At 40.6% G+C, this 143,134-nt stretch overlaps 7 protein-coding genes across 9 annotated transcripts; 6 read left to right on the top strand and 1 right to left on the bottom strand.

Annotated features, from left to right (window-relative positions):
* Positions 1 to 17,452: 17,452 nt before the first annotated feature.
* On the top strand, positions 17,453 to 29,125 carry smad3b (SMAD family member 3b). Its single transcript, XM_069162146.1, has 9 exons — positions 17,453 to 17,931; positions 23,328 to 23,521; positions 23,623 to 23,757; positions 24,121 to 24,195; positions 24,293 to 24,343; positions 25,570 to 25,782; positions 25,907 to 26,044; positions 26,191 to 26,335; positions 27,356 to 29,125. Exons 1-9 carry the CDS (start codon positions 17,729 to 17,731, stop codon positions 27,477 to 27,479), a joined length of 1,278 nt encoding a protein of 425 aa, XP_069018247.1. The 5' UTR covers positions 17,453 to 17,728; the 3' UTR covers positions 27,480 to 29,125.
* A 399-nt stretch (positions 29,126 to 29,524) lies between these two features.
* aagab (alpha and gamma adaptin binding protein) lies at positions 29,525 to 32,899 on the bottom strand. Its single transcript, XM_069162147.1, has 10 exons — positions 32,714 to 32,899; positions 32,217 to 32,407; positions 32,011 to 32,107; positions 31,398 to 31,487; positions 31,208 to 31,291; positions 31,029 to 31,108; positions 30,772 to 30,862; positions 30,550 to 30,654; positions 30,336 to 30,385; positions 29,525 to 30,229 (listed from the first exon to the last, which is right to left on the bottom strand). Exons 1-10 carry the CDS (start codon positions 32,805 to 32,807, stop codon positions 30,152 to 30,154), a joined length of 960 nt encoding a protein of 319 aa, XP_069018248.1. The 5' UTR covers positions 32,808 to 32,899; the 3' UTR covers positions 29,525 to 30,151.
* Positions 32,900 to 33,436: 537 nt separating this feature from the next.
* Positions 33,437 to 55,301, top strand: iqch (IQ motif containing H). Its single transcript, XM_069162662.1, has 21 exons — positions 33,437 to 33,549; positions 33,861 to 33,983; positions 34,139 to 34,236; positions 34,369 to 34,444; positions 34,748 to 34,867; positions 36,826 to 36,928; positions 37,223 to 37,306; positions 37,712 to 37,887; positions 38,022 to 38,567; positions 40,199 to 40,265; positions 41,182 to 41,265; positions 41,346 to 41,512; positions 42,411 to 42,683; positions 42,830 to 43,018; positions 47,415 to 47,535; positions 47,774 to 48,060; positions 51,399 to 51,557; positions 52,850 to 52,972; positions 53,463 to 53,524; positions 54,826 to 54,934; positions 55,100 to 55,301. The coding sequence occupies exons 1-21, from the start codon at positions 33,499 to 33,501 to the stop codon at positions 55,178 to 55,180; spliced, it is 3,099 nt and encodes a 1,032-aa protein (XP_069018763.1). The 5' UTR covers positions 33,437 to 33,498; the 3' UTR covers positions 55,181 to 55,301.
* Positions 55,302 to 56,936: 1,635 nt separating this feature from the next.
* Positions 56,937 to 58,093, top strand: cunh15orf61 (chromosome unknown C15orf61 homolog). The gene is made up of 2 exons (XM_069163343.1): positions 56,937 to 57,660; positions 57,777 to 58,093. Exons 1-2 carry the CDS (start codon positions 57,318 to 57,320, stop codon positions 57,902 to 57,904), a joined length of 471 nt encoding a protein of 156 aa, XP_069019444.1. The 5' UTR covers positions 56,937 to 57,317; the 3' UTR covers positions 57,905 to 58,093.
* Positions 58,094 to 73,191: 15,098 nt separating this feature from the next.
* On the top strand, positions 73,192 to 102,671 carry skor1b (SKI family transcriptional corepressor 1b). The gene is made up of 9 exons (XM_069163342.1): positions 73,192 to 73,236; positions 95,048 to 95,310; positions 95,697 to 97,444; positions 97,779 to 97,872; positions 97,981 to 98,085; positions 98,212 to 98,271; positions 98,867 to 98,941; positions 101,152 to 101,226; positions 101,892 to 102,671. Exons 2-9 carry the CDS (start codon positions 95,076 to 95,078, stop codon positions 101,987 to 101,989), a joined length of 2,490 nt encoding a protein of 829 aa, XP_069019443.1. The 5' UTR covers positions 73,192 to 73,236; positions 95,048 to 95,075; the 3' UTR covers positions 101,990 to 102,671.
* Positions 102,672 to 103,484: 813 nt separating this feature from the next.
* pias1b (protein inhibitor of activated STAT, 1b) lies at positions 103,485 to 113,807 on the top strand. 2 transcript variants are annotated; one of them, XM_069162927.1, is made up of 14 exons: positions 103,485 to 103,551; positions 105,401 to 105,833; positions 106,016 to 106,100; positions 106,312 to 106,359; positions 107,143 to 107,233; positions 107,314 to 107,448; positions 107,588 to 107,693; positions 108,549 to 108,622; positions 108,895 to 109,055; positions 109,727 to 109,860; positions 109,962 to 110,121; positions 110,229 to 110,368; positions 111,116 to 111,153; positions 111,798 to 113,807. In XM_069162927.1, exons 1-14 carry the CDS (start codon positions 103,528 to 103,530, stop codon positions 112,134 to 112,136), a joined length of 1,968 nt encoding a protein of 655 aa, XP_069019028.1. In that variant the 5' UTR covers positions 103,485 to 103,527; the 3' UTR covers positions 112,137 to 113,807. The 2 variants fall into 2 exon arrangements, with proteins under 2 accessions (XP_069019028.1, XP_069019027.1); XM_069162926.1 differs by having other exon boundaries at positions 109,947 to 110,121.
* A 1,234-nt stretch (positions 113,808 to 115,041) lies between these two features.
* Positions 115,042 to 120,477, top strand: morf4l1 (mortality factor 4 like 1). 2 transcript variants are annotated; one of them, XM_069163188.1, is made up of 12 exons: positions 115,042 to 115,165; positions 116,437 to 116,483; positions 116,599 to 116,666; positions 116,764 to 116,850; positions 117,248 to 117,325; positions 117,427 to 117,452; positions 117,669 to 117,760; positions 118,017 to 118,118; positions 118,246 to 118,334; positions 118,497 to 118,669; positions 119,809 to 119,893; positions 119,983 to 120,477. In XM_069163188.1, exons 1-12 carry the CDS (start codon positions 115,126 to 115,128, stop codon positions 120,065 to 120,067), a joined length of 972 nt encoding a protein of 323 aa, XP_069019289.1. In that variant the 5' UTR covers positions 115,042 to 115,125; the 3' UTR covers positions 120,068 to 120,477. The 2 variants fall into 2 exon arrangements, with proteins under 2 accessions (XP_069019289.1, XP_069019287.1); XM_069163186.1 differs by lacking the exon at positions 115,042 to 115,165 and having other exon boundaries at positions 115,172 to 116,483.
* Positions 120,478 to 143,134: the final 22,657 nt, after the last annotated feature.

The raw sequence follows: 143,134 nt of genomic DNA, 5'->3' as shown, positions 1-143,134 counted from the left end.
GTCCCAGGGCGCTCTGGTGTGAAAGTTCAGTTCTTCTCCAGGAATGCAAGCTACAGTCATGAGCTCTGATGCCAAGCTCTTACTCCCCAGGTGTAGGTTTAAACTGAGGGCAAGGTAAATTTGGTCCTCACCATTGGTTTATTTTTGCTGGCACACGCACGTTTTTGGGCAGAACCGGGCATCTGCTAGTATTTCAGGTCTCTGGCATGGCCTCAGTCGGTGAGGTACAGTATCAGGGGATTTCTTCCCTCTGGCAATGGCTCCGGTCCAGCCTAAGAGGCCTGTTCACATCTAAAGAGAGGCCCCCTGTGTCAATGTGATCACTGTGTAAGAGTACAAGAGAATAGGCAGGTGGTTGTTATAGCAGGACAAGCTGGAGACGCACTGGTGGAGGCTGATCAGACTTCCTACACGAGGAGTCAAAGAGCTGTTTTATTTTGTTTTGACTGGACAAATATTTGTGAGTCCATTATGAGGTTACACCTACAGACACGGGCTTAGGAGAGAGTACGAGTTTGTTTTCATCCTTTTCATCTTTCCCTCGCTGCTCCGTCCTACCTCCCGACTCCAACCCCCCCTCAGCAGAGTTTTTAATATCAAAGTGCGCTGTCTGACAGGGGTAAGTCTCAAACAAGGGCTCTTTTGTTGGGGCTCCCCTCCAACCGGCCAGGAACGACAAGAACTTGTCAACCCTTGTTCAGTCAGAAAAGAAGATAGAGAGGGGAGAAAGGGTTGGGACAGAATTGGCTCTTCTGCAGCGTACAAAAGAGATTATTTAGGTGTCTGGCAGTGGGTATGAAACTGAATAACTTAATTTAGCCTTATTAAGGAGCAGACATACTGTAGATATGAAAACACTATTCATTTTTCAGATTCCCCATATATTTAATATCATCACGTCTAATAGGGACACAATGTCTCTGTCTGTCTGCGGGTGAAGGGCAACACTGTTGTGACTTTGGCAGAAAACAGAAACACAACCACAGCCAGGGAAAATGTAATACGGGAACAGTTTGGCTGGTAATTCCACTCAGTCTTGTCTACAGGTATACTGTACTGTATGTCAAGCTACGGTGGGAAGCAACTCAACATATATACTTAAGATTTAAGATGCTTTACTTGAGTATTTCAAATTTATGTGCCCTCATAATTCTAGTCTACTACATTTAAGTTGGAAATATTGTATCTTTTTTTTTATTCCACTACTAAATTTAACTGCAATTTAACCAGTTATTGTGATTTAACACACAGAAGAAGTCATAAGCTTAAAACACATGATGCATTACTGTTGATTAAAAGTCGTACATTCCCACACTGCTTTTCATGTGGCTGTAGACCATGGAGCTAAGATTTAAATTGAGTGAGGGGACTGCACTCTTGAAAATGTATTTTATCTCGTGCCCATGAGATCAAAATGGTTGAAGAGTCTGAGCCACATATCATCTCTGAGACATTAAAACTCATGCCATAATGCTATCATCGTTGCAAAGACATGCTGGAAACACGAGGTTCACCAAACTCAGTAGGATTTAGGAAAAAGGTCTGTTCAATATAAAACCCCATGACATTTTGAGGCATTTCACTCAGTCCCCAAGTCTTAGACATGTCAGTGAGATACGGCACGGTGATAAACTGACATAAGCCAGTGAACTCCGGCGACATATCTTTAGTTAAAGTGGCACGGAATACAGATAAGAAGACATAAAAATCAATATGATGCTAAAAGAAGAGCGGGACAACACCAGTATGCTGGTGGACAGTATTACCAGTTCGTGAACAAGGAGTGATGAGTGCACACGGCATCTACATATAATGAGCTGTATAGGTCAATGAAAAAAACATCTGTGAAGTTCCACTCAGGCAAATGTCACTTGAACAAGAGTGGCAAATGTAATATCAGTCACTTTTCAAAGAGGCCATTCTGCATAATGACTATTTTTACATTTACCTGGATTTTGCTGGTAAACCTTTTACACAATGACATTGTTACTCTGACTGAAGCTAAAACAAACCAGTAAATTATGTAATATAATCTTGATGTTCCAAGTTGAAGGTGATAAAGAGAGCCACTACCAGCATAAATGTTAGGAATTAACTCAAAAACATCTTCCAAAGAATCATGTGCTCTTACATTGGAAAAAAAGAAAAGAAATGCGCTCAGCTCTTGTGACATACCGCAGCGCTTTTATGTTTCTGTTTACGATTGTGGCTTTGATGTCCCGCCCGACAAAGATCGTCATGCTGATTTGAAACCTGCTAAGTTTCTTCCCACAGTTATAAAGGGCAACATGACGTCACAGCCGAGAGGGTGATCATTTGATCTGGAGGTTTATTAATCCAAGTTGCATTTGTGCAATTTTACAAGTTATTCTATGCCAACACTGACCTGGCAAAAGTCACTGCTGCCATGTCACTACACCAGAATGAGATTTCAATTCTAGTGTGGTGGAGGCAAGATGTTCTATACATGCAAAACATAAACTTTGTTTGACCTACGTCCACAAAGAGTGTCCTCATGAGTTGTGTTTCAAGCTACTGGTGTGAAAATGCACATTTACAGTGAGCTGTAACATACACAAGGGGAGAAGGAGAAGGGAGAGCTGGTGGCCAGCTCAGGCCCCAGATGTGAAGCGTTGTTTGGGCTTTGTTCCGTGTTGTAAGTGTGTAGTGAGGAGCCAGCTACTGAACACACACCGAGGGATCTGGGCAGCAGATGACTGCTCACTGCTCCCAGTGCAGATAAACTGTTAGCTATCAAGGACGTGGAGTATTAAGAAATTAAGAAAAAGAAGTCCTCAGTTTGTGACAAAAGAAGATATTCTTGTTAAGAAAACAGAGATAAGCAATATAATGTGGGAAATGTCAATGTTATGCCACATTTTGTTTCCTTTTGATCACATCAAACTGAAACTAATTCATCAGGTGAAATCTGATGTTGCATGACTTTTTCTCCGGCATGTCTGTGCCTTCATGTTAAACATGCTACGATGATCAGATTAAATAGCTTTCATGTAGAGAAATGTCCTCAAGTCATTACTATTTACCTCACAATCTGTTCCTTTATGAGACAGTATGGAGGAGCAGATATAGTGTGTGTAGCAGTGCAATGTAATATTTTGGGACCACGTTCAGGCAGTCCAAGAATCTGAAAACACAACATTATTTTCTTATTAAGATATTACATATTATTGCTGTTCGCAAATAATTGCCTGACGTGTCTTCAACCCATTCAGGAGACACGTTTCTTACTGTTAACAGACTTTAGGACTCAACAGATAGAGTTATGTTGTTATTCCACTGGGCAACTATAATTCACTTGGAGTTGTGGTTCTGGTCACCTGGTGAATGCGAGTGAATTATCTAACCTCTTTTAGCCATGTTTTTGGTCACTACCACGCAATAACCTCCGGGTTAAAAAATTAAGCGAATGCCAAAAACTGCATTTCCTTGAATGGCCACTTGGGGCTTGCTCCAGAAACGAGTCAATACCCGCAGCAGACCTCCATGTTAAAGAAACGAAGTTTACAGGAGAAAAAAAAACACATTGACAGCCTATAGCTAATTTCCTATTGTCACCAGGGGAGACTTTTTATATAAGTCACCCATTTAAACTATATTAACGTTTAAAGTTGTACATTATTAAGGGTGTGGCCTTTTTGAGTGACACGTTGGTGTCATAACAGTTAGCTAGCTGCCTGCAAGTTTCAGCAACCAGACTTCAATGACCTGCTGGTGATTGTATATAACATTGGATGTAGCTTCTGGGTCTGAAAAGTGAGGCAGATGCAGAAGTGCCTTAAAGTGCAATACCACCGAGGGCCACTGGGGTTGGCTCCACAGACTTCCATTCAACTACAAATACAGTCGGTAAACTTTTTCCACGAGTCATTTTGGTGTCGTTTGCTAAAGTCAATCCTTCGTTTTAGTTTTCTGTTGGTCCAACTGAAAATAGTCCGATTAGGACTCAAAAAGGAGTATTTTGGGGGCGTGTATGTTTGATTGACAGGTCTGTGGTGCTGTCAAGTTTCTGCTATAGGTGGGTGTTGCGCAATGTCCTCGGGTTCCCAATCAGATCAGAGTCAGATCCACTGCACGATCCTCCCCAAATTGTTCAAATATGGTCACTTCTGGCTCCAAAATAGCAAGAATCCGAACTTGAGGCTACATAACAGCAGTTCGCAAACCAATGGGTGACGTCACTGTTGGTTGCTGCTTGGGTCTGCCTCAGCTCCACCTGCACACCACCCCTTTTCCCCATTTTGGATTAGCCGAGTAAGATTGAATCAAGCCCTGCTAAAATAGCGACTGCCAGAGCCTCAAAACCGCTCTTCAGGAAACCTGTGAGTGGCGTCACAGAAGCTGCGGCCATTTGTTATACACTGTCTATGGTCACTGCCAAATCCTGGGGGAAATATTGGACTCATTATCTGCTAAATGCTCCACTTCTATACAGCTAGTTGATAACTTTGTCTGCTGCGTAGTGCTGAGCAGGTAGTGCACAGAAGGTCCAAAACAATGTGAGTGGTGAGACTGAACAGAAGACTAAATTTATGAGCTGTACAAACCAAAAAACAATAAGCTGTATAATGTAATATGGGAATCAGATGGGAGCTGCACTGATCATTTTTTGTGGTTTCTTCACTACAAGCGAGCCTGTTCATATTACACATATAGTAATCATTTCCTTAGTATAAAATATTGGTTAGTGCAGCTTTAAATATACTCAATGCACTTTGCACCAAATCCACAAAAAGGAATCAATCTCTACCCGTCTGATTCCTTTGTAGCTGTTCTTCATCTTCTTTTAAAGTTCTCGACCCTGATTGTGGGTGTTTAAGGTTTAATAGTGTGACTCTTACACTGAGCCAAATCCTTCCTGTTTTATGTATCTCCTCCTTCATTACTTTTAAAGTTTTCTCTCTCTGTCTCCCACCACATCAATCTGTGCTCTGGGAGAGTTTGTCCTCCTCTTGCCTCGGTTTTCCCTTTTTCCATGCAGTCATGGAGATGGCTGCGTGTTCCTGTTCCCACACTGACTCGTGAACAGAAAGTTGAAGCAGCAGAGGTAACGTTTATCTACCCTCCCACCAACGTGTTTGCTTTCCACCTTACCCGCCACATGGAGAATGAAATCGTACTATTTTGAGACACTTGAGGGGGGGAAAATACTCCACCCAGAAGTTATGCAACACAAAAACATAAAAATGTTCCATATTTCTTTCATGGGTTTTTCAAGAATGGCATGAACTCCTCCAGGGACACGTGTGGAGTCCGTGGAAGGTTTGCTGGACGGGCACTGAGAACACACAGCTCGGGAGGAGTGGAAGTGTTCTGTCATGGTTGAACATGGGCGTCTGGAGGTGATTAGAGACCATTTGTTTCTGTCAGAACACAAAGCTTCAGCCTTCTCTGTGCGTGATAGATGAATTAATGGAAGTGAGCTGGATAGGATAAAAGGGGACACGCTCATCAATGAAACACTTTGACATTGAGACTTTCTGTGATTACCTGTGTTGGAAGGTTTCTCAACAACTGGCCAAAATCTAATTTAAGAAGAATATCTGTCAGTTTTTCTTCCCTGTGTGAGTTGTGTGTTCTCACGGACAAAGTTTTCCACTTCTATTTCATGATTTCATGTCCTTGAATCAAAATTTTTCCTCCTTTCACTCGACCCGCTTGTTGTTTTCTTCTGTCTCTGACAAACACACACACACACACACACACACACACACACACACACACACACACACACACACACACACACACACACTCATATACATAATAAACATACTAGTTGATGACCTGGCTAATGTGTGTTCCTTGTCTAAAGAGCAGTGATAAAGACAGAGAGGAAAGTGGTGCAGTAGATTCCCCCCCCCTCCCCTCCCTCCCCCTCTCCCGCCCCTCCTGTCCTCCCCAAGGGGATCGGATGTTCTCAGCCGTTATAAGCAAGCAAAGCTGGCGGCCGGCAGACCGTCTGGCTCCAGTGGAGCCCGGGCACACAGACAATGCCAGACCTTCTGTCATGAGGTCTGCTTTCACTGAGGTCAGCTAAACAAGCCTCTAGGCCCTAAACACAGCCATGTGCACACGCACTCTTCCATCCTCGCACACAGAGCACATCTGAACACACTCAGGAGAACTTACTTTTTTCCCCCACCTTAGGCAACAGTGTCAGACTCTTGTTTGTGTTGTCTGCGTCTGTGTTTGCAGTGTCACTCTGTCCTGCAGTCAATGACCTCACTCCCCTTCTGGAAGTCAGAGAAGAGCCCTCAGGTTGACCTGCTCCCCGTGCCAACATCTGCACACTCTGCATGCCATAACACTTTAATGAGAGCATTACTATACATTAGTACTTGTATATTGTTGACACCATGTCGCCAGCAACCGTCAGAGTGAGCTGCAAGAACTGATATTACACATCCTTACATTTGACATTCAGCCAACTCTGGACCACTGTTGAAAGGTTTGTTTGGCAGCTATAGTTACAAATTACTTTGCGTTTTTTTTCCATGCAAAACATTTAATCAGTATTTATAGATTTAACTAATCAGTATTTACAGGATATATAATCATAGTGATGGTTACTGCACTTTGTGGCAAAATGAGTACTTTTACTTTCGACACTTTATAAGTACATATTGGTGATAATACTTAAATACTTTTAGTTTAGAGAGATTTTGAGTGTCTGAAAAGTTTTGTTTGTGCAAGCCTTGAATACTTCTTAAACCACTGATGCAGTCCAGTACAGCAACATTTCAAATAGCAGTTAAAAAGCAAAAAAAAGGGTTTAATCAATTTCTTTCAAAAACACTGGAGTTACGTTTTTTTCTGGTCACTTTATGATACACGTGAACATACTATGTAAAGACATGATTCACAGATAAATTGCTCTCCACTTTGTCTTTCTCAGACATTCACAAACATTGAGGGAATTATAGGCAGACTTTATCTATAACTACAGCCTCGCTGTCACAATCAATTTGAATCAACACCTCTTTTCAACAGTTTCAACATGACAGCATGACAGGTGGGATTTATTGCACGACTGCAACAGTGTACCTAAACGTAGTGAGTGAGCAACTGAGTGTTTCATTAAATTACCTGTAAAAATCAATTAAGAAATGGTGGGATTAAAATAAGCAGAGGTTTGTTTTTATGAACCTAAATCAATTAAATATCTGTCAATTCAAGGCTCTTAATAACACTGACGCAAGAACCATATTCAAAACAATGTAATGTTGCTATGAAATAGTTAAGTGCCACAATGGCTCAATATAATCTGAGATATTAAACAGAAGGCTAACAGAATATCTCCGATGTGTCATCCTATTGTACTATAATATTTCCCAGCCCTAACATACAGTTTTCCCCGTTGTTTCCTTATTAGGTACCTTTACTGTCTGACAGTATTGTATAATATGTTTCAGCTTTTCTTTGACATTATTGTATACAGTGTTTACAGTCTCAGTGAAATATTTTACCCAAGACTTCATATTATTTATTGTGGCATTAACAATTTTTTTTTTACCAACTTTCTTCTAATTCCTGTACGTGTACCATTTGGATGTCCACTACATTTAGATATAAAGTTGTGTGCGTTTGTTTTGCTGCAGAGCATGAGTTTGAATGGACGGACTCCTCTGCTGCTTGATCGTTTTGGCGCTCTAGAAACATGTTTGTGCATCTTGCTATAGTCAAGTAACGAGAACCCATTTTTTGTCATCCCCAGTAAGAAAAGCAAGTTTTATGACAGTCGTATCACAGTTTGTGAAGGGATAGACGGAGAGGAGAGGAGGCCTGTCGGGTATCTCTGCTCTCTTGTGATTGGGGATGTGCCAATCTGCCTGCGCTCGGGAGAGTAACTTTTTGTGAGTGAGTTATTCCAGCTGAGGCTTCTTTGTAGCCTGCTGTTTTTGATTTCACAGTCCATCCCCGCTCTTCTCTCCCATCCCCCTCCTTCCTCCATTACCACCCCTACACAGCACGCTGATACTCACTCACCTCATGTTAAAATAGCAACACGCACCACAACAGGTGTTTACACCCGCTTGTCTGTCCGCACAGGTTTCAGGTTGATTTATGAGGGACGGGAGGAAATTGAGTGTGAAGGATTACATTGTGTTTAAGACACTGGCAGAGTCTGTGTAGTGCTCTTTCTGCAAATCCTCTGATAGACAGCTTTAAAAATTATGAAGCATATTCACACATGCACACTTGTATAAACACACTATGTGCAATTTTATAAAAGGAGCTAACAAAATCAAGTTGAAGCACACTTTTCTCACCATGATTGTTACATCCAGGGTTGCAATCTAATAATGTGGGGGATGTTTTGTCTTATTGGAGGGGGATTCATGGATTCATACAACAATTTCTTCATCCCATTTTGGACCCTTCCTGGGCTGTCAAAGCAAAGAGAACTGTGGATAAAATGTAAAACAATACAGGAGTCTAATAATGTCTCCTCTAGATACATAAAATACTGCGTAGACTGAATTTGACACAAAGGACTTGGCCCAGAAGAACAAACAACTCTACCATTTTAAATTGAGAAGCTTACGTCTCCTGAGAAGCCAAATAACCGCTACATACTCAAATGTTTCCTTTTATCCTCCCTCCCCTTTGGCCTGCTCCCACTTTGCTTTTTAGTCCATCCATCCCTCCCATATCTTCTTCTCTTCCTTCTCACCCACCCCTGTTTTTTTTTTATCACTCCCTCTTTCTCTGAATGAGCTGCCCTCGGATTACTGGGGCTTGTGGAGGTCTATTAGAAACATGTGTGGAGTTTTGGAGGCGGCTGATGGGAAGTCCTTCGTCAAGCTGCTCACCCTCATCTCTCCAAAAGAGCCCGAGCCAGTGGAGAAAAAAAAAAGTCTCAGCGAGTTCAAAGACAGAAACTTATTGGCTTTTTACAGGATATTATTTTCCACTGAATGGATAAACAGGAAAAACTTCTCACCCTAAAGCACTCTCTGTAAAATACAGGAGCCAGTTGGAAAACTGAATCATTCAAACCTCCTCTCGGTGAAGCATTCAGTCACTACCGCTCCAGTTTTTAGTTTGTTATTCTCCTGCCCTCAGTCTGTCTGAGTAATCCTGTATGTGTTTGGCAGCAAATTATGTCATCAAAGAAATGACATGTAGGGATTATCAAACATGATTGTGGATGATTGTGTTAAAAACTCACCAGTAAATGTCAAACCAAAAAAATGCAGCATAATTAGGGTGTTTTCATAGATTGAAATAGGGTCTGCTGATTGAACATGTCTCATCAGTTCTGATATGTAAAAGTGGTAAAGGAACCCACTGGAGAAAATTTCCCTTTGAATTCTGTTTTTCACAAGCACACAAGCAAATGTTACATTGCCACCTTGTGGACTCTCATTGCAATTTTCATGTTGGCATGAATCTGCATTAAGACCTCAGTTTGTCCTTTCAAATAGACCATATTCAAAATATTGAAATGCACAAACATGCACTGTGGGCTTTGTATGCGTTGGGTCTTTGTATGTCTTTTTTATGAAGTGCAGTCCAAGATGTAAAAATCCTACAAAAGTATAAGCAAAAAATAGCAACTATAACTGACATACTATCATATATGATGTCATTACTGATGCATCAATGTGTAAGAAGCATGTTTATGTTGTTGTTAGTTATGTTCGAACTAGTTTTTACTATTTAATATACAGTTATATTTTTTTCCAGTGGGGTCAGAGCACCTTTTTGGTTAAACAGTATAATGAATAAAGCCAACTGAGAAGTTTAGGGTGGGAAATGTGACAATAGGCCTCATGTATATTTTCTGTAAGAGATCACAGGTCTAAAAGTCTGGAGGCTACTAGTTTGATCTTTAGAAAGAACATTTTTACACTGTACATCGGTACATTTACCTCTGAAGATGAGATTTGATGAAGAAAATGGAAATACCTACTAAATAAAACTGTGCTTGAGTAAACTGACTTTCCACCTCTGAAAATAAGGGTGATGTGAGTGAGTGGTGGCTTTTTACTACTGGACCAGCAGAAGTGACTGGAAACTGTTTGTCACAACATAGTTTGCAAGTCTGCTGTGAGGGCATTGCGCATTAAACCTGTGTCTGTGTGACCGTATTTGTATTTGAGCTTTTCTGCTGTAGTAACCCGTGTACAGACAGTGAGGATGAACAAAGATCAAAGGTGTATTCCCGGTCTCTCTTTTAGCTACCGAGCTGAGTGAGAGCATGAGAATGGGCCAGAAAGAGAATGGAAAAATCTGTGGCATTTAGGTAAAGCCGAGTCATAAAGGCAACACTAATGAGCTGGTGGTTTTAAGAGAGAGAGAGAGAGGAGGAGGAGGGAGGAAATAGTTTACATATGGATTTGAAAGAGCACAGGCATCGCAGCTATGTTGTGTATTTAATAAAGCAAAGTAATCTGGGTGCACTCGTCTCTCCCCTGCTGCTTCTGTACCACTCGTCCTCTTTTTTACTTCAGTTTGATCTAAACTTATCATGTTATTCACGCACAAGTTTAATTTAAATACACATTCATTTGTTGTGCAAAAGTAGTTTATCTAATTTTGATGATACAGTTTAAAGAGGCCCGTATGAAGGATCACTATACTTGTGCTTTGTCACTTTATTGACATCAAAATTCTTCCTTCTATATGTTTCCCTGTTGTGTCCCTTTATCTGCAATTTGACTGTATCTAACATCTCATTTCTCTGAGGCTGCCAGCACTAACACTAATAATTTCAGACACATTTTGTGTCTCTCTGTGCTAAACTGCTTAAGTTCAGCAAACGTACGAGTTGACCTGAGGCAATGCATAATAATAATGATAATGCATAACAGATAAATGCATATGACTGCTGAAGACAACAACAGGCCTGATTGCTTTCTTTTCCTCAAGCCACATTAAATCATCTTCTAAGCCACATTAAACTCCATTCCCATTACAAAGATAATAACAGTGTAGTTTTAATGAGTGATAGGTGGTACCTGAAAGAAGACAAAACCCACAGACATTACAGATGGTTCAGGATCATTCAGCTGCTTCATCGAAACACAAAATATAGCAAAGTTAAGGAAAATGTAACAGTTGTGAAACTGAGATAATACTAAGATAGTTGCACTACTTTGAAACAGAGATAGTTACAAATATTGATCAAATAAAGTATATATATATATGAAATTAATAAAACTGTTTTTGCAGGGAGTGAAATCAAAATCTTGACAGACAATAATGATCACAAAAAAGTGCAGTATGCAACACGCTTCCTTACCTGATGGCACAAATAGCTCTCTCTTTGAATCTTTCTCAGGGACAATGACAGGATGGAGTTGGGCTGTGATGGAAATAATGCTCACTCAATAGTCACTTATTATATTTTTGTATTAAATAACGTTCATGTTTTCTTGGTTAGGATCTGATCAACAGTTCATGTTCAATTGTACTTTATTTTAACACTAGCACATGTAAGAAGCCGTTAGATGAAACAGCAGAGATTAATCTCGTCATAGATTTTGTTTATACAATAGAAATGTTGAAAATTTCATGCAATAATACATCAAACAAGCATATCAGCATCTTTTGGGTCCTTGATTTAAAAATCTTCTTGTTTAACTTAGTTGTAAACAGTTCAGTGTCAAATATTTAAAACAACTTGACAATATCTTGATTTTTTTTTTTTTTTTTTGAAAGAGAATAGGGATGTGCACATTAAACATACAACCAGGAAGTGTTGTTTTGTACATTCTTTAAGTAAAATGTTTCTGGCAGCCTCTCAATTCTTCACTTCAACCACTAAATTAAAACAGCGAGGTGACACTTTTTTTATGTGACACATGATTAAGGCAGTTTGGTCCTTCAGATTGAATCGCCTGAATCTGTGGCTCCCAGTACACATGTACTTTTGAGTCTCAGAAGCAGCCCAGACACATACTTAACAAAAAAAGTAACATCAAATGAACAGTTCATTGTTTCAGTTCAGCTTTCAGTCCAACCTTATAATCATACCTCTGTTAAAGACTAACTTGTTCATTCAACGACAGCAGAAGAACAATAATGTCCCTTTTACCTCAGTCCATCAACATTCATTGTAAAAGACATTGCTGCTTCCTTCACTCATGAAGACGCTGTCCCTTGTGTGACTATAACAACTGTAGACTGGATGGGGGAAGACTTTACATTAGACAAACAAGATTTGTCGAAACAGAACAGCTGATCGACAGGAGTGGCCACTCCGGTCATTATGTCAGTCCTGAGGAATGTGTATATTTACTTCTACTTCCTTGAAACGAGTCCTGCTGTTGTTAATGCAGGTCGTGCAGGTCCAACTGCCTCAAGGTGTGGCCTGCACCAGCCTGCTGTCAGTCCGCAGTTAAAACAACAGTCATATGGGTTGGAAATATAAACTGTGTATCTCTACTAATTCGTCATTAATATGGCATTATGTTAAGGTATTATATTAAATATCTTGTCATGGTTTGTTACAAAATGTGCAAAATAATGTAACTTTAATGTATATCGAATACTTATGTCTTAATATTTCATTAAAAAAAAACATGATTTTGATAAATTAAAAAACATTTTCATGCACTATTGGATATCATTGAATCAGTAATATGACTTCAAACAACTAATATGCCTTAATGTACAACTGGAAAATGTTACAAAGGTAGCATTTGTTAATATACTCACACTAATGAAAACCCATTTTCAGGATACAGTAGGAGAGATCAAAAAGTTCACAATTGCTTGTATACTAATACTAATGAGAACACATTATGGGGAATCACCAAATATAGTGAAGAGTCCAATAAGAGCCCTCCACTGCCTGCAGCTCTCTGAAATAAGCAAGTTTTAATGTTCAAGAGTAATGCTTAATTATCCATACATGGCCATTTACAAGCATATTGCCACAGGGCTCCAGCTTCACAACAGTCCCAAGTCTAATAGAAGATAGCATTATTACATGCAGTCAGAATTATTCACTGCATTACCCACGATTCATAGCATGTATTAACACAAGCAATTTCATGCATATGGATACAGTGGGTCTTAGCAGGGGAGCTCCTGATTGCTCTGAAACTAATTTCACAATCATTAGTTTTGCTGGGGCTGTGAGTGACAGAGTGTATTTACCAGATTTTGGAAAATGACGAGTTCCACAAGCTTTGTGCCGGAAATAGTAAAGATGAAAGCCTGATCTGTGTGAAGCTCTGTGTTGTCAGGAGAAGCTGTACAGTGGCGGCGGTGATGTCAGCTAAGAGAAGCTTTAATTTTCCGTCTTTTACCAAGTACACAAAAATGGACAAAAAAATAAATAAAATAGATAACTGTTCTTTCACTTATGATGTCCATCCGTGAAATGGAGGGTGAGGCCGTTTATAAATGCAGAGCCAAGACCTTGAGGTGCAGGCCACACAGAAAGCCATTTCCCCTGGAGGTGAAGTTAATGAATCATGGCCAAGTGCTGCATTTTTTCCATATGTAAGATGAGGAGATATTTTGCAAAGCCTCTGAATCCACTTAATGCTGTTATGGGCCATTGTTCACAATAAACATGTAAATTGTGTTTATAGAATAGCATATAAGTCAATGGGTTAGAGACAGTGATTCACAAATAAATTATAACTACAGCAAGTCGTAAACATACTTGGGTATAGGAGGCAAAAAATACAAAAAAAAAAAAAAAAAAAAGTGTCAATAAAAAGAAGCAGACCTTAAGACTTGTCCTAGTAGATAAAACACAGGTGTTAATAACAACATTATTGATGGCTCTGTTCGAGTCAAGTGTCTTTTGCTTGACTATTTAAGTAAATAAAAGAAATTCAGCCAATTTTATTTATTTAAATCACCTTAAGATGCACAAGTGAAAAGGTGCCTATTTGAAAGGACAATTGTTCGTTATTCACCATTAGCAAAATTCAGAATATTCAGTATAATCCACAAAACTCGGGTGAGCTCTGAGACTATATGTAACATGAACTGTTGTAGCTGTAGAATAAAGCCACTAGGTGGGGGTATGATATCTATTTTCTTTACATCAGGGTATATTCTGTAATTCAGCCAGTGTACCAACTCTTGAATTCATGTGATAAATCAAACATCCTCCTCAGATCTGCTTGCAACTTCAGAAAATATGTCCAGATCTTATTCTGTTATGACTGAGTATTAAGATTGTAGAAGACACTCAGTTTAGGATCTAAGTTGTTCATGGTACTGCAAACCGCTAGTGATAACTTTTGTGATAAATGTTGATAGTTTTTGATGATGATAATATACCAGTAATAGATGAATAAATTCTGATGTGAAATTTGTAAATGTTACTGTTATATTGTCACTACAGGGGATTTCTAACAGACTCCCTGTCAGATTTTCACGATTCTTCGTGGGAGGGTGTAGCATGGGCAGAGGAAGAAGTTATTACATTTTGGAGCTGATTCAAATTACGGGGCGGATCCACAAATTATTTTCACTTTTATTAACATTATGAGACAGGACCGTTTGTCTTAGCAAATGTTATACATCTGAAAATCAAGTAAAGTAAAGTTCAATATTGACAAAATATAGGCCATTCTAGAAATACAATGACTCCATATCACAATCCACATTCACAGGTACCAACAATCCTCTGGGATACACAGGCACTTGTTCAAAGTTAATACAGCAAGCAGTTGTTATGGAGCACTCTAGGAAAATGGTTTTATAGGAGAGAACCAGAATCCTACAACTGTAACAGTGCCACAGTTAGAGAAACGGACTATTGGCCTTGGCAGAGGTCTGCGTTCTCTAGGGAGCCCTTCGGCTTTTGGTCCAGATGCTCTGCATACCTGACATCCATTCAAGGATCCTCATGGTAGATTTCACTTTCACGAGAAAAAAAAGAAAAGAAACAAGTGTCATGCTGGAAGAAGATAAAGTCCAGCTTTCACCAACATGGCAACTTAAGAGTTGTTCTTAATAATGGCTTAAGACTGTTATTTATAAAGCTCTATTAAATGATTAATTTACCATTGATAGTCATCTGTTATATATAAGCCCTTTATAAAAAGTGTTGTACAGTATACTGGTACTGCAAAGTCATATCTGCATGAAGCATAAGGGATCCTATATGCAAGCAGGTTTGACTTCCGTGCTTTGGTTCAAGCCAGAGGAAGGAAGAAAGGAGGGAGGTCACTGCTGCCCCAGATTTGGAGGTGCCACTCTGTGGGGAGAGATTGATGGCTGCAAGCAACAGATAACAGCTTGCAGTGTGAAGAGAGATTAAAAAAGGAGGCAGAGATTGTAGGGGGAAGTGGACCCCACCCACACGGAGCTGTGCAGAACAGCCACATCCAATTCTAACAGACTGCAATTAGGGCTGAGGCAATTACGGGTTTGCGGAGGGAAAATGTGACCTACTCTTATTTTTTTTAATCATATAACATGCAGGAAGCTATCATTCATCCCACAGAATTTGTGCTTGTAGCACAACTGCGATTGCAACTGGTTGAATAGAGGCTTTATGGAGTTCAGTCCTTTTAGTTTATAAGAATCAAGTGGCCTCTTAGCATTTGAAATTTCACAACAATGTGTCCATACGGACGCACAAAAGACCATTTACCCTGATTGATATTCCATCCTTGTCTGAGTATTGTGACAGCAGCCCAGCTGATTGGGCCCCTCCATCACATCCTGCTTGTTTCCCACATAGCCCGCGAGTGGTCCATCTCAATGCCATTGTTATCCATCAGATTGTCTGCAGTCATTACTTATTCAGCCAGCCGTCGTGCCTTTTGTCCAAAATCATTCTTTACTCTGTCCCCAAGACCTTCTCTTGCCTGCTGTGGCCCATCTGCCCCCCTGTCTGATACACGCTGCACGAGCGCCCCACTTCTCTCTCACGCACACGCACACACACACACACACACACACACACAAAACGCTCTCCATACCAGCTGTCCAGCTCGTGTCCCCTGGCAGTAAGAAGTGCCGACCCCAGTACAAACCATCCAAGTACACAAGAAAGCAGTGCTCACTGCTCTCCAGCCCGTTTAGTTTATCAATGACAAGGACATTTTAAACACAGACAAACTTTGATTTTACTTGAAGAGAATGATTCACACACGTGCAGTAGAGTCCGAGATACTTAACAGATTAGATGGTGCACTGTCAGCAGCTGACCTATAAAAAATATATATATACACACTATGATCTTATAATAAAGCTGTATGTCAATGAAGTGCATGAAGCTGAATTAAATTGAAGTACAGGATCAGTCCATCTGCAGCAAAATATTCAGCAACTATTTTGATAAGCGATTAATGGTTCGATAAAAAGTCCTTAATTTTCCCATTGCCTACTTTAAAATGGTGAGGTTTATTGATTTTCTTTAAGTTATGTTCCAGTAATATCAATATCTTTGAGTTTTGGATTGTTAGGTGACAAATAATACATTTAAAAATGTCACTTTGGGCTTTAGTAAATTGAGACGGATAAATAGACTTTTTTTTCTAATATCTTACAGATCAAATGACTCATCATTTAATCTACAATAATACATAATTAAAGGAATCACCGGTTGCAGTGTTTATCTGATAATTGGTGTGAACAGGGCATACTTTCAGATAGTTACAAGCTGACTGTTCTTCAGACAGTTGTGAAGGTGTCCTTTAATATTACTTTTCAGGTTACACTGCCAAGATAGCTGTAATATTTATCTAAGAAGAAGGAAGTAAGAAGCCATGCCAAATACCTGCTTAAAAATAGACAACAGTCATTGATGGTGGTTATAAATAGAGAAAAGGAAAATGGGCTGGTCCTGGACTCTGGCATTTATAGCACAGGCACACTGCTATTTAGTGGAGGCAGCAGCCAGGGGTGGACTTATCAGTAACACCATAAAACCTGAAATACCACTGAATGCACAGTCACCTCCCTCATCCATTTCTGGAAAGATGCATCCCAAGTGAAATTAAATCACTTTTATGAGGGGATCAAAGGGATTACTCCTTAAGGGTCTTCTATTCATGGACACAGTAAATGCAAAAGTTGGATCACTTTCCAGTGTTGACATGTCTCTGATTACAATTTTTTTTTTTTTTTTTCCATTTCTTAAGTTTGATGTGGAATAGATGCATGAAGCTGGGTTTCAGGGGGGTCAACTAATCCTCGGACATTGATAATCCTACAAAAATAGTGAGTAAAGCGGACATATTATTTTGAAAATGCAAGACATTGTAGTAAACCAAATGATCAAAAGGAGATTATAAAATAAAACGCTTCATCAGTTGTTGTTGTTTTTTTTAGAAGTTGGTTTACCCTGAATTTTGTCTGGCAGGTTAGCTCCAGTATTTCACCCTTTGTTTCAATCTTTAATTCAGTGGTGGTGTGAAGAAAAGTTCTCCACTCGCTTGTCTGGATACCAGGTGGAAGATACGACCAGCTGACCGAGGAGGAGGAGGAGGAGGAGGGAGGAGGGAGGAGGGGCGGACAGACAGTCCGGCAGGCAGCGGTGCTGCCGCTCAGCCCCCCCACAGACAGACAACTTGAACGGAGGGAAGCTGCGACGCGAGCCGCTGTTGTTGCTGCTGAGCTCCGGCAGCGACCAGCCTGGGAGTTCAGCTAGCCGGCTAACGAGCGGTCTTAGCCGGGCCATCATAGGAACAACAAGCTGTCCCGTCTGCGATCCCGGACCGCTGAATTCAAGTCGGAGCAGTTGTTTTTTTTTTAGTTGCAATTTAAAAAAAACAACAACAACATGTCTATATTACCGTTCACTCCTCCGATTGTGAAGAGGCTCCTCGGCTGGAAGAAAGGAGAGCAGAACGGGCAGGAGGAGAAGTGGTGCGAAAAGGCTGTCAAAAGTCTGGTGAAGAAGTTGAAAAGGACGGGACAGCTGGACGAGTTGGAAAAAGCCATCACGACACAGAATGTCAACACGAAGTGCATCACCATACCCAGGTAGGGACGACGGGACACGGACACGGGACACGGACGGGACGCACCGCCTCGGAGGAAGTCAGCTACGCTAGTGCTAATGAACGCTAACGTTAGCCGAGTAGCTACCTATGCAGCCAGTTAGCATCTGAAATACACAGGCTACGTAGGATAACGTCTTTAGTCATACATTTAAATCTGTTAAAAAAAAAAAAAAAATCATTTTCAAGTATTAGTTTGCACGACGAGGATGACCGGGGTACAAAAAAAAAAACACAAAAAAAACACGGTAAACCTGCACAATCGTGAATCACGACGTCGTGATTTAGCGTCTCTCAAATGTTTGAGCAAGTTTAAAAAAAAAATAAATAAATAAAAAAAAAATAAAAATGTGAAAGCAAGCTGCGCCTTGCAGACAGTAGTAGCCGTGGTGACTGTAGTGCTACGTAAACATGCCCACAGTTCACACGTGGGACAAACCGGAGAAGGAGTGGTTTGGTTCGGCGACGCTGAGCCCTGAGTCACGGAGGATGTTCAGACCGGAGAGAGTGGACACTCCGGGGAAAGTTGGACGAAGTGTCCAGTTTTGGGGGATTTCCAGTTTTGGGGGATTCCCCCCCCCACACACACACACATGAGATCATGTTTAGAGCAGATTAGTTTGTCGGACATGTGAGGGTGGACTCACTCCGGGTGTGGTGCAGCGGCTCTGTGCAGGCACGTAGAGGTATTTATTCTCAGTGGTCTGAACGAGTGAACAAACAACAAAAAAAAAAGTATGTTGAGCTGTTGAATTAGTTTACTTGTCGGACGCAGTCTTCAGTCAGGAAGTAGCTCTGGTGATGAAAGCCTTAAAGGTGCAACATGTGGGCCGGTGGAGAGTCCGTGGAGCATCCGGTCTGACCCTCGGGTTCAGCAGAGTTGTCAAATTGTGTGTTCTTGACCCGCCTTTACTCAGTAGTTGGCCTTTTTAATTTAATTTTTTTTTAATTTTTAGAACAAATTATTGTGACGTGAGATTGTCTGGACCCAGGTGTGTATCAACTAAAATAATGGATTGGTTAAGCCTACAGTTTACGTTATAGCTTGCTTTTCTCTGTTATTATCAAGACCACGATAAAACCACATATTAATGCCGTTTTGGATTTTGTTTGGGGCTGTTTGTGTTATTGTCAGCTGAACTGAAAATCTGTCTTAAAATGTTCAAACAAGGTCAGGACATCTAGTTAGTTTGTGATTTTTAAAATCACCTCAGTTTGGTAGATGATGAACTAATTGAGCTCCCACGTGCAGCTGTTCCAACTAATCTGAACTGTGAATGAACTAACAGCTAACTTAACATATTGTTAGTAAGAACCTACAACAGCTATTGCTTTGCAGCCCATGTTAGCATTAACAGTTACTTATCAGTCTAGAAAAAATATTGCAAGTTCAGCATTAAACTTAAATCCTTCACTCACCAGGAGCAACTGTCCCCTGCAGTGGAAAGTAACACCGACGGTCACTTCTTTTTCTTTTCTGTCTTATCACTTCTTTTCTTTGCCGCTGAACGTGTTGTAGTTTTTTTTTTGTTGTTGCCTGGAGCAGGTGGGGGAGGCGATAATGGTCGCTTGCCGAGAACTTTCGCCATTGTTGCATTTACTGTTTCATTTATTACATTCCTGTCCTTACGATGCTGTTGTTAAACGGGCCAACCTGGGGCAGGACCTTCAACATGATTGACGAGAGGTTAGACTGCACCCTGTGGGCAGCGCTACTTCTTCCTTCTCACATGTAGGACTCGGGGCAGACTCGACGCTACAGCAACTCACAATCAAGCCTGTGGTACCTGGGTGGTATTGTGAGACGGGACAGTCCAGAGGGGTGAACTACTACTACTATTATTAGTGGGTTAGCGAGGTATGCTGAGACTAAAGCCAGGGTTGTCAGTATCACGTAGCTGGCTCTCTTTTAAGATGGCTGGATCACCATGGTTACTTATGCTGCAAACTTAACCTGGTCCCGAGCAGGTTATGTTCGAGATATCGGATCAAAACGTACCAAAGTACTGCATACTGACCAATCAATTCTCTGAAAATTGTCACCACCAATCGGAGAATATCCCTCGGAGCTCGGTATGCAGAGTGAGACGGTCCTCTGCGGAGTGAGACGGTCCTCTGCGGGGGGCAGAGTGTTCAAACACCGACAAACCTCTGTGTCTTCCCCCGGTGATTTTTATGAGGTATAGATTAATTTCAGTGTTTTTTACTGATATCATCCTACAACAGGGACTGATTGATGCACTATCAGAAGCATTGAACTTGTACTCATAAGATTTGACAGTAAACCTACCTCTCGCTTTGAATTATGATTTTATATTTATTTATTTGCCCTTCAGTCCATTTGACACCTCCGGGGCTGCAGGTGAAATGATGCCTAAATATTATAGAATCTTGAGTTGCAGCAGAGGCAGGATAGAGGGGTGTGATTTGTTGCCGTGGAGACACTATGAATTGCCTGAACATTCCAGAATGTAAAGCTTGAAAGTTCCGGAATTTGTGAAGTTGAATTGTTGTTAATTTTTCATACGTCATGAGAATACAATTAATAATAGATTAATTTTATGAAATATCCACCTGTAATTAGTCCGATCTTCCTGTGCACGTTATGGTAAGGAGATATGATAGGCGAAGTCTTTCAACTTCGGCGACACATTCACACAGTCGGTAATTGTTTTGCACATCCTTCTATCTTTTAGCAGCTGCAGCTGTGCTGCTTTCAGTGGGAATTATGTGTTTAACTTCATTATAGTTTTTTTTAAAATGATAGTTTGCTCCTTGGTTTTAAAATATGTGGTTCTGCTGTCAGTACACTTGTTCATGTTTGTGATTGGCCAGATGCTGCAAACTCCTCCTCTTTTATGTGGACGTGCTCAGAGCCTGAAGCAGAAAGCCCGAGTTAACAAATATAGCAGATAACCACCGTCGTAGCGTCCATTCTCTCTGACGGCGAGTTTCCGCTTTGTTGAGCCAACTCAGGCAAAGAAAGCCCGGTATGTTGAACTTGCTTCGTAGTACACACATCAGGGCCTTCTGGTTAGCATGCTAACGGCAGTAGACATCTGTGGGACACAATACATAGTTATCTTTGACATAACGACAACCCGTCGCGTTCTGTGGGTCATTTTATTGACTTTTTTAAACTAAAAATCGTACACTTTGCACCTTTTAAACAAAATGAAAAGTGTTATCAAAAGCTACAATGATAACTCAGTCCGGAGGATATAAAGGGACATAAAAACACAGAGTGAACTGTAAATGGACTCCATCATTTCTGCAGTGTGAACCATTGCAGATGTTGGCATCTTTCCAATTTTCATTTTCTAATACAGATTCATGTGTCTCTCCATCTTTTGTACCAACTTTAAAAAAAATAAGGCAGATCCACATATTGTCCCTGCCGTATAGAGTTCACCTTTCGGTGACTTCTCTGTTTTCTTTCTAAGGAATATTCAAATGGTCATGTCGTGGGCTTCCTTCCAATGGAACTGGAAGTCCCCCATCACGGCATGTGCAGAAGCCGGAGCATGGGTGGTAACCTACATTAAAAACGTATTCTCAGTTCTTGGGAATGTGCTTCAGGCACGAGGGAAGGCGTGGGCCAATCTCAGTGGGTTCAGAGACTACTAGGTTTACAGAACAACAGCTGTCTTGCTCTCTGCTGGGGATACAGTGAGTCAGTGCTTCTGTCCTACAGCAAGCCTACATTGAGCTGTACTTTCATCACCTACTCTAATGTGGAGTAGCGAGAAAGTGGTTGTCAGCAATTCAAATGAAAGTGGTCGAGAGCATGCCTGTGGTGTTCGCACCTAGAGTGGTCTTAACCAGTAGGAAATTATTATGGGCTAAAATAGCTGAACTGTGAAACTCAGAGCAGCTCAATTTTCTGCTCTATGCAGTATATGGAGAAATTTATAGTAACAATAATCTTTTTTATTTTTTTTACATGGTTGGTGAAAAGACAAATGATCATATTTGTCTACTCTGTCTGTTGACGCTTAATACTTTTTTTTTTATGACCGCCTGTGGTTTTGTTTGGTGTAAAAGGAACAATGTACACTATATCGGTAGTCGATGTATTATTGGCCCAAAGGTAAGAAAACTGAATCAATGCTTCTGTTCCAATAATAGAAATTCAGCTGATAATCATGTCAGATAATATGGAGCCTACTGTTGACCAGCCGTAGACAAAGACCAAAAATATAAATATTTTCCTCTATACATTTTTGCATTTGTAAGATAAATACGATTGTTTATTGTGTGGCATTGAAAATAAACGGATAAGTCAGTTATTGACCCCAAAATTCCATATTGCTGCATCTCTATAAAATGAATGTATGAAAGTTGCATGTTTAGTGGTTAAAATGAACAGAAAGGGTTATAAACGGTGGGTTTTTGGGGCTTTGTTTGAAAGCAGACAGTCCAGAGGTGACAGATGGTTCGGGGGTGAATGACATGCATATATGGTTTATGTGTTTTTACATGCCCCTTTTGTGCTTAATCAAATCAAAAGTATAGGTTATGGTTGCTTCTGGAGTTGGAGGAAGTGGTTTCTCTCCCCCTCAGGATTTTCATGTGATAAGAGGTGCAGTTGTTGTTTCTTCTGCTGAATGGAAAAGTTGCCTCAGTCCAGCTTTGTATCGGAGGAGTCATCATGTCAGTGACAGACCAGGCAGACAGGACATAGCCCAGGTCCGCCTCAGCAGAGGCATGTAAACGCTGACCTCAGCTGACCCAGCAAACACACCATCAACGGAGGAGGTAGTGCCCAAAGATTAGTCTGATCCCATTTCTTTTGTGGCAGTCACTGATGTAGTCTGAAGCTTGAATTACATTTTTTAAAAGGCAAATGTTGTGGTGTTGAGTCCAGAAGATGTTTCCAGTTATTTGGGTACGTCACTGCTCAAACTTCAACTGTTCCAGGTGTATCAGTCCCACTCAGCTTCCATGCTTGATTGATGTGGATATGTCTTATTTCCCTAATCTGAGTATGTAAAGAGGTATCCGTCCCTTGTGGTGTGTACCAAATCATGATCATAATTTTGGAAATTAAAAATTTTCATTAGGCAACGTTTTCATTTTGATATAACCAACAGAAACTTTAGCAGACTTTGTGCTGCGTCTTTTGTTTGTACTCTGAAATGACCTGTGTATTTCACTTTGAGTGTTGGGATAGCATAAAAAACCAAAATGCTCTGGTGTTTTGCCCAGTGTTAATGTTGAGCTCCCATATTGGAGATCATTGACGAATTAACATCTGACAAATCCTCATTGACCTCAGCATTTCAGTTTGTATTTTTTCCCGAACTCAAAATTAATTACAGGTTCTGTCTCATAATCTTATTTTAGTAGAGCACAGAGTAAAGCGGTGGTTTCTTTCAGGTCTTTAGATGGACGTCTGCAGGTCTCCCACAGAAAAGGTCTCCCTCATGTGATCTACTGCCGCTTGTGGCGCTGGCCAGACCTGCAGTCCCACCACGAGCTGAGGGCTGTCGATCACTGTGAATTTGCCTTTCACACCAAGAAGGATGAAGTGTGTGTTAACCCGTACCACTACCAGAGGGTGGAGACACCAAGTGAGTGTCGCTAATTGCTACGTGATCCAAATTATTGTATTTAAAATGATGCTTTTGCCAAACTGCATACAGAACAGAACTGGTCCTTTGTGTGTTTCCAGTTTTACCTCCAGTTTTAGTGCCACGACATACAGATATCCCCGCTGAGTTCCCACCACTGGATGACTACAGCCCATCCATCCCCGAAAACACCAATTTCCCTGCTGGCATTGAGCCCCAGAGTAACTATATTCCTGGTGAGAAAAAGTGGACCTCTCCTTTTGAATTTAAAGTCTGTAAATCCTTTTTCACTGGGATGATTTTGTGTGTGGCTCGTTCGGACCTCCACTGTCCAAAATGGCGTCACTGAATGCAGTGTTTCCATTAAATTTGCAGTATTATAGGAACAGTTTAAACAAAAGGGAGCTTAACTAGAAGCAGAAAAGTCTCTTATCATTAATACTGCTTTTATTTGTTTATCCACTTGTAATGTACTCTGCCCTAAAATATATAATTATCTATAATAATTGTTTGTTCCTGAAGGCACGAAACTTGTTTCAGTAGTTGAAAATATGTCAATAGACAAGTGTGTGCTTAACCTTTGTGTTTGCATGCTGCAGAAACTCCGCCACCAGGTTACCTGAGTGAGGATGGTGAGACAAATGACCACCAGCTCAACCACAGCATGGACACAGGTGGGTCACGTGATCATGCACACAACCGAAGCCCATACTGTTCTAATTACACCTTGTCATGTTCATGAACCAGCCTTCTATTACCGCTCTATTTCAGGTTCACCCAGCCTGTCGCCCAATCCTGTGTCACCCACAAACAGTAATCTTGGTAAGCAAAATCAAAGGGGTCAGCTCTACTCACTGAGCAGCTCATTCATTATGTGCACTTATCTGGATGGTGGCACTGACATTAGGTCATTGGCACATGTGATTAAATTACAAGTGTCAGTCATTCATTTAATATAATCAACAAAAAAAAAAAAAGTATCTCGCTCTTCAGGTCTTGCTGCTTGTGTTGATAGGCAATATGTAGCTGTATCTTAAACAGTTGACAGTAGAATTGGTATGTTTGTGTGCAAAAGCTGAGCTGAGTTTTTAAATGCATAAAATAACATTTATGATCAAATATATGTATATAAAGCAACACAGATTGGTCTCACAAATAAGGAACACAATCAAAGATGTAGATATTGATAGTGGTCAAAAAGTTAACTTCACTTGTAGCTACGTACCCTTAATTATTATCATTTTCTACAGCTGAATACTGGATCATTTATTTGAAATTGCAAAAAAAAAAAAAAATTATCAGCTGTCCAGTTGTAATGTTCTGTTATTAAAATAAAGGGAGACTTGTCAGTCAGAACTGAGAGACTCAGTAGTCATGGTAGGGATTAGAATGTATGTGCATCCTGGTGGCTCTGCTGGCTGACATAGTGTATACCAGTGTATGTTATAGATGTACCCGATGACACCGATAACCACACACCTGAATACCTGTACTCTCCATAGAGCCCATGATCAGTCCTGTCAGAACTCTATAAAATGCCTCCTACAAAGGAATCATGCTCATTTCAGTTTCAGAGTATAGGATTAGAATGTCTTTGTTGGGATGAGTGTGTGCGTGTGAGACAGATGTGCAAAATACAAAGTGAGTGGACCACGTCTGGGAGGCTTAGCTTCAGGGCAGTAATAGAGTAAGTGTGGTATGAATGGAGTCTTTGTCTATGGTCTGTCCTTGTCTGTGGAAAGGCCAGCCACAGACAGCTCAAGATAATGCAATAAATATCCGGTTGCCAGGTTATTCTATCTATGTGGAAAGCCACCAGGAGGTCATTGTTGAAAAAAGTAAATAGGTACATCACGTCTTGTCCATTCCTGGCTGGGGCCATGAGGGTCGTGGGAAAGAGCTCTTGAAGAGAAATCAAAGGGAACTTTATCAGCAGTTTGCATCTTTACAAGAAAAGGATTTAGCACAAAGCAGTTTACCTGCTCTCATGACCTTCTGAATTCTTTTTTCATGGACCTAACATGAGCTTTCATCTGTAAATGTCTCAGACTTACAACCTGTGACGTACTGCGAATCTGCCTTCTGGTGCTCCATCTCCTACTACGAGCTGAACCAGCGTGTCGGAGAGACCTTCCACGCGTCGCAGCCCTCCCTGACTGTAGATGGATTCACGGACCCCTCCAACTCTGAACGCTTCTGTTTGGGCTTGCTGTCCAACGTCAACCGCAACTCGGCAGTAGAGCTCACACGCAGACACATAGGTACGTATTTATTTCACAGGGACGACATAACCTCTGATCTAATTTGCCTTTTGTATTTTGGCTTGACATCATTTTGGCAGGTTTGTTGTGTGCTGAGCTCCTGTGTGTTCTCTTCCATGTCCAGGACGGGGTGTGAGGTTGTACTACATTGGGGGAGAGGTGTTTGCAGAGTGTCTTAGTGACAGTGCCATCTTTGTCCAGAGTCCCAACTGCAACCAGCGTTATGGCTGGCATCCTGCCACCGTGTGCAAAATACCTCCAGGTCAGCATGAGATTGATACATGCAAACACACGAAAGTAATCAGGCCACATAGCTGGAGTATAACGGAGTCCTGATGACCTACTGACACGCACATCTTTTTTGTTCTCTGTGCTTGTAAGGCAACTAATGAATATTTTGTTTGTCAGGCTGCAACCTTAAGATCTTCAACAACCAGGAGTTTGCTGCTCTGCTCGCCCAGTCAGTCAACCAGGGCTTTGAGGCCGTCTACCAGCTCACCAGGATGTGCACTATTCGCATGAGCTTTGTTAAGGGATGGGGAGCTGAGTACAGGTACATATTTTTCAATAACTTAAGCTACTTAAGACTTTTATACAAATGCTTTCAATCTGTTTCACTGTTTCAGCCATTTATTTCCATATAGCTAACATTGAAAGGCTTAAGAAGAATTGAACTGATCCGTCTACACATAGATTTTTTTTCTTTTTCAACTTTCCACGTCACATTTTTTCACAGATGTAATGTAGAAACTTGAATTCTGCATTGGACATACACCGATCAGCCATAACATTAAAGCTGACAGGTGAAGCATTAAGTATAACACGACAACCCAGCAATAAATACTGCCTTCATTAGGAATTAACATTGTTCAATTGTTACTTTTTTCTTGGTAATTTTGGAAACTGTAGTATGCGGTGCTGTTAAACTGTACTAGGTTATACTGAGAGGTGTTCCTCATATTTTGTCCGTCTCATTTAAATGAATTGGCTGACAAGATATGAGGAACACCTCTAAGCTTACCAGACATACATTTTTTTTTATTCTAAACAGACTATTTTTTTTATATATCTTGAGTCATACCCAGAGGGGGGATCCTTAGTTCAGTTTAGAGGTGATACAGAGATGGTAGCAGTCTTGTAAAGCAATAAGACGCTGATGGGGGCGGGTGCAGCTGTGAGTTGGCAACAGAGGAGGAAGAAGAATGCAGCAGGCATGCAGTGGTGAGGGGGACATGGAGTCGGGGTGAACATACTTCAGACTCCCTTTGCAGGGGGGGGGGGGAGATTCCCACTGGACTGTGAATGGTGCGTGTTGTATTTCTGGCACCAAACACCTTGGAGAAAAACATCTCTGGTAGAAACTTGAATGACTTCAGAAATAGCCTGTAGAGTTGGCATCACTGTTGGTGCTAACTCAACTAAAAATACTGAGTCGTCTATATCTTTGCCTTTACTATAATTAACTATGACATGTCTCACAGTGATTTTAAATGTATGATACCATGATGTGGTATAAGAGAGCTATCGGCATTGACAGACTTTGTTGGCCCTTGTCCTTCTTTGTATCCTGCAGACGTCAGACGGTGACCAGCACCCCATGCTGGATAGAGCTGCATCTTAATGGTCCCCTCCAGTGGCTGGACAAGGTCCTCACACAGATGGGATCTCCCAGCATCCACTGCTCTAGTGTGTCCTAAGAGCAGCACTTGCTTCCTAGTAGCCCTCCTTCCCATTGACACAGTCAAACACAAACCACATAGGAAAACTTCAGCATTTCTCAGTGATAATAAGGAAAGAGACGCCTTTCATCAAACTATGAAAACACCCTTTTCCCTTGCTGTGTCAGACATTTCTCTCGTCACATGTATAGCACTTTCTTTAGTACCATTTAGTGTCTCCATCTGATGGATATTTTAGGACCTGTACATTCTTTTGTTTTAATGTGTTCAACGGACAGCCACGTGGTATTTGCAGGTTTCAGAAGAAAACTTTTTTTTTTTCCCCCTCATTATTCATTCAGTTATTATGTCTATTCTTAGTGGCTGGTAGTTTAGTATTTCATAAAGGAGATTGAAATGTTTTCCAAGTTGGAGTTCCAGTACAGTTTCAGCTTGGCCATCCTCTACACATTTCAAAACATTTTTGATTCTATGAATTAACTAAGATTATGAATATGCTTCCATCATTGGTGTTTCAGTGGCCCAGCACCACTGAATTGGGAGGCTTATTAATCAATTGAACCATGAATTAACATGAAAAATGTCATTCTCTGTAGTGATTTGATAGAATATATCTAATAAGTACAAGGTACTTGGCCCATGTTAATTTATCTACATAATTGAAAGCGTCAATTATCTGATCATTTAATTGGTATTTTACCTATTTTAAGAAAAGACAGAACCATTGTTTCTGGAGAAGAATCCTTGTATTAAAACTATTTTGCTCAGTAAAAGAGACATTTTATAAGTTATTTTTGCATATTGTCCTGCATGGGAATATATTTTTATTATTGCCTCAATAGGATTGTACATAAATATTTATAGCTTGTGAATTCTCGTAGTCATGCATTGCTTGAAACAGTGGACCTGACCGACCTCGGGCATGGGTGGATTCACTATAAGACTTTGCTTTAAAGACCCAAAATGTGGCTTGCGTAAGTACAAGCTTTTCTAACTGGGTCAACTAGTTCTTAAGTGTGACACACAAGACTAACGTACCAGCTACTACTGTTATTTTGTAATAGAAAAACGACTCAACATCAGGCAACATGTGACTTCAGCGTGTGAAGGGTACAATGACCACGGCTGCTGTTCATCCATTAATGGCATGTGGAGTGAAAGCAAAGATGCAGGTCTTCTCACATTTATCAACTGTTAACCAATAGTACACTATGCTCCTTGTGGGTAAATGATGCACTTCCAGTTTACTGTGTTGATCAGTGTAAAGCTTTAGTTGTAGTGGTAATTTGCTTGTCCAATAAATACTGTATATGACATGTACATTGCTACAGTATACAGCATGTATAATATGCTCAAGGTCCTTGATCACTGTCTATGAAGCCACCATGTTAATCCAGCACTTGAGTACGTAAGACTCAGTCACCACGTAATCTATTTAAAACAGTTACACGGTGCTAAACTAAAATACTGTGTACTACAGTGCATTAGGTAGTCGGTAGATCTGTATCAGTACCTGTGTTCCTTGATATTCTTAGTTGGTGCTTTTCTGTTCCAAGTCTTACGTACATGTTTTTTCATGTAGCCGAATATTTGTTCTCAAATGACCATCGTTTGATCTGTGAATGTTTTAATAAATTGCAACAGAGTAAAATGAACTTCAAGTACATTTTTGGCAGGACTGATTGAGCCTCCTCTACAAGCCTGAATGTCCGTCACTGACGTGAGTGGCTCAGTGAGGGAGCGATGATTAAACAATTGATCAGCCGAATGCAGCGTTACCGAGTTTTCAAATGGAAAGCCTTCTAGAATTTCATATACAGTCCAGTCATATTTAAAGCAATGTTTGTTATACACGGCGACAAAAAAAACAACAACCCGAACCTACTGCACATGAATGCAATGTTATATTAGTGTCCTGTCAGATGTGATGAGTCAGCCCTGTGTTCAGCTTTGGAAACTGTAGTTTGTGGTGATATTTTGTTGGATGGCACATTATAAGGTGTTTTCCTGCTTATACACAAATGTTGATAAAATATTAGAAACAACCCAAATACAGCAGCACGACTGAACTACTAATTTTATTTATTGCAGAGTTAATCCAATGCTGCATACATGTATTCCTATTTTTCTGGTCTGGGTGAGTTGAGCATTATGCACCCATTGTAGTGTGACAATGTTCACAATAAAGAAGCCACACTGACTGAAGAGCAGTAAACATTAAAGTCACAGGTTTTTATGTTGATTCAGCTGAATGTGTATTAAATCTCTTACAACACTATTAAGGATAAGGCACATGAAGTAACTTTAAAATATATGTGGCTGCACCGAAAGACAAATACATAAATCAAATCCAACATAATTTAATTTAATGTGTTTCCACCCGCAACACCATCATGTGTTGAGGTTCACTTCAGGGCTAAAGCATAGTGAAGGACCCGGGGTAGTAGATAAGACAATGAGGGCCACTCACTTCTCTTCTAAACAGGATATCCATCTGCTCTTCACGATACAACGATCCTTTCACTCTTAAGAATCAAAAGTTTCTAAATATGACTACGCCTACAGTATCATCTGTAAGCATCTCCACTTTCCCAGCTCAAGCAGGATGTCAAAGGGCGCTGAATCTCGTGGGAGCCCCAGGTAAGATGGGAAGATCAGGAGAACGGAGACTGAGTCACAGATAGCTACTTTTAGCTTTCCTCTCCCGATGACAACCCATCGATCTCATCCTCATCACCGCCGATGGCCATCCAAAACGCTTTGGCCACCTGATAAGCAGATTTCATGTCACTTTATAATTGATTTCGCATTAAATCGGACTCCCACTGAAACATGTTATTGTTCCAACAGTTTCTAACTGATACAGTTGCTTACCTTTTCTGCGTGAACTTTTCTCTGTTCATGAGGTAACGAAGATGCTTTGTCTGCAGGTTGGAAATCAGAGAAGACCAAATATTCTATCATTCGTAAATCAGTTATACAAATATTTGACATCCACAACGACAATGAGAGAAAGACTAGCGTACCAAAGTCCTTTACATTTAAAAAAAAGACAAAGTCAAGCATTTCATTTTCATTTCCAAATTACCTTTCATTTCTTTCAATTTAGTAAAGAGGCGCTCAAAGTTATCTACATCTGCATCTCCAGCCGTGAGAGTGGCGAGCTCCTGAATGTCCAAATCCGTCATTGCATCTGAGGGATCAACACAATATATACGGAAAATACAGGACATACACATTAGTAATTGCTCCAGCAGCAGGATTTACATAAAAACAAAAAAAAAGATTTTATCAAAGGATGTTCTCTTACCAACTATTGAGTCTTCCTGTGTGTCTGTACTACTTTCTGTACTGTTGGTCTCCTCATTATCAGGTGTGCCCTCTACTGGCAAGCTGGAAGACTGCCCCAGAGAAGAAGCGAGGGTTAGCTTGCCTCCACAAAAACTTACGGATTTAAATGAAAACGGATTGCTTTACATAAGAAAGCAAGGGAGAACACATGAAAAGACAATTACAAATCTAACTTCAATAATGATCAATACAAAATTGAACAAAAACTACACTTACTGGTGGATCTTGGCAGGTGCGTGGGTTGTTGTGTCTGGAAGCCACCAAACTGCTCATCAGACCAAAGCCTTGATTGTGCCCTGTTTGACGGAGAAATAAACTGTCACTGACATACGCAGATGCACTAAATATTCAGGAGAATATGCACTAGGTACAAATATTGATCAATGTCATCTCACCGTCCTTCATCTCCATGCTGGACCACACATTGGCATTGAGAGCCTGAACGATTCTCTTTACTCCTGTGGATTCTGGAAAATCATCTGATGAAGTCAACAAAGATCATGTGAATAACATGCCACAACACGAGGAATTAAAATCTAAACATGCGTCACGTCACTGTAATATTCTGCTCCCTCTAAAACGCACCATCTTCATCTGGTAGCTCTTGTGGATTGAGCTCCACCAGCTCAAAGGCATGAGCCAAACACCACTGCTGCGCTTCATGTCTGGTGACCCCTAGAACACAAATGAAATGATATACGCCTTATACAGTAGAGCAGGGGTGTCAAACATACGGCCCGCCGGCCGGATCCGGCCCGCCAGGGGGTCCAGCTCGGCCCGCCGGATGACTTTGCTAAGTGTGAAAATTACAGAAAGACATAAATTGCATTTCTATGAGAAAATGGAGGTTTATGAGTACAAACGTTTTGTTATTTTTTTTTTTTTTTTAATCGATCCAGTAATTGCTTCAAAAACAGCGTAAATGGGCTGATGTCTGAGTTTTTGGTCTTTATGTTTCTAGTTTATTGTAGAAAGACCTTAAAATAGGGTTTATCATCCAAAAACCTTCACCAATGATTTAAACAAAGAGAAATATTGTCGTTATGTATGCGTTATTATGCTATGATTTTACTGGTCTGGCCCACTTGAGATCAAAGTGGGCAGTATGTGGCCCCTCAACTAAAATGAGTTTGACACCCCTGCAGTAGAGAGTATCTCAATGTTTTCTGCGTACAGCAAATAGGGCTGGAAATCTCACCATTTTCACAGACTCTGTCGCACACCAGAATGAGCACCTCTGGAGCAAGATCTTCTACCACTGATATCCAAGGCTGTAGTTTTTCCAGCCCATCTTTCTGCAAAACATCATGCACAAACAATGAAGGCTACAAGGATATCACAGGATATATTGTTTCGATTTTGTTGTTGTTGTTGCTGATATGCCTTATTCTTGGAGACACATACCAGTTTGCTGTCAAAATAAGCGATGAAAGCCTGCATGGACTGAGCAATCTCTGAAGACATCTGGAAAGTGCTCGGTACGACACATAGCCTGACATCGGCTGTGTAGTATTTATTGTTGATGATCCAAGGATACCAGATTACTGTTTCCTCTCGCTTGGTCGGCTCAGGCAAAGTCTTCGTACTGAGGATCTCTGAAGCAAAAAAAAAAACAAAAAAAAACAACGTTTGTTATTCATCGCAACAAAGACATCACGTTAAAGTTGCTCTTTCACTGTGACCCGGTTAGCTGTGGAAACCACCCTGCACATGGGCGCTTTTATACCAGCGCCACCAAAGGAAAGCGGTGAACGAGCTTGACGACGTCGGACAAACTCGTTATTACTCTTTTATTACTAACGTACAGGTGTCATCACCTCCTGTGCTGAGAGTACAATTAGCTTTTGCTAAACGTTAGCCTGCTTGCTATATTTTTTTTTTGCACATTGCGCTTTACTTACGTTTGATCAGCTCTTCTTCTTTAAACTCGCTGTCGCAGCTGGTGACGAGCACGCACGGAACAGGCATGTCTGTGTTTTCTTCCGTCGCTGACATCTTGGATAATATTTAGAGGGAGCTTCTCTATTTGCTAGCTGAGAGTGATGTTAGCCACCTGGTGATAACCTTTCACCTCTGACGGAAGCCCTTCCGGGTGCAGCGTCACGATGACGAAACAGTGTTCACAGCCTGAGTTAAAAACAAAAACAAAACATCGTTAAAAAAAAACATCATCCGATACGTTTACCAGCGTTGTCGTTTTGTAATTTGTTCAAATAAACGCATGCGTGTATTAAAATGCTGTTTGTGTTTATGGAAAGTATCCCGTGCAGAGTGGATCTACTTCATGGAGAATTGCTGCCCTGTATTTTGCCTTTCAGGTAAAGCAGTGCGTCCCCCTGAATACGGCTCCAGTCCCTTTTTTTTTTTTAAGAGCGTGTGACGTGTGCGACGTGAAGTGGTTCAATTAACGTAAAAGTGCCGATTGTAACAAAAAGTCGGCTCGTGTTTTAAACGCAGGTGAAAAAGCGGCTGCCTGACAGTCAGCCTTCGGGCAACACACAACCCAAAAGCGCCTTGTCGTTGTCATGGCGACGAGTGTTGTTTCCAATAACTTTCATTGTTGAATAGCTAATTGGTTTGCTACCAGTAGTTAACGTAACTTGTACACGTCGTCACCATGATGTTGAGGCGCATATTTAAATTATGTTAATAAGAAAGAGCTAAAAAAACAACAACAACAACAACAATGTCCGACGTGCTAAAAAACGAAGATAAGTTGGGATCCGTTTTAGTTCAGGTAAAGTTGTCCAGAGGAAACTCATTCAGGATTAGCGAGCTAACTCAGTTCATGAAGTTAGTTCAAGTTAGTGTCAGCTAAATTATGACCTTGTGTTTAATTCATTAATTATTTACAATAACTTAATGTTGTATAATTTCTTCAAATGTCTTTGTTGTAAATCCTACTGAGAAATGTAGCTTAATTAGCTGCTTTGTGTAACATTAAACTGGCTTTAAAGTAAAATTCATGGTTGTTGGCGGGTTGTTTTTTTTGTTTTTTTTTTTTTTTTTAGAGTAAAGTATGTACATTTGCAAATCTTTATATTGCAGGTTCAGGATGATTTGAAACAACTCAAATCCAGCCTTGAGAAAATCAGTGCCAATGAAATGGGCCAAACACTGGACATTAAAGCCCTGGACAATGCCATCCGTAAGACCGAGAGTACCATCAAGGTGAGAGAACTTAATGTCGAATAAGCACCGATAACATTATATATATATATATATATATATATATATATATATATATATATATATATATATATATATATATATTTATTTATTTTTTATAGACATCTGACAATTAACAGTTCTTTAATTGTAAATAGGAACATGCAGAGAATTATCTGAAAACAGTCAATAAGCAGCAGCTGGTTCTTCCAAACATTGAAGACTTACAGAAGAAGAGGATGCAGATTCCTAAATGGTAACTAAGGAAAAGCTCAATTTTCCACTGCAGGCTGTTTACAATTGTTACAACTTGGTATGAATAGGGTTAAGAATTGTTATATATTTCTGGTAATGGGGATTGTGAGCCTGAAAGAAAGATTTTGCACAGGAAACCTTCTCTGGAGAGTATCACGGATGTGCATTCGCAAAGGGAAGACCTACCAGGAGTGTCACGTGGGGAAAAGGTAGATCATTGTTCATGTTCAGAAATGAATAGAGAATGTAATAAATAATTAATATATCTCTATACTTAGCGACACAAGCTACAGTATGTACAGCAGATAGGTAAATTAGAAATACAACTCATCCACTGTATTACACATTAATACAGAGGAGAGGGGGGAAAGGGGACGAGGGTACACTACGTGTTAGAGCAGCAAAAGGAGGACACATGAACACTTTATGGATTTGAAATGTTGATAGTACTATTCATGTTTCCACAGTGTGTCCTATTATAACTAATTTCATCCTTTATCTTTCTTGTTCAGCAGAAGTTAGCGTTAAACATGTATTTGCTGCATAATCTTGCTCGCCCAAAAAACAGAGCCAATATGCACCGAAAATGTGGAATATCACTCCCTGTTGTCCACAAGAGGAGCACAGATGCAGTAAGTAATCTTCCATAAATATAGAATCATTTCATTTAAGATGTAGATTTCAATGCATGATTTCCATAGAAAGCTGTAGTTATTCTCAAATGCAGTATGTTAGTACCTGTTCAATTTATTAATAATGTAAATGTCAGTCTGTGATATTCATAAATGTGTGGTTGTTATTGTGATGTGCTGTTTACTTCAGGTGGGTTTAAAATAAACACCGTGAATTTGCTACTTCACTCAGGTCTACCCTCGAAGCTTTCATTGTCTATGAGGTGATAGTGGAGTTTTTCTCTTAACATTATATCAGATTGAATCCTCGATGTGGAATGGATGTCAGTTAATTCAATTTCATTTGTTGCAGAAATCCGGCAACATCTTTCCTATTCATAGTTCAAATGTTTTGGCTGCATTAGTTATGGAGCAGATTTTCTCTTCACAATGGAAAATAAACCAATCAGTGCATGAAGTCTTAAACTATAATCAGAATAATATGATGTCCTCCAGTTATTTGCCTTTTGCAGCGAGACATTGATTTCTGTGTCGTGAGTGGTGATATTAAATATCTTAAAAATGTGAACTTACAGCACATGCCTGGGGATTCGAAAACATTACACGTTTCTGCTACAACTAGGATGAATTGGATATCATTGTTCCTTTCCCTGACACTTACTCCTTTAATCCCCAGAAAAGACACTTAATGCTGGAGTGAAGAGTGATGGTACAAGCCTGTATTAATAGATGCTTCAAGTCTTGTGCTCAGACAGACTGTGACATAAAGGTCACTTTGCTTGGTGATGACATCCAGCACTTGTCACAGCAAACAAATTGATCTTTGCAAAGGTCGGCATTAGTTTTAGATATATTTTACACACTTTCTCTCCCGATATGTTTTTGGTAATCTATACCTGACATGAGAAATAGAGGCCAAAACTGTCATTCTGATGTAGGAGAGATGGGAGTGCTGGCTGCAGAAAGCGTAAAGCAGCAGATTGCAGCACATCAGCATTCTTCTAAAGAAACAGGCGCCTGATTGCTGTGCTATGGGCTACTGGTTTACAGCTGTCTCAAGACAGAAGTGGGTACCTGGTCCAGCATGCCAATAAGACAGCCGTAGCTTCCCCAACTGCTAACCACTGGCTCTTTGCCTGCTGCCGCCTCCTGCAACTCAGGCCAGCTCTCCTCCACTGTGTACCTGTGCCAGAGAATGAGCTTTTGCATTTTAGCAATTTTACAAAAGGTGCCACCTTTCCCCAGCCCCATCTGAAACAGATGTGTGCCTTTGAGGGGAGATTCTCCGAGCACCTGGCCACTACCTGTGGTCTGTCAGAGAGCTCAGTGGTCTGAGGAGAACGAAGGAGAGGACATTAGGTGACAAGTCTGGAGGAGCATAAACTTTGTGTTTTATGAGTAGTAAAACATTCAAATCTAGTCATGAACAGAAAAGTTGAGGCTACAACAAATGCATCTTCCTCTTTATTTTACATCAGGCCATTTTAATCTTATTTTTATACAATATTTTGAATGAAAAATGTTGAAGTTTAGTGGAACAGAATTGCTCTGAGTTATAGTATTTAGGAATGATCTTTAATCTTGCCTTATTGTGATTAATTACTAAAGAAAGTGGCTTGCAGGACAGATTAGAAATATGCCAGTGGCAGCGTTTTCGCTCTCCTAATTTCTTAATGAATGCAGAAAATCTATTTTTTGCTATTCCAAGCCACTCATTTATCCTCATTCTGAGCTCATGACATTTTCTTTCTTAGATCACCGAGCCACCATGAGTCTGATTGCTGGTTGATTCAATCAGAACATGCTCAAGCTTTCAACTTCTTGTTGCGTTTAGTTTAATGAAGCAAGGGCCGGGCTTCTTTTACTGTAGATAACAACAGAAAATATCCGGTAGAACTGCTTTGGTTTTATGTATATATGATGTACAGCCTCTGCTCTCATACAAATCTTCTGTTCAGGCAAAACGTCACAGGCTAATCACTGGCTTTGTGGTGAGTGATCAGGCTCGTGAACCAAAGGGCTGTCACATCCCGGCAGTACCTGAGGAGGACATGGGGACAGGTGAGCAGACATTTCACCATTTCTTCACACTCCTGACAAATGCTCATTGATGGTTTCTTGATGTTTGTGGTACTTTCAATCAGACCACTGCTTCTATATTTCTTATTATATTCAGTGGCAAACTATTAGCAGTAATTCACATTGTTAGAATAAATGTTTTTGTTTTTTTTGGCACAATTTGATTTCCTTTTCTTTTGTATCAATTTACTTTCATTTAATTTCACATTATCTGAATTCTTTTTTTTAACAGGGACAAGCACAATGTTTTAATCTTTTTTTTCTGATTTTCCTCAGTACCACATCCAAGTTCGCTTCATATGTCGATTCAACACAAGGCTGCTTCTCTTCATCCCAGAGAGGATTTATTTTCAAAGATAGGTCAGTGCTCTCTAGACTTTACAGAAGACAAAACATTTGACCTGATTCTACCTCCCAACTTTATCGTATAAATCTAGGGTTTATTTTGGAAATATTTCAAATATGTCTCCATAGGAAAATGATTATTGATTGGTCCATGTAGTTGTTGCTACTTTGGGAAAATGAAACTTTAAAGGAGCTTGCCATGGGAGTCTGATAACAAAAGTTGTACCTTTTGGGAATCCTATTTTTTTCTTCCATTTCGCTGTCTTGCCATTTTTCTCATTGTTTTGTTTTAAACAACTTCCCGGCTCTTTTAGAGAAGAGACAGCTGCTGCTTAATTCGACAGTGATGACTGATTGATACTGATCAGTCACTGTTGTAGTATAACTGAGCCTGTCGGTTTGTGAATTTTGGCCTCACAGGTTCAAAGTCCAAGTGCCATAAGCAGCCAAAATGGAAAACAAAACCTACATTTGTCAGTGTAGGAACAGACAAAGAATCCACAACGAAGGCACCGCCTCCCACCGCAACCTCCAAGAGCCTGGACCAAAAGAACATGGAGCGAGACACCGACAGTCTTATCCCTAAAAACCCTGAGGTATGAACTCTTTAAATGAGCCAAGCACATTTTTGATTAAATTAAGAAAGAGAAGATGATCAAAAACATTTATTTCAAGTGTATTAACAAAGTCTAGGTTGGTTGACTCTTACTTGTTTCCTTGTGTTCTGTAGAATCTACCTGTGCACGTTCCCTTAAACATGACCAAATACCCCTTTATAATCATAAAGGGACAGATCGACCCATTGGCAACAGATTTCTGTCATTTCAAGCGGAGATTTAGCTTGTGCTGGAGCAGCGTGGTCAATCCTCTGGAGGCCCTGACGAAACTGCTCAGAGACTTTGCTGTGCCTGTGGCTAAAGTGAGCGGAGAACAGCTAGTGGAGTTGAGCCATGGTTGGGAGAGTGGTTGGAAGAAGACTCCTACAGAAACCACTGTCCTCCCTGTGCTTGAAAACTGGGAGGAGGTACTAGATCTGGTCTTACACCCGGGTCAGCGCTACAAGGGAGAAGGAGGCATTGAGGCGGCTGCCATCCGCATCCAGTCTTGCTGGAGGCGCTATTCAGCCGAGCTAACCTACCTGTGCCACTGCCGCCGCAAGTGGGCGGCAGGCACCATCGCCATCTCATGGTTGATGCACACTCAGATGCGTCGTGTCAGAAAGGCCCTGCAGGCCCGGCGTTTTAGTCAACTAGAGAAAAATCGCAGTAGAGCACAGGTGATGTTGTTTATATCCAAATGCTCCTGTCTTTCTCTCCCTCTGTTGCTCTGTCACATTGTCAAAGCTCGACTTAGTTTTTCTTTTTTCTCAATTTCTCCAAATTAGAGTCAGACTTTTTATATAAATCCTCTGGATGTATGTGGGTTCAATTTCATGACAATACAGTTGGCTGCCTAATCTTATCTTTCTAAATATCTGTTTGAATCTATAAGGAAAAACTGGTTCATTGTTTAAAACTACTGTTTTGGCTAAAAAGAAAATTATGTTTCTACATGTCAGCCTATAAAGTTCTGCTTTATATTCAGCTGCAAACATCAGTGTCTTATGAGGTCCAATCAAAATGTGGAGTTTTTTTGTTCCAGTTTGAGATTAACAGAGATTATTAACACTGAAGCAGATACATGTTAGAGAAGTTGAATGCGAAGAGGAGAACGACAGAAAGAAACAGTGAGACAGATAAACTGGAAAACAGAAAGTGTTGAACAAAGTAAAACTGCAGCCACATTGTTTGTAAAAGAAGACTGTGGTGATGAGGGAAAAAGGCTGTAAACATCTGTAAAGATAGTTTAAAGCCCCGCTTTACTAAAAAAAAAAAAAAATTGGCTTTATTCATCGTTATTAAGTTATTTGACTTTATGGCGTTTGCCTGCAAGCACAATAATAAATGTATATATTGTCCACATACATGCAGGGGATCTTTAAATATTTAAATTTAGAAATGCTTATTAGGTGTTGAAATGAAAAGAGATTGCAAAAGGGGCAATTATTGTTTTGCAACTGAAATTGTTGTAAAGGCAGCGGCTTGATGTACGATTTGTAATAGACAGGTATTTATAAAAAGTAAGCCATACCAAAACTGATTTAATTTAATGCAATTAAATCTCACTTTAATATTGACTTTATACCATTGCAGCATTTTGATTTGTTAATCTTTGAATTCTGATTTACTAGATTACTGTTTTTTTCAGGGGTTTCAGAACTTTTACTCTCAATATTTCCAAATATTTGATCTTCTTTTTGTCAGGAGGAACATAGAAATAAAATAATCCTATAATCTTTGACTGGGGAAATAAAACTGTGCTTCTCTTTTGCTCTTCCAGAGAGCAGCATAACAGCACAGTCATCCCAGATGCATAATGTTCTGTGATTCTTTTCCCAGTCAGTGTAGATGTCATGTCTGGGCTGTCATCTGGGCTGAACATCTTTTAGGGCGCTGACATAATTTTAATTAGTGCCTACAAGTTCATTTAGTTTTAACATCGTAGTGTGTGTATACATGCACTAAATGTATGTTCTCACTCTTTAAACATTCATACCCTGTTAATTAAGCCTGCTAATCTTCCCCTGGCAGTAGCATCATGTACCTTGCTGATTGGATTAATTGTGAGAAGATGTTTCTAAAGTAAACGCTTGATTTAATTACGGTGGTATTTTATGCTTGGTTTGCTTCTGTGAGCCCAGAGAGAGATTGGCTTGATGTGTTTTAGCTATGCAGTGATGTGATGATTTGTGTGTGTGTGTGTGTGTGTGTGTGTGTGTGTGTGTGTGTGCGTGTGTGTGTGTGTGTGTGTGCGTGCATATACGCTCAGGCAGTCCCCACTCTGATCATTCCTTTTCTCTGTCCGCAGCATCTGGCAGCCAACTGGAAACATATCCAGTCCTCCAAGAGGACCATTATCCACATCCCTTCATTAGGTAGCTCTCTTTGGCTGCTAGACACACACACACACACACACACACACACACACACACACACACACACACACACACACACACACACACACACACACACACACACACACACACACGTCTGCTCTCGTCATCCCCTGGTCTCAACACTCTGCTGTCCCAGTCTGTGGCCCCGGTGTACACTCTGTCTCGTTCAAATGACTCTCTGCAGGAAAGCACTCACAGGATGATGACAGTCCTCATGCCAGGGAACTGAACAATTTGGTCTCAATCGCCATTTAATTTTCAGATTAAGCAAATGAAAAGCCATTATGTTGAATATTTACAAGAGGCACAAAGGTCTTCTTTTATTGCTGTGCATAAAAAAACACGCAAAGGATTTTAAGTGTGTTTTTGATTTAAACATAGTAAAAGCTATGATCGGTTCTTGTTCTAATTTCACTACAGCACTCACATTTAGACTGCAATCAGGCATGTGCGTTGTAAATCATTGAGCGATTGTCTAAAATTATTAAGCCTAATTACTAGCAGATGGAATGCTTTATTTGCACTTGGGGTGGCTACAGAGAGTGCTGTGTGAGCAAGGATAATTAGAAAGTTGAACCCCATTGTTGTTAATTAGCATGAATCCAATCATTTAATTACCTTGATTCAGCTGAGGATTCTCTCTCAGGCAGAAATCCAGACATGCATAGGCTGAAATCCTGCCGGTATCCCCGGATGTAGTTCAGTGGTGGCTGGACATGCTGCAGCAGGACTCCCAGCACACGACAAGCACTGCACCTGCTAGTTATTAAGCTAAATTAATCATCAGATTTCACTACAGTGTGATTAGACTTAACTCCCTTTCCCCCAAGTCTAGTGACACACACATCTGGAGGTAGATGTACACAGCTACAGATTTGTATCCTTGTGCTTACAGGGTACTCTCAGAGCCAGCGACGGAACTTGAAGGGATTTGACATCCTACAGAACATCCAAATAAGCAGAGTGTGTGATGTTAGAGGTAGGAACTTCGACACAGATTGTTTTTGTGCGTGCTTTACTGTAAACATGTGATTTGTAAAGGCCTCTGTATGACTGCAGATGGAAATGTGGAGGTGATCTACATATGTCCCCAGCATCTGGAGGACGACATCTTGCTCTATTACACCAACCTCCTGAAGTGTGATGGAGCCGCAGATGGGGCCGATACCTCCTCCTGCTCGAGACGCTTTATCATCCTCACACCTGAGGCTGTCGGTTCTTTCCCGGTAAGGTTCTTCATATTCACAAATTTCTTTGCAAATGTGACCTTTTAAGTAACATGACAATGTGCATTTCCAGCAGGATGATAGAATTTAATATGCTGGAGAGATGTACTGTTATATAGAGGTGCCACAAGCATTTGTAGTTTATGAATTCTCCCCTAGAGGGTACTAGAGGAGGTTTTACTACACAAAGGTCCAGTGAGAGTGACACTCAGTATATTTTTCAGTCCTTTTTTACTTCTGTTAAAGCTAAACTTCTGTGTTATTTGGAAGTAAACACACTAAAGTTATACTTAATTAAAATTGTTATTATATTGAAATTGGTTGGTTTAATTAACCGGTTATTTAATGTAACTGCTGCATTTTTAGAATAGTTTTAATTACCTCAATACACAAATATAAAGTTGTTGCAATATTGTCTATTTACATGCAACCATTCTATCCATCTTTTGCATCCTTTTGTGCTACATTGAATGTGCAACATGACATGGTCTTCTTCATTTCTTTTTATTGATTTTCCTGCTGTTTTGTTGTTAAACTGTGCCAGACGTGTTGCTGAGATGAATCACTGCTTCCCATGGCTGGCAGCGTATTCTGCCAGTGACAGAAGGGATAATTCCATGTGGATCAAATAAATACAGATGTGAAGTAATTAGTTGTATTCCCAAGGAGCTCATTGGTAGCACACATTAAAGATGTGAAGGATAGGGGAGGCCTCCCACAGGCAGCTTTTATCAATTCAACCTGCTAGAATACAGGAGAGGTCAAAACCCTGCTGGCTATTTCAATAATAGATCTGTTGTGTGTACACAGTGATAAATCAGGTCAAGAAACAACCCTTGGAAGACAAACTGCGAACGCTCAGATCCAGCAGCAATCTTTCTCCCCTCTTTTCTTCCAGACCCATAACATGTGCCTGTCGACGCTGCTGAAGTACAGTCCACGCACCCTGAAGCGCATCCGAAACCTGATTCAGGGGAAGCAGGCCTACATTGTGGGTGGAGTGGCTCACATGGACGACCTGGCAGTGGCTGATGAGCTGGGTGTGCCAATCCTGGGTTCAGAACCTGCTGTTGCGCAGCTCTACAGCACCAAGTCTGGAGGGAGGAGGATCTTTGCTGGGGCAGAGGTTGATGTGCCACCTGGTCAAGGAGACATCTATTCATTAAACCAGGTGCAACTACAACCGCATGCTCATACTACACAACAGCAGGTCCTTCATCCGGGCCCATTAACACAGAATAACACAGTTTTGTTGTTCACCCTAACTTAAGTTTATATTTTTTAGTTTGTAATTCACATTTTTCTCTCTTGGTTGAGCTTCATGAAACGCTTGCGGAGCTTATGGCTCAATACATCGTTGTGAAGCGCTGGCTCTTCAAGATGGACTCTGAGCATGGTGGCCGGGGTACGGCGTACTGCGATGTGAATCATCTTAGCTGCTACAACTGGGCTCTGCAGGAATATCATCGTTATGGTGCTGTAGTATGGAACACAAAGTGGATTCAGGTAAGGACTTAGAAAAGTAAGGAGAGGGTTACGTCGTTACGTCATTCCTTCCCTGACACAAAATATTGGGCCTCGGAGCACATTTTCTGAACGTACTTTTATGCAAAGTTTTATTGAATTTGCTTTAATTTGGAGTTTGTGTTTTTAGATTTCTTTCCCTTATTACTTCTCCCTAAATTGATGTTTTTTACTATTATGTCTTGTTTTTACAGCTCCCTCCAAAGCACTGGTTTTATAAAAGTGCAATACAAATAAAGTTTATTGCTGTTATTATTACACTCATACCAATGAGAAATCGGCCATTTAAAGTTAACATTGTAACAATGGATATTTAACTGAAAACATTACAATAACAGCCAGATATTAAGATCAGGATTGTGCCTCTTGTTGAGATGAGACAGCTCAAACATTTTTTAGATTCACTTCTGTCACTGAACGAGCAAAAGCCGAGGTCACAGTGGGGTCAAAGAAATGCCATCGTTTGGCTTGGAGGAGGTTGTCCCTGTTGTACAGTTATTTAAATGTGGTCCCCAGAGCCTCAGACAATGAAATCAATACTAAAAATGTCTGTTCATACACACATTTACTATCTATTCCTGAAACCCACACATCAAGTACAGTCAGTGTGTAAAGGATTGTGAAAGTTATTGACAAGATTTACAGCTTGTTAAATTTGTCTTACAAATTTCTTGTACATTTAAATACTATTTAATCTGGAGTAGTCACTGATGTTTTAGCTTTTTTACAGCATTGAAAAAAATATGCATTTTTGATTAATTCAGTCTTTGTCTTTAACACTCATGAGATGGGTCTGTGCCGTTTGTAAAGTAAACATTATAATGCAAATACAGTGCTTTTGTACACCAACATTTATGTTCTCCTCAAAATATAAATTCTGATTTCATTTCGGACCTATTCAGAACAAATGAAATGTACCTAATCATTGGTGAACCATTTATTTAGTACAGATGCAATCTGTACACAGCTTTCGAGCCCCTGGCTCTTATTTCTCATATGTTTACAAAGTAGCCTTTGATTTTCTGTCATGTGTTAATTACCGTATTTTGCCATTTAACTGGGAGCTTTGTGTAAACTAATTACAGGCTAATGATTGTGGGCTTGGAGCACAACGATTTTACTTTTTATTCCATTGGAAAGAACAGCAGTCATCTCAAGCTTCTTACGACTCACTCTGTTTTGTTCCTATTAGCTCATCCTTTGATTCATAGTGTATGTGCAGTGCGGGGCTGTAATTGTTGTGGCTTTGGTGCTGTTAATTATGGCAGAGAGTGGCTGAGCCACAGCCAAGGTCCATAATGGTGGCTGAGGCAGCGCAGGAAAGTAAATGGGGTTTCTTTCACCAGCTGGGGTCCCATGGAGAGGGAAGAGTGCCGAGGCCCCCAGTGTAGGCCGACAGCCTCAGGGCTTCTGGGCCATATGGACACAACACTTTAACTGGCCTTTATTCTACACCTTGCTCTTTTAATCAAAGCAAAGCCCACATCCTGTGCTCCTCATTGCATGATTTTTTTTTTATTCCGACATTGTTTTCCCCTAAAATGTATTAGCCCCTTCAATGTATTACATTGTCCTTCTGCTGTTGTACTAGTTTATTTTGAAGAGAACCATTTGGCTCTCTATGCTGAAAGATTGTAGTGTGAGTATCTTTCCTATTCACTAGCTGTCGCTGCCATGGCAATTAGGTCTACTTCTTTTCACCAAAGTGCTACTTTAATGAGTATTATATCTCAAAGTGTACTGACAATTGTAAACATGCAGCTTCAGTTTCTGCTGTGAGAGGAAGAAAATGATGAGATACACTAATATAAAATATTCATATGTTTGAATCTAATCTGTAGCATTGTTCTACTGAATATTTGCAAGCATTTAAAAATGCTTAAAGCTATGTTCACAAAAATAATAGTAATTTAATAAATTATTAATCAAATACAAATGATCAAATGAAGCATTTAAATATTATTCAATAATTTAACAGTTCCTCACCAAGATAATTGTTTACCAATAAATAACAAAAAAGTGATATTATTAAAGTGTATATTATTAAATGTGAGACACAGTTTAGAGGAATGTCCTGTACCCTTAATAATATAATAATATAATCATTATAAAAGTAGAGGGGGAGGGGGGGTTATATAGTATAATGGGTCTACACAGGCTGCGTGCATATTTTTATTTTAATTATTGCTTGTTCTGAAAGGCTCAGTATGAAAAAAACCTGACTCACAAAAATACCATGTGGTCTTTCAGAAAAATACCAACAATTAGATCCCTTCTGGCCGTGCAAAAGAAAGCCTAAAAGGACACAATACGGAGGAGGAGGAGGAGGAGGAGGAAGGATTGCATCCACACTACTGGGGCTTCCACAGGGGTCCAGGAAAACTAGAGAAGTGTGCTTCTCTAAATATTGCGAGGACCACAGCTTCCAGCACAACATTTCAGCCGGCAGAAAGCCCCCAGGCCTCTTTTAGCATTTACACAGAGAGAGGTTAAAGACATGTAGATCTGCAGCCATGCAATGCCTGAAGGGGGCCATGCACACACTTAAGCGCTCACACAGCTTGCATATGGATCATTAGGCACAAGAGGGTAAAAATTACACCTAATAGCATCAACAGATGGAGTATTTCTTTTCGTCATGCTGTGTACAAACAGATCTTGAGCAACACCTTATTTAGGTTAAGTTTGTCAACTAAATGGGTCATTTGATAATCACTACCACTGAAGAGGTAGAGGGACGTTTCATACAGATGTTTTCTGTCTAAATATTGTGCAGGCTGGCTTGAGGAGTTTGAATATTTAATGTTCTGCCTTGATATAATTAACCTGAACTTAAGACTTTAGACCATTTTCTGTGGTTCATGTTTAATAGGCGCGTTATGTTTTCTTTCATTTCACCGATACATTATTTGCAAAATTTATACAGATGAAATGTCTCTTTTGTTCTAAAAACAGTAGCTTAATGCTTCATTTAATATCTCAGGCAAAATTTCTTTGCAGGCTGTAGTAGACCAAAGTTAAAGCTGTAGTGGGACCGTGTTACGTAAAATACATATTCATGCAAAGTGTCTAACTTGTCATGTTATTTCTTCTTATTCCTGAGACACCATAGTTTCTCAGTTCTCTCACTGTGTAATGGGGAAACAAAATGGCAATCAAAGAGGCAGGGCGACATCTATTATATTAATGACCAGATTGCTTGGCTTTATGTGGACACCAAGCAAAGGTTGAATCCTATCACAGGGTACTGTACGCAGTTTAAGTCCAAATAATTTATTGCAAAATGCCTCTCTTTCTTTTCTCCCTATCCTGCTGTTTCTGTGAACTGCATAGGCAAAGTCCTGGGGTGAGCTTGCTCTTCCGTTGAGAATGACAACCGTTCCCTTACACTTTTTGCCGCACCATTGTGTGCTTTATGGTTTGTATAGGGAGAATCACTGTGTAGCATTTGACCTCGCCTCTTACAGTACTTGAATATGATGATGGCTGTTACATGACTGGAATATCAACAGCATAATCTCTAGTCCTGTCTCCAGTGAAGCCAGACAGCATATACTCAAAACAAAGTAACGCTCTACATGGCATGAGGAAAGAACAAAGACATTATATCCACTCCGAATTTAGTCATCTTTCAAACATTTTATTGTGTGTGGCCCGTTTAAATTCCTGTCTAATGGTAACACACATACTTTATTGCACACAGAACTCTGTATTTAAAAGAAACACTGTTCACACAGCCAAAGTCACAGTGAAGGGTTTAGCGGGGCCATTGTTGTTAGTTGAACTATATCACAGCATTGTAAGAGGAAAGAGTGTTCTTGAGTTGCCAAAATGTTTAAGGGACACCTAAAACAAAAGTTAAAAATTAACAGCATAATTAAGTGGTGAAGCCATCATGGCATTTCCTAGTTACAGGAACAAGAGTGATATCGATCCCAGTCAAGCCCTGATTGATCCCCAGATAGATGGGGTTAGCTTCGGTATTCATCAGCTGCCCAGTGGAGAGAGTTGTTATTGAGGGCAGGTGCTTCGAGGCTGTGAGTTAACGCCATTAGACTCCTGAGGCCTTCTGATAATAGGCTGTCACTCACAGATAGACCCTCCCGCAGCATCCACTCTCACAGAAATTGAAGCAGCCACCAAAGGTCCCAAGGATAACAAGCAGTCACTGGAGTCATCCGGATAACACGGGGTGTTTCCAATAATGTAGTCGACACCTTCAAAGCTTTGATAAAGAGACAATATGAAGTAACTGCTACTTGTTGTCTTGAATTACTACAAAAAAAAAATACAAAAACATACATCATGATCCTCAAATCTTTTACTTACTTGCTTTCAGTGGATCCTTAATGTTTGGTCTTTAACTTTCTTTCTGTAGGAGCCTGTGATGCTCAGATATTTAGTTGAAATCCCAGAATGGTTGGCCCATCACGCCCGCCCGGCTAAAAACTCCTGCTATCCCAACTGGGCCTGCTTCCTGAAGACCTTCCTCAGGCAAGGTCAGATACCTATTGTCAGGCACTGAATGCTATTCTTCTGCAGATTCAGCCATATGGAATATGGATTTTCATATGTCCTTCCGAGTTCCCAGCTGTTGCCTTTGTAAACGGACAAATTAAATCCTTTTCATGTCACTTTCGGTGGTTGTTAAACAGTTGCTAGGAGAATTCAGGTGCTGTATAGAATTTTGTTGAGTGTACTATAGCCTTTTCTCTGCTCTCTGCTTCCTGTGTCCAGGCGGTGTCGTGGAGGCCTGTCCCCCCTCAGACAGTGTCACCTGTCTGACGGTAGCTCTGCTGCTGGAGCCTAGTGGTGAGGTGACCATGCTGTCTTGTGGAGACCAGCTCCATGGCTCCTGTCAACTGGGAGTTCTAGGTGCCACTGTTCCTCAGACCTCCATACACCCAGAGACGTTGCACTCTATCTGCATCCGGGTGGGCCAGGCCTGTCTGCAGCGCCTTATCATTGGTCACATCTCCATAGACCTGGCTACTTTTCTGGACCACAACACCATGGATCAGAAGGTGAGACACAGACAGCGCAAGAGAAGGCAACCATGATAAATATGATCAGGGCTGTTACAACACATGTTGTGAATGCTCCCATTTTCACCCTATTGGTGGAAGAGATCAATTTTTAGGCAGGATCAGGGATCCATAGGAGCAGATAGGTGCCTCCCATACTGCTCCCCTGAGATCTAGAAAACAGATAAGGCAAACTGTTGGCACAGGGACCAAATGTGTCACAAGGCCAACTAATAAACTGTCAGGTCTTATTGTGTCGATGCACTGATTCCACCATTTAAGGCTTGCCCTTTAACCTTACAACACAGAGAAAGTGAGAGGCACCTATCTTTCAGACAATAGGTCATTCTAAAGTGATTTGGCAGCTTCACGGGGATACCCTGTCAGCGTTTGACCCCTAGCTGGTTACCTGCAGTGGTCCGCTGAAATGCATCTCGTTATTATAGCGAGACACCATGGAAGCCTTGTCTCATTTGTCAGAATTACGTTTTGTTGAAAGCTTCTTGATTTATTATATTTGAAATGGACTGGTTTATGATAGTTTAACCTCTGCTCCTAACATGTGGCTACATTGACTCCTTATTGATCCAGAGCTGTAAAATGAATTGCTTTGTTTATAATATGCTCTATAAAATACAACATCTGCAGAACTGTGGAGAAAGCACTGGAGCTGCTTCACAGGTTTACATGCTTACAGAAGCATCAGAAATCAAAAACAGTTTTTTTTTTCCTATCATTTAAAACCCATCTGGTAGCAGTGCACCGTTTTTCATTTGCCTATTTGTAAGGGATCTTATTCAGGACAGTACACAAAATATCTTCTACTTGCTTTTTCACCTCTCCACTGTCTAAACTTTATTTATATTTAAATCCACAATGGACTCCTAGCCTTAAAAATGGATTTGGAATAGACACTTGCCACTAGAGGGTAGTCTCTTCTGGATTAGATGTTAATACAGTGTGAGAAAAGGTGTGTTGCAATTTAAATCTTAATACTTTAAGCATTTTGTATTTAAGTGAGTTTTTATTTTAATGTATTAGTATCATTGTTTCTTTTAAGATTTAAAATCCAGACAGCATTGCTTTTGTCTGTAGTTTTTACATAGATTGTCAATTTGACTACATTGTGTTAATTTTATGGTAAAAAAAAAAAAAATCTCACTTTATTTTTTACATTTTAGGAATTTATATAGACAAACTAAATTGTCACTTTGGGGACAAAATTGTAACGTTCAAAGCACAAAAAAAAAAATTGCTATTTCTCAAATGTATCCCAGACAGAAGCTGCCCTTTTCTTTAGCTGTTTAGAATGAAATAATGACGGCCTTAAAATTAATTTTCATCTTCAGTGTTGACCTGAAATTGAAAGGGATTCACTGACAGCATAATTAAGAATAGACTATAAAACTGCACATGCTTCAATAGAGGCAGGAACATTAATGACAGATTCTTAACCATCTCCCCACACACACAAAGCTTAGACAGAGGAGAGCCACATCGGCAAACCTGTCTGGATTTAAACATCAATTTAGATTCAAACCTGTTGCTAAAAGCTGCCTACTTTATTTGATGGGAAGAAGTGGGTCACATATGTTTGCCCTTGCAGTCTTTCCTCACATTGTGGAGCGGTGGGGCCCCAGCTGCAGCATCAGGGTTTTTAATGAAAATGCATGGCAATAGAAAACAGGTACAATCCAGGCTTACATTTCCCACGGCTTTGTTAAGAGCGACAATGGGACATGGGAGTATGAGTTTTAGTGAGTTGAGTGAATGGCTCGGTGAAGTGTGTCCATCACTCAGGTCCAGGTATCAACCTGATACATAGAGACTTGCATCTACCTAATGGTGGCTACTCTACCCCCTACAGTAAAGGTGACAGAGTGCAGCTCATAATGCTGAACTGTTGCTCAACATGAATGTACACAGCTCGCAGTTGTTTTAACTTTTTGTAACACCTAATGTATTTATATTTTCTTTTCTGTCATTCGTGTTTAGCTTGTATGCATTCTTATCGACAGTTTCTGAAATTTCAGTATTTACTTCTGCAATATACAAATCATAAGCAATAGCTTCTTTTCTTTGGAAAACTGTTCCAGCTACAACCCAATAGTTTAATGCATAACTTCTGCACTATAAAATCAGGTTGCCGACAATAATTCTGACATATAGGAACAATTTTGTCACTATCTAATTTGATCATCTAATTTTGGAAATATCTTTAGGTGTTCATTAGAAATGTTGTCAATTTTTTTTTTTTTTTTTTTTTTTTTTTAAATATATGTGTGTGTGTGTGTGTGTGTTTCTGTAAAATAGAATACTTTATTATTATAAACTTGAGCTGAACATTTGACAAAATTATAAATTTATTTGACTGACAAAAATAATGTTGATTATTTAAAAAACATTTAAGCCTAAATGTGAAAATAAGCTGATTTATTTGTCTTATATAATTGGAAGTAGAATATTTTTGGGTTTTAAACTGTTGGTTGGACAAAACAGGATGAGGGAAGGCGTCACCGTGGAAACATCTTAAAATGTCCTTCTCACTATTTTCTGACAAGTCATTGAAGAAATCAAGAAACATATTCTTAGAGTAATTGATTATGAAAATAATTGTTAATTGCGACACTGTACTGGGCCTTATGTGTTACAGTGTATTGAAATGTGATATAAAAGGAAATGAATGCCTTTTAGATAATTACTGTGTACAGTCCGGTGTCCATGTGGAGATAAAGTACTCCGGTTACAGAGACTGCGGGTTCGGACAGCCAGCAATTTGCATTCAGTGGCAGGAGCGTTTACTTTGACAAATAGGAACAGCTAAAGGAGGCAGCCGACTGCCACTTAGTTATTAACAACTCCCTTACTGGTGATTTATTTGCCACTTTTGAAGAAAGGGCATAGCTATTAGGATATTATTGGGAAAATTAGCCCTGTTTAAGCAGAAGGCTACTACCATACCTGACCCCTTAATATACTTATAATGATGCCATTTACCATACACATCCGAACTTTACTTCTCATCAGACCTAAGCCAAACATACTAGCCTAAGGCAGGCTGAATCCAAATACACAGGGTAGGATCTACTTTGTGCATGTGTCGCTATACAACTGAATTACCCAAATCTGTCACACACATAACATTGACTGTTTTCCTTTCGCCTTCCTCTCAACATGGATAACATTGTAAAGATTAAACGGTGCTGACCCTCCTCTTTGAAAGGATTGCTGGGTGAAATACTTTGATGTTCCATTTTTGTGATTAATTTGGAATTAATAAGTTTATAGTGTCTGTTTTTCTCTGCTCTGACACAGGGTTCATGATGTCTTGTTTGCAGGTGTGGGCTGTTGATCTGGACATCGCATATAGTGACCAGCTGGCCATGACCCAGATGCTTCTGATGTTAACTGGAGGAACGCTGAATTGCCGCGCAGGCTGTTTAGAAGTGCCGATGCCCGTCAGAGAGAAATGCTGTGAACACCAGATTGAAGCCAAAGTACCCTTTTATATTGCTTACAGTTTTTATTATATTTTGTCTTAAACATAGGAGACATGGATTTTAAATGCCATAACTTTGATTGTATATCTTTACAGCCTTTTTCTTTCCAAAGCATGTTGTTGCTTTTTTGTCTACAACAAGAAGGAAACGTCCCTGTTCCAAAGCAGTCTCTAGACTTGAGAGGATATTCACTGTAGTAATCGCAAAAACAGATCAACGTTTTGCTCTTCATTATTGTTAAATACAACTAAATACTGTAATTACGCACTGAGCTCAATTGGTGTTTAGGTGCTGAATTCATTATCATTTTGATAGATGAGCCTAAATAATCAACACATTAATAATTCATACCATTTTCATTATGCATGTGTATGCATGCTTGAACACCTCATCAACCTGGTGCCAGGCCTTAAACAATAGACTTCTTTTATTTGCAGTATGCCTGAGTTTACGCTTGTTAATCTGCGACTTGTATTATTTTATCAAACATTCATTTAGTAGGTGGCCTGGTGCTTCAGTGCAGCAGTTGAGCCACTGCAGTGGTTAATGGCTTCAGCAGCGGCCATCATTAGGGACCTGCATATTACAAACACAATTAAATCCCCGTTGGACACTTTTATTGTTGTGTGAGGGCCCCACATTTGACAAGTGCAAACAAACGGCTGTCACAGCGAGTTATACGCTATCTCCTGAGCTCGCAGGGGCTTAGGCCTGCTCTTTTTGTCTCCCAAAGGTGGCTGAGAACCAGGAACATTTTTATCCTCTTAAGCCCTGCCACTTTTAAGTAATCAACCTTTCTAGCATTACTTATGACACTTACCAGCTCAGAACCCCTCTATTATGCTGATCTGTATTATGTGTTGAGTAGTCCTTTTGTGCATTCAGTAATGCGTTTAGTCTCACATTGAATGATAATATGTGCAGTCCCCAAACTGTAGTTTCTTTGACTGGTGTCGCACAATTAAGCTCATCTTGTGTTTGGCATGTCTTCTAAGCATTAATTGTTCCTCCCTGCAGTTAATTAAGAAAGGCCCAACAGTTTACCACATGTGCCCCGTACTCATCATGTTCACTAATCAAACACACAAACTCAACAGTGACCCTGAGGACATGCATGAGGTTCAGCCATATCTGCTCTCTCCATTTTACACCCACAGCCACCTATTATACTTTACCACCAAAAATACTCGATCATGAAATTACTTTTCTTGATTTTGATTAATTGATAGACTAATGCCAACAGCCATCATTTTAATTCTGTCTTGTTTTCTTGCTTTTTTTCTTTACAGCCTCCAGTGGGCAATCGTTATGCAGTTATTGGGATCCACTTGTTTCACTCAAACCTTTCCATGCTGTACCGCAGTGTATTCTTTAAGATATGCAAAGCTCATGGCATAGTATTTAACAAGGAGGTAAAAATTCAAAATATGAATATAATTTCAAAAGTTTGCTTCTACACATTGTTCTTTTTAAAAAAAAATTTGTATAGCTTTTTGTATGATTGATTTAAAATGGAACTCCACAGATTTTACACATCAAAGTCTGTTCACAGATCTTAAGGAGCACTACTGTATATGGGGGACATAGACATTCAGGAAATCGGTGTCAGGCCTCTCTACTTGAGACTACATTTCCTGCTACTAGCATAACACATCATAATCTTAGAATGAACTGTTGTAAGTTACATTTTGCATCGTGGGCAACATAGATGCGATGCTTCAACAGTTAACAGCTCCAGTTCTGTGCCTTCAGTTTTTATTTGTTCTTTTTTATATTAGCAGTCTTTTGATGTACAAGAGTTATGAGAGAGCAATGATAAATCAGTGAAGTACTCTTACTAAATCGACCCCATGTGATGACTGAGCTCTACTTTTCACACTGTGTTTCTGACTTACATTTCAGATGAAGCAAGGCACTGTTTTTGCTCTTTATGAAAGCAGTGAGCAATGCAGTATTGGAATGATGTAAGTATTTCTTATTGCATCAAGTTCATACACAGTACAGCTGCGAGACAAATAAAGTGAACCCTTTTAACTGCTTTTCTGCATTAACTGGTCATAAAATGTGATCTGGTCATCATTTAAGTCACCAACATAGAAACATAATGTGCTCTGAAGAATAACACACAAACAATTTGAATAATGTATATTGAATGCATTCATTGAATATCACAGCGCTGGTGGAAAAAGTAGGTGAACTCTTGGATTTAATTACTGGTCGAACCTCTTTTGGCAGCAGTAACCTCTACCAGCCAGTCTTGTATTGTGGATCAGACCTGCACAACGCTCAGGAGGAATTTTGGACCACTCTTCCTCAAAAAGCTGCTTCAGCTCAGCCATATTCTTTTTATGTTTCTCGTGAACGGCTCTCTTGAGGTCATTTAATCTCTAATGGGTTAAGACTGGGCTCTGACTGGGCCACTCCTAAAAGCGGATTTTCTTTACTTGAAGCGATTCTGTAGTAGATTTACTTTGATGTTTAGGGTTATTTTCATGCTGCATCATCCAGTTTCCACTGAGCTTCAGCCTGATGTTATTCTGTCAGATACCTGTTCTACTTGTGAACGGAAAATTTAAAATGTTTCACTGACCAGTTGTGACTCAAAGTAGCTTTAGTTGATGTCATTAGTCTGGGAGTTTGCAGACTTTTCCAACTTACACTGTGAACATTCAAATCATGTATTCATTTGGACAAGAACAATACAAGAATTTGCGTGTCATTAGTCTCAACAGTTTTTGGTTGTTAATAATTGTAAGTTACATAAAGATGTATATATAAATGCAGGTAATGAGATCAAATGGTTCACTTACTTTTCTTGCATTTCTTACGCTGTACATACATTTCTAAGTAAATTTAGGGTTCATCTCGCTGACACAGAATTCTGAGCTCATGCAATTTTTCTTTACCCTTCTCTGTTCAAATAGACAAGCACATGAAAAAACAGTAGACGATTAGGTGGGTGAAAGATTTCACAAGACTGAGAGTGAAAACAATTCTTTCAGAGGATTAAGATGCCACCTCTGGCTTTGTAAATGTTCCAAAGTTGTTAAGCAGGGGGTTATTTAACATATTTATCACACAAATCCTTTAGCCTACACAGTGCTGTAATAGTTAAATCAAGCTGTGCTCATCCCCCCAAAGACTGAAGATGTTGTCTGGTGAAAGTTTCATTTAACCACCACCATTAGAGGAACACGGTGATTGTTTCTTAGCTGGTAACATGGGGATCATTAGTAAACTCGTTTGTTTGGGGTGTTGTCAATAGAACGGTCTCTGAGGATCTCCAGGGTGCTCTCGTGACCTTTGCTCGGAGTCTGTCAGTCATTCATCAGGAAATATCATCCCCTAAAATGCCAGCAGAAACCAATTTCAAGGTACCATGTTAATGACTTAACGATCTCTCCTCATCTGTATCATCAAACTTGCATATTCAGTGAAGCTGTTGTCAGCTGTAGTGTTTTTGCTGAAGAAAGTGTAACCAGCTCATTTTTATATAACATGAATATATTTATAACTTCTATTTTGTTTTGTGTTTGGAGGGACTGATCAAGGAGATAGAAGATGTACTCCAGATAATCGTCAAGAACAAGATACAACTGCAGGATAAACCTGCCGTTTAGACTGCTCTTTCACTGATAAAGTTGCCCTACTCCAGCCAAGCTAGGTAGTCATGTCAATTACACTGAGAATATGTGAATACTGGAGATGCATAAAGGCTCGTCGGATATCACTTGCCAAATAAATTCCAAAAATACAAGAATCTGCCATGAGTCTGTATATTTAATGGCTTTGTGGTCTATTTCAACAGTCTGAATATACTTTATTATTGGAAAGCAAAATATACGCATGCAGTGAGGTATGCAGACGTTTTCAGGCATTCACATTATATAAAGCAACTAGTGTCACAAACTTAAGATGTACAATGTTTCAAAATCTAAATGTGATATAAAATGAATATATAGTGTTGTTGCACTGTGATATATGAGTACACTGAGTTTATTGTTTAGTGTTGCTAGACATACTGAGATCTTCCATGATGCCATGCATTGCTTTGGTACAATTTCATTCTCAATGGACTCTTTTTGTAAGTGGACAATTCCAGGTAAATTGACACTAATTTTTTCATCAATACAGAATTTCTGTGGTTGACAATTCACAGGATATGCACACATGTCCATTTTTGCGGTTTTTTTTCTAATTATTTCTCGTTGTGAATGTTGATTTTTGTCATAGGAGTGTAAATTTCACAAATGTCAACATTGCAGATAAATGTCCAATAAATGCTATAAATTCTATAGCATATACACAGGTATGTACAGCTTGCAGCAAATATGAATTTGTTTTTATTTTCAGATGAAGTAATATGGATCCGTTAGTTTGCAACGTGAAAAGCAGGAGCCTGGATTTCACTGCTTCTCTTCCACCTGTCAATATCCAGAGAACAGAACTTAACTTAAATTTGCATTCTTCAGGGGATCGATGCAATTTATGTGTTATTTTCACACTCATAAATATATTTGCTTTCAGAAGTAAAATCACGAATTGCAAAGATCTGGAAGAATTAAATCTGTAATTTATTTTTCCGATTACTTTATTCTATACATTTAAGCATTCATACACAATTGGACCTAAATTTATTAGTAGATTACCTATAAATCCCGTAATTTAAAAAGTTAAGATTTATCACCCACACAAATTACAGAGCTATCCCTTCATACTGTATATATACTGCATACATGCAGTGTTTAATCTGGCTGAAGAAATCTTGGTTTATTTATTGGGCTCAGGTGGTTTGTGGACTCTTGTGCGTGGTGCTGATCTACAGCAGACCACTGAAACCTTGGAAATATTCCAGTAAATGCTATAGTGCCTTTCAGTAGATTTAGTTTGGGCATAAAGGAGAGTGTGTAATGGCCCTGGACCCAACAGAAATATGTATTTCAAGTGAGCTCAGTGGTGATCAAAGTTGTACAGGGGTTTATTTGCAATAAGATGAGATGGTGGCTAATATATTTATATTTTTATATTATATATTTGACTCTTTATCTTTGTGGCAAAAAGAGATGAGAAAAAAAAATTGTTTACACAAAAGCATGAAAAGTAGAAATATGTTGATCAGTAATGCATGTATTTGTTGAAAAAAACAACAACCTTGTGAATTATTTCTAAAATTGTGAACAATGGAGATGATTTGTATTTTCGCATGCTGTTGTTTAATAGGTCGTTTGAATATGCTGCAGTGTGAACAGTCTTCATCAGGCTTCACACTCATCTCAAGTGAACAGGTGAGTTTACACTGCAGGTCAAACTGAAGTCGTCAGTTTCGTTGAAGAGGAACAACTCCACCGCGCTGCGTTTCCAGCCGGACGACTTCAACCGGCGCACCAGGTCGGAGCTAAGTAGCCCAACACACGTCAGGGTAAAACTGCGGTTTTCACAGGTCTCGGCTGGTTCACATAATTGTGTGTGTGAATCGAGCGCGTGTATCCCGACGTGTAGCGGAATATTTTCAACAAGGTATTAATTTTGAAGGTTTAAACAGGCCGGATTGAGCTCTGTTCGCTCACCTCAGCTGTGCTCCAGGAGCAAAGGTAAACAACACACGGGTGTGCAGCGTCGGCTGACAAACAACGTTTTCAGACTTAAAAATCTCAGTACAACACATTTTACGGGCAGTCAAGAGCTCTGTCTCGAGTAACTGCGTGCTGTCGACATGCAAAATTGCGAAGGTGAATCACTCTGCGTTTTACTGAAGTCATGAAGGACTTCTGGAGGGGGTTGCACACCGTCTTTCTGAAGGTCGCCCTGTTTCCGAGCACATTCGGCCGGACGGGTCCTCGACCGGCCGCGTCCGAGGTGTTGACCTGCCACCTGCTGCAGAGGCAACTCCCGCCGTGGACCTCGTACTGCGTCCGCTACCGCTCCGTCCACAATGACCAGTTTGGACTGTCCCACTTTAACTGGAGAGTTCAGGGATCCAACTACCAAATACTGAGAACAGGCTGCTTCCCCTTTATTAAATATCACTGCACTAAAGCTCCTCCACAGAACTTGGACTTCGAAGACAAGTTTTTTACCATGTTGAAGGTCATTAATCTGGGTCAGTATCGATGCTTTATCACATTTATTTAAGATGCGGATCATTTATTACTTTATAAATACTGCAGACACCACATAATCACCGTCTTTTTTTTTTTTTAATTTTTTTTATTGCAGGTATCCCTTGTTTGGCTTATGGCATTGGGTGCTGGATGGTGGTGGGAGCAGCAGAAACAGTACAGACAAGTGTTGGACCTGTCACGGTCTATTTTGCCTACAAAGAAGAAGAGGGTGCACAATACTGAAACAGAGAAAACTGTTCAACGTGTCGTCAACAGAATATTGTCTGCCAAGCTGCTGTATTTGCACCATTTCCCCTGGTGGATGTTCGGCCGGATCTATTGACTAAAGTGCCACCCCATGTCACCGGCGCTCTTGTGTGACTGCACAGGTTCATTGGTGTTTAATTATTAAAGACTTAAAGTTGCACTGGAGGAGTCGGTTATGCATGTTATTACACTGACATACAATACTGAAAGGGTTTATTCGGAAAGCTAGCTTTCAATGAAAATTTGATGGAAAGTTTAGGATTTCTCCAAGAATGGAGACGACGATCGACACAATGTCCTTTCCGAGTTGTTTTATTTAACATTTAGTTTAAAAGTAAAAGAATTAATGATAAAAGTATTTTTTTTTTAAACAAATATTAAAGTATACAGAATAACGGAAAGATATTTTGATGGTTTGAAGGATCAGCCAGTTTCTAAAGATGAGCTCTTGGAAAATGTGATATGAATAGAACGGGCAACGCTCCCATTTATTCTCATGTCTCAATATTAATTGTACCAAGTGGCATAACTTATTTGACACTGCCTTGTCTTTTGGTTAATTTTGTGGAACAGATAGGGGAGTCTAAATAACCCCAGCTCATTTATTTAAAATTAAATTAGTGGTCACCCTCCGCGCAACAGCTAGTCAATAGTGTTAGGGAAACCCAGTGACAAGACAGTTCTGATAAAATAGGTTTTAATTACCAAAGTGTGGCCTTTGTAGAGAGACATCTACATGGCTCCCTTCAGGCCTTCTGCGGCCTTTGATTTCTGGTAATGTGCTTTGCTGACGGGGCACACTTACCACTGCTGCAGAGTTCTGCTCCCTCTGAGAGGCAGGTTGACAAACTGCCATATTGATTTCTCCCCTCAGCATCTCCCACTAAATGCATTTATCAGCGACCTCAATTTTCAGGCCTTGGCCTCTTCATTTCTAGCAACAATGAAACTGAACGAATAATTTCTTGTCGTACATGGAAATCAATGCACCTTTTGACCTTCTTTGAACGTGAAGGCTATGACACCCTGTTCCAAATGTACAGCATCTTTGTAAGTGGTCTGTTTTGTAAAACTCCCTCAGTCTGTGCAAGAATATTTTTGACAATTTACCACACAAGGACCTCCACAAAAAAAAGGTCAAATGCATTACTTTTAAACAGCAAGCACTCAAATTACTCAAACTAATATTTGACGTTCATTTACAGTCCCTGAATGTACAGTCATCAGCCCCCCCCAACTGCACTTCAAAAAGACCACCAGCTTAAATGTTATTGTAAGCAATGTAACCTTTGCCGTGTGCAAAATGTTCAAACCTCGTGCACAATTTCCACGCAAAATCCGCTTAAGCTGCGCGATGACACCGCACTATCTCTCTAATCATACTAATTGCCTCGAACAAGGAACATTTAGACACACTTGCGGAAATTTGATCTTTAGTATCAGGCTGCACTTAAATCCCCCTGCTTTCATTTCCATCCTTTCATCAGGTCTGAAAGTGTGCATAGGGAATGCTCAGGCAACCATGTCTTAATTACTCATTGACCCTTTGACCCACTGGCTGCATTGATACTCCCGTACAGCCAGACACAATTGCACGGGGTTGCAACCGACTGCAGCTTTGTGTGCGGCTATTACAGGATGATGTGAGTCAGTGAAATCTAAACTGTGGAGCATGTGAGCACATTGTATTTGTTTTCAGGGCTTCACCTTTGAGTCACTCTAAGCTGCAGGGGAGGGCACCCCGTTTGCTCGGGGCACAGGCTTAGCATTACATATCGAACCTTAGTCACCACCAAAGCAGGTTTAAATTATCTGGACTGCAAATGGACTTGTGTAAATTAACAAAATGTGCCTGCGAGATTGAAGCCTTTTAATAGCCGTGGTAACCTAGTCCTGTATTGAAGTGTCTAAATTACCCAACACACATCTAATGCGGTAATGAACAAAGAATTAATGCCTGTTTGGCAAGTTTAATTGCATGCTGGAGCTGGTAATAAGTTTTGTCAAGGTGAAATCTTTAAATACTTGTACTGTTTAGAATTTAGGTAAGTAAAGCAAAACAAGTGCTGAAATTGAATGGTGTTGCTGTAAAATGTTAACGTTCAACAGTGAACTTGCTAATCAACTCGCAAAGAGTTGTAATTATCTTCTAATTAGCTAATAAGTTCTCAGTTTCTTTAGTATATATAAAAAAAAAAATAGAACAATCCATGTTCATCTCCTTGAAATAGTAGATGCGGCCGCTTTGTAAATCAATTATTTAACAGGAAAGTCACACCAGTTTTTCCTCTGTCATATAGAAATATGGCTTGGCAGAAACAATTATTGTGTGAACAACCCCTGCAGCTAATGCCGTGAGGTTATCATTATGAAGCCTCTGGATCGGCCACCAGCACCGTCTCCGTGCTTGCTCCACGAGCAGCGGGGGTACCTGAGCCTTCACTCAGATCCCTGTAAGGATCACACCGGAATTACACGTTGATGCAGAAGTGTCAGCCAACATTGTCACAGTATTTACTGTCAAAATGGCACTTTTGGAATAATAATGTGACAACTGAAACATCAACCTCATTACTTTTCATCGAGAAACATCTCCAGTTGTGGACGTATGCACACTCTGATCAACTTTGAGACACCAATACTACATATTGTTTTGTAATTATTTAAAGACTTTTCTCGAGTTAATAATTGCTGACCTCTTGTCGTTGACATTTGAAACACTGCCTTTACTTTTTCTTTTGCCAAGTGGACAGCCATTCAAAATCTATTATGGTGTATTTCTTCACCCATGGGATGACAAGGGGCACCATAATTCTCTGTTTCACTTCCCCCCTTTGTGTATGAGTGTGTATTTGCGTGTGTGTGTGTGTGTGTGTGTGTGTGTGTGTGTGTGTAGGGGGAATGGAGATTTGAAAGACTTCACCTGCTGTGCCCGTGCTGCCACAGCTTCTGTCAGTGGGTGGCTGAAATGTCTGTCAGTCATCTTTTCTGGTTCAAGACCACTTCCAGCCTACATTAAGACTAACCTGCAACTTAGAAATGAATAATTCTGTCAAGGTCACTTATACTTTACATTTAAAACATTATGAAAATGCAAATTTTGTATTCCTATGGTGGAACAAAATTCCTAGTTCATATCATGTCTTTGTATGTAGTGTGTTTAGTTGATGGCCTTCAGCGTTTACACTTATTTTTATGCCCAAATCCCTATTTTTCTTCCAGTCAAGTTGATTATTATTTTGCTTTTCTTTCTTGTCGATGATATGGCATCACTTCATTCATACTTAATGCTTACTCTGTTGACATTAAGAGAGAAATGGATTTTAATAGTTTCTCCGCGACTTATCGGGAGAAAGAAATGAGCTATCCATTTTTATTATATATTATGCAGTATTTAAAGTTTCAGCTCATTAAAAAACAGACGCCCTCCGCACCCCCCAGGCTGTCTTTTACCCCCCACCAGCATGCAGTCAGGCTCCTCTAGCCACAGGCTCTGCTTGATCTGTTTTTCCCAAGTCAAAATTGAAACACTCAGAAATATTTATTTATTTGTTTATGCGTTTTTAGCCCACTAAAGAATAGCATAATGTCTTTGCAGCTTAAACAACTGGCATCAGTGGATCAGAAAAAGGGACTAATGAATGGTTTTGTATGATTGATATAATTTTTTATAATGCATTATGCTGTATGTTTTTATCATTCAGCTCAAGATGAAATATCCAGCACAAAGAAATGCTGCATGTACCTTAAATGTTTCACCAGAACAGGCCCCCTCGTGTTATTCGATCTCCGTGCTTCTTACTTGCACAATAAGCAGCAACCTATGCAGCAACTCAATACTAGTTTGGGGATTTACATTAAATACACCGATACTGATGCTGCATACAAACACAGAAATGGAATAAATCAATTTTGTTCTCAGGAATGTTTCACATACTTTTTGATGCAGCATGATCTCCAATCTTTCTGCAAATGAGCTGCAGTGCCTTGTAATGGTTTCTGCTCCTCGTGGGAGGCCGGTGTCTCAGAAAAGCTGCTGATTGAGGGAGAAATGTAATACAGGTGTAAAGCAGACTTGATAGGGGTCTTACACGAGGGTTATGCATTTTAACGCTGATATACATACTGTTACATATTTATCAGAGAATATGGCTTTCGCTGGGTTGACTCTTTCTGGCCTGCAGAGATTTGCAGGTTTCTGCTGGAGTGTTGTTAATTCAGTCGGAGAGGGGTGGCTATTATGTTGAATTAATAGGAATTAAGGGTTTAAATTGGTTAAGTAAGCACTTCATTAATCGCGAGTGGATTTCTACGTGTGAGAGGTTTATATGTGATGTAGAGAAAAGGAGGGAGTTCTGTATTAAAGAGGCTGGTTGGTGCTTTGTCGATGCAGACAAGAAAGCTGAGAGAAATTAATGTAGATCTGAAATTATTTGTCCGTTAACCGATTAGACGGAAAACAAATGGTCAATTATTTTGATTATTGATGAAATGATCTAGTCATTTAGTCACAAACAAAAATAGTGAAAAAAATGCTTATATTTATTTGGTTGCATTTGCTGCTTCTCTTTGTATACCACTGCAAAAGGAAAAGCTTTGGAGTTTTGAACTTTTGGTCAAAGACATTTAATGAGTATTGAAAATAAGCATTAGTTGCTGCCTTAATGTATATTTTAGATATGTATTAATGCACCTGTTTTCTTATGCAAGTTTGGTTTGCATATTATGTATTCAGGCCAGTGTGAAAATTTAAATGCTAGAGGCAAGTGCTTTTAAAGTTGCTGATTTATTGTCTATGGCTATTGGTTTTCTACCCGAGTGTCTTTTGTTCACATATATTCTTTTCCAACTTTCTCTGCGAGACTCAGGCTGAAAATCAGGGCTATATTTTAATTAAAGGCTCCCTTTGCTCGCTGAAACCTTTTTGAAGTGCGTAACTGTTCGATCATCTTTGGCAGCTTGGACATGATGTGAGCTGCTGTAAGTGAAGGTGTGGCGTGGTTCAGTTGAAAGCACCTGCCTTATTTGACGTGCATCCCACACTCAAGGAGGACTAATTGAGGTGTGTTTTTTATCTGGGCTTGCTAATGATGATGAGGGTGCAAGGGAAGTAGTCTGTCCCCTTAGGCTGAGGAATAGCATGACTTAACCAACCTTCTGTACTTATTGTCCAACAAAGGGGGAATTCACTTAATGCAGTGCTTCAGAAAAGTGGATAATTGTGGCCACGATCAATAAAGTAACAGAGCAGAAAATGAACGGTGTGTGCAGCGTAGCTGTGTTGTAGATATTTGACTGAAATCGAAAGAGAAACAAGGTTCTTGTGTTTGTTTCAACCAAGTCATCAAACATGCAGGTGATGCTAGTGTATGCATATACAAGCAGATAAAGCTATACATATTTACTTTGTGTATGAATAACTGTGACCAAAACGTTTGTGTGTGTGTGTGTTTGCATGGGTCTGTGTATGTGATCGAAGGGGTAGGTTTGGTTGGATGAGCCACATTGTTCCTGTGCGGCCTAGTGACATCGCTGGAGGGCAGGGAGGGATGGAACCTGAGAGGGGTGACAGTGATAAATAGCCCTTTTAATAACAGCTGCCCCACTTGGCCAGCGAGTCCCAGTCAGTGTCCTCTGTGTATTTATGCCTATGTTTATTTATGCATCCATAGCATGCAGGAAATCACCACCGCAGGGGTACAATCATTCTTTTTTTTGTGGTGGGGGGGTGGGGGTGGGGGGTTGCATTGGTTTAACTTTGGGAGGAGGTAAGCTAGCTCATCTTAAACCAAGCAGATATTCATTTAACCCTGAGGTTGATCTGTTGGTATGTCTGCGCTGAAATACACCTACATTAACATCACAGACAGCTCTCACTTTGATACACAAACTAAAGTCATGGCAGTACAAACAAAGGGAGGATTTCTTTAATAGGCACGTCACAGTTTCACACTCAGAGGGATCTCAACACAGTGTTGTCAATGGCTTTGAATCCTTTTGAGATGAAGACCGAATTTCAATTTGTATATGCATGAACAAACCCAGTAAATGTTTTTTCTGCATTTTCTGAGGACAGGTTCAATATTTTAAATCAGTGATTCCCAAACTGTGGTAGGTGTACCACAGTTTGCTGAAAGGCCTGTCAGTTACACTCCATCTGGCCAAAGTCCAAAAAGTATGATTTAATGTAATTGTGTTACACACAGTTATTACACATACACATCACATTACAATGATCTAAAAAATTGTTGTTGACGATTTAAATATTTTAGAATTTTTCTTCCTGTGCTTAGTTATGCAGGGTGGCATCTGACATAGCACAGTGCTAACGTTAGAGTGACACAGTTGAATTCTGACTCCTCTGTCATTGATTTTTATCATGCTGTAGGAGTGGAATTATGAAATGGCCACAAGGTTAAAAAAACCAAACAACAACAAAAAAAAACAGCTGTTTCTATGTGCCTCCACCTGCTGCTTGGTTTTCAGACATTCCTAATAAATGTACTTTTATTTTTACACAGTAGCCTGGTTAAATTGTGTTATATCAAATTAAAAAAAAACCTGTTGTTATCTGCAGTGGGAGTAGTACTTGTGAAAATGTTTGGCACATGGTCTAAAAAGTTTGGGGTACATTAAATAAATAAATAAATAAATACCATGTAAGTTTTCTTAAGAATCGGGATGTGTTATTACCTTGTATAGCTCCTCTGATTCTTTATGCAGCCTTCAATCTGCATGGCGTTTAGTTTTTTTTTTTGTTCATTGTTTCTCTATGACTGAAGTCAAAAACCTTTTGTCTGTGAAATATGACCTCAGGCTCAGGTTTGTGAATAGGCAGAGGGGAGGCTGTAGATCAGAGGTGTCAAAGCTTCTTCCCGGAGGGCGAAGCCGCCGCTGTTCTCACTCAAACCGGTTCCCTCCCTTTAATTGGTTCAATTAGTTAAGTATCCATATACATTATCGTGTATGCATTTTTCATGACTCCTCTTAACGCTCTGTTTAAACAGAACAACTTCCGGCTATGATTTGCCATTTGGATGAATGTCAAGGAGACTAAATGATTGCGCTAATTGAGTAATTAAAAGCAGATGTTGGAGCAAGAGCCAACAGCATACACTTTAAACACTTTGCCCTCCAGAAAACCTACAGTGTTTTTGACACCCCAGTTATGTATGGTTATCCCAGAGGTGCCTCTGTAATAGTTACAGTTTCACCCTTGTGATTATTCAGTTGAAGTCTTTGCTATTGAACCAAAATGGTGTTTTTATGCTATTTTGACCATGGGAAATGGTCTGGAAAAGAAAAGCCCATCATGGTGCCTAATGGCCAGACTCAGTGGCGCACAGATTCAATACGAGCTCTAGACAGGCAAAGCGCGATACCTACGCACTCGCCCTATCACTCTTGCCATCCGCTGTCCTCAAGTGGGACACGAGTGGTCTGCACGAGACTCTTTTGAGGGAGATGCTGTTATGTTGAAGGTAATTAACATTGGAAATGTGCCAGTAATGGGAATCAGTGTGCCATCAAATCGCAAAGGAGCAGAGTGTATTTCCATGGTTTTGACAGCTGTGGTGATTGGAGCATTGCTGGAAGGCTTTACAAAGTGCAGATCAATAAGTAACAATTTTCCTATTAAAGAAAAATTACTTGGACATTGTAGTAAGATAGCTTGTGGCTGTTTCACTTCACAGCAGTTATGGAGGAGCGGTCTCATTGAAGGAAGGCTTTTGTCATTTTTTTATATTTATATATATACATACATGTGTTCATTTTCATTCTTTTCAGCAGTAACTTATTTTTAACACATTTTTGCTCCAGTTCAAATAGGAGAATTAAACTTAATTAAATTTTTGTATTTGTTTTACAAATATTATTTCAAAAATAAATATCCTGACATCAGGTTATGTTGATATAATTTTCCTCAAATGTTTTAAAGCTACACAAACCACAGATCGACAGTTTCTCCAGCCAAAATATTTAAGAAAAAATTTTTCTCCTCTAGTTTGATTGGCTTTAAATATTTATCCCACTGTTAATGTTTGTAATGGACAGCAGCAAATTGATCCTGATACAACTGACTGCTTCAAAAAAAATTATTCTTTGAGTCAACAGCCAAATATCAAGCAAAAATGTAAATGTGCTGGCCTCATCATTGTTAACGTAAGCATTTGCGTCTCTGTTTTATATAATTTAAAATTTTATATTTTGGATTTTAGGACTGGATTCTACATATTTGAAGGCTTTGGGCTGTCTGGATTTACTTTAATGGGTATTTTTTTCACAATTTCTTTTCTTTTCAGTGACTAAATAAATAACCACCAATAATAGCTGTTATTCATAGTCCTGCTATTTATTATTTTATTTATGCTCAATAGGAGAGAAAGTTACCTGAACCAATGTACAAACATATTTAAATCAGATGTTGAGCAAGCAGCTCATTGCTCAAGGGGACTACTTACAAATGTGAAAATGTGTTATCTTATTAATTGATTTCAAAGAGTTTATGAGGTCATCTGATATTTTTGTACCTCCCTTTGTATGACAATAACTAATCCCACAATTTCCCCTGAAACCCAACAACATTGGTGATCATCCAGGACTCTTTGCACTGGTCACTTTATTCGTGTTTTTAATTTAATCCCATTTTCTGAAATTGCTTATCTTGGTTGTTTCACCTGTAAAGTCATTTACAGAGAGGTAATAATTGCCTATTTAAATGCCAAATGTAGTCAGTTAAGATGTTCAAAAGCGGCGGAGAGAGTTGATGACAAATTTTGCTTTAATAAATCTCTAGGCCACTAGCGTGGCTAATGAACTTAGTAATTACTCATCACTGGTTGGAGGAGTTTAGTCCGGGTGAGATAAAAGCAGTGGCTGCTGGGAGCCACAGGAATGGCACAACAGGCAACAATCAACACAGTGTCTGTGCAACAATCAATCAAATCTGTCAGGCCCTCAACAGTCAGAGTAATTCACTGGTGTTTTTCAGAAATGAGTACACCTTGTAAAATGTAGCTAAGATCACTTTCCCAAACACCTTCCAGCGCAATATGTTTAAACCAATGAGTTGTGTGTTGTGTGATTTATCACAATGCTCTGAGAAAAATTATTATTTTTAGCTAAGAAAGTGTTTTACGGGCTCAAATTTCTCAAGCCTGAAGTCACTTCCTCCTACAATGTAGTGCGTGGTTGAATGTTACATTCCTCTACAGTTTTTTGGCTCGGCGTTACAGCTCAGCGGTTTTTATTATTTGTTTTGCTTTGTTTTTCACTTTAATGTCTAGTCAATCACACAGTTGATGTCAGTATAAGACTGCATTACAAAAAGCTGGAGAAAGTAAAATGAACACAACACAGGCAGAGAAAGGAAAAGTGTTTGTTTATGAATATAAAGTTGTGCATGTATGTGTATGCATGTGTAAATTATGCAATGTCTGTCTGTCTCTGTCTGTCTCTATTGGTTTGTCTGTGTCTGTCTGCCTGTCTGTCTGTCTGTCTCTATCTCTCTATCTCTCTCTGTCTGTCTAGCTGTCTCTGTTTCTCTTATCTTATACATCCAACATATGAATTGTCATGTTTTACTGAACCTCTGTTAAACTACAGTAATACTTAAATACGAGTCAGAACAGGGTGGTGAGTAACACTGGACTATTCACAGATGCTCCTTTCTGCCAAGCTCTAAATCATGTTCCTTAATTCCCAGAGCCACATCTCAATCATACTCCTTGCTAATTTGAGAGTCACCCTCATTTCGTTTTAAACGATTCATTTTTGGCAAATTTGTAAATGGCCCTGATGTGTTCTACAATTTAGTCAATTACTGTTTCAGCCAGCAGGACTCCAGGGACCAGGAACATACATCGCCTGGAGGTACCATCTCAATAATTGTTTCAGAAAAGTTGGGAATGGATTGCTAGCGCTCTGTTCCACTTATTGAAATGTCAATTGGAGGCAAAACCCTTTCCCTTCTCTTCTCACTCTTTCTTAGTACAGTTTGACTGCTTCGCCTTTCCTTCCCTAAACCATTAACGAACGATAAAACTGAGTTTGATTCTCATATTTAATGTAAAACCCACTGTGTTGTTGTGATGACAGTCCTAGCAAGGATTATTTACCAAAAGAATGGCACAGACTCATATTGTGTCTTTGAATGAATCCATTAGTTGCCGTTTTCCTGTCGTTTGTCAAATACAAATGTAGCAGATAGTCTTCTGTATTCTGAAATTCTGATTAATTATTAATTAGCTGGATAAAATTAAGAGATGATGATAATCCAAATTAGGTTTTACTGGGTACTAATTAAGAGGACAATCCTTCTTTATGTATCCAAACGGCATGACCTGAAGACCCCAATTAATTAAGTTATTATTAGCCATATCCCTGCGTATAGATCTCATTCAACTGACGGCAAAATACATCTGGAAAATGTGTTTCGGTTTGTTTTACCACAAGGTCCCACACCCATCCTCAGAGCCAATTAACCTGTGATGAGATGTTGGTGAATGCTGGTTAATTAGAGCAGCAAAGAGATCTGATGCAGGGGTATACTTTAGCTGTTATCTGTTGCCTTTGCATCCCTGTGTGTTCACTGAAACACAGTGAACTGCCTATGTAGAGTCATCTGAGACAGTGTGATGCAGGTCCAAACTGAAGAAGTCTCAATGTCATGTTTGCTGTTGTAATCTTCATATATATGGTCATGTTTATGGACGTTTCAATGGGCTACTAGTATATGCCTTATACAATTGTCCCCAGTTTGACTCCCAGACACTCAAACCTTTGCTGCATGCCATCGCTGTTCTCTTTTTTTTTTTTTTTTTTTTTTTTACCACACTTCCTGTCTGTCTCTACAGGACCAAAAACCCAAAAAACCTTACAAAAAAGCTAAATAGTAAATGCTAATTTGTCAAAAACAATGAAATCTCTATTTGTCAGTGTTTGTTGTAATGTTGCTTTTGAAACAAACCACAGCTGTGTTGCATTTTTAAACAAAATTATATAACCGTATCAAAGTATATTAAAATGCTGTCATATACAAATTCTTGATCATTTTAACATGAAGAAATAGAACAAAATCAGAGTTGTTGTTTTAAAAATAAAAATCCCTTTGATGTAAATTGCTATAAATTAATGATTTAGTGTCGTCAGTTAATTATTCATATTAGCTTTTTGATTCCCCATTATCCTATTATTAAATATGTATATGTACAAATACAAATGAAAACCTCTGCAGTCAGATGATGCTAAAATCCTTTTTTTTTTTAACACGACAGTATGAATGGTTGAAAAATGTCTATCAGAGCAGCAGCTGTCAGCAAACTTTGCTCCACAGTGTGTATTCCAGTCATTGTTAATAATAATGAGTAGATGTGTGTGGTCTGTACCGTGGGTCAGCTCCATCTGTCTGTTATGATTACTGGATGGGTAATTCTGTAGTTCTGTGTGTAAGACCTTCAGCTCTATTCTATAATTAACTTTTGCCTGCGCCCATCAGGTTCCACTCCTCACTTGATGTGTCCATAGTGACTGTTACATGCAGCCAGCTTGCCATTGAGTATGTATTAAGCTGTCAGAGTGGGCTGCTCTCCCAAGCCGCCTGTCTTCACTGAACAACCCAGCCTATTAACTCCTATTGACTGTGACACACATGTCCCTCCAAAATGAGCGGTTCTGTATTGATTTTTCCTGAGCGCTGCTCACTTCCCCCTTTCATGCCGCCAAGGGTGAGATCTTTATCCTGACTGATTGTATATGTTCATCGTATCAGAGTACTGTTGTGCAATTGCCATTTCAGACCCGTGAACCCTCCTCTGCTCTCCCCCCCCTTTGTATCATGGCTACTTGTATGCAGCCAGGTCTCAGGGAGACAATTAAAAGGCCTGACTCCCCAGTGTCCCCTCTAACGCTGCAGTCAAATGGAGCTGCAGACCTTCCACACAGCCCATAGCCCCAGCTTTATATAGCGCACAGCATAAGACATAAGACATGACAGCCTGTTCTTCTCCCCCCACTAACACACAGCCTCCCAATCAATGGAGGCTGAATAGAAAGCTGCCATATCCTCTCAGTGATGCTCTTTCTAACTGCTACAGCCAAAATGAACTCTGACAGCATGTATCGACGTCATATCAAGCTCCACCATTGAGAGAAAAATGATTATCTGCTGGTGAGATCAGTTATTGACATACTGTGGAATTGCTTCGCCTCCCCAAGGGATTTATTGATACAGTTTATTGCATATAAATATTTATCTAATATGTGTCTGAGATAGATTTGTCTAGTTTAGGCCTACAGTGCTAGTGTGTGGTCTGATGTGTGGTTAGCCCATGGAGGGCTATCAATGCCTCGCTCACACTCTCTCCCACTCAACCATGACTCTGCTTTTCTTTCTTCTTGGATACTGTTTTTACAGGCAGCATGAAATTGCTTTGGCTGTTGGGACTCCATCTTGAAGTTAATAGTAAAACATGTTGTAATTACATTTTATTGCCTCTCACTCTAGAAAATCAAAATGGCTTTACTGCGGCCATCATATTGTAAATGCATGTAGACGTGCTGCCTGCCACAGCATCAGTGGAAGAGGTGCTCAAACTCTCAAACAGGAAGAAAAAAAACCTGGAAATACCCTAATGGAATGGCACTGTAGTAAATACATTTAATGGTCCTGCATTTCAGTTTTTACTTAAAACTTTTGCACTGAACTGAATATTCACAGTCTATTATTGTTATCCTGATTCTACATAATATAATTAAGCTATTTTAGTCTATTCTGAACATGCTACATCAACTGTTTGTCTGTCCTGGAAGAGTGATCTTTTTCTGTTACATGTTCTAAAGTTTCTTCCATTGTTCCATGATGGGTTTTTTTCTCCCAGTTTTTAACATCCCTAAAAGCAAATTTATAATATTGGGTTATATCAATAAAATTTACAAAAATAGGAGACTTAGAAAACTGGGGACGGATCACAATGGTGATTTCTGCATGTCCTCCTGGGTTGTCAGCAAAGTGATACCAACCCAGAGCCCCAATGATGGGAGGGCCCTTGAAAATCCTGGAATGGAAAGTGAAATACCAAGAAAATGTGTTGCAATTTAAGCACATATCACACGTTATTATTACTTTTTAAATGTGGTATAAACAGTTTATTAGTGGCTGACTTTAGTGGAAAGTGGCCCACAGAGACTATATATAGGGCCCAGAATCTTAGCTACACCCCTGCAATAAGAGCTAGGAAAAAATAACTAGCAAAGCAGCAATACAAGTTCTGAATTCAAGAACAAAGACTCCGTCACAATTTTTATACCTCGTCACTGACAAATGACTTTCTTGTTATTTTCTAAGTGTGATACAGATGTAGTTATGAATGGTGCAAATTTGGCATTTCTTTTGATTGGCGTCTATTTTCTTATATGTAAAAGAAGTACATTCAGAAATGGCTCTTTTCCTATAAAACAGCCTTTAACCAAAAGCTGGAGACTTAAAACTCACCACAGGCACCACTTTTTTGTGATGGACCAAATAGTTTCTAGAGATATAAAGAAAAATTGAAAGACATTTAAATCTGAACAATTCAGTATCCTTCTTGTCCCATAGTACCAGTTTAAGGATCTTGTTTTCACGATTCTGCTCTAACAGCCTCTGTCAAAATCAGATGAAACGATTTAAACCTAACAAATCTGTCACAGGAGTGTCCATCAGCTTTATCTCGCTCGTATTATGTTTTTATTGTACACCAAATGTTGTATCGATCTTCCGCCTCTTGTAGCACCTGAACTTGAGGTGACCTGCTTTTGCTGTTCAGATGTTGTTGTTGTTGTTTTTTTTTTTTTTTTTTTTTTTTTTTTTTTTGGGGGGGGGGGTCTTTGGCATTTCAATCATACAACTTGGCCTTTGTAAATTTTCTTAGTTACATACAATTTTTCAAAACAGTTATTTTACAGCATAAAAGGAAAAACTCCTAGGTTCAGTACCCCATCATCCAAAAAGAAAATCTAAAAGCAGATCATTCAGAGGACTTATTCTGATCATGGTATTGTAGGAGATACTGTACACGTCACAGTGATATTGTATGATATTGATTTTTGCAGACAAGCACATGGCAGAGTGACTTTTTCTCCTGGATGATGCATGACCACGGCCTCACAAACATGACAAGCAGTCTCAGGTCAAATACCTCTGTTTCCCATCCTCCACTGTGTCTCTATTACAGTCTGTTAACTCTTCGGCTGACTTATTGACCACCTCTCATGCTCGTTACTCAACAGAGCAGTAGTTTGCAGTGATTGATACCATGACTGCTCTAAGACCTCTCTCAGCATCTCTCCAAATCCTATCTGCGGTTTTAAAGCCATGAGTGGTTTTCATTAATGGTCTCTCCTGTTTATGACACTATAATTAGAGTTGAGGAAAGACACCTAACTACCACGGTTCCACCATACTGAGAAAGTCAATAATGCAAGCCCAACAACTTCTCACACAATTGAGCCCTGTGGAAAATCTATATGCTCTGCTGCTCTATGTCTTTACGGTGCTGTTTGAGAAGACGCCACCTGATTTGTTTGTGTTTTGTCCTCCACTTTTAACTAATCCCACTGAATTGATTATGAACAGCAACGTAGCTTGCGTGGGATGTTTCCACTGTGTGCGGCAGGTATGCGACAGCGTGTTTGGTGTAGCAGAGTCCCAGCCTTGTGGCCATTTACCTACTTTTATAATTTGTTTTGTGCTCCACCTCATGTACATGCAGCGACTCCTGTAAAGAAACCCAACCAGGCTGACCGCTACGCATGGGTTATTTGTGTGGAGCGTGTCATGTGGGATATCATATTAGATTGCTTTCCCAGAAAATAAGTCTGCCAGGTGGTCCATTGGGCTTTTCTCTGTGTATCTGCCAGGCAGGACCACGCGTAGTTACACAGAGAAAGAGACTGTTTGAATACACACAAATACGCTCACTCATCTGTCTTTTTAATTAAAGCAACAACACAAAACCACTAAGGGAGTACGACTGCTTCTAGACAAATATGTACTGTTGTGGCTTTAGTTGATGAAACAAATGTGTTCCTTGATTTTACAAGTTAGTTTCAAGTGAACATTTTATCAAGGAAATTCAATCATTCAGGAACCACTCTGCTACTTAAACGTTATTTCCCAGTCTGGCATTCGTGTCAAGCTCTTGATGTATGTTTTCTGCTTTCTCTTTCACAGGTTAGTGTGAGACAACAGCTTTTGTTGAAGAGGTGTTGAACAGAGTGGTGTGTATAGTCCATAAATGTTGAGCAGATGGTGTTCCTTTCCAGTAAAGGTAAGTCAGCTTTTATTTATTTATAGCCCGACACTGCAAAGGATGCCTCAAAGGGCTCCACTAAAGAAAAAGATTACAACAGTGGCCACATGAAGCAGAAAACTTAGAACTAGCTTCTTTATCCTGGTGCCTGGATTTGTAACACGGCCCTTGGTTTCAGCCGGGGTCGTGGCTGCCGTCTGATGGGTGCTGTATAAAACACCATGAATAGTTGATGTCCGAGTGTTGACTGCAGCCCAGGCTTGAATGTAAATAAGATGCTGCAGACTGGGACACAGTCTCGTGGATCAGGGTCACTACAGCTCTGTTTCATGTGGCCTTGCGATTTCTGCATCCCCTGTACACCCTAGAGAAACAAAACTAAAGCCACTTTAAGACCAAAAGAAAGTGTGAAAAAACACGGCCCTGTTGTTTTGCCGAATGCAGCCAATCTGTCAATGCAGCAGAGGGCTGTGGGCAAACACTGAAGTTTCATCTGATAAAGTTAAACCTCGATCAACTTTTTACACAATGCAACACAAAGTCCTGTGTGGGCCAATCAAATACAGTACATGCAAGAGCACACCCCTGGTAAATTACCAGTAAAGTGAATGGTGTATATCTCCTTTTTTCCTCTGATAATCATTTTGTAATTTCTAAATTCCTGTTTAACTGTAAACCACTGTGAAGAGTTTTGCTGTAGACTGTTTGCAGCCTTCAAAGTTGACTTGGATTAAATATTAGGTGGCATTGCAGAACCAGTGATGTTTGGCAGGGATTGTTTGCCATGTTCACCATCAAATATTAGCATCATAGTGCACTAACATTTCTTAATTAGCACCAAACACAAAATATAGATATGGCTGATGGAAATCCAGTTTCTTGGGTATGGTCAAACAAAACGACTGGATGTTGTGAAGTTTTGATCTCTCTGTGTGGAAAAGGAGGAAAAGTCAGGAAATATTCAGTGTCAGTAGGAACCATCAACTGTAGACCATACATGCACACACACTTGACTAAACTTTATCACGATCAATTTAGTAGTAATTGATTTATTTTACTCAGGACCAAAGCGATAGACACACCAAAATAGAGCCACGCTACTACGAGGTATAAAAACACTTCATCAAAAATAATTCTTCAGAAAAATCAACAGAGTAAAATTTTGTTTTTCAACAAATTTCAGCTTATAGGTCCCAGTCTCATTTCAGTATGAAAGCAGTGTTAATGAGGCCAGGAAAACATGTTGAGATGACAGCAGTCTAATGACTTCCATGACAATATACAGGCAGTGGTGTAATCACAACTAAATGTCAGACACCATAAGGCCTGGTGCATAATGGCTCTAAACTGATATCTCTCTCTTGCTTTAATTATGAAATGCAAATTTTGCTTAAAAGGTATTGATTGTAGTCCAAAGGAAGAGCAAGCCATCAACTAAAAAGTGAAGAGAAGGACCTTGGAGTCATCACAGGCTGAACAATTGTGTGGGGAGGGATTTGCTTTGTGAAACAAAAGACAGGCAGCTACTCAGGTTAGCGACATTTTTCCATGATGAGATCAGGGGTTAAGTAAGCACCAGGTTGAGATGAATATCAGTTATGATACTCAGGTGCAGACTTCGGCCATTAATCAAAGCAGTCAGTCAGGGACTTGTGAAGCAGTTTTAAGAGTAACTGAATCCCCCAGAGTGAGGTGCATCAGTCACTTTGCCAAGCAGGAGATGAACCGGTGCAGGCAGCAGGACAGTGGATAGTTATCTATCATGAATAAACTAGGCCTGTGAGAGCAAAGCGACAGGCCTTGCTACACAGAGCTGAGTGGAACTGTGGGGCTGATGGGACATATTCCCCCTGGATGCCCCTCACCCTCTGGCCGGCCTTCCTGGGAGACTATTTGCTTGGAATCCAACATGTGCTCTTGAAAACGTAAACCAAACTTAGCTCATATCAATTCACCCTTGACTGGAAACCTAACCTCGGTGACTGAATGAACCAGTGTCATAATTAAATCATCACTGCTTCGCTTTTACTGTGCCTGCAACCCTAACCACAGCAGGAGAGGGGTAAGAGGAACGTGGCTCTGAGGGCCAGTGATGACAGTAAAACCAAGAGCTCGGAGCTTCGCTGAATGGTCATGCATGGCAGGAGCCGGTGGGGCAACAGCCACCCACATAACACCCGCTTAGACCTTATCTGGATATCTGTGCTATCGCTCTCTTAGTTACTTTTACATTACCCTTACTTACCGCACTCCTTTTAAACATTGTTCATTACCTTTGAGAGGGAAGGTGCACATTTAGTTACTAACCTTCAGATTACCTGCACATTTTTAAACCTCGTGAACTCATGCCCCCTTCTTTTTTTTTTTCATTTGTTCCCTTTCTGGTTTTGTCTCTTAACTTCCAGCGCTAATTGCCAGCTTGGGTACTGTTAGTCCTGGTGACGCACTCTGCTTTGAAGGACCTTTACTGTATATAAGTTATTGACCAAATTCATACTCCACACTCCAAACAAATAGAGGGCAGCATTTTACCAGAAGGCTATTGTGTCTACCTCTATTGTAACACACAAGGAAATTTGGGAATGTATTCGGTACAGTTTGTGTTGCCATTAGCTGCACTAAAGATGTGTTTTGAATTGTCCAAATAAGGTCAGTACAATGGCATTGTGAGCTAAAATGTCCTCCGTTCAACTAGATTGCAACTGTTCTGAACCGCCTATCAAGAAACAGCTAACTTAAAACATTAACATAGTCAGGAACTTCATACAATTACCGACTTTTTTAAGGCCAACGTCTTTTGTAGAACATTAAAACCCAGAATCAGATTCACTGCCAAATAAGGTTTCTCATACATACATACATACACAGTGACCATTCAAAGTGAGAAAAATAAAACTTGTGCTAAATAAACAAAACAAGAAAGAATAAGTGCATAAATATCTAGGAGTGCAAATTGACTGATTTATAAATATGAAATGAAATAAATGAAAACAGATTTCAACGCTGGAGCGCTTCCTTGTTGCTGAAAAACATGGAGTAAGTCTGTATGAGCCGTTTTGTTCCCATCAGACAGCAAATGATGGAAAATCCTTTACAAACAGTGCTGCGTCTCGACAATCATGCAGCCATCTCTACTCCGTGTTGCCTTAATGCCTAATGGCATGTTGTGTAATGACTGTGGACTTATCAGAGTTCATCCTGTTGAACAGAGGATATTAAGGAGGGTAGTTACAGAGGCCAGACTTTAATTTGACCTCTGCCTGCCCTCTTCTCCAGCGAGGTGGCTCAGAGAAGCAGGCTGGTGGATTGGGCAGTTGGTGATGAATGACTGTATTTGGTGGGCAGATTGTTACAGTTCCACACTAATTGAGGGGTCAACACAAAGAGCAAATGTGGTAATTGAGTCACTTGACTGTGGCTATTGAGCTTACCACAACTCTTTTGACCCTGCAGCCTGCCCTAAAGTCTGCCACAGAGCACTCTTTCACCTCTGTTTTTATTGTGCCATCCAAAAGATATTATTGTCTTGTTTATTAGTTCTTTTTACGCACATCTACAGTTATCTGAGATGGGTTTATTGAACTCTAAGTGCTCCACTGTTTTCATTAGAATAGCACTTTAAAAGCAGTCTGTGGTAAAAGGACCTGTCCAGTGGTGGAGAGGCAGTAAGAAAAATATGTAATTAAAAAGGCTGCAGCCTAAACAGTGCCCTCTTGATTTGTTTAACTCATACTGCCAAAACCTTGGCTTCAACTGAAATTCATGACATACTTTTACACAAAAAGAGGACTATGGGTTTTGATCTCATCACTTACACTGGAATCCTATTAACAAGGGATTTCTTTTATTGACCGAAGTGACATCTGCAGTGAGAAACACCTGTTTCCATGCACCTTTGGGAGTGTGAGTGTTGTATTAAAACAGACTTGAAAAGATGTCAACCTCTCCTTTACTGTCTGCCTGTGTAAGTTTTACTTTATTTTCCTAATTTCTGAATAACTTTACAATAGCAGTCTTTAGTTTGAATTTGTTTGACCATTAAATTGATTCAGCATCTATATGTGCTGTAACTTGTCTAAAGTCTTAAAGTCCCATTTATTCTACGGTATGTCTATCCTTCTTAAAGCATTAATGTGGTATCAGTGCTGTCATTGGCACTTGAGTCTGATGGCCCTCTTTAGTGTCCTGATGAATAATTCATGAATCCAGTTCCATTACTCCTTTCTTTGTTTTGTCCATAGAAAAATAATCTGCACAATGAAATAGGGCTGTAACTAACAGTTTGTTTTCTATATGAATTAATCTGCTAATTATTTGTTTGATGAATTATCATTAAGTGAAAATGCAAATAATATTTTCCCAGAACCCAAGACAGGATCTTCACATGTCATATTTGTCCAAACAACAGTTTAAAACCTGAAGAATTTACTCTACAATCATACAAATCAGGGAAATACAGTCGATATTTGCATACGAGATGTTGGAACCAGATAATCATTGGCATATTTACTTGAAAAATTATTAAAACATTTATCTGATTATCAAAATATTGTCTGATTGACTAACGGATGAATCAAGGGTTTGGTTCTCCAACAAAAATGTTCCACCCACTTCCTTGTCTTCTCTTTGTGTGCCTCCCTCCGTTGGGTAGAATAGAAGTTAATAATTGCTGGAATAGAGAATTTCCTGTTGTACCAAACAGTGTTTACATTCTTCTGTTGAGATATTTTGACTGAGCCTCATCGCTATGTTATTTTGCCAAAGTAATCGTCTTTGTGGTGGAGAGAGGTTCCGGTGTTGTTGGATGGAGTTTAATGGATCTGTTAGCCTTTGCATTTGCTTTTCTCCTGAAACATGCGCTCAGCTGAGACTTGGGCAGAACACCATCCATTTACACCTAATGGCCATTGCCTTTGGATGTGTTGAATTGTGAACAACTGTGTGTTTGTGTGTGTGTATGTATGTGTGTGTGTGTGTGTGTGTGTGTGTGTGTGTGTGAAAAGCTACAAGGACAAATGCATTCTGCATTTAATGAGTGTGGGCCAAAGGGAACCTGGGTAGTTAAAACTGAGAGTTGGCGAGACTATTTTGTCCCTTGTTACCTGACTCTTCTGTTGCACCTTTAAACTGCAACATGCCACTAAACTACTCTGATGGTCTCACAGGACAGATGTTGCGGCGGCAGCCCTGTGTGAATGGGATTGATGGACCACATTAAACTCTGAGCTTCATCCTGCTTAAATGCTTTTGAACACTAAATCTTTTCGGCTATATCACTGTGGGAAGAGCGCAGACTGTAGAAGATTTATCCAGGAGATTGTTGGATTGTCATTTGAACTGTATATGTGGCTGATTTGTGTGTCTATTTATTGCATGGGTAGAAACAAAGATGAGATTTCTTTGTTTACGCTGGCACATCTCCCAAAAGCCTGTTTAAATATCCGCCATTCTCCTCAAATCCTCCTTACTCCTGACTAAGATGGGATTGTTTTAATGCACAGAAATATGGATGTTGTAATTACCATTTGCACAAACAAGACAGCAGCTTCATTGATATGCTGCCGCTGATAAGACAAGAGCTTGGCAGCGAGACAATGGTTGAGGCCACCAGGGGCTCTGCAGCACCAGGGACACGGGACCGTCCTCCCTCCTCCGTCAATGCAGACTACCAACAAAAGCGGCCCGTCATTCACTGCACACTAACGTTTTTAATTAATTTTCAGTCATGCTCTCCACGGAGTGCTTATGTGGTGGTGTTGACCCCCAGATCTGAATGTAGATCTGAATGTAGCTTTCTCCTCAGCCCTGGCTGTCAGAAGGTCAGCAGTGGAGGCTCCCTGAGCACGAGCCCCATTTTCTATAGTCCCGGACTCAGGAGGCTGTGACCATTGTCCTAGCAAGGAATGTGCATGTGTTAAAGGTCAGTAAGGAAAATGGCAATACACTCGGGCATGTCTAAGAACATGCTAAACATGATAAACTGTGTTGACTCTCAATATCTCACATCAAGGGTTTGTGTAGTTTTCAGTGGTGTTGTGAACCTTATTTTGGTAGTTGCCATGGCAATTGTCTCTTGGCTGCATCAGTTATTGACAAAACTGTCAGAGCAATCTATTAACCTTTACAAGGATGTCATATATTGTCACTTCCTAATGTTGCATTAAGACCCCACGGAGAAGGGCTTTAAGTCCTGCTCTAGCTCGCCATGCATGGGTACAAATCTGGGCGGCCTGTGGATAAGCCGGATCAGAGTTGATCAAATTGCTGTTGTCTTAAAGCCATTCTGATTTGGATTACTTCACAGGAGTGGTCACACCCGCTTGGTCTGTAAATCTATAGGTCCTTATGTTTCCACCTTGCACCCCCACCGTGCTCTGTGATCTGTCGGGGCTTTGGAGGATGAAAGGAAGTAAGACTTGTTATTTTTGTTGAATGTGCCAACTGCGTTCAAGGGGGGCTTTTCAAATAAGTGCCCTTGACCTATTCTTATCTCTCCATCTTCTTGTTACCCCTCTTTCTTTTCTCCATAGGGGGCTATATTTGGTCTGATTAACTAATGGCTACTATGTTGTTTGAAATGAAGGTTTTGGGGAGACTGCAGAGCTTTCTTCAAAGCCCTGTCATCATGCTGGTTGACCTTCGCCTTGGCTTTCCACGAGGAGATTAGACATGTGGTCCACCTGATCTGCTTACTTACATCTCACTGATGGCTGTTTTGATCATATTCTCTTCACTTTTATTACTCTTATCCGATTCACTTCTCTCACTTTGAATTATATCTCTAGACTAAAACTAAATTCAGAGGAAGCAGCCACTAAAAATATCTTCAGCAGAGGTTTAATCCCAGCCTTGGAAAAATATTTAAAAAATATCTGTGATATTTTGGCTGATCTAGGATGGCATTATTTCTGCAAGCTTTTGAATCTGGCCCTGGTGGCTGGGTAAGATGTCCTCTGGTCTCTAAAAGCTTTAGATCTAATGGTGGACCATTTTGCTCACAATTAATAGAGCTCCCCATGAGACCGGGAGCCTATAGACTTGTGGAAATATTGTAGCAGCCTTCAGGCAGCTAGCTTGATGTGGCTTTCTTCCCCGTCACTCACATTTGTCGTAATGGCACGAGAGCCTCACTGGCTATTCCCCAATGCTGTGTGTGAGCCCGCTGCCCCAAGCATGTCTCATTTCAAAGTGCTGTCACTCCCTCCTTCCTGGCATCTATTAACACTCACCATTATCATGCTAATCTACATTGTATGATTACATAAAGTAATTTATGCACACTTCTATTCCATGGCTGCACAGAGAGGCATACACCTATTGTTGAATGTTTCAGAAAGAGCATTTCACGATCACATTCACTTTATTTTCTCTCATCTGTTTTACTTTCTTGCACTTTTCACACTTGTCTTGTTACTTTATCAACGCAATCAGTAAAAGCTCTCGCAAAGCTTTGAAGGCCTCTGCCTACTGAGAAAATAATAGCCAGAATCTCTAACTGAGCCATGGTGCTTTGTTCATGAAGAGAGGACAAGTTGAGATCACTTTCCTCACAGTCCTCTTTAGCTCCATATAGGAAATGGTAGGAATGTGTTTTTGTGTTGAAAGCAGAGGGCAAGAGATGAGCTCTCTTCCTCATTTATTCACAGCTAGTGGAGTAATTAGGAATGCAGAAGGCTGTTAAATTAAAACTGAATTGCACTTATTAACATTTTAACTACCAACCCCACCCTCTTTAGACACTAAACAAGGACAGTTTCAGCTCTAATATGCCTGAAGAATCCCGCTGAGGGGACTCTTTATGTATCTCTAAAACAAAGACGTTCTTTAAAGTAAGATCTCCCTTTTGTTTGAACAATCAAGCATTTAACATTCAGTGTAATATGCCAAGGCGTCCTCCATGCTGTCAGGAGACACACCACCAGAGCTTCTCAAACTCTCTGCTTAATGGAACACTATTTGTGGTCAGATTGGATAGCTAATGGTGGTCCCTTTGAGGGTAGCTCTCCAAATTAAATAGCATGGATTCACATCTGTCAGACAAAACCAGGAGGCTCTTTGTAATCAATGACCCAAACCAAGAGAGGCTCCACGGGGGGCACCTCTGCTATGATGGCAGCAAGCGTAAGGAGCCACCAGGGATGGAGGCAGCTCACCTGCACTAACAGCCACTGTGCTGGGCTTGTGGAGTACGCTAGAACCTGGGAGGGAGCACCAGCAGGGTTAATGTACATTTATAGAACAGGTCAAACTACTTAGGCCAGGCACTGATTTATAAAGCAGGAGTGCAATGTGACTAAACTGTAAAGGGAATTCTTGTTTTTCTGTGCAAACATTGCCGTCGGTGTTGTGTTAAAATGTTGAACCCCATTAATTTTATCACTCCCCCTCTCTTGTTTCTCTACGTCTCTAAATTTTGTTTGGAGGAGAGACTAGCAAGACCTCCCGCTGTTGTGGAGAATTTCCTCTCGTTGTTAATTTTCCCTGCTCCATATGGCGCCACAGACACTTCACCTGCAGGCTGTAGCAGGCCGTGCGGCAGGCAGCAGACATCCTCGGGCTCAGCCTGTCATTTACACAGGCCCGTGCATCTGTCTGAGCAGAGCAGAGCAGAGCAGAGCACAACCGAACAGAGACAGCTCTTCCCTTCACCTCACAGCCTGAGTTCGGCACCATCCACCTGACAAAATCTGATTCTATTTGTGAAATACAGTGAAACATAAGATGATAATGGCGGCAGACAAGATCACGTCGACTCACGTCCCCACTACCAGTTTGGAAGAGTCAAGCTGGAAAATAGCCAGAGAGATCATGCCAAACGTGTGCATATGAGTCTATCTTTGTGTATGTGCACGCATATGTGCACACTTGTATGTGTGTGTGTGTGTGTGTGTGTGTGTTTTCAGGGGACTTGAAGTTTGCCTATGGCAGAGGCATGGAAGAGAGGGTTTCATCCTGGTTTGTCATTGATTAGAGAAGGGTCTTTAATTCCTTCCCACCCCATGTTGTGATTCATTTGCATTTTGTGTCAGGAGGTAATGGAGTTTTGCTCCACGGTTTGCTCTGAAAATCTTGAAGATGTGGTCTAATGTGCATGCAGCCGCTAGCAAAGAGCTTTCTGATTTATTAGGTCTCTTGTGTTAGCTAATTTTTTTCCCTTCTTCCTTGTCTTTGCGTAGGACTTTTTAAACATTGTGGAGGGAGGACAGGTGTGAAGACTCTCAATATACTTGTCATAATGATTATCTTACAGATGAAATTTTCACCACAAATGGATATGCATATTTCTAATATAACTGTATTGTAGTTTTCACTTTATCTTTAATTACATCAAAACCTTGTGTGTCAGGAGATATACTGTCCCTGTATTGTCTAGACATATTCTCTGTTTTTTGTGTTTTGGTAATTTATCAAACAGGTTATCTAATGTAAGATTTAAGACATTGATAAGCTATATAATTCTGAAAATAAGAAAACTTCTCACAACTTTTTTTTTCAAATTTATTTAAATTTTAAAACATGTTTTTAAAGGCAAAAAAAGAAAATTGCTAAATTATAATCAAAGTTAATAGGATTTTATATTGTTTATTACAGAATTATTTTTTAATTATTTTAGAAAAATGTTAGACATCTTTTTCTAAATGAGGTGACAATTTGTTGGCTACTATTTGATAATTCTTTGAGTCCTTGTACTAATTTACTGCAGTAAACGCTGTGAGCTCTCGCTGTCCCTCCTCATTCCTGCACATGCCCTCATTTTCCATGAATCTTAAAGGGTTCCTGTTCACAGAGGTCTGATTTTCCCATTATGTCTGAGATGAGATGTGAGGTTAGGGGAAGCTACTTGTGGATCTGGATTGGCTGTGGGTTGGCGAGTCGGGTTAGTTTTCTGAGCAAAGTTGGAAAAATGTGGAGATAAAATTTGTCAGCCTCTGGGGGAGGCCGTGTTCAGGGTCACAGCTAAATCTGTGAGCCATGGGCGAAAGGCTAGCCCATAATTCCGGCACAGACGAGCGGAGAGCTGACCTCAGTACAGCTGAGGCCGATCCACACTGATTTCAGCCCACCTGCTGGATAGTCAGTGGGATAACAATGAAGGCTGAGGGGAGAGATCGGGGGTCTCTCTCTCTCTTCTTCTTCTCTCTTTTTCTTTTTGGCGTGTCTGAAGAAACCTGTATGTCCTTGCACACTGACTGTCTCTCTGCTTTTTCTTTATCTCTCTTCAAAAGAATACAGCTGTTCACATAACAGTGTGATGTTTCAGAGGTAGCAAATGGAATTTTCAAGGAATCCTCGCAAAATACTTAAGTCTATCAAAGAAATAACTCAATAAATATCTAAAATGACAAAACGAGCTCTATTTTCATCCACATATTGATTTTCTATTATATTAAAGTGTTGCATCAACATGCAATCATGTTAATACATCTTACCTATTGTGAGTCATGGCTCATTCAACTGATAAATATGTAAATTAAAATGTTTTATAGTTGATAGCCAACATTAATCTCATTTGGATGTCTTAAACCAAATTAAATGAAAAAGTGGAGCTCAAAGCAGTTTGGAGGGAGTGTTGTGAATTCATCTCTGAATTAAAAAGGAAATGAGCAGGGGACAGAACTTGCTTTTTTTTTATTACAAATGTTAATGAAAAATGTTATTGACTTGAACAAATGGAGAATACACCTGGAAATGTATATTAAAACCCCTTTCCAATTTCTCTCTCAATGTAGTTTGCAATTATAGTTATTTCAGCAATAGTGGGGGAATTAATTTTGCGTGCAGACTGATAATGTTAGCAGTGTAAGAAGAATGGATATTGTGTTGGATAGGGGGTCTCTAGGTATTTACAAGGAGTGGAGAGAGCAAAGCTTTATTTAATTGAAAGAATGAATCAATAACAGCTGCGGCGCTTTGTCAGAGAAGGCCTTGCGAAATGAGCAAGTAATTTAATGTGGACAATCCGAGGCCGAGTGGATGGCTGATTGAAGGAGTGTAATCTGGGTGGAAGACCATCAAGTGTAGCGAGATGTTGGTGGGTGTCTTCAAAACTTAACAAATTACAAGGACAAGCACTTCCATGGATGTTAGCTTTCTTATTGATGAGGAGTGGCAGGAATGGTTTGTGACTGCTGTCTTTTGTCCTCACCAGATGATGAGGAGCTGCCTCTTTGTCACTTGTCATATCTTGACAAACATACATATCTTTAAAACCATAATTAAGTACAAGTAGTTTCAACATGTCTTTTTTGTTTTTAAGTGATCTATTTGGATGTAGCCTTTAACAGTAACAAACAATCCTCAAATGTGAAGGTTTCAGAAGTTTGTAGCATTTTTTTTTTCTTGGTAAAACTTCATAAGAACTCTTTTTCCCTGTAAGACAAGCTCTCTACTGTGTATCAGTCGAGACCAAATTTGTTTTTCCTCTCTAGCTCTATCTTACAATCCAGTTTTTCATTGCAGCTGAATGTTGGTAAATGTTTTCTCAGATCTCACGTATGCATCATTGCTCTCATGCCATCACTGAAATCCCTTTTCGAAAAATCCATCTTTAAGGTAAATTAGTCTCCCTGCACACTGGCAGCCATCCCAGTATGTAAATTCATGTACTAATTCACAACTTGATTTCATTTCAACTTCCAAGTAAATGAGATTTTAATTGAAAATGAGAGCTTCCATATACAGTAGAGTCTCTCACTGGAGATGTGCAGCAGGGGAATGATACTTTTCACAGATTGTTTTAAGTCACAAGAACAGTTTTTTTTTCCTCTTCTACCGAGCCATTTACAAAAACATTGTATGTTCCTTAGCGTTTCCCAACAACCTCCAGGTTAGGGAAAAGCCACGGTGAAATTAACATTGTGCCTCAGCTCCTCGTCCGTATGAAGAGGCGGCCTATTAACATTTTTGTATTTTCATTATGTTAATGGTGTTAACACATGGCCACAGATTGCCACCAGTGGTGCAGTAATTTTGTCTTGCTGATCATAAAGTGTCCGAGTGGGTCATTTTGATTATGACACGCTAATTACATATTGCGGCTTCCCTCTGTGTATTCTTCCCCCCAAACTCCAAGCGACCTGCAGCCTTTAATGGTAAGCTTTTATGAGTTGGAGGAAAGAAAATAGCAGCAAAAGATCTCTGCCTGTGTTCCTGACGGCTATGTTGCATGCATGCTTCACTGCCTCCCTTTAAACTTCCTAAATTGTGTTTCACAATAAATAGATGCCCAAGCCCTTAACTGCCAGTATTAGATTAGATACCATTAGATGTAATAGAAAATTCTCTCCCTGTAATATTTTCATAAGAGTTTGAGGCATTTGATTAATCTGACCACATTTTATTGCATTAATGATTTTTTTTTCCTTCCCACTCTGCTGTAAAGGCATTGTATACAGGCTAATGCTGTTTTCTCTCTCCCCTCTCTGCTCACTCTCATTCATCCTCAGCCGTTATTGCAATGCATTGTTGATGAGGTGAGTCGGCGTCTTATGTGCTTTCACTCCTAAAGTCATTCCTAATGGAGTGGAAACCTTATATTTTGTTTCCTAATGAAGCACAGGAGTGGCAGACAGCTCCGCTTGGGCTGTCCCATGGCTGCCTGCAGGTTGAAGCCACCGGCCCGAGCCAAGCTGCTCTGAGGGAGCCAGCAGGGGATGCTGGGCCAGAGCAGCAGACAGCCTACGCATCAACTTATAAACGGGCCACACAAAGTCAGTGGAAAAAAAAACTGCCATAGAATTTTTTTTTTTAAATGCAGTGGTAGAAGAGGCATTAAAAACTATAGCAATACTACAATTTAATATACTCCATTTCAAGTTAAAGTAGGCAATTTTTTTTCATTATTTTTATTTAAGTAACCTTATAATCAGCAAATATTGTATACCTAATTTGAAGAGGTCAACATCCTTAATATGCAGCACATATTTTAATTATTGACATACTTTGCTATAGTTGGATGAAAGTACATTATTTTCTAGACCTCAGAGAGTTTAATCTTTAATAATGCATCATATTTTATAAAGTGATAATGGTTTTGTATTATAAAATGTACTTTTTGAGAAATAGGCTTATTTGCGTTCTCACTAAGAGTTATAAAAGATTGATATCACTTTTGTGTATTTTAATGTCATACATAGGCTAAGCTACAAAATGTTCCAATGTTGGATGTTCATATTAAATGTGGCCAAAGTTTCAAATAATGCAGTAAATGTATGTATAAGTAATTACTTTGAGAAAAGAGCTCAGCTGTAAGACTGCTCGGAACTGTCCAGTTCTTAATGAGATGACGTCAGCTCGTCAATAATTACTTTAAATGGTCATCGGCTCCAGGCACAGATAAAGCATGGAGTCTGTCTACCAAACCAAAAGCACAAAACTACAAAGTGCATTTCCCACATTTACCAACCAGAAGCATATATAGAACACATTTTATATATAGTTTGTGTTTAAAGGACTAAATCCACCAATATGTCACAGAAATAGCAAGTAATAAGTGTGATATTCACCAAACAGGTAATCTTTGTTGCTGCGGATGTTCACACTGTTACTCTGATATTCTTGATCAGATCCGGGCTTGAACATGTTTCGGATGGATTTGAGAAATTGCCATTTCCAATAAAGAATGAGAAACTATGTTGGTTAGTAGGTTTAGAGTTTTAGCGAATGAGACAGGGGTCATAAGCACTGGGTTCGTGGAAGCTGGCCGATCAGAGGAGAGTGGGCTTTTAGGAAGGGGAACCTTAAAGAGACAGGAGCTCAAACTGCTTCAGACAGAGGATAAACTGACAGGCTGCATAAAGTCCACTATAAAAAGTTATGGATTGGGTTTTTTTTTTGGGAACTGTAAATCATGCAAAGCTACTCAAGTGAAGAATAAAAATACAAAACCTGGTCTCCTTCAAATATAAAGCTACAGCCAGCAACCGCTTAGCTTAGCATAAAGCCTGGAAATAGCCTGGCCTTGTTGGTCTAACAGCACCTCTAAAGCTCACTTATTTAATGAATATGCCATCTCAAAATGTTGAATTGTTTCCTTCATCTCCAAAATAGCTAGTAGCCGTAGCTGTCACATAAATGTAGGGAAGTGAGAACAACTCCATGTGAAGGAAAGCGGAAGTAGCTTACGGGGGAAGTACAATTATCTCTCAATTGTACAGTTCTTGGGTATATCTGCTCCACCACTGAAAATCTGTAGTTTTTCTTCCGCTCTTATAAAACAATCCAGCAGCACATCCAACTGCAACAAACAGTCTCTGTAGCTGTAGCCAGTGTTAAAGTGGAGATTCATCCATTCAGATTTGTATCAGCAATAATTGAGGATTTGATGGCCCCATTCCCTGCTGAAGCTCTGTTTAACCAGAACTGAAGAAGCAATAGGTCTGTGCACTCGGAGAATGTGGAAAATCTGAGCTATTCTGAGCTGAGGTTTCACAGCAAGGTCACTTTTAAAACAAAATGTCTCCTCTGCTATCTAGGTCACAGCACATTCTGTTACTTTCTCCGAAACTTCCTTCCTTCCCGCCACAGCTTATAATTAAACACACACAATTATCCTAAATTTAATGGGATTTCAGAACCAAGCTTTTATTTAAGAGGTAATGAATAATATTTTAATTGCATATGTAACTGTGAGATCAAAATGTGCTTCTCTCATCACGTGTAATTACTACGCCACAGTTTTCTACTGTGATATTCACAGAATGCAATCAATAACCGATAGATGTCTTTTTCTGCATTTTAAGGTCAGTGTAACAGTTACCGATTGTGAAATGATCCAGTGGGGAAAAGAGGAGGTATAAGCGCACTTAAAACATATGGACAGTGTCCTTTTGTTTATTGATGTCTGTAATTAATGATATAATGCATGCCACTGAAGTAGTTTGACCTCTGAACCGATCATTATTCAGAGTGTAGCAGCATCAATCAAACTGTGCTTTTCTCAGATCTATTTCTGTACACCCCCCCAGGGACAGACGAAGCACCCACTGTTTCCTCATTTGTATTCAGCTGACCATGGCCTTAGTATGAATGATTTAGACGTCTTTATATCAGACATAGATGGGATGAGAGGTGGTAATGTGATATTTTACACGCTGCTGCTGAAGTTCATAAAGATCACGGCGACTGGTTTGCTGCCTCGAACTCCAAAAGAAGTCATTTCCTTTATAGGACTTTGGTGTATTTACTGATTCTTTTTCTCTCTGTTCCGCCTCAGAAACTACGTGTATTTACCCAGCTTGGGGAGATGATGTCGTCCAGTAATGACAGGCTCAGTGGTGTTATTCACCCTCGCCACATCATAATGTCTGTATGAATGTTTGTCTTTTGGATGGAGTACCGGCCAGATTGTTTGGGCTCTTTGGAAGAAACGATATGCATCACTGCCCAGCCTGAGGTTTCAAGGTGGTGCTGATGTCCCACTCCAGCAGGCATCCCAGGCTCTCTTTGGGACGGCCATATTAGAATAAGTCATTCCACTGTTAATTTAAATAGCTTAATGCATCATTCTAAGGTAACAGAGTGACGTGAGCAGCAGAGGGAAAGAGCATGAGAGAGATGCCAAGGGGTGTTTCTTTAATATCAAATGAAATTGAATCTTGCATTACTTCACGTTTGCCGTTTGTCAAGCAGCTCCCAGGCTTTTAATGGAAAGCTGTAACAGGGTTGGTTCAGTCTTTCAGTTCTTTAATTTCACCACAGCTCCCACATGTTAGGTCATTGTCTCATTGCTGATCCCTGGCTGATATATGGTGTTGTCTTTGTTGTGCCTGCAGTCCGCTGTGGCTGTGTGTTGTGTTATTGGGTCAGGTGAATCTATCAAGGACAGAGAGTTGGGCAGTTCACACACCAGGGGGATAATTACAGGGTGATTGGTGTCCTCACGCTCTCTGCTCTCACTATCTTTGTCTCCTCCCTGCTAGCCTCGCCCTTACATAAACGCACACAGCATGTCTGGCATTGGAAGTCAACCAAAAAAAGCTGCTCAGTCCCCAGATCCCGGCCCTCTTACCTGCTCCATCTCCGGGGCCCACTTTAAAACAGCTGTGTTTGTTTGATAGAAAACATGCACCATTGTTTACAGATGTTTGTGTACTTATTTACACCAGCGCACTAAGTAGAACACAAGAGACAGCAGACTTAAGTTTTCCACCACCACATGCATTGCTATTATTAACCTCACCTCCTCGCATAGATAATTCATCACAGTTACCTTCCAAAAGCACATCTTTTTCTGTCTCTGAGCCCTGATTCCTCACATCTGCATGTCCTTTCTGGGTCATAATAAAACAAACTCTCGCAAGCTGCTGCTCAACTTGAATTAATTACTTTGTAAAACCAATTCCAGTTTTGACCCTTAAAGGAATAGTTTGTCATTTTGGGAAATACGCACATTTGCTTTCTTATTTCAAGTTCCGCTTCCATGTCTGTCCTTCAGATATGAAACTACAGCCAGTTATTTTAGCTTCGCATAAAGATCGTAAAGAGCTAGATTACTCATTAGACAGCTGCAAGGTGAAGGTCCACCGATAAATAGGCTGTTTTTCGGATGACTCGCCAACTTGTCGCTAATACGTGAAGACGCGTGTAAAAAAAATAAAAAAATGTAAAGCAGAGTGAAAAAAGTTATTTTTATTTTTTCACCTCTGGCTATCGATGACAAAACAGTCTCTTATCACTATAATTTGAATGTCAGGTGTAAAAGTTATCACAAGAGAAATCAATAAATTACTAGCAAGTTGCTCTCCCTCCAAAATATAAATTCTTAATGAATATTACAGCAAAGATACAACAACCGATTTTGACCATTTATACAGTTAAATTTTCACTAAAGAATCTTTCACTTTAGAGTCTGAAAAACAACTTCCACAAACTCTATTCAGTGTTCAATTCAGTGATTTACTGGATTCACAAGCACCTTTGTGCTATTAAACAACTTCCCTATAAAATATACACTGAAATATAGTTGCTATTGTAATGTAAAAAAAATCATTTTAAAACAACATCGTAAAATATGCAGTCAGTGTAAACATGCCCTCAGATTAGCTCACCATCCTTCACTACCAACCTGTTGGTCATGTGACTATTGCCCTGCAGGTCATAGTGGTCTGATGAGAGTCTCTGTTTTAAATGTCGGTCTGTTCCTTTAAACCAGGGGTGTCAAACTCATTTTAGTTAAGGGGCCACATACTGCCCACTTTGATCTCAAGTGGGCCAGACCAGTAAAGATGTCACATTTATGCTGTTTTTGAAGCAATTACTGGATCGATTAAAAAAATTGTACTCATAAACCTCCATATTCTCATAGAAATGCAATTTATGTCTTTCTGTAATTTTCACACTGAGCAAAGTCATCCGGCGGGCCGAGCTGGACCCCCTGGCGGGCCGGATCCGGCCCGCGGGCCGTATGTTTGACACCCCTGCTTTAAACGGTTCCACTTCATGTTGGATTTACTGTGTATTTCTGGGATGTGTTTGCTTTTGAAAGTTCGTAACCTTGAAAATGCAGGGGTTGTTTTTTAGGAGAGGGGGCTTTTATTTTTTGTTAGACATGGTGCTGACAAATATGTTGCACACCCTCTCACCTGCATGTGATCTTGATGGAAATCTCTGGTTCTCTGTTCACACGCACACACATAAGCACACACAAACACACACAAACACACACAAACACACTTTGCACTTCCCGACTTTGAAAGCTGTCAGCAGAGCAACAGCGGGCTGTTTCAGGACTGTGGACAGTCGCTCCACAGAGACCTGCAGGGTGTTCGAACTGGAGGCTCACACCTCCCCCCTACTGGGGACACCCACACTGAGTCCAGCTCTGAGATTTGCCGCTTCCAGACCATGATCGTGTGTATGTGTGTACATGTGTGAGTCCATGGAGTCACCCAGCCCTTCCCCCCACATACACATATTATCCACCCAGAGCCATTCTATCTGTATGGAAATTTAGGCTCCACAGCTGGAATCCCACAAAGCACTGTCATCTACTAATAGTTATTATCGCTTTGGCCTGCTCCCTCACAAAAACCCTGCAATACAAGCACATCGCATCTTTATGGTAATGCCCTACAATACAGCCCCAAGCTATGGTGCATAGACCTTTGTTATCATTACGATAATTCCCATTCTCACTTGACTCCTCATTACACTATTGAAACTGCTCGGGGTTGGATATAGACAAATTCCTGCATCTTCCTTTATTACACTGTAGCATACAGTGGGAGCACACAAAACTTAAAGTCCCTAAATACTCAAGCAGTCGCTTTAATGACAATTAAATTTAAGAGTTCTTGTCATGGATTAACAGCAGAGGCCTGTGTGCTGTAATATTAGTGCTCATTTGAACTTCGTTGTAGATAGAGGAAATAATTAAAAAACATGATTTCATATTGCCTCTCCTTGTAATTGTATCATTACAATTTGATCATATTGTGTTATTTTGGCAAAACGCTGTTGTCCTAATTGATTGTTTTAATCAAATACTGAATAAAAAAAACTAAATACATTAGTTAATAAGGGACCTTCTGGTGAGATTTTTTTCTTCAATATTGTTTCTGAGGTAAAGAATAAAATCAATACAATTAGTTATTATTTTATATAAGTGAGGAGTTTTCTCGAACGTAACAGTGTGAAACAAATTTTATTCCATTTTGCACAGACATGATTATTTTCTGTATAGTTTATCATACATTTTCTAAAATGGGAGATTAAAGTTAAATGCTGCTACCTCGTTTTTTTTTTGTTTTTGATGTATTGATTAATTTTTCTGACATAGTTGGATGAAGACAAAGCTTGTTTCCCCATCATCAAGATTGTGAACTCCGTCCTCTGATCTTCTGATAACCTCAGTCATGATACACATTATCTTCAGTGAATGCTTTAGTAGTATGTCACGTCGAATGTGGGACAAATAAACCTCTGATGTAAAATTTCTTCTCTGATGGGTGTGGAGTCTGTCATGAAAAGGGGTCTAAATTCGTCACAGGTTTTCTCCTCGACCAGGTGATTTACTATATGTTTCTTCCATGATGAGTTTCAGGTCAGCTCCATATTACAAGAAAATCTGAGAGAGACATGGCAGCTCGTGTCCTTGCATCCCTCCATGAATGCCCACACAAGGCCCCTGGATTGCACAAAAAAAAAAAAAAAAAAGAAGTAATTGCAGAGTGATTGGCACAGCTTGTCCCGTGCAGCCTGTGTCCCACACTTGAAGGCTCTCCTCGGAGCACCCTCATTGTCACGCAGCCTTTTAGCACCTTTGTTCCTCCCTTCCCCTAGGACCTCACAGCTCACCATTGGCAGATGAGTCCCTGACTGTGACAAAAGGGTCCCTGCGCTCAGCCTCATTTGATGCAGTGATGAACTCCCCCCTCACACTCACACACACTCTCCCTCTCACTCACACACACACACACACACACACACACACACACACACACACACACACACACACACACACACACACACACACACACACACATAACACACCACCTCCTGCGAGAAGAAATGTTCCGTTTAGCGGTGGAGGATGTGGGGGTCAAGACCCAGGGGTGGGCTTTTAGGAGACAAATAAACATCAGAGCAGGAGAAGGGTGATGTCTTGTTTACACATTAGCAACCATTTAGTAAGTCTCACTGTTTGCACTGCGTCTCTCCGGTGGCCTCTCGAACAGCTGATGTTGTTGTCCGTCCAGTTCAGGATCAAAACTGTGGAATCATCTTAACAGTCCTAAACTTGATCTTAATCATTATCTGAGCTGCTACGAATGATAAATCCTGTGTCTTTTTTAATAAATCACTGTGACTCACTCACTCACAGAGAGCAAACTGGAAAGATCCAGAATAATTAGCCTGCAGCCCTTTTTCCAGTGATCTTCATCGAAAAGTCTATCCACATTTTGCTCTGCTAATTTTTGTGATACCCAATCAGGAAAACACACACACACTCACGAGCTGCATCTTTCTAATACCATCTAATGAGGTGATGACCAACCACTTGTTATAATTGCTTCAGTCTCCTTTTAATTTTCAAGCTTATTAATCATATGTAGAGTTATTTAAGAATGCATAAATTAATCTTAGATTAAAAAGCCTATCAAAGCCTCAAAACAATTAAAGAGTAAGGTAAGATTTCCCCGGGGCTGGCACTTTTATTTTAATAGAGTGTTCAGGTGATTATCATACTTTGATGCAGCACTGTGATTAATGCAGACACAATTTTAAATGAGCTGTTCTCCCTTGCACAAAAAGGTAGAGTAAGCATGAGCCGGATGATGACCTCACTGACTTTTTTGGTTGCTTTTTTCATTTCTTCGCCTGTCGGTTTGGTTGAGACGAACTTGTTACACACCTTTTCCTGCAGGGAGTGAGTCTGAGTGTTACATACAGTCTGAAAATATGTCTCCAAATAAATCTGTAGAGTTGATAGTAGGTGGTTAATAATTTCAAAGGTTTATTTGCAGTTTTTTTTTAACACTTGAGCAAGCAACTCGCCTTTGAATTGGCTCTCACCGTCAATAAATGTATAACTTATCCGACTGTAAAGATGTTTATGTTAATGTGTTTCACAGACCTTTAATGATCAATATATCATCGATAGAAGGAGTTTTTCAAACTAAATTGGACCACCGCCTGCTCACTTTTTTTTCCTTGGCAAACCAATTTTTGTTTTCATTTAAGAATAACATTTTTTGAAATGTATTTATTTATTCATAAAGTCGATTTTAAAATGTAAAAAAGAATAAATAGATATTAAGTCAATCTTATACATATTCTCTACTTCTATTTCTAACTATAATCTGACATAAACATGTGAAATTCATGAATTCACTATTAGTCATCTGCCAAATGCAAACCAAAATGTTCTAAGATTTTCTTAAAAAAAAAAAAAAAACCTGAATAAAGCAAACAATTATATGAATATTATTATTATTATTATTATTATTGTTATTATTATTTAAATAGGCCTATACTCTTGACAGTGCAACTTGCTCTCTTAAAATGAGTGGATTATTGCGGACAAATTGTCATAAACGCTGTACAGCTCTGTCCCAATGAAGTCAATGGGGCCAACAGCCTCTAATGTTGGCCCCATTGACGTGTCCTGTTACCTTCATCAATATTACATCAGTGCCTGTCGCTGCGCGTGTGCCAGAAGAAAATGATTAACCCAAACCTTTATTGACTTTTAAAAGTTAAATGACCGTCGCGTATGGCGCAGGGCTCCACATTGTTCTTGTGCCTGATCCTTTTCTTTCAGCTCTGGGGAAAACACGAAGCGCAGATCACACAGATTGACCTTTATAGCAGCTGCTTATTGTCATAACGCGTGTATGGGCCAAATCGCTTGTAAACGGTGCATCCGTGGGAACCTAGCACATGATGACGGCCGGCATGGCGTATTCATCAGCGGACCCGACTCCATGCACAAAACAATGTGTCGCTGGGTCCCTGCTGTTTTAGCGGAATGCCAAATCCCCCTACAGCCTCCTCCGTGCATAATCTCAATAACGCTGAGAAAGTGCAAAAGAATTAATTATATGCATTATGACGGACACTATAGCGTAATATATATTTTAAATTTGTAAAATAATTAATTTAAACATAACTCACAGGTTGCTCTAAATTGAATGTTTAGTTTTTCGTAATAATTTCTCTCCTTTCGGAGACACCTGTCCATACAGGCCTTCAGGCTGCGACAAGAACAAACACTCAAGATCAAACCATCTTCATTGGTCATGAATCCATAGTTAACGCAGACTGCCTGTGTGAGTGGGAGTGCCTTGCCATAAGTTTTGCCGTCACTTGATTGCTGTCGTTGTCGTAGAGGGGGGCTGTACTACAGTCTGCCTGCCATGTGGACACTGCTGCTGCTGGTGGCGCAACACAAACGGTCCGCACGCACCGAGAGCGGAGCAGAGAGAAACAGGAGGACAGCGAGCAGGAGGGAGGCGGTGCTGCACGGACAACTCCTCCTAAAACAACCATCTTTACGTCCTTCAACACAGATTTCTCACAGATTTCGCTCCGACATTCACTTGATCGCAGCTCTAGCATTCACCGAAGAGGGGAGCTGCACGGACGTTAGAGGTGAGTTTTGGAAACAGATTTCTGACTGCAGATATGCAGTTTGTGTTTGTGACTGTAGGATATTGTTAACGTTTTGTGCGCACCTTACTCGTGAAAATAGCTATAACAAGATTTTTTTTTCAGAATGACGCTGAAGCTGAAGTTTCAGGCAAATAAAATACATTTTAGTTGAGTTTGCGCATGGAATAATTGCCTAATTACTTAATAAGGATCTGCTTTTATTTTAAGGATTTATCTCTAAAATAAAAAAAAGTCACGTTCATGCAACTTTATACATTTTTTTAATTCAGGCCTCTACCTGATCTCCATAGTAAATAATTAATATGTAAGTAACTTCATGCTGTTATTCCTTTGACTCCCGTTTACATCAAACGTTGTCTCTGCAGCTTACAGGCCTCCAAGGATGGACTCCATACCTGCGGGGCGAGACTCCAGCTCCTCGCCAAGCTCCAAACAAGAACTTTCCTACCCGAGCACCAACTTAAAGCCTAACCAGGTCGGGGAAACGGTGCTGTACGGAATACCCATCGTGTCTTTGGTGATAGATGGCCAGGAGAGACTTTGCCTTGCACAGATATCGAACACCTTGTTGAAGAATTACAGCTACAACGAGATCCACAACCGGCGCGTGGCGCTGGGGATCACCTGCGTCCAGTGCACCCCTGTTCAGCTGGAGATCCTGCGTAGAGCCGGGGCCATGCCGATCTCCTCCAGGCGCTGCGGGATGATCACTAAACGCGAGGCCGAGAGACTTTGTAAATCGTTTATAGGAGCTCATTCGCCTCCTAAACTTCCAGAAAATTTCGCCTTTGATGTGTCCCACGAGTGCTCCTGGGGGAGTCGAGGCAACTTCATCCCGGCCAGATACAACAGCTCAAGGGCCAAGTGCATCAAGTGCTTCTACTGCAACATGTATTTTTCTCCCAATAAATTCATATTTCACTCACATCGCACGCCGGAGTCCAAGTACACGCAGCCAGATGCAGCTAATTTTAATTCTTGGAGGCGTCATCTCAAACTTACAGATAAAACCGGCCAGACAGATATATTACACGCGTGGGAGGACGTGAAGGCCATGTTCAATGGGGGCAGTCGCAAGAGGACGCTGCCGGGCAGCAGGTCAACGTCCTGCTCTCCGTTAAAGTCACAAGGGCCCAGTCGACCCCGGGATACACCCGAGATACCTGCAAAAATCCTGAGCTGCGAGGACAACCGGGGCGGAATGACGAGCACCCGCAGCTACCCGGTCATCCCGGTGCCCAGCAAAGGCTTTGGGATGCTGCAAAAGATCCCCCCGCCGCTCTTCCCTCATCCGTACGGGTTCCCAGCTTTCGGCCTGTGCCAGAAGAAAGAAGACGGTATGACGGGCGAGCAGAGCAAAGCGGGCCTCCCGGGCGTCCTGTGGCCTGGTACCAAGGACAGCGCCTATCACTCCTTCCCCATGTTCTGGCCCGCGGCGGGCGCGCTGCCCATGCCTCCGTACCCCCAGACTCAACACAAGCCCCCAGTAGAGCTGCTGTGTCCTCCGAGACAGACTGACATGGACATTTCTGAGCACAGTGACCGCAGCACCAACACGTCAAAAGACAGCCTGGTTGATAACGACCGGTGCTCCAGCACGCAGTCTATGCGCAACGAAGACGACAAGTCAGGGGACGAGGGCAGGCCGATGGAGGGGGTCACACTTCCTCCCCGGAAAATCAGCTACGTCTCCGCGTTCAGACCCGTGATTAAAGACGCTGACTGTATCGCCAAGCTGTATGGCAACAGGGGCGTTTACAATGGGTGTCGAACCGGTTATTTGTCGCCCGATTTTTTAAGCGAGAGCTCAAGTTACCGGTCCATGTCCCCGTGCGTGGACAGTGAGGGCGAGCCGGACGTGGACGTGGAGACAAACAAAACACCAGAGGAGGAGGAGGAGGAGGAAGACTCCCGGCCTCTGTCCTCGGTGTGTCCTCGGACTCCTTCCGGTTTGACACACACGGTGTCACCAAACGACTCAGACTCCAAAGGCATGCAGGAGAGCAGTCTGGCTGATTCCCAGAAAATGAGCCTGCACGTGGCCCAGTCCTCTGAAAGAGAACTGCAGAGCAAGCAGATATCAGAGCCCCACATAGCTGCGTCTTTTACTGAAGTGAGTGACTCCTAACTGAGAAACACTGGCGATAATACAAGCTGTAATATTTCCCTGAAGTTTTCTGCAAGTGGCTTTCTTTTCTTTCCTCTGTGTACTTTTTATTCGATAAATGTGTCCCAGTGGGGGCATTTGTCTTCTATGTTAAAGCAGTGTAACAACAAACAGCATGTGCACATCATTCACAAACATTCCCACAATATTTATTGAAATAAAAATATTTATTTCAAAGTTTTTTTTAAATTATTAATTTTAGATTTTACTTTTATTTTGTTTTACTCGTTTGTAATTATTTTACCAATTTTCAAAGAAGCAGTGATTCTCTCTTGTTTAGGTTTACACACCGGAGAGGAGTGAGCTGCAACAAAGGAACAGTCCGTATCAGTTCAGACCTGCCAATTACCTGACTGGAGTGCTCACAACAAATGGTTAGACTTTTTTCTCTCTGCTTTTCTAAAAACATTTAGCTGTAAAAAAGAAAGAAAAAAGAAAACGACAAGGGAGGGAAAAATCCTATCGATTTATTTTCTTTTAAGATGAGAGTGCAAGTAAAGAAGAGCCGTCGTCCACAGTGGAGGAGATCGAAACGAAATCTTTTAATGAACAAAGCAGCGAGGAGAACCAGCGAGAGCCCGATGAAGGTAAATTACACCGAGGTCAGGAAAAGAGATTTTTTTTTTTTTCTGTGTGATAAGCTCTGTTTCAAGAGATAATTTTTATAATTTTTATACAGTTAGACATTTTGTATTTGTTATGTGTGTATTCAGGTGAGGACACGCCAGCCAGAGCTCAACCAACACAAGGAGTCATTCAAAGTCTGGCAAAAGGTAAGACAGGTAGACAGAGTATTATTATTATTAATGATATTAATAATATTTTAATTATTGGTATGTATTATTATTATTATTATTACTTTTATTTTATTTCACCTATATGTTTACATATTTTATATAAAATGATATAACTAAAAAAGTATGATCTTACATTATATTATTAAATGTTGTCTTGTAATTTTGCAAACCAAAACACTTTTCATCAGGCTTTATTATAAAAACGTCCTATCGCTCACTTGTAAAGCCCTGGGGCCAAACCCCTGTAAACACCAGTATTTCTGAGCGACCTTTAATTAACCGTCACTTACAAAAGCTCAAACAATTTCCTCCTGAATTTAAACTGAATTTTATTATTTTTTTTTCCATTTCGTCTGTTTTTGCCTTGAACGTTTGGGCATTTTTTTTTTTTTTTTTTTTTTTTTTTTTTTTTTGGACTACAGGTCCAGGAAGACCTGCTCTGAATTTTCACTGTAAATGATGATGTCCTCATCACTGTCATTAAAAATAGAAAACTGCCCCAGATGGAAGCTGATCCAAAGGCCTGTATCATTTCTCCTTCAACATCCTCTACTTTGTCTGTTTTTTTTAGAGGAGCTACAAAAGCAGTTGTTGGAGCAAGTTGAGCTGAGGAAAAAGCTGGAACGTGAATTTCAACACTTGAAAGGTAAGCTAAATTCTGCAGCCGTGCTTTTTTTCCCCACTAATTTTGCCTTTCTTTTACCACAGTGGTGATTTCATAGACCCAAAATGCATGTGAAGTGATCCTCTTATTTTGGTAGTCATGCCAAAACATGTCATGCCACCTCAGCAATGGTGCACTGTGATGAAACTCATCCCAAAATATTTATACACTTATGTATTTACTAGTTTTTATCTGCTGCAATGTAATTGATACAGTGAGTTCAAATAGGTTAATTCAAATTAATAAGGAAAGGTTAATGTAAACAAACATGACACTTTGAGAATGTAATTTTTACCAAACTGAATAATATGATGATTTACTGTAAGACTGTTTTCAGTAGGCTACACCACAATGAAAAATATGAAAGAAAATGTCCATCTGCATTGCATTCAAACTATCTGGATAACGTACACTTAAAACTCCAGACTGGTGCCGTAAAGATCAAAGTTCTTAAAATAAAACTGTATCCCTGCCCAGAAGAAGCAACTGGAGGTTCATAATCAACTGAATCTCAGGTGAAATACAACACAAAATACCCCAGCACTCACATTCAGACTGCTGCTGTATATTTAACTGGGGGGGTGAAAAAAAAAATCAGAAACAACCTCTATCCTCTTTCCTAAATCTTTAAAAACTTCCCACTCATTTAACTCTTTATTCTAATATTTTGAAAGGAGAGTCTCATATTAAGATGGAGATTTGGTGTGATGCTCAGGACTGTAATATCAGCAGAAGCAGCCCTCGATATATGTCGGAAAAACTGTTGTCGGTAAAATTTCATTCATTTTAAATGTGTAAAATCTCAGATTTCCAAGAAGGTAAAACAAAGGGTAGTGTTGTGGAAGGGTAGTTTATTAAAATTATTACATCACTGAGGACCAACACATATAATCCAGTTTGGTTTGGGTGTCAATAAACTTTAGGTTAGGTTAGGTTAGGTTAGGTAGTTACTTTATTAATCCCCGAGGGGAATTTTTTTTCGCTAAGCAGCAGTGTGGGGGGTGTAATACTTTCTGGATACTCTGGATAATTTTTTCAGTAAAAATATCTCAACATGACCTGTTGTTTATTGTTTAAAATTTGATTTATCTTTATACAACATCACAAATGTCAAAGTACAGATGACATGACAAATTTCAGATGTTTAAAATTACTGTAAAGTGTGCGCTTCTCTGACTCAGTAAAATGCTGTTTAGGAAATATTTGTTCATCTCAATATCAGTGAATATGATATGAATTAATGGTGAGGTGTCATTTTAAAATGCAAAGCACTGTGGTAAACACTGAACACTGGAAACCACAAATATATTATTTATGAACTTATTGGTTTTATTTGAATTTAATTTACACGAAGTTTGATCCAGTGACAAGGTAAACAAATCTGTTTATATACATGTGTTTCACATTTTTATTCCCAATAAATTGATGAAAACTTGTCTGCAAACTAAACAGTTAAAATACTAACAAAAACTTGTTTATTATAACATCAACAAAATGTCTGAACAGGTTCTCATTTAGAAAATGTTTAGATTTTTCTTTTCTTTTCTTTTTTTAAATATAAAAGGGGCAGGCCTGCTTAAGTGAACGATTGTCATTTACACACAAAAAAAAATGGTAATTCTCTTTGCCCCATTAATTCAACAGGTAAGATTAAATTCAATTGTTTTAAAAGTATAGAAAATTGCTTTTTTTTTTTTCATACAAATACCAATTCCTTATCTCCCCGATAAAACATGAAATTATGTATTTCCACTGCATGGTATCATAGTCTTTCCAAAGAGCCTTGGGTTTGTGAGTTTGTCTGGTTTGTCTTGGGAACAGCGCCCTCTATAGCCTGATTAACCGTCCGACATTAATATGTTGAAGTGTTATAAATGTCATCAGTCTCATAAAGCCAAGGGATACTTTCATTTAAATCACCTCATCCTTAGTTTGTTTTTAGGACTCACGTGGATATATATGCAAAATATCCATGTGAATGTGAGTTACAATTTCATATAAATTACAAAGCAGTGTCAGCATTTTTGAGGATGACTCTAATGTAATGCTTTTATGGTTGTGAAATTAGGTTTTTAATGATGGCAATGGTGGATTTTTTGGGGGGCGGGGGTGTTGTTATTGTTTTGTATTTAATGGAGGCTCACCTACCACATCCCTGATTCAAATATCTATATGTGCCATTTGTTCCTCAGATAATTTTCAGGATCAAATGAAAAGGGAACTTTCCTACAGGGAGGAGATGGTGCAGCAGCTTCACATCGTCAGAGGTGAGAAAAATAAAGCAGAGGGAGTGGATACAGCAACGCAGCGACCTCAGTAAATGATTGATGACAGATTTGCTCAGTATGTCTGGGTATCATCTCCTATTTAGATTAGATTAGATTTGACTTTATTAATCCCACAGTGGGGAAATTCGGTCGTCACAGCAGCAAAGAAAACCAAAAAGTGCACGCAATATGAACAAATTTACAAATATGTATAAGATATCAGAAATAAGATAGATACAAAATATTTATTTATACTATTTTGATATGCAAAGGAGCCTGGAAAATTATCTTAAATTGCACCGGAGTTTTATATATTTTTAGGTCTGTGATTAAAATACAGATAGGAATGTACATTTTTTAAACTTAAAGAGAAAAAAAACATCCATTACCACAATTTAAATGATGTTTTTTTGCACATTTCTGTACCCAGATGCTCACAGACTGATGATTAACTGTCATATATGCAGAATACAGCCCCTAAAAAAATTCTCCAAATGTTCTTCACTTTAATTTTGATCGGCCTTGAATTATTTCACCATATTTTTGTGTTGAAGTGAATCATGCTTGATGCAGCAGATATTCAAACAGCTGATTAGATCCATTTCAATGGCGACTTACACTCAAATGCACGTACACTATTGATTGTTTGATCTCCTTCTTCATAGAAGCTCACGACGCTTTACACCATTTTTCCTGTAAGATGCTAACTCCTCGCCACTGCAGCGGATCCTGCTCCTTCAAATCTCCTCTGCTGCCACCATGAAGCAGACATATTCATATGACAAAAGAGATCAAAGGACACAAACAGCTTCTGTCAAACACCAAAACATGGAAAATGGAAAACCTCCGCAGACACTCTGAGTAATCCACCTGATGGACTCAATTGTAATTTACTTGTAATATTTTCAAAATGTGTATCTCCACCCTCAGCATTTATGTAACCATCTTGCATCTGGTGACATTTGTTTTACTGAAATTATACCATTGATTATATTTATTATTTGTGGCAAAGTGCAATGACAATGTATGTATCTTGTAATGGTGCGTTGTTATTTGGTTTTTTTTTGTTGTTCTTGTTGTCAGCAGCTTTGACTAGCCAATTCATTGCTCCTTATCCTCTCAGTAATGTAAATGAGCCTACTACTTTTACTGTGTTCTTCTTTGCAGTCCGGTAGCTTACTTTGGATGTTATGCACTTTAAACGAGTGATGGGAATTACCATAAAAATCCTGCATTGAAATAAGCCTACAATATATTTATTTGTAGCCATCAAACCATTTGTTTTTGAAGACCTGAGAAATACAGGAGTCAGTGGGCTAAAATAGTGCATCTGAGACCTTGTAAGTAGCGACATATTCTATTGAGAGTAGCCTATTTGTCCATGTAATATTTGTTTTCATCGCTAATGAATAAATCATTTTATTAAAAGAAATGTGAATTCTTGCCCTCAGTGGTCAAAAGGCATGTTTCCCTTCCTTATTGTTTTGCTTTCAAAAAGTTATTCTGAAAACTCATAAATCAATCCAGCAGCTAAATATGATCCCACTAGCCAGACTATTAATTTAGCCATTTATTATAGGAAAAGCAAAGAATCGCTCTCCTCATGCGAGTGCAACTTTCTCCTTTTTCTGTTGAATGGCTGAAACTATATGTTGTACTTGACTCTTTTTGGATTATCACTATAACTAATATGATATAGCCTACATGAGAAAACCGTTTCCTATACACAACCATCTAGGGAAAAAAAATGCAAGTTGTGGATATTTTCTGTGGATAGATTGTCCAGGATATCTGAAACAGCTCATTTTAAGTTCACAGAGCCTAAGGAGACATGAAATGATCAATTATTTAACGGTTCTTAGATTTATTTAATAAGAAGATAACAGAGTGACAGTTTCTCACATTTAAATAACAAGCAGATGTTTGCCATTTGTGGTTGATAAATGACATTATAACTCATTTTATAAAATATCAAAATAGTTGGCCATTCATTCTGTCAGTTCACCAATCAAAAAAAAAAAATCATAAAAAAGAACAGAAGTATTTCACATCTTGAGCAAGCGGTCCCTTTTATTTCTTGTATACTTTGGTAACAGCAAAACAGATTACTTGAAACAAATGAAATGGGAAGTGAGTGCTTTGCTTCTGCGGTGACACCCTTGATGGCCCTTAATTGGAGTTTTTTGTTTTTTCCTGTGTTGCAGCAGCGCCCCCTGCTGTACGCTGCGGAGAAAGACGCGAATTTGAATTACCTCTGTCCCCTGAGGATGGCCGTTGCGCGTGCGCACCCAGTGTAACAAGATGGCGGAAAGTACGGAACTGAAGGTAAAGCTAGTCCCTACATTAGCTCGATAAATAGAGGTTTGACACGCTGAGATTTGACTTTCAAATCGATAGCGCGGAGGTTACTTGACATAGAAACCCGTAGACTATTGTTATCAAAGCATTTAATCACAAAAGAGCAGAGCGGAACAGACCAGACAAACAGTTAGCTGGCTGGCTAGCTCGCTAGCATTAGCTTTGTTATTGTTGCCGACGTTTCGTGTCTCTTGTCTCTGCGGCTCAACCTGCAGATTGAGCCCGTACACATCTTATATCAAAGATTAAAAAAAAAAAACCACGTCATTGCCAGCGTTAGAAACCCGACTGCACTAATACGTCAGCCACGTGACATTATCCTCGGATTCACCGTCCGGATCACAGAGTCTCTCCTGACGGGACGTGTCTACTCTCTGGGACACAACCAGCACTTTAACTTGTGTTATCGTTACCTGCGACACGTGATGTTAGTCCACCCTCACTGGAGGTCTAATGTAACCCGCGTTGAAGGTTGTTGTTTTGTTGTTGTCGTCCAAACACACGCGATAAAGTGAATCTGAAGCAGGCTGTCTCCTTTCACCTGCTTCTGGTTTTAATAATGGTAATTACTTGCTAATTGACAAACAACACTTGGCATTGTAATTAATTATTAAAGGGTTTTCATTTCTGATCCGCTCTCCTGCTCAACTAAATATCTGCACTACGGACTCTCCTCTCTTGCCACAGTCAATCAGATTTTTTTTTTTTTTTTTATATAGTTGTGAAGCTTCACCGGTGTTTAACTTAAACTCATCAAAAGAGTTCAGCCCGTCTCTTGATTGTATTGAGGAGTACCACACGTGTTGACTGGCCAGACTGAACGCATCAGCAGGATGTTTACAGTCACCGAAATATTTACTTTTGTAGTTCATTGGCTTCATAATTGGGGAGTTTTTAATGCTGACATTGTTCAATGTGTGTTTGACGCCACACCGCACATTTAACTACAGCTATCCACAAGTAGGGACATCGGGTTACCACACAGAGTGAACATAAGAACCCAAGTATCTGGACAGCGTAATGTGACATGATCCGCTGATGTTACCCCTTGTGGAATTGAAAATGTTTATATTTCAATCCCTCCGTGTGGCAGAGATGTTTATTCAACTCTGTTGACGTGGATAAGACTTTGTTTGAGTGTACTGTAGGGTGTTTTTTATTTTGTTGAGAACGTAAAGAAAACCTGTGTCATGAGACCGTACCGTGTTCAAAGATTTCCGACAACATAATAATGCAGTCTGTCCGATATCTGTATCAAACTCAACACAATATCGCAAACTACTTGGTTAAACATCGCCAGAGTCAAATCAACGGCTCTCTAACGCTGCCTAAAGAAGAAATATCTGGTGTATATTCCATTATTTTATAAAAACAAATAACCATGTTATATTGTCCACACCCTGATGTGGATTTCTGCTTCTATCCAACAGGCTGTTTCTGCCAAAGTCATCTCAGAGTTGCCGTGTTTGTTAAATATATTCTATGATGAGGCCTTTGATGGTTTGTTTTTTTTTGTTTTGATTGAAAATCAATTGCAGCCAGACAAACAAAAAAAAAGAAAAAAAAAAAATGTTTTTTTTGTCTTCCTGTTCCAAGCGCGTGTGAGAAATGAAATTGTTATGGGTGTGGGTAAATTGCGAGCTCGTGAAGTATTTTCCTGTTTAAAATTTGAAGCAGACATGCATTAATAATAATCTTTTAAAGTGCGAGGTCGAAATGAGAAAAGAAACCTTGCTTTTTAATGATATCGGTTTAGTAAAATGTGTTTTTCACATTGTTATAGACCATTTTTCTTCCACTCTTCGTTTTTCACCAGCAAATGGTAATGAGCCTTCGAGTTTCTGAGCTCCAAGTGTTGTTGGGATATGCAGGCCGGAATAAGCACGGGCGCAAACATGAACTTTTGACCAAAGCTCTCCACCTACTCAAGGCTGGTTGCAGTCCCGCAGTGCAGATGAAGATCAAAGAGCTCTACAGACGTCGCTTCCCGACCAAAATGGTTTCGCCAGTGGACTTAGCGATTCCCAGTGTTCATTCTCCATCCAGTCTGCCCACTGGCCTCGCCCAGCTGGGATTTGACAGCCACGGTTCCCCGTCACCGCTGCTGCCCGTCTCTCTACTCGGGCCGAAGCATGAGCTGAGTCTGCCTCACCTGCCCTCCGCCCTGCACCCCGTACACCCCGATGTCAAGCTCCAGAGATTGCCCTTCTACGACGTGCTGGACGAGCTCATTAAGCCAACCAGCCTGGGTGAGTCTACAGCTTCGTGCTTGGTTGTGCGTGCAATGACAACACTTCTTCTCCCTTGTGCACATACCGATGAAGCATTGTGACCACCTGAATCACGACATGCTCGGTAAAAGTTCGTTGAGTACGGAGTAATATCTGTAGTTCTCCCCGCTGACTCTCTGTTTGTGGTTTCACTTTCGTAGCTTCAGACAACAGTCAGCGGTTCCAGGAAGCGTGCTACGCCTTTGCATTAACACCGCAGCAAGTTCAACAGATCAGCAGCTCCATGTAAGTGAAAAAGCTCCCTGGTGTGTTCTGTCTTCAGCTGTCAAAGAGATGAGGGGGAAGAAGAACTCGTACTGTGAAAGCATTGTCACTCTCGCACACTTTGACGATTAACTGCTCAATACAATGAGACAGAAACTGAGTAAAATGAGGTATTAATAAATACTTAAACTGTTCTGGCCAGCCTGACCTGACTTCTCTTTAAATTCTTCAGGGACATATCTGGGACCAAATGTGACTTTGTAGTTCAAGTCCAGCTAAGGTATGTGTTACACACTCTTTGTTTGAGCATCTGCTGTAAATCATCAGTGTTTTTGTTGTTAAGTGAATAGTGGGTCTGTTTTTAGCTTCTGTTTTTTGAAGCAACCAGAAATAGCAGTGTCCTTTGAATACCACTCTCTTGTCATTTCACTTTCTTTTGGTCTTAAAGCATATCTGCATATTTTAGAAATGTCTCTTTAGTCTCTAAGAAGTTAAAAACCCTTGCCTACGTTTTAACTTGAACATACAACATTTGTTAGCTTACAGTGATAATGAATGACAAAGATAAGAGTTAAAACGCATTACTGGGAGGACAGGTTCTGAATTATAAAAGGAAGAATGCAGGGCATGTTTGTCACCCAGTTGCTCAGGCTTTGTTTGTATTCACGTTGAACTTGAGACACTTAAAAGAAGAAGAGAAGAAAAGCCTTACAGTACAGTTCAAATTTGGACACAACTGAACAATCGGGGCAAAGTACAATATAGATAAAATCTTGATTCAGATCAGTTTCACACCTAAACATTCCTGCCTAACAGGGTCACTTTTCTTTAACTTGAGAAAGAATACCTAATGACATAAAAAGTGATGAATGACATCCTTTAAGCAATGCTCTCCTATATCATAGATGGAGGTGGCTGTACTTGACACAACTGAAATGGTAAAATAAGCAAGCAAGCCAACCTTTTTGTGAAACTGATAACTTAACAGAAACACATTGTTTTTGACATTTGCCCTTCAACATTTGGGCGTATCATCTATGTAACTCATTTCCTCCGTCTTCAGATTTTGTTTATCGGAGACAAGCTGTCCCCAGGAAGACCATTTCCCCCCCAATCTGTGTGTGAAGGTGAATGGAAAGCCCTGTAATCTCCCGGTGAGTGCACACTGTCTGGTGTCTTGTCATATTTTAAATGTATTATACGTTACTGATCCTTTTTGCTGTTTTGTCTGCAGGGATATCTTCCTCCCACCAAAAATGGAGTTGAACCAAAAAGGCCCAGTCGCTCCATTAACATAACGTCTCTTGTCCGACTCTCCACCACAGTCCCCAACACAATTGTGGTCTCGTGGACATCAGAAATTGGGAGGGTAAGAAGAGCACTGGATCACGATATAAAAGAAAAAACTTTATCAAACAGGTGTCAGAGCCTGTTTTAACAAATGTCCTCTGACGCTGTGAGGAGGTCATGAGCTGACTTTATTTGCTCTTCATCTCTTCTGTTGCCAGAGTTTTTCCATGGCCGTGTATTTGGTGAGACAGCAGTCGTCTGCAGTGTTGTTGCAAAGACTACGGGCCAAAGGAATTAGGAACCCCGACCACTCGAGAGCCCTGAGTAAGTCACCACTTCAGTTGGTTGTAAATAGATAGAACTTCCTTTGCTGCTGTCTGTGAGCAGGAAACTTTAAAGATTATCATATGAATTAATTTGTATTTTAGCTCCTGTACATAATTTTGGCATTTTTCTCGTAATAGTCACAGCAAATCAGAAGTCTTAAGGAACTAAACTTAGGATGTAAAAAGGAACTAAGTTCTAAAAAGCTCCATAATTCAATTCAGTTTGATTTATATAGCACCAAATCACAACACCGGTTTTTTCATGGCACTTAACACATTAAAGTCCTTCCAGCAGAACTTTACAATATTATACAGAGAAACCCAACAATTCAATACTTCCCACATAAGCTAGGAGGGAAAAAAAACTCCTCTTTAAGGGAGAAAAACCTCCAGCAGAGGGAAGGAAAAACTCCCTCATAACAGGAAGAAACCTCCGACAGAACCAGGCTAAGAGGTGGGCGGCCATCTGCCTCGACCGGTTGGGGTGAGAGGAGAGCAGAGAGAGAAAAGGACAGCATAGATCCTTGGACGTCCCTGGAAATGTTTCTTTGTTCCTTCCACTGCAGTTTTTTTTTGGTTTTGCCTGACCCCTAACGCCTCATATTTCCTTCGTCTTTGTATATTTGTGTAGTTCACTGTATGTAGACCTCTACTGTAATCGCAGAGGGATATTTCTCTTTACAAAAGTTGCATTCGGTGTGTTTCACAAAAGAGTTATAGAGTTTTTGGGAGGTCATCTTCAACAAATAAACACACTTGGTGTGTAATGTTCAACAAATCGCACTGCATGCTTGTATTAAAAAGTTGTAACAGTTGTATTTCAATTTTATGTTTTGCTTCTTCCCTCTCACAGTCAAAGAGAAGCTGACGGCTGATCCTGAGAGTGAGATCGCCACCACAAGTCTACGAGTCTCTCTCCTGTGTCCTGTAAATACTTATTACCATTGTCATAATTTGTTGTTATTTGTGAAAAGTCAGTTTGCAATCAAGAAATTAATTCATAATTCCAGTAAAATCCAAATTTTTCAGTAGCCAGGAACTATATTTAAATATGCAGAGAGACAACAAAAAGACAAAGAGGTTATACAGTGCTGGGGACTGTTTCTTCCGGGGTTTCTCCTCATACTTCTTACTGAATACTGACTTTCTCCTGCAGTCCCGAGTAGTGACATGTGTCTTGTGTGTCTTTTGTTTTAAAGCTGGGGAAGATGAGGCTGACGATCCCTTGCCGGGCATTGACATGCTCACACCTTCAGTGCTTCGATGCTACACTTTATATCCAAATGAATGAGAAGAAGCCGACCTGGGTGTGTCCAGTCTGTGACAAGAAGGCACCGTATGAGCACCTTATTATTGACGGGTGAGCACAACACTGATTTATCGGATATTCTCCTCCTAAGATGGTCTGGTTTCCAAATGTGACAGAAGAAATGTGTATTGTTCCCTTACAGCTGAAATATGTGATGTTTTTGTTATTATTGCAGTGTTTATTGTGTCCATTGTTATCGTGGAATGTGGTCAGAGTTGCTCTCCTTCCTCTGCGTTTTAGAAATGTTTATTTGTGACCCCAAAAAAACCCTCACAGATCCTCGATGTTGGATTAAGTCCTCTATGTTACTGACCAGAAGGCCCCAGCAAAAACACATGGGGTCGTCGGAATAAAAAGTAAAACCTGGCTTAATTTTAACATCACACATTACCCGTAGATCACGTTTTAACAGGATAATTATGCAGTCAACTTGCCAATTGTCGAGATGAAAAATGCGCCATCTGATAAGCATTCAAATTTCTGGATGTCTTGCCTCAAACAGTTTTTTTTTTCATCATATTGTTGTCTGATGGGCACCTGAAGCAATACGCCCCTACTGTTTGACACTGTGCTGTTTCTGGTCTAAATGTCAGGACAGTATCAGTTGTTTAATCTAATAATATCATGGTGGCATTAAGTCTGATGTGTACTGTGTTTTAAGTGATATTGAAGTACTGAAGTTTATGTGAATAGTATTGAAACGACTGCTGGTGCTTTCACAGGTTGTTCATGGAAATCTTGAATAGCTGTTCTGACTGTGATGAAATTCAGTTCAAAGAATGCGGAAGCTGGGCGCCCATGAGGTCAAAGAAAGAGGTGCAAGAGGTGTCTGCTTCCTACAATGGTGTAGACAGCGGTATGTAGCTCGCAGGTTTCGCACTGTTACAGTTCAGTTTTCAGATGGATCTGTGAGCACAGTGTGAGTTTCCTGTTATTTTGTAGATTTGTCTCGAACAGAACCACACGAGCAGAAACGGTCATCTCATGACAACAACCAGAAAGTGGACGTGATCGATCTGACACTGGACAGCTCCTCGGAGGACGAGCTGGATGACGAGTCGCCTCCTAAAAGGCCCTGTCCCTCGCTGTCGCCTGTCTCTCCACCTCCAAGCAAGGGGTATGTCTCCAAACTACAAAACAGGAAGGGGCCATAAACTCATTTATTTTTGCTCTGTTGGGTTGCCTCTTTTATCCCTGACCTCCTGTGGCGTTGTTTCCTCTCAGAGTGCTGAACCTGCACAGCCAGGACTCGCCTGTGACCAGAGCTCCCAGCATGCCGTCTGTGGAGACCAGCTACATTCCTCCCCCTCCACCTCTTATTCAGGACTACCGCCACTACTATCACACAACCAGTGACCTGCCAGGTAGACCTGTCAGTTACCATAAAGGATAGGTTCAGATTTATTTTTTTTAAAGCATTAATAGCTCTTTGGCATTCTGCTCAAACTGACTTGTGAAGCCATATCTCTGTAGTGCAGCCACACTGAAAGAAAGAAAGAAAAAAAAAGTGTGTGTCTGTAAACCACAGTGTGTATTTCTGGAAATAATCCATTCTAAAGTTCAGCTGGAGATAATATGATACTTAAGCATACTGAATTAGCCAACATATTTTGTTATCTATCAAAGTTACAGTCAGTGTGGCACAAAATTCCTTCCCTTTATTTCCACAAACAGTGTTTGCTTGCTGAGATGTGCTGAAGGGATTATGTCCCGATAGTTGCATGCAGGTTCGTTGCTGAGGCAAAACACCTGCAATGAACATATCACCTGACTACCAGGATGAACACGCACACCAGGCCTTTCTGCTGAAGCCCCAATTTTACATAAGCTGCGTTTTAGCATTGAAACATGACTCTGGATTTTGTCCCTGATGTTGTACAGTGTAGTTAAAAGGGGAGATGCTTCACTGTGTGGACAATGATCACATTAACCAGACATTCACTGTGTACACAAGTCATGCAGGTGTTGTCCGAAGACAAACTTGACCAAATCCAAACAAACCTGCTTTTGAACGCAGGTGTTCTTTGTTCGATAAATCACTTTGTAACTGAATATTGTCATGTATTTTTATCCGGGAGGAACTAAATGGAGTCTTTTTCTTTTTCTCACAGATCTAAGTTTCTTCTCCTTCCTCCAAGGCGACAATCAGGTACAGTTACTCCGACGCCTGGAGTCTTATTCGTCAAGTATCTTATCCTACTACCAGGAATCCATCTAAGTAGTTCTACAAGTTTCTAGAAATCTAGAAAACAAGTTTCTTTTGTAAGAGCAAGTCACAGAGCTCATGTAGACAAATATTTTCTAGAGAAAACATGGTGGTGCCTGGCATCAACACAATGTGCATATCTTTAGTGTGATATGTTTTCTCCAAAAACTTGTATCTACTTCCTTTGATTGGATAAATGTCACCAAGTCATCCATTGATGGTTGTATAATTCTAGAATTGGCTATATTTGTGCATTTATTTCTGTAAGTGTTTGGTATTTTATTGTTATTGGCATCTAATGTACACTTGATGACTTAATGGCACTTCTATTCTCACGTCATTGAGATACTCAACACCTCTAACTTCTCGCAGTCTTATGCTACTTTTAAAGCTCAAATGATTCGTGGATTATTCGGCCAACGTCTTAAAGTTCAGACCGACTCTTATCTTCAAGAGGTTCTTCCAACTCAGCCAGTTACCAGCGACCATTAGTGTACATGATGTTGTGCGAAACAGCCCCCTGAACTTGTGCTGCTGTACGGTATGTTAGGCTGTTGAGTAACAGTCACTCCTCTCTGTCTTGGTAGCATTACAACATGGTGATGGCAGCCGCAGCAGCTGCGTCGGCGTCCGCCTCAGAGGACCACGACCTGCTCCTCAACCGTTTCCTCCCCTACGGCTCCTCTCCGATGTTGCGGGAGCCGCCGGGAACCCCTGGGAGCAGCACGCTGGCAGCCACCAACGGAGGCAGCAACAGTGGCAGCACCAGTAGTTTGGTGTCTTCCAGCAGTCTGCGGGACCGCGACAAAGACAGAGACAGGGACAGGGACACCCACGCCAATTTAGGATTGTCGAGGTCCTCGGTGGAAGCCGCAGCAGCAGCAGCCATTTACGGCTCCATATCTGACGTTATCTCTCTTGACTAGATCCGTGCGGAACTGAGAGACAAGGGAGACCTCGAGAACGGGAGTTCTTTGTAAATAAGGAAGAGGAAGATGAAAGAATACAGTGCTATGTACAGAGAGGAAAATCTATTTTCAATTTTACTTATCATATGTATATAAACTTAGGACGCTTCTTGTCCGGTGAGTTACTTCAGTTGATATTTTTCTGTGAATACTGAAGACTTTTTCACGCCTCTTCATGTGGTCCTTTGATTATATTGTACCTTTTGTACCTGGTTTTTACAGTTTTGTTTCAATATTTCATGTCTATGGCATTATTTCAGTATACATGCACAGAACCGTATGAGGTGACACATTATGGAACATGATATTTAGAATATAAAGAAAATGGGCATTGTTACAGATGTACAAAAGACAAGTCACAGCAAAACAGAAGATATGTAACACTTTCTTTATTTTCTAAGTGGCATCATTTCTGTCAAGACGTTTTGACAGGAGAAAGATCTGGCCATTTCTGCCATCACTGTAGATGTTATTCTGTAAGACATTCATGCTGTGGTCATAATTTTTAAGGAATTATTTATGATGTAAGTTATGTTGGATGTGTGTTTGTTTTTTTAAAAAGAAGCATTCCCTATGCCTCTAGGAACTGTTGCCACTAGAAATGCAAAAGAAAATCCTAGATCCTTTTGTTGTCATAACTGCACTCTTTTTTCCTGCTAAATTAATATGAACAATATTTTATTATTCAGACCGTACCTGAAACACATACATTGGGAATATGTTAGTATGGTAAGATCAGCCTTTTCCAGTGTGTGAATCAATGACACTGGTCCTGGAAGCACCCACAATTGATGGACATCTAAGATTTACAGTATTATGTATTTTTCTTTTAAAGTAGAGCTGTTTTATTTCACAGAGAAGTGTCCAGCGGACACATTTCTGCTCCACTATGAAGACGAGGCTAGTTTCTGGTCCACTTGAAGTTAATCCTTTAATTGAAAGGCTTAAAAGTGTTCACTGAGTACAAGTGGGTTAATTACATTTCATTATGTCTTTATTGTATTGATTTTAGCACTTGCTTTTTTTTTCTTTTTTTTTCTCCATAAAGTCTGTGTGGAGCAGTTGAGCACGACGGTTCGCACTTAAAGAGTAGTTCTCTGATTTGCGTGGCTCAGCTTCTTACCTGGAAGCTCACCTGTCTGAGTGCTATGCTGTATCTTAGTGAGGCCACAGGACGCACAGCCTTTTATTTTTTGGTGTTCCGTGTATTTGCAACAGCCTTTAAGATAACTGTGATAGCTTCGTCTTTGAGTGAATCACAACATGCATTTTGGCCCAGAAGTTGAAAACCATTGAAGTTATTATTGATGCCTCTCCTCCCTTTGTTTGATTTCTTTTGACCTGTGCTTACGATTAGGATTATTTATTATCATATCTATTTTCAGCATTTGTTTGATTCGTGGGTATGCATTGCTGTCATTGTATGTGATATTTCTTTTGTAATTATATGATTAATGCTATTTAAAGATGTCATTGTTGCTTGACACGCATTGTAACATTTTCTGTTTCTGTCCCGTTTTGCTATCAGATGATGTCAATAACTCAATAGAAGCTTTGATCATTTTGAACGGCTACAAGGTCTATTGTGCTGTTTGATATTTGTAAGAATTAAACCGATACAAGAAAGTGCATTCTTCGTAGCTGGTCTGAGGACAGTCCTGATTCAGCTCCACGTGTCCCTCTGTTACAGGATGCAGCAAAGAGCATTAAACACAGGTCAGTTTTGAGAACGTTCCCCAAACTACAATAAAATACTCCGACCCTGCAACGTGTGCACCTGCAAACACGTTAACACCTGCGAATCCTGGAGAGCTGAAGTTTCTGAAGCTGCGGACTCTTTATTAGGTGTCTCACGACTCAGCCGGCGAATACAGCAGCTGCTACACCTAAACTACGGCTATTACGCGTGGACACGTAAACACCACACCTACACTACACCTTACACTTCAATAGATAAATTAGGAGTGTTGTTGTGAGAGCAAGTCATATTTGATGCTGCAAACGCCCAAGTCTTCGACACAACTCTTTGCTTTTTGTTTTGCCAGGAAGTTCATTTTCTTAATGCACACCGATGATTAAAAAACTTGACCAGAAGACAGAAACGCGGAAGGTAAACGAGACAATGTCACTGTAATTGGACTGGAAGGTTTGTTTTAAATATCCAGTGTAAAAAAAAAAAAAATGATGGACATTATCTTCAGGATACATTCATTACAAACAAGCCTTGAGATGTTTGTTTTAGACTTCTCCATCGATGCGATCCATCAAAACGTTATTTGCAAAAAATAAGAAAGGACATTGATATTAATTGCCCTTTTGCAATTTTAGTAGGGAAGCAACAATAGACTTGTTTTGGGGCTTTTATTATACTGTTAGTTGTTGGAAAGACTTTTCCCATAATACTCATTGTAATAATATTTTAACTATTCAAAGTGTGTGCTTTTGTTTTTGTTTTTTTTATAATGTCAGCAGATCAGAACAAAAACAATAGTATATCATGAATATCTTTTATTATCTCAGCAACATGTTACATTCACTAAAGTAAATTTTAGAACAGAAAACCTTTATTCAAAATTTTAATAGATGAAATGCTCCAATACATACAAATTATTTCACACTCTATAAACCCCCGAAGCATGAAACACCTTAACTGTACATTTGTCCGAAGTGCTTGTTTTTCTTTATAAAAATTTTTTTTAAAAAAAATGTGCCCACAGCCATGTATTCATGTATTGTTCACATTTGCAATAAAATGTATAAAAAAAATATATATATTTAGTGCACGCTTGGTCGCAGCCTTTCTGCGTCACCCCCGTTGGTAAGTAGCGTCACCCCCGTTGGTAGGCAGCGTCACCGCGTTGGTCATGACGTTTTTAGAGAGCGGCGCCGTTGCAGATTGGAATGGGAGCTGGCGATTTTTCCCATATTTTGATAGTTTAATCCGTGAATGGCGCCGAAACAGGACCCGAAACCTAAATTTCAAGAAGGTAACACGCCGCATGTTTCCCGCTGCGCCGGACCCGCGGCTGCAGCCGCTGCTGGAGCCGCTGGAAAGGTCCAACCATGTTAGCTAGCTGTCGATCCGAAACAAACGCCGCCGCCTGTCAGCTAGCGTCGTTAGCTTTTCATTGTTGTTGCTGTGAAAAACAAAAAAACCGGGTCTCCGTCCATCCCGTCTGCCGGTTCGGTTACTTCTTCGGTTTTGTTTTTGTCGACGTCGTTTCATTTAAAGCGACCGCGACGTTTTGTGGTTTTGAACTTCAGCCGCGTTTCGGCTCGTTGAAACCAGCCGCTTCATTCATGCAGCGCTAGCTGTGCTAACTGTTAGCCAAGCCGGACTGTGTTGACCAACCGTCGTGTGCGTTACGTCATCGTGTGCGTTACGTCATCGTGTGCGTTACGTCTGCAGCTCTCTGTGTGTGTGTGTGTGTGTGTGTGTGTGTGTGTGTGTGTGCGCGGGACCGTGTCAATTTTTTTTTTTGCTCCAAAATACGTCACGTGTTGTCATCTGTCAGTTCATCAGTAAATATTTTATAACTGTCAAATGCTTTTTTTTAATTTTTATTTTATTTTTTTAGTGAAGTTAAACATCACATCCCGATATGATGGAGCTGAGTAGGAGTTTGAAGCAGAAGAGAGGATTAACTCGGTCCCCCCCCCTTTTTTTTGTTTTTTTTTCTTTTTTTGTTTTTAAAGTGTGCAGGAGTGTTGCTGGGCGATATGTTGACATGTTGTCACGCTGTGACACGAGACTGTCCACTTGTCTCGTGTTTTGGATGTCTTTGTCCTGGTTTTAAGGGCCACGTCACAGTGATGTGATGTCGTGTCCTCAACTTACCATACTTATCTACCTGCTCTATAATTTACCCGCTTAGTCGTTATTGCCACGTTTGCTAATGATTTATTCACGTCGATTTATTCGTGTAAATCTCTTGTAAAAGCCCCCAGTTATCGTCTCTTATGACATCCACATCACGGTGTTTGATTGTGTCCATATCGCCCAGCTTTACGCGGGGATAAGTTCATGAAGTCACGTCGCTCCCATCAGCCTGTGTGAAGTCCCACCTGCTGCTAAAAGCCATTCATAAATCTGAACTTCCCTGTTGTTGGATATCTGAGAGAGATCAGTGTTCAATCATTTAAATTCACAGAGTAATGCATGCTGATCTTTTCATTGGCTTTAAAGTTGTTTTTTTTTTTTAATTGTTGTACATGGACTACTCGCATGCTGATTTTAATCGACCAACACTCTGTTCAGGTGAAAGAGTGCTGTGTTTTCATGGGCCATTGCTCTACGAAGCTAAGGTAGGCTGCCTTAGTTAGCCTGTCTCTCTCTCTCTCTCTCTCTCTGATCATGTGATCCTCTTCTGTGTTTCTGATCTGTCCATGTTTTGACAATGAATTCTGCCTCCCTTTGCAGTGTGTTAAGATAAACATCAAGGACAAACAGATCAAATACTTTATTCATTACAGTGGGTGGAATAAGAAGTAAGTGTTCGTCTCGGACGCATCAAGATCGACATCTGTGCAGTAAATATTTCACAAGTGTTTGACTTGTCTTTGTTGGTGTTTTTTTTTCTTCCAGCTGGGACGAATGGGTTCCTGAAAGCAGAGTACTTAAGTATGTGGACAGTAATCTGCAAAAACAGAAAGAGCTTCAGAGGGCCAATCAGTAAGTCCATTCTCTCATTATTATTTTTTTTTTAATCACGTTACTTTTTGACAATGTTACTGTTTTCAAATTCCTTATGACCAAAGTCTGCAGACAGAGCACACCTCGGCAAAGTTTTTCATCATCTAATATCAATGGAACATATTATTTTACATGGTAAAAACACGGTACGCATTCCTAGACGTTTTGCTCTTATTGCACACTAACCTTTCATTGTCATTATAATCTGACGGCACTCCTGAAACGAGAACAAAATACAGATGCCAGGTTTCCAAAAATATCGAACAATAAACTCCCTGCAGCCTGTGTCCTGAATTCTCCTGAAAACACATTGACTGACTTCTGTATAATTGATGTATTCTTAATTCGCTGAACTTATTTTGTTTTCTTATTTTAGAGACCATTATGTAGAAGGAAGAATGAGGGGAGCTGCGCCGAATAAGAAGATACCTGCTGCATCGCAGAAAAATGATGTGTGGGTGCTTGTTTTTCATGCCATCTGCCAAACCGCTTTCTTAAATTATTACGACGTATAATGTCTTGACTTATAATCCTTTTTTTTTTTTCGTTTTGTAGGAAAACCAAAAAGAACAAACAGAAGAGTGAGTATATCACGATATTTACGCAACTAACCATGTTCAATTCCATGAACTTAATTCTTTCAAATTATGACTGCAGGCTTTGTGTCAACATTGACCATAGAAGTTGTAAATAGTCAAGAATGACATATTAGTGTGTGTGTGTGTGTGTGTGTGTGTGTGTGTGTGTGTGTGTGTGTGTGTGTGTACGTGTGTGTGTGTGTGTGTGCGCGCGCGCAGCTCCAGGAGCAGGAGAAGGAACGAGTTCAGGAGGAGATCCAACCCATCCTCCCCGAAAGAAGAGAGCACGTGTTGATCCAACTGTGGAAAGTGTGAGTTCACGAAGTGCTTTCAGGAACGACTTTCCTGCTTTGATTTGCCAGTTAATGTCAAATAAGACGCGGCTGCACCGACGGCAACCGAGTAAAAAGTCGAACACTCGGCGGTCGCAGCTGTACGACGAAAACCACAACGCTCCGATTCCTGCGACGTGCCCGAGCCTCGGACGGAATCGACCGGGCGGGCGAACATTTTGGTGAAGAGCTTCTCGGTGTTGCTCAGTTTTTAAATCTGTTCTCGTACGCGCAGGAGGAAACCTTCATAAATCGAGTCGAGGTTAAAGTGAAAATCCCGGAGGAGTTAAAACCGTGGCTCGTGGACGACTGGGACCTGATCACGCGACAAAAACAGGTCAGTGACTTTGGAGTTTCCACGTTTTCGCAGCACTTTATTCATTCGCATGTTCACACGTATTCACACGAGAAACATTTGCGGTTATTTATTTGCCTGTTTGGGTTTTTCTGCTGTCCGTCCTCAGCTTTTCCACCTACCTGCCAAAAAGAATGTCGACGCAGTCCTCGAAGATTATGCAAGCTACAAGAAATCAAGAGGAAACTCTGACAGCAAGTAAAAAAAACCTCTTTCTTGTCATTGTCTCTTACAAAGCTCTTGTTGATGAAACATGCGATGCAAAAAAAAAAAAAAAAAAAGACATGCTTGTTATAAAAGTGTGTGTATATATAATATAAATATATTTTCCTAATGACTGTTGTTCTCGTCCCTGCTCAGGGAGTTTGCTGTGAACGAAGTGGTTGCTGGTATCCGTGAATATTTCAATGTTATGCTGGGGACACAGCTTCTCTACAAATTTGAGAGGCCTCAGTACGCAGACGTCCTGGCCAACCACCCAGATACGTCGATGTCTCAGATCTACGGCGCTCCTCATCTACTCAGACTCTTTGGTAAAAACACTCGCACGACATCCCGCTTTTGTAGCGTCTTGTAGAAATAAGCCGCGGCAATTATAACGCCAAGGTGAGACCGATGTGACGCAACCTCGATCTTAGTGTTAAAACGGACGGTGGTTCTGTTCAAGGTTTTGGGAATGATAACCGAGGACGTAACTTGTCGACAGCGTGGAGCCCGGAAGATGTCGGGGGGGCCCGACGCGAGACTGTCGCGCTCTGCTCATCGCACAGTTTTTAGGGAAACCATTCAACAGCGTAACTTCAATCTGATTGGAATACGATACTGTATATACCATCTTTCCACCTGCGCACAACATTTCTGATTTTGAGTCATTGTCTACTTTTAAGTAACTATATTTGTCTTGATTGAAATGTTCCAAAACTTTTTTATTTTTTATTTTATTTTTTTATAAATAGGCTGGTATTTCTCCCCATTACTTGGCCTATTTAACGTGGTCGATGTATTCTCAGAAGTTACCCAGGAAGAAGGCACGCTGGGCGATGCCGCTTTGTTTGTCCATTAATCTCGCTCTCTGTCATTCGGGATCATTTGCATCGACACCTGTATCCATGGTAACGAGAGATTTAAAAACAAGACCGTCACTGGCAAAAACGAGACGGCGTCTTCAGCTTTTGTCGACTTAAACTAATAAAAATCAAATGATCAAATTTGACTAAAAGTCACGCACCTTTCTGTAAAACGGCTAAAACTAAATCGATATCGAAACAAAAATCGACTGCACGGCGGGAAAGAGCGGCTCCTCTAAAAAGGCAGCGCAGCACCTGCTTATCGAGCAAAAACAAGGCAGGGTGTGCACACCGATGTGAGGGTCTCCTCTGTGACTCGTTTCAGAAGTTGTAGACGCGAAATATGATTTCACCCGCTTTAAAGCTCGATTACATCACCCTCGCGCATTAAAAGAGAAATATTCTTACAAGTGTCAACCAGAACTGCATCAAAAAAACAAAGAGCAGTTTCTTATCTGCTGCTTTAATTTAAACGCTTGAAGTTTCCTTCCCGCGAGGTATCCGTGAAGTGGGAATATTTCAGCTTTTGTAAGGTTATTAGAAATGAGAAGGCGGTCGGTGGTCACGAAGGTCTGTTAAATTCTGTCATTGTTTGGTTTTGAAAGTGAGAATCGGAGCCATGCTGGCGTACACTCCCCTGGATGAGAAGAGCCTTGCGCTGCTGCTCAGTTATCTACAAGACTTTCTCAAGTGAGTATTCGCACTTCTTTGAAAAAGGCTCCTGGAAATTTAATCCGCAGCAGAAATGAGTAAAAAAAAAAAATGTTGCTCCTTTCCAGGTATCTTGTAAAGAACTCTGCATCGCTCTTCAATGCAAGTGACTATGAAGTTGCCCCTCCAGAGTACCACCGCAAAGCAGTTTAAGGTTTTTTATTTTCAGATCCGAAGCCTTTGCGTGTTGAAGTTCGGAGACGACACTTTTACCCGTCGAAAGGATGTGATTTCACAAAAACGCCTTTGGAGAACGGATTGTGCGAGATCTGTCGATTTTATTATGGAAGTATCAGAGCGAGATGTCACACTAATCCATGGACAAATTCATTTTCTTTCATGTGGAAAGCTGCTGAGTACGCTCTTCCTGTATTGGTATGTTTTTGAATACCACTTTTTAGTTTCTATGATACAGTATATTTTTTTTGTCCGATGTTCACCAACACCTTCTGAAAAAAGGATTTCGTCATGGTTATCGTTTTGTTTCCTGTTTGGACTTAGATGCTGGCTAAATTTGTCTTGTAGGCTGTCATCATTTTCTAATAAAAGTCTTTCATTCTCCAGGAGGTGGTCCGACTTTGTTTTGAAGATAATTCGATATCAAGATCGAATCTGATGTCCGTCTCTTCATATTATGTTGTTGTTGTTGTTGTTGTTTATATACTGTTCTAAGCGGAGCATTTCTCTCTTAAAACCAAGTTGCTCCATAGAGGACCTGTATTTTGTAGTCGTTTAGGAACTTCACTTAATCAGGAGTTAATTATTTAAATTGAAGACTGAAAATGCCTTTTTACCTTTAGTGATTTCAAGTGAAATATGTATCAATTTAAACTTGTACTTTGAGTATTATCCATTTGGTGGTACTTTACACTTCTACTCCACTATATTACAGAGGAAATATTGTACTTTCTGGTTTACTACATTTATTTCACACTTCTGACAATTTTTTTGGAATGAAGATTTGACTGCTTACACACTGATGCTTCAGTATTAATGATCTAATAATGTCATGCATAAGTCAGAGGGGCAAAACTTTTACTTAAATACTTTAACTGTATTTGGTTGCGTATTTGTCACGTCGGAGTTTTATTTGTAAAGGAGTATTTTTTTACTTTGTTGTATTGGTACTTTTACCAACGTACTCGCTGATATTTTAGTAGAAATAATTCCACCTATTGTTTTGAACTGTTGCATCATTAAGTTAGTTGCGACTCCACTCATTCGTTCCTTGCCATTTACATTTTATCGTTTATGTGTAGCATTAAGCTTGTCTGGTGATCTCAGCTCAGCTGTGTTATCTGTTGTTGTGTGTTTTCTGTTGTTGTGTGTTATCTGTTGTGTGTTATCTGTTGTTGTGTGTTATCTGTTGTGTGTTATCTGTTGTTGTGTGTTATCTGTTGTGTGTTATCTGTTGTTGTGTGTTTGTGACGAGTGCAGCAGTAGAGCGGGAACTTTGATGGGAACCCTCAAGAGACAGATGTGCGATTGTTTTGTCGTCATTACTGCTGCTTCAAAGTCATTTATGAAACGCTGGAAAACTCTCATCATTGCATACAGAGTCCCCCCAACTCTGCTGGATGTTTAAAAGATATTTTGACATGTCACAGTAGAAAACTCACAGGTGTAAATGGTGAAAGTAATGATGGTCGAACTCCATTTGGTTGTTTCACTTTCAGGGTCCTGGTTTTGTGCATGTTTGCTCCCTGTCACCTTGTCATGACATCCCGCTTCTCAAAAGGCTTACTGTAAAATATATTTTTCTTCTCTGCTGTGATTAACACGCATTTAATTAGTCTCCCAAATGATGTGCTCGTGTCCCGTATCTGTCTTGGTTTGAGTACTTAACCAGGAGCGTCTTGAGTGTCGGCCACATGGTCTGAACTCTGCTTTATTTCAACTAATCGGTTAGTGACTGCAGCCAAGATTCCTTCTTTCTTGCAAAAATTAGGTTTAACTTGTGACTTACTTATGACTCGGACAGATGGTCTCAATTTGAACACTTAAAAGGAAGCAGTCCCGGCTCTGGGCTCCAGTTCTGCCTTATAGGTTTTAATATTCCACTTAAAAATAACTTCAATCAAAGTGTGGTAACACAGACACCTTTATTTATTTATTTTTTTCCTTACTTCTCATACTGGTGGAGATGGTTTTCCCGATCTGATGGTTTGAACAAGGTGAACTCTCCAAACTTGGGTCTCCAGCTGCATGTGGTGTAATAAAACCCCACTGATAGAAAGCATGCGCTGCAGTCAGGCCTAAGAACTCTTGTTTTCGGCAACTTGGGGGGGCTAATTTATAGGTCCACAATTCTTCAAGTCGGTCTTAAAACAATATCCAGACACCCATACGCAAATAAAGTCTAACCATGAGCATGTTGTTCATGCTGTAATCATTCTTCCTTGTTGAGGAAAGAAATGTCATAGTCTATTTATCCCCAGCCAGAGCGCCTTCCCCCTCTCTCCTCCAGACGGCTTCTTTTCTCTGTTGTGACTTACTCGACATGAAATAGAGAAGCTAAATATTAGTTTCAGGCTGATTTGTGGTTTCATCTGTCAGATGCTTCGCAGTTGTTATGGCAAGAACAATCCAGAGCGCTTCAAGAAGAATTTTCTTTAATCCAATTTCCCCCAACTTTAACCGGGACCATGTGTGTTTTCACTGGAGTGTGCTCTCGGATCACAGCACCCCGATGGCTTTTAACAGCCCATCAGAAAGACTGACATGCACACAGGACTGGTCTGCAGATCCATTCAGGGAGACACCTCAGTGCCTGCTCCTTGCTTGGCTCCATCTACTGCTTCGATTAACACTTCACACTCGGCATGAGAGGCCGGGGTCACCCCGAGGTTTCCTCTGGTGTGGAGGGCTTTCATGTGACCCAGATGACGAGGAGCCTCAGTGCTGTCGTTACCTGATAGACGAGAGAGACACGTGATGTGGCCACCGCTAATGAGGCTGGTTCAAGTCAGAGTGATGGGTTCAAGTCAGAGTGATGGGTTCAGCAGGTTTTCCCTCCGTATGCGTCTGATCTGGTCTGCCAACCAAAAGAGGCACTTCAGACAAGTCTGCAGAAACCGCTTGCATCAGGGATCTTGTCCTGAGTTAGTTGCTTTTTGGGGATGATCATAGACAGGATTTAACTGCTGTTTCAACATCCACGTGTGGTTGTGTTTTATATATTTGAGCAAATTAGCCTCTGCTCTTCTGTTAATCTAAACAAACAAGTTGCTGGAAGTTCACTGAAGTACTGAGAACGTTTTAAGTTGCTTTACTTGAGACTTTAGACTGCTCCCAACAAGTTTTACTGAACTACATTTATTTTTATTTTTTTTAAATAGCTTTAGTTTAAATAATCAACAATCATCATAAACGTCAGCTAAAATCCTGGAGGGGCTGATTTATACTGCCATATCAGTCAACTATCTATTAGCAATCATAAGATCAAATGCAGTAAAATCGAGAATAATGAAAATAGCAATTAGAGAAAGCGATCCAAACTTAATAATATATTGTTGAAAATAAAGTTTAAATTCACCAAACAATCATATAATAGTTTAACTGTTCCTAATATGGTGCAGCAATTTCCAAATGGGTCTAAAATAGTTTACATTATCCCTCAAAACCAGATTTCAATCATTTCTTAACAAATGTACATTGACGGTTTTTTTTCGGCACTTATGTTTAGTTAGTCTAGAAAACATTATTTAAAACAATACAAGCCTCAATAAGGCTTGTATCACTTTAAGTGAAAAAAAAACCCAATAAAACTTTAAGTTTGTTTGGGAATTTCTTAGCCAGCAGCTTCTTACACTGTCATTAAAATGATCATTTGTTTGCTGTTCCAGCCACTGGACAAATGTATTTCTATTCAGGGTTTTTTTTTAGCTCTGTTTTTGATCTCCACCACCTCATCAGTAAGATATCTCGCTGCTGAATGTCACCGTGTTCACCAGTTCTTAATGTGTCTGTTGGTTGGGACTGAGCGAGTTAGTGTGTCAGGGCTTTTGAGCTTTTTCATTTAAAACAGCTGCCCGCGGCAGCCGGAAATGATGCTGTGAGCGCTGTGACAGTGAACATGAAAGTTGTGTACCCGACAGCTAAACAATGAACTGAAACTCAGTATGAAGCTGAAGATACCTGAAGATTCAGGTGATGATTCTCTTTAGGTTCATTTCATGTTGTCACGTGTTTTCACATTGTTGTTTACTGCACTTTTCTAAATATCTCAGCTACAGACATTTTAAGTGAAAGAAATCAAGACGTCTCCTACCAACAAGTATGGTCTAGTGTAATGTTGTTTGGGAGTCACCAGATGGCAGTATTGGGCAGAACAACTCAAAAGCCCCAAAGTCTTGTATCCGTTACAGAACTGAGTGTCCTGGTTTTTACTAACACCGCTTGCTCCTTAGATTTTCGTGTTTTTTTTCTCCCCCCAAAACCAATTATTTTTCTCCTAAGAGGAGCGCATATGAGACAGTCACTCCTGAGAAAGATTAGGTTACTGTGGAGATGTAATGCCAATAAAAAGATTGTCATCCAATCCTTCTCAGCCTTCCAGACCGTAAACTCATGACAAACTCCTGCAGGGACAGCAGAGAAGCCCCTTCCTATCAGACAACAAATGTTATCAGTTTAACTGGCTGATGAAAGCCATTTGGGCTGTATATTACTCCACCAGATCGTATCCATCTGCTTCAAGCTCTCTGAGGTGAAAGGCTGTCAGTGTTTAATGTGGTTGTGAATGTTTCCCCAGACTAGGACTTAGTGGTAGACTAATTACACAATGGGCACGCAGCCTCAGTAGCACACTGCTGCCAGAGACTTGTGTGACTGTATGTCATTAGTATTGGAAAAGTGCGTTTGCCACAAAGGGCTGCGGTCACTCTGAGCCATTAAAACATGAAAGAACCGATCCCGCTCTTCTGGAGAAGGAATTTGCAAGACATAAACAGCCTGTAAAATGGAAAACTACATCTGTGTCCATTTGTTTTCCTGAACGGCGGCCAGATTTGGTAATTCTTACTGAGATTCTTTCCAATAACAGAGAGCAGTCCAAATAAAGGGGAAGGACTATTTGATCCATCTGTTTTCAATGTGGTGTAGTAGTGGTTTTGTGTGCAGGATCTCAACTCGGTGGGGGACTTCAGAGGCTTCAGAGCGTGTTGGGGCCTTTACTCAATTTTCACTCCGGGTTTATCATACGTGTGAAGAGCCTGTCTTTCGTCGGAAACATGACTCACCCAAGTGCTTTGAAAGTAACTACATTCACTCAAGTAGTGTACACAAATATTTGTACGCTGTAACATGCTTAAGTGGAGGATTTTAATATTTCTTCCTCCATCGCCACACAGTACGGTCACCTTGATCTGATCAGTGTAACTGAGGAGTCTGGCCTGAAATGTTCTTTCATAATCTGACAAATGAGTACATTAGTTAAATGTGACGCTGTCTTTTCTGATTCAGTAACGCCCATAGTAATTTACAAGCACAGAGAGATACAGCGAAAGCCTCATTCACTTTTTAAAATCTCTATCACTGGCATTCAAAATTCAAGAAAATGTGGTGATTTCAGAGTAAGTTGTGGCCCTTGGTCATCTTACAGCCTTTTCTTTAACCCACAGTGTTGTCATTTTATTCTGATCTGAGTGTAATTGACAAATATGTGAGGCTGATTTTTCTCTTCCTGGCATTTGGTGCGAGGAAGTCCACGACTGGTCTTTTTCCAATCACCGGGGTTGAAATTCATCTCCTGCATTGAGCAGCCTTCTTGGCTTGTTGCCCCTTCAAACTGATGCTGCCCGTTGTAACAGAAAAATGAATCATTACCTTATATATATATATATATATATATATATATATATATATATATATATATATATATATATATATATATATATATATATATATATATATATATATATATATGTAATAACCTGTGTGCTACAATGATTCTCTGTAACTTTCCAGCAGACCTGAAGCACATTTTATTTGTGAGTGAGAAGCTTGCTTAGTTGTGTCTAGTGAAGAGGGAAACAAAACATTCCCACGATAGAATATTTCCCTGTTCTATGTTTTGACTACATGTCTTTGGTTACAAATGTGTGACTGTGTCTGTATGTGGGGTCAGACTCACGGTGCACACCCTGTGGGCACCAGCCTGTCCTTTGAGCTGAAATATATTGACTCTGTAATTCTTTGATTTGTGATTCTTGATTCTTTAATATTCTTATTAGAATTCTTGATACTTCTTATTGATATTTGTATATTATCTTGTTATATTAAATTGATAAAAGACAGTTCATTGAATCATTGTTTATCTGTTCATTTCTCACTGGAAATACATCATTTCCATGACACCCGCCTTCACTGGTTGTCTAATAACTATTTCTTTCTTGTTTTATTTGACCATTTCTCCCAGACTTGTTTCAGAGTAAATTACTGGATTATTTTACATCTTACTTAGTAAGTCTATCCAATCATTTTAGACTCTGTGAGGCTGTTATCACTACTTACATGCCCACAGTGGTAACACTGGTTAAATTCGGCTTTATTTTATGCTGAAGCTTCAACTTCCAGAGACCATCTATAATCGCCCATCCAGTGGTTGTAAATTAGAGGAAAGTTTGTGCAACAGAATAATGTTTAGACCCTTCAAATGAATCACTTCCTGGAGTCACAATGCACCAAAGTGTTGAGACCCCACCCGAGCTAGTTAGTAGCCAAGTGCAAATGAGCCCTTCAACGGAATAGTTAAATGTTAATTTAGTCTACAGGGACTTCACTATATTATACATCACCTTACCAGAGTTGTCTTTTGATGTAGAGCAGGGATATAAAACTGGCAGCTCTGAATATCTAAAAAGATAACCCTGTGTCTCTCTCCCTCATTAGGCTGAATACTGAGCTGAAACAGCGTTTCATGTCACCTTAGTAAACAGCTTAATGTGTACCTCTTTCATCTGCTATTCCCTTGTGTCTCCCCACAGCTTTGATCCACGCCTGAGTGTCTGCCTACAATTGCACCTCTTCACTGTAGATTTGTCTCTATGTTAATTTGGATATTCTGATAAGCCATCTCCGAAAACCTCCATTCACAAGATAAATGCAGGGCAGAGGTGTCATTTAACCTTTGACACCTCTCAAGACTGAGATGGATGTTCTGCCCGGGACTCTGTATATGAGCATCTTGTTTATTCACTGTTTATCCAAGAGCCATTTTTTTTCCACTTGGATAACACAATACCAAATAACAGAAATGTATATTATTACATTATTTATGTTAAAGGTGGATCTATTTAATGCAGTATAAAGATACAATAGACCAAATTGTAGTAAAACAGAACTGGACGAGACTAAATACTGCACGGTGTGATAGTTAACAGGACTGCAGCTAAGTTTAACTGTGGATGTTGTCCTGTATTTTATTGGTGGGGCGGAGGAGCGAATGGAAAACAAGAAGTCAAATCAGATGTTGTGTTACTTTTCTCTTTCAGAGGAACAGACGGTATCTTTCAACAACGCTGTGACTTTCTCCTAATAAATGATCATTCGGAGGGACTTGAATAATAGAAATGTGTGCGAGCAAGTGCAACAGCGGGGCACGAGGGGATAACATTGGGTGGCAAATTCAGATAGTTTCCACATGACCTTTGACCCCATGTTTTAGACATTTGGACATAGCCAGAAGTTTTATTCTCTTCATGTCTTTAGTTTAGTTTTTTTTTTCTTTTACATCGAAGGACAAAATATTCAATTGGCGAGTCAGTTAGTTTTCACAATTGATCCAAAACCAGGACGTAAAGTTTTCATACTTTGACCTGCAGAGGGCAGGCTTGGCTGTAATACGAAGATGTTGAGCTGTGAGCTAAGAGCAGCAATAGCAACACTTGGCAGCCAGTTTATTAGGTACACCTGGCTAAAATCTGTCAGTCTCAACAGCCCACAAAAAAATCCTGCCTTCTTGGCACCTTCCTCTGATGTTAGTGTTCGAACAGTTTTTTGCGAGAGGTTTCTAGTAATTTGTCCACCTCCTTTAGCTGAGGGTAGGTGGAATATCAAAAAATATCTTTCAATATAACAACAAAAACAAAGCCTCCAAAGTGACCATGAAGTTCAATTAACGCCAGATATTTTCAGTAGTGATCATTATAACATTCATGAAGGTTGAATAAATGGCCGGACTGTTGCATTGGACTGAACTGGTTTTAGCATAAACTGAGTGTATAATACACTGCCAACAAGATAAGAAAAATGAAAACAGTTTCCTGAGATATTCTGGATTCATCTTAAATAATCTATTATTTTCAATAAATAGACAGAAGCATGTGAAAATTGTCTGAACGTGTGTTCACACAGTGTCATAGCTTTTTGTATACTGTTAAAATGTGTTTTTTCTTGGCAGGGTGGGCAGTAGCGGGTTTAACATTTGTAGGAGTGTAACGGCGATATCTCATCAGGAGGCCTGAGCCTTGACAGCGGCATCTCCTCCAACTGTGCTGTTGGTCAGTTGTGGGCTGAGTGATTTCTCCTGACCTCGACGTGCCACAGCTTTGCCCTCAGTGCTCAAACTATCCATGTTGCTTGTTGACAGCAGCTCCCTTCTGGGGGCTGCCGGGGATTGGCCTGATGCTGACCTCCTGCCAGTTTGCTGGAGGAGAGTGTACAGAGACCGGTTTGGACTGGGAGGAGAAGGCGAAGACGAGAGGAGTCATGATAACGCACACACACACACACACACACACACACACACACACACACACACACACACACACACACACACACGACAGAGTTCATCTGAGGTTTTTCTATAGGCTTTCCTCCCACACATTTCCACTGTGTGAGTCAAAGGGCAAAGTATTCATTTATTAAATTACTACTTTCTGTTTGCTTCCAGGTACTTTTTCATACGGTATAATTAGTTGTCAGGTGTATAATGACGGCTGCAAGTTGATCTAATGGAGTATGAGCTGGCATCATGTCCAATTGGGTTTATTGACTATAGCAGCAGAGAACAGTGTATTATTATAATTCAGAGGAAAATGGTAGGTTTCCTCTCTGCTCATAAATAACCAAGCTATCATCGCCGAGCAGCACATAGTGGAGCAAAATTAGCCCAGAATTTTGTGCTGTACATCAAACAGAAATGGCACAGAATCAGTTAATGATTAATATGCCATCTGTTGGTTGCAGTGTTTTGAATATCAATACAGCCCCCCTTTGAGTTTTTAATCACCTGATACCATTGTGTTGGAAGACAACAGCAGAGCTGCTGGAAGTTCTGTCGTGTCAGTGAGCTCAAATGTTTTGATCCACCTCCACGATATCGTAAGATATTCATCGCTCCAGTGGAGAAACACATCTACAGGGCCCCAACAGCGAGGCGTGCATGCAGATATGCGCTGTGGCGATCCCACCCAAGGCAGAGCTCCATTCATACTGCAGCATGGAGGATGTTTTGGATATGGCCTTGACAGCGCGCTCGAACCCTGAGGCCCGAAGAGGGACAGGAAACAGTTGGCTCTTGGTCGACTGAAGTGGTGCCTGGGACTTTCCCACACGCCTCAGGATGCTCCTCATTCAGCCTGGTCTGTGGTTGGAGCGTGTGTCTGCACCACTTCACACCAGGGAGAGGAGGGAGGGAAGGAAGGAGGGGGCGAGGAGGGGGGGGGGGGGGGGGGTTGGTGGGCGGACGGGCGCACAGGCTTACTGTAGAAGTTGGAGAAAACTTTTCAGAGGGGATTCATTGCCCCTTAGCTGAGAGAACAGCATAAATTATTTGCGCTGGCAGATGTTCACAGACCCAAATATGCATGAATTTGTAGAGCTGGCAGGCTTCCCTCAGCCAAACGTACTGGTTTTCACGATGCGTGCAGGAGCAGTTGTTATTCTGGCTGTTTTACAGAGAACATTAATCTGAGCTGTCAGCACCACCAACCACTTTGGTGGAAATTATTTCACTCCTTAATAAGGGAACTCTGGTGCTGTATTACATATGGCGGTGAGGGTAACATTCTTGGTGGGTCTGTCATCATGTAGCTGCTCTCCAACAGTGAGCCTTCTGTGTTTGGCCTGTAGCACAGTCTGTAACCCAGAGATGAAAAGAATACACCAACTAGACATTAAATGAAACCACTACCTCTCACATTCTCTCTGTTGGTGAAGACGAAGACTACCTCCTGCCAGGAAGTGGGAGAAATCGAATATTATATTGACCGCTCACTGACTTTCTGTTAGGTGTTTAACCGAAGCAGGGAATATTATTTTGACAGAAGCCTGTCTTTGCCTGTATTGTAGCAGTCAACTTGAAAAAAGCTCAGGTTATAGCTACCCATCACTGAAGGTTATTATATTGGAGGGATGTGCAAAGAAAAACATGAACAACTGATAATATCCATCCATTATTTATACCCGCTTTATCCTGAACAGGGTCACGGGGGGAGGGGGGGGCTGGGGCTGGATCCTGTCCCAGCTCACTTTGGCCGAAGGCAGGGTTACACCCTGGACAGGTCGCCAACACAGAGACAGACGGAAAGAAAGACCGTTCACACTCTCATTCACACCTAAGGTCAATTTGTAGAATCACCAATTAACCTGAGGTGCATATTTTTGGACGGTGGGAGGAAGCTTGAGTACCTGGAGAGAAGCAACGCAGGCACAGGGAGAACATGCAAACTCCACACAAAAAGGACCGGATTTAAACCCGGAACCTTTTCGCTGTGAGGCAACAGTGCTAACCAGTGCACCACTGTGCTGCCCCAGCTGATAATATAATCCATTATTTTTTTAATTTTTAAAGTTGTTTGACCGAAAAAAACAACAACCTGTATTGCTTTAATAAGTGTATCCTCAGTTGAATCAACACTTCTCTAACAGATTCTCAGTAAATTTTTAGCAGTATATGAGCCTCACAAATGCAATATTTGTGCAGGGCTGTTGCAACTGAATGTGTTTATGACCTGACGGCTCTATGTATGACCATACTGGAAAATAGATTATGAAAAACATGGCACGGTCAGTTATTCTGGTCATACTAACCAGTGGTGATTATACAATACAGGCGCTAATGTGCATTTAGACAAAAGTAGCACTTTGCGAGTGTTTTCCAGTGTGTGACATATCGTGTTACTATTTTTCAGTGCTTTTTATAGGTATTCAGTCAGGAACTAAAATCATCCTGTCACACCTGCGTGAAGAGCACGTACCATTAGTCATTGTACATTCAGGCTATCGTCAGTGCTCCAAGATGCAAATAACAACAATAAAGGTAGATGAGACAACCTGTAACTGTCACGCTGGATCTCACTGTGGAGGGAGAAGTGACTTAGAGCTGTTCCAACAGGAGGGCTTTGGCAGACTGCCACTTAGTGTGGTCCCCCTGAGGGCCCTTACTCATGAATCAGAGAAAATGGGAATTACACATATTAAAGAGGGTAAACGTCAGTAATCACAGCACTGGGAGGATGCTTGAGGACTCATCAGGCCCGCTGCTGCTTTTTTAGAGACACTTGTTTCAAGGAGCCACTGTGTTTAGCAGCTGACAGCTACACTGCGCTGGGCAAAATTACACTTTTCAGGAAGGCACCCGCGTATGAGATTCACCGTCAGCACACCTGCATTTACTCCCCCGCCGTCTCAGGTCCACACACCGCTTGAGTGTGCTGCAATAACACCATTTGACCCCCCCCTCCCCCCCGATCCATGAGCCATGCAGCAGGCGGGTTGGTTTACAGCCTGTCATGTCCGTTATTGTCTTCTGTCCATTGATATTTCCAGCATGTTTGTCCTACATTGACTGCCCTGTGGTCCCTGACAGAGGCGTGCTTGGAAGTTTTGACGCAGAAAAGTTTGTTTGTTTGTCTGTCTGATCAGCAGAGGTCACGCAGCGGTATGTTTGTTTTGCGGGTCAATTGAGTCCACGAACAGAGGAGGCCAGGGAGGAGAAGTGATGGAGGGAGAAGCGCTCATTACTGGCCCTTCCTCGGCGTGTGCCCCTTCTCTGGTGGAGATGGCCAGATCACCAGGCCCTTTACCCCGACTCCCAGATAAGATGTCTGGAGTCGCTCCACATGACTTATTGCTGTTGGTACTTTGACAGAAAACAAGCCTCAAGGGGAAACTCTGGCAACCATAAATATTTAGGCACCAAAGAGCTTTATGGAGTTTGTTGTAAAAGGATTTATAGCAGCTTGGGAGGCAATGCATCAGTGTCAGAGGGCTCGAAGCAGCCAGTGTTTACAGCATCGCATGCGAATCCTCCCAAAACTCTCGGCCAAGCCCGGAGAACTGAACCAAATAAGCACTTCAGCGTCAGGAATGCAAACACCACAGCGTCTCCAAATAGGATTCAGAAAACAGGTGTGAGCTCGGCAGGCTCTCGGTTCAAAGATTGTAACGACCTGCAGAGATGATTCACAAACAAGCCAAGTCGGTGGCCTTATATGGGCCGATTCTCAAATATTGGTTCTGTGCCTTGAGGGGATTTCAAACAATTATTAGCTTCATAAATCGGAGACTAACAGCTACAAAGACAGTCTACAAGCTTGTTATCGATAGGAAATGTGAATTTAGGATCTGAATCTGATTTACCTTTAAAGACAGCAATAACTTTGGAGGAATAGCTTGATATAATATCTACATTTGCCATAAATCTGGTGAGAAGACTGTTCACTCTTATATTTGGAGACGTGTTTTGTGGTCACCCTGTGAAAGTAAATCCGATATTCACTCTTCCACTAGTTTTGTATTTGGTATCCACCAACTCTTGAGGGAATCAGCTGCTAATTGCTATGCTAAATGCTATGCTATATGTTCACCAGCTAGTTGATATCTGTGTCTGTCTGCTGTGAGAATTCTCTCTTCACTACAAGTAGGATAGTCTTCCATTAAAGTCTCTTCAATCCCCAGAGAGCTGTTTAGTATTTAAACATAGCCTTAGCATGTGACATGTTGTGCAATAACATCTCATTCATATATATATATACATATATATATATATGCCCCTTTAATACCAGCTCATTTAAACGGGTGTAAACAAACAAAAAAAATCTTCCTTGGCAGCTGATTATTTCCTCTGTGGTAAAACCAGTGCATTGAAACAGCTGCACTCTTGTATCCCAGCTAAACAAATCACTTGTAGCAGCAGGCTGTCTAGTCTCCACCACTGCTCTTCCTTTACCTTCGCTCCCCTCATCAATGTTGCATGAGGGTGTTATCTGCATCCCTCTCATCTCCGCCTTCCATCCCAGGTTTCATCCGCCCCGGCTCTTTCATCTCGATCCTCCGGGGCAGCCGGACATCACCGTCCGCCATCCACGCCACCACTGGCTCTGCTGTCCTCGCTGCTCTCTCTCCATCCTCCCCTGCTGCCCTACTTCCTCCCAGCGGGGTCACAGGTCTGCTTTGTCCCAGATAGCTGGAGGATCAGGATTCCTCATTATCCTGTTAACTGTACATTTATCTGACAAGACAGAGGAGAGAGAGCAACCCCCGGCATCATTAAGCTTTAATGGACAGCCTAGAAATGAGGGAGAAGCCATAAAAGAAGGAGCTGAACCAGAGTTTCTCTTTAATGTCTCTGATCGCCCTGACAGGATTATTAATCAGGAACTAAAGGAATTTAAAACCTTTGCTCTTGGCTTCCTCACTTAGAGTCTTTAGCTTGCACCATTACATAGCAACCCAGGGTCAGGAGGTCTGCAGCTAATTGGTTCTACAGGGTTTTGAATAACAATGAGCTGAGCCCAATTACTGAACTACAGAGAGGCGGAGATGAGAGGAGAGGGAGGGGGACCCAGTGGAACAGGCACATGGAGGATGCAGGGGAGGAGGAGATGGGGGAGGCTGTTTCACGGCTGCTGTCTCTGTCCTCCTCAGAGTAGGGATATTAATGAGATCAGTAAATGAGTGCTGGCATAGATGGGGATGTGCTGTCGTAGAAAAACAGCCGCCCTGCCCCTGCAGGACAGCAGCAGCAGCAGCTTCTCATTCGCTATTCCATTTGACTCGCACAAAATATGTGCGCCACATTCTTTTTGTCCCAGATTTTTCTTCTTCTTTGTATCTCATTTATTAGTGATGTATTTTCTTTTCTTGCCCGTGACACAGGGGATCTGTTTCTGTGGTCCTTTGATAGCACCACTGTGTTCCAGTCTGTCTTGTAGAGCCTTTAATGCTGTCTTCAGGGGGTTGAATTCAGCAGTGGCTAATATAGTTAGTCCCAGCAGTTTAGAGGCAGCTCGGCAGTAAATTTGTACTCACTCTAAGGCATAACAGCCACTGATTGTTCCTTATTTTTGTGACCCCTGCTGCTTTGGTCCACATCAAGGCTTGTTTTTCAACCTCTTACTTATCCATCATTATATGCTGCTGCTGCATATATAGTGGGTAGATTAGGCAGCACAGTATCTGCACAGTGTGTCTCCACTCTCGTGTGTCATGTAGTGTCCCCCCTTGCCCTGATATTGCTGATGAAACTGGTTTGGATGGAAGCATTATCAGATTTAGAGAGCTAATTTGTTCCAGCGGCAAAAGGGCTTTTCAGACTGTTGAAGGGATGCCTCTTTTTTTTTTTTCACTTGGTGGTGCTCAGTATTTTTTTTTGCCCTTGATACACTGCATCAGTGCTGAGCTGCAGGACTTTCAAATTCATCTGTGCTTAGATAATCTCTTTCAAATTCATGAATTCACATTGAGCAATCCCCTCTTCTAAGCATTCATCACTTTCAATAAACCCCAGAGAAGCTGTCATTATGCCTCAACCTCCTCATCCCGTTCTAAACTGCTGTTCAAGGGCTGCAATTTGGAAATGTGATTTAAATATTGCTGGAAATGGATAGCTCATATTTACCTAAGCCCCCGGTGCCAGACTGTCATTTGATGAAAGCTGAGGATGTCAACTGCAATTCCTGTGCATGAGTCGAAGACATTAATTGCTGCGAGCAGAAAGTTTAGCCCTGACCTTTCCAGATCACAAGGCAAACAAAATTCTCTGCAGGCCTGCTTCTCTGCACACTTTTGTCAGTTCTTCTTCATGGTTGGATTTCCCAGAGATGAGAAGGATTCTCTTTGCTTACACTTTTAATCGGCTATAGAGCGCTGAAATACTCCAGCTGGAATGAGAAGGAGATAAAGGCCTTCTTAACTCGAGACTGTAAATGAACTACAAATCCTTGAGCTGGATTGCTGTTCATTCTTCAATTATGTAAGCCCTACATCTGTTTTTTTTTTTTCCCCTGCTCAATGGTGTCACTGTGTATATACAAATATAGTCTTGACAGATGAGACTTATAATCTCTTTCAACTTTCAAGTACAAGCATGAGTCAATTTTTCCCAGGGTTCTTAAGCAATATGGACATTAAATAAGCAATACATCCTCTGCTGATGATCTACTAAAAATGGCTTTGAATATTCATCAGCAGTGATTGATTGGCTTCATATAGATTTGTGCACGGGTGTCTTGCAAATACACTTTTGAAATTCCTCCTCAGCAGTGTGCTTGGCCGTGGATTATGTGTTGAATCTCATCATTTTAAAAATGGTTGCGAGTGCCATTCATTCCAAACAATCCTGTGAGCCTGTAATGTATTCTGAACTCTTGAATCTGCATATTTGCATACTGTAACAGAGTTGCAGCTGTGGTCTCCGAAGAGTTTATCATTATTTCACATTTATTTTGTCTCCCTAATTACCTAATTAATTCTGTTGTTTTGATTGTCGTGTTTACCGTTTGTTTTGTGGAGGCGTAATCCTGTTCTATTTGTCTGTTTGAAGAAGGAGCAGTCTCGCTGAATTATTCATGCTGCGCTCCAGCGACAGCACAGCCGTTTAAATGATGAAGGCATTTGTGAAATCCTCTCTTTCTCTTTCTCACTCGCCTCCCTCTGTCTCTCTCTCTGTCTCTCTGTCTCTCTGTCTCTCTCTCTCTCTGTCTCTCTGTCTCTCTGTGAGTGCCTGTGGCAGTGGAAGTGTAAGGACGGGAGAGGATTTCACGAGGCTCACAAGCACACCTCAAATGAGGCGATGGGAAAACATGTCCCACTAATGTGTCTGACCGATCTGTGAGAAGGCCGGACCCAGAACCATGTCTCATCTGACACCATAATGTGACCTTTCGTCTCCACCTTTCACAGAAAACAGTGCTCCACCCATTGCACATGCCTGACTATGGTGTGTGTGTGTGTTCCTGGCCGGGCCGGGCCGAGAGCCCACCGAGCAGAAATGTGGACACTTGAGTCGACACAGGCCCTCTGGAGTGCTGCTGATGTGTCAAAACGTTGTCCTGTGATTGGGTATCTCCGTGTCATGCGGTGGCTGGGTGTCCACTTCACACCTTCAGCTGTGACTTTTTTCAGTGTTGACGATACTTGATAGAGCACAAGTCAGCAGAAGCAGTGGATCTATTCAAGGGGCTACTGGCAACTAGTTGGACTTTTATAAGTTAATGCTGTCTCCACCTTCAGTGTGGTCCTAATGGTGTCCCCTCTCAAAGAGCACTTCGTCAGAGACAGCAGGAGGAGGAAGAGGAGGGAGGTGGTGGGCCTCTCTGGGGATTGTCTGTTTGTAGTGTTTACTGCCAAACCCTTGAGGACTTACAGGCACTTTCATCAGCACTCAGTACTACATAATACACACTTTTCCACCTGTGTTCGCTCAGCTTTTAACATCTTATTTTCTCACACTCCTGTGCATTTTTAAAAGCTATACTATATGACACCTTTGAGTCCCAGGGGGTCACTTGTGTGTCCGTAAAGCCTGATTATCATCTCTTGGTGACAGCACACTCCCATGATGCATTTACATGAACAGGATCCTACACCAGGCCGTCATTTGTTTGCAGCTTCTTTCAAGGTTTCCCCTGAGGACTGTATTGTCCTTAAAATGCACAAATCTAAACCAGTGGCTCTGGTTTTCAGGACGCCTGTTTCTTTTGATGATAGCGAGCTTGATGGACGTTATCAGCCGCCATGACTCCAGGCTCAGACAAAGCCTAGAGCATACAGTGTGTATGGTTTTATTTAAAATCTTTTTTAATGTGTTGTTTTCTCTCTGTAGGCCTGTGGATTCTGCATTCTATTTGATCTGCCCTAAACATACATCTTTAATCTTCGCTGCAGGCTGCGTGAGAGGGAGTATGTGTCACTGCCTCTCCACTGAGGCTGCAGGCCTGCTTTCACAGCGCTGCAGCCCCTCTGGGAGGCCTGCAGAGGGCACCGTACTAAACACAGCATCATAATCTCCTCCTATAGCAGCTCCTTTTACACCTGCAACAACTCCACCACTGCCCCAGCTATCTTTATTAACACACATCTTCATTAGCTCAGGAGAGTAAGTCAGAAAAAAAGAAAAAAGAATAATAAAAAAAAAAAGAACAGGCTGAGAATGAAACCATCATGGGCCCGCGGGGTGTTCTGCTGTTTGTACTGACACAGAGGACGAGTTATGCTAATTGAGAGTTCTTTGCATAATTAGGGAGAAAAAACTTTATCATTATTATTAGTGGAGAATAGCCAGACAGAGGGTAATTTCAAGTTTCCCAGCAGGGTGCTGCCAGAGAACAGAAGAGAAAAGGACACACTCTCAATGTTATTCCTGCTGTCTTTTGATACTAGGGAGCATAATTCATCTAAGATACTTAGCCTGACTACGCTTTAATGATGATGACTTTTCCCAGTGTGATTTTTCAAAGTGTTTTAATGTATCGTCTTCATAGCGGATGTGTTTGCTGTGGTAAATTCGAGGACCACATATTAAGTTATCCACCTAAATTGGTTTTTGTTTTTTTCATGCTTAATGAGCCTTCACTTTTTGCCACTTTTTGCTGACGTCCTCGTGCTGCTTCTTGCGTGTTGTGGGCACTTGTACAGCTTTGTGTAGAGACTGGGGGGAGAGGTGGTGTTGTACATGTAAGGAGATCATGGCTGAGAGGTGATGCGGCCAGCCGCTCAGCCTCACACAGGTGTAAGTGGTTATAACCGGCACAGTCACAACAGAGTGCTGAATCTATTAGTCCCTCTGCAGAGTTTCAGCTGGCCATTAAGGCTCAATAAGATCCTGTGATATCCCCTCTTCACCTAAATCTGATGATGCTGTAGCCAGCGGACGCTCGGTGTAGGAAGTGGTCCTTCCTTTAGAGCACGGGGCCTGCGCTCGCTTTAAGACTGTGAACGATAGTTTATGCCGCAGTAAGTATTCCTTTCAAAGGCTTTACAAGGCACTGGGGATTAAGAGACTGTACCACACTCATCTCATTTGTGTCACGACTGGGAAAAAGAAGCACTCTAAATACACACTGCACCAGTAAGCCGTATATGGGATAGAGTGGAGACGAGAGCTCTCAGAAACATGGCACCTGCCCCAGTTGTTCTCCACCAACATGGCCGTCTGTGCAGCGCCCGCTTCACAAATTCAGGGAACATTCCCTCGCTTCAAAGGTTCCCTCGCGTTTTTTCATCTCTGTGCACCAGCCCACGGCCAGAACCACAGATTAATATTTCAAAACATGTTTCTTGCTTGCACCCCCCCCCTCCTCTCTCTTTACCTCCTCTCCCTCCTTTGCCCCCATGATTCCCCCCCCCAGCATCATCTCTCACACATGCATCCCATTCCCTGTTCACCACTTATTCTCCTCTCTACTCCCCCCAACCCCCCACCACAAACCCCCACCCCAACCCCCCACCTGCCTGCCTGCTTGCTTGCTCGCCAAAATGTGTGATATTTTTCCATATCTCATGTTTTGCTGCTCCACTGCTCACTTCAATCCAATCACCAGTGCAGTATGTTTTATGGATTAATAAGAAATGATCCTGGAAGGTCCAGTCAGGCAGCTGAGGAGCCAGAAGCAGAAGGATGAAGCGATGAAATGGAGGGGGAGAGGGGCAGGGTGCCGTCTGCAGCCGAATTTTAATGAGCACCGAGGGGAATATCCTATTTTTTTCACGGGGTATCCTTCTGGTGCATCGCTCTAAATCACTGTCACACAAACAAGGTATTTCCCATCATGCCTTTGGTTTGGCGTGGTAACTGTGTCATCCTGTGGCACAGGCGCCTCACCGGCACACCTGCTCTGCTATCCTAATTGAACAGATGATCTGCCAATTTGTCATGTTTATCTTCAGAGGCGTTCTGGCGTCAATGCCTTGCTCTGCTCAGCCCCCTCAGAACACAGTGCAGATGTTAGCAGAGTTTTTTTTTTTTTTTTTATGACAGATCTTGTAGTCATTACTGAATAATTCATTGCTGCATTAATGTCTTTAGATAGCATCTCCAGCATCTTGCTCTGCTTTTTTGGCTCCCTCTCTTTTTCCTTCTCCTGCTCCTCACAAGGGAAAACTTTATTATTCTCTCCACTGACAGCAAAGTATACGGATAAAAGATAATTGCCCGGCTTGACTCAGCCATTGATATGAAAATGGGATTGAAATTATTCACTGTGGTTTAAAGGTTAGTTGAAGGTTATTATTGAAGGAAGTGTGTTGCGGAAAAGAGTCTCTATGTACAGCCTGGTGGCAGGCTTGACAAGACATTTCTAAAAGGCTAATATGCCGCGCATACCGCGCATGCTGCAAAGGCCACTCAGTTAATAAACAGAAAGGGTGTCCTGAGATCTTAACACTGGAGAAGTCAATTATTTAGGAGCAAATTATGTCTCACTCTGTGCATAAACATGATGCTCCAAATAAGCCTGTGAGCTCAATTGTGAGCACACTCCAGTATCTTGTATTCAGCTTATTGGTTGTCCTTTCATTCAGCCTTGCATGCATGGTGGAATGTAATATGAACACTGTAATGAAGAGGGAGAGGGCTTCCTCTATCAATTTAATGTATTTGATCCGTCGCATGCTTATTGGCTTGTTACGGTTCAGATGGACTTTGAACACGGGCTTAATAAATCACCTCTGCCTGCAGTCGTCTGATGTTTCTGCTTAACAGCTGCTCTGATGTCTGTGGTTGGCCCGCCACTACTTACGCCAGTCTCTATTACCATGGCAACTGGGGGGACGTATGCAGGTAGCGTGCTGTAAGCTGGAAGAAGTCGTGGTGTGCTGTTTGATAGCAGCCATAGAGGAGCAGACAGCTCTCCCTCTGTCTGTCTGCAGGCGCCTGGTCCTCTGCATATCTGCTTCTGTTGAGGCAACAGAGAAAATATTCATTCAGATTCATCATTTAAGGATTTCTTTATGGATTTACAGGGTTATTTTGTTTTCTTATGTGGCCATACAGTTAAAAAAAAAAAACACATTAATACTGTTGGACTTAAGTTTGATAGCAAACCCAATATAATAGAAATCATATTTTTTCTATTCACCCTCCAAAACTTTCCTATTTTCAGAAATTCTTTATAAGAATACATCTCTATGAACAGATTTATTGTTATATATTTATTTATTGACATGATAGAACAATAGAATCAGCTAAAACAAATCAGTTTTCAGACATTTAGACCTTCTTTTTGAGATTCCAGCTTGGTGATACTTTCATGTAAATACATCAAAGAAAAGTGAGATGAGAGGCAGAAATGATCACACTCCTCCTGGAAGGATGCTGAAGTTCACACCTCCTCTTCACCTGCTTCCTCGCTCTCTCATTTGGTCCTTTTTCTGCACCTTGAGGTTCACTGTCTTCATCCGAAGATGCAGGTGTGATCATTCACCCGTTCGCTTTCAGTCGAAACTGTCTCTTCTGCTCCCAAAATAGACAGTTATTCAAATTTCCATCATAAAAAAACCCCTATCATTTTGTCGTCACTTTTCACAGAAATTCACATTTTGTCAATGCCATTCAGCTACATGATAATTTTTTAATACAAATGCTTGAGCACAGACAGAGAACATTGTCTCTCTTTGAAAATAGGAGACCCAGAATGTCACGATTGTGGCTCTTCATTCCTCTCTTGTCTTTTATTTGTCAGTGATCTGCTCCCTCTCATTTACTCCCTTTGGTAGCAGAAATCTGAAAGGATTGGTTATTGGATTGTGTGCTAAAAGACTCAGCAGTGGTGTGGTCTCACACAAGTGTTTCCACCGGGTCATACAGGGGCAGATTTAGGCCTCCATTGCCGATGATAGACAGCATGCTGTCGATATCTGTCTGCTCTTCTGTTTCAGGCCTGTAGTAAAGATCACTGACACCGTATTGCTCTCCTTCCACCCTCCAGTCCTCTCCTGCACTGTGCAAAGAAATTGGATCCTATCCTTAAAGCTAAGCACTTCAGGATGAAGTTTTCTGCAGCCAAAACTGCTTGTGTGATTACAGACAGATCGATAGCTTGTGGTGTCTCCAGCCAGCTTACCCTGCTGGCACAGGAAATGATGCGATCCATGCGGCTCTGACATTGACGGGCCCCAGGGAGGCAACAGCTTCACTTACTAGAAAAATGCTCTCCATTAGCTCGGCTGGGTGGCTTTGCTCTGACATTGTTATGCTAGCAAGACTGTGACATTTGTGTTATGTGGATGGTAAATGCCTTTCTAATCATCTGCTTGCAGCACAATTTGAATTTTCATCAACTTTGATGGACAGCTCCTGAAGAATTATTATCAAGAAAATGAAATTTTTCCTGACCCTAAATACCAGGGCTGCTGCCACTCCCTGACAGTGTCCCAAAGTGCTGGTGACAAAAGCTGTAGACAGGAACACTTTGTCTCCCTTCAGGATATTGCCCTTTAGCTGTTGTGTTGCTGCTCAGAGGTTAAACCTCATGACTTTTCTTAGTTGCGTAGAGGCCTGGTGATAGGCCATGTCCTTTGTCAGACTTCTACAATACACAGACCCTCTGCCCAGGAAGTGGTGTTTATATCCATGTCAGAGAACAGCAGCACTTTAGGGCACAATGTGTTTTTTTTATGGCTGAGCCAGCATCTCTTAAACCCGAGCACTTGTATTGACCTACCTCCCATCTCTCTTTCTGCCTCTCATCCCCCACTGTTTCCTTGTTTGAAACAATATAGCCTGCCTGTTGTTATTGATTCCAGAAGATTGGACCCTGGTAAGTGCTCCTCCGAGTCTGGTGTTATATTAAGCAATTGTTCCAACAGCAGATGACAGGGCTGAGAAAGTTTTGGCTGGCTCTAGTAGGCTTGGTATTACGCGTGTGTTAATTGATTGGGCAGCAGAAGGAGGGAGAAGCTGGCTGCACTGAGACTGAGCAGCTGATAAATAAACTGTAACTCAAAGCGTTCACTTAATATGACAGAATAGCTGTGGCCCAAACAGCTAAATATAATCCTTTCATAATACCAACCAATGTCATCTTTTTATGACCACGAAAGTGCATGAAAAAAACACGACTATCAATAGTCGTGATTAAAAGTTTACGAGTTGCATACTTCAGGTCTATCCCTACTCTGAATTTTGTTGGTATTAGTGAAGCGTGACTTTATTTGGTCGGCCGTGCAGAGAGTATTTGTTAAAGTGTCTGAGCTGCACAGTCAGTAGCTAGACATTGTCAGCAGTACAGGGGTAGTATTGCATGGAAGGCTGTTTTATGGAAGCCACCCGAAGTAAATGCTCCATTCATCCTGTCTGTCTGCACCGGCCTCCATTTCCTCCTCTGTCATACGCATGGTTAAGGCCAGCTTGAAGCATTTATCACGAGGCCAGAACATGGAGGGGGTGGGTGGGTGGAGGGGAGGACAAGCAAAAGGAAACAGAGCCCACCTTGCTTTTTGTTTCTCTAACATCCAAACATCTCTCACTACCCTCACTTGTCAGTAAAACATCAGCAGAGAAATCCCCCCCTCAGTTGTGCTGTCAGAGCTGCGCGGTGATTCAGCATCAGTTTGATGTCTGTGGAAGTGATGACATTATTTTGACAGCCGTAATGCATTATGCATCTAATTCCATTAGCAGCGAGTGGTCATCAGTTGTTTTCAATGAATTCAGTGTGTGTGTGTGTGTGTGTGTGTGTGTGTGTGTGTGTGTGTGTGTGTGTGTGTATGTGTGTGTGTGTGTGTGTGTATGTTTTTATGTTTTTATTTTGGTCAAGTGAATCCCATTAGATTCCATTTCCAATAACAGCATGTTCTGCTGCGGTTGCATTTCAGTAGAGAGGTAATTTGCTAATGGCATGGCCCTTATTAGAAAGCAATTATTATTAATTACCAGTGGGTGATACAAGAGCTGATTTAGTCCTTAAAGCCCACTGTTTTTCTGACAGTGTGGCCAGCGTGTGTGTGTGTGCATATTTGTGTGTGTCCGTGCTGTCTTTCTCAGAGATGATTGCC

Source organism: Embiotoca jacksoni, unplaced genomic scaffold (assembly GCF_022577435.1).
Source record: "Embiotoca jacksoni isolate LCO1_2020_lvr unplaced genomic scaffold, fEmbJac1.0.p SCAF_3, whole genome shotgun sequence".
In the NCBI taxonomy this organism is placed as follows: domain Eukaryota; kingdom Metazoa; phylum Chordata; class Actinopteri; family Embiotocidae; genus Embiotoca; species Embiotoca jacksoni.
Note: the sequence above shows the minus strand (reverse complement) of the source record. Positions and strands in the feature narration are given on the sequence as shown.

What these genes read in the sequence shown, in the direction of transcription:
- iqch (XM_069162662.1), top strand. Translation starts at nt 33,499, where the DNA reads ATGTCCGACGTGCTAAAAAACGAAGATAAGTTGGGATCCGTTTTAGTT. An exon ending in GGAACACAAAGTGGATTCAG is followed by an intron (nt 43,019 to 47,414) that starts GTAAGGACTTAG and finishes TTCTTTCTGTAG; the next exon opens with GAGCCTGTGATGCTCAGATA. An exon ending in GCATAGTATTTAACAAGGAG is followed by an intron (nt 52,973 to 53,462) that starts GTAAAAATTCAA and finishes CTTACATTTCAG; the next exon opens with ATGAAGCAAGGCACTGTTTT.
- aagab (XM_069162147.1), bottom strand. Translation starts at nt 32,807, where the DNA reads ATGTCAGCGACGGAAGAAAACACAGACATGCCTGTTCCGTGCGTGCTC. An exon ending in AGAAGAAGAGCTGATCAAAC is followed by an intron (nt 32,408 to 32,713) that starts GTAAGTAAAGCG and finishes TTTTTGCTTCAG; the next exon opens with AGATCCTCAGTACGAAGACT. An exon ending in CTTATTTTGACAGCAAACTG is followed by an intron (nt 32,108 to 32,216) that starts GTATGTGTCTCC and finishes GATGTTTTGCAG; the next exon opens with AAAGATGGGCTGGAAAAACT.
- skor1b (XM_069163342.1), top strand. Translation starts at nt 95,076, where the DNA reads ATGTGGACACTGCTGCTGCTGGTGGCGCAACACAAACGGTCCGCACGC. An exon ending in GAGCTGCACGGACGTTAGAG is followed by an intron (nt 95,311 to 95,696) that starts GTGAGTTTTGGA and finishes TTGTCTCTGCAG; the next exon opens with CTTACAGGCCTCCAAGGATG. An exon ending in TGGAGTGCTCACAACAAATG is followed by an intron (nt 97,873 to 97,980) that starts GTTAGACTTTTT and finishes TTTTCTTTTAAG; the next exon opens with ATGAGAGTGCAAGTAAAGAA.
- smad3b (XM_069162146.1), top strand. Translation starts at nt 17,729, where the DNA reads ATGTCTATATTACCGTTCACTCCTCCGATTGTGAAGAGGCTCCTCGGC. An exon ending in CCAGAGTAACTATATTCCTG is followed by an intron (nt 23,758 to 24,120) that starts GTGAGAAAAAGT and finishes TGCATGCTGCAG; the next exon opens with AAACTCCGCCACCAGGTTAC. An exon ending in ACCCACAAACAGTAATCTTG is followed by an intron (nt 24,344 to 25,569) that starts GTAAGCAAAATC and finishes TAAATGTCTCAG; the next exon opens with ACTTACAACCTGTGACGTAC.
- morf4l1 (XM_069163186.1), top strand. Translation starts at nt 116,391, where the DNA reads ATGGACTACTCGCATGCTGATTTTAATCGACCAACACTCTGTTCAGGT. An exon ending in GCATCGCAGAAAAATGATGT is followed by an intron (nt 117,326 to 117,426) that starts GTGGGTGCTTGT and finishes TTCGTTTTGTAG; the next exon opens with GAAAACCAAAAAGAACAAAC. An exon ending in TTGATCCAACTGTGGAAAGT is followed by an intron (nt 117,761 to 118,016) that starts GTGAGTTCACGA and finishes TCGTACGCGCAG; the next exon opens with GAGGAAACCTTCATAAATCG.
- cunh15orf61 (XM_069163343.1), top strand. Translation starts at nt 57,318, where the DNA reads ATGAAGGACTTCTGGAGGGGGTTGCACACCGTCTTTCTGAAGGTCGCC. An exon ending in GTTGAAGGTCATTAATCTGG is followed by an intron (nt 57,661 to 57,776) that starts GTCAGTATCGAT and finishes TTTTTATTGCAG; the next exon opens with GTATCCCTTGTTTGGCTTAT.
- pias1b (XM_069162926.1), top strand. Translation starts at nt 103,528, where the DNA reads ATGGCGGAAAGTACGGAACTGAAG. An exon ending in GAAAGCCCTGTAATCTCCCG is followed by an intron (nt 107,234 to 107,313) that starts GTGAGTGCACAC and finishes TTTTGTCTGCAG; the next exon opens with GGATATCTTCCTCCCACCAA. An exon ending in GAGTCTCTCTCCTGTGTCCT is followed by an intron (nt 108,623 to 108,894) that starts GTAAATACTTAT and finishes TTTGTTTTAAAG; the next exon opens with CTGGGGAAGATGAGGCTGAC.